This window comes from Struthio camelus, chromosome 3 (genome assembly GCF_040807025.1).
Source record: "Struthio camelus isolate bStrCam1 chromosome 3, bStrCam1.hap1, whole genome shotgun sequence".
NCBI classification, from domain to species: domain Eukaryota; kingdom Metazoa; phylum Chordata; class Aves; order Struthioniformes; family Struthionidae; genus Struthio; species Struthio camelus.
This window is the reverse complement of record NC_090944.1, coordinates 75,211,072-75,355,250: the sequence shown is the minus strand read 5'-3', so window position 1 is coordinate 75,355,250 and position 144,179 is coordinate 75,211,072. Positions and strand designations below refer to the sequence as shown.

At 42.1% G+C, this 144,179-nt stretch overlaps 3 protein-coding genes and 1 long non-coding RNA gene across 10 annotated transcripts; 3 read left to right on the top strand and 1 right to left on the bottom strand.

Moving 5' to 3' along the window:
• The first annotated feature begins 23,528 nt into the window (after nucleotides 1–23,528).
• CITED2 (Cbp/p300 interacting transactivator with Glu/Asp rich carboxy-terminal domain 2) lies at nucleotides 23,529–26,694 on the top strand. The gene is made up of 2 exons (XM_068938516.1): nucleotides 23,529–24,034; nucleotides 24,679–26,694. The coding sequence occupies exon 2, from the start codon at nucleotides 24,686–24,688 to the stop codon at nucleotides 25,400–25,402; it is 717 nt and encodes a 238-aa protein (XP_068794617.1). The 5' UTR covers nucleotides 23,529–24,034; nucleotides 24,679–24,685; the 3' UTR covers nucleotides 25,403–26,694.
• Nucleotides 26,695–35,329: 8,635 nt separating this feature from the next.
• On the top strand, nucleotides 35,330–85,531 carry TXLNB (taxilin beta). The gene is made up of 10 exons (XM_009688939.2): nucleotides 35,330–43,346; nucleotides 49,523–49,987; nucleotides 51,900–51,991; nucleotides 57,172–57,342; nucleotides 63,448–63,642; nucleotides 65,303–65,422; nucleotides 71,223–71,297; nucleotides 76,247–76,339; nucleotides 77,791–77,886; nucleotides 79,005–85,531. The coding sequence occupies exons 2-10, from the start codon at nucleotides 49,537–49,539 to the stop codon at nucleotides 79,821–79,823; spliced, it is 2,112 nt and encodes a 703-aa protein (XP_009687234.2). The 5' UTR covers nucleotides 35,330–43,346; nucleotides 49,523–49,536; the 3' UTR covers nucleotides 79,824–85,531.
• A 142-nt stretch (nucleotides 85,532–85,673) lies between these two features.
• Nucleotides 85,674–126,869, bottom strand: HECA (hdc homolog, cell cycle regulator). 3 transcript variants are annotated; one of them, XM_068938513.1, is made up of 5 exons: nucleotides 126,617–126,869; nucleotides 110,175–111,215; nucleotides 106,752–106,906; nucleotides 103,113–103,311; nucleotides 85,674–86,297 (listed from the first exon to the last, which is right to left on the bottom strand). In XM_068938513.1, the coding sequence occupies exons 1-4, from the start codon at nucleotides 126,867–126,869 to the stop codon at nucleotides 103,147–103,149; spliced, it is 1,614 nt and encodes a 537-aa protein (XP_068794614.1). In that variant the 3' UTR covers nucleotides 85,674–86,297; nucleotides 103,113–103,146. The 3 variants fall into 3 exon arrangements, with proteins under 3 accessions (XP_068794614.1, XP_068794613.1, XP_068794615.1); XM_068938512.1 differs by lacking the exon at nucleotides 85,674–86,297 and having other exon boundaries at nucleotides 98,679–103,311; XM_068938514.1 differs by lacking the exons at nucleotides 85,674–86,297; nucleotides 126,617–126,869 and adding an exon at nucleotides 114,989–117,340 and having other exon boundaries at nucleotides 98,679–103,311.
• Nucleotides 126,870–127,045: 176 nt separating this feature from the next.
• On the top strand, nucleotides 127,046–140,224 carry LOC104153161 (uncharacterized). 5 transcript variants are annotated; one of them, XR_011140239.1, is made up of 6 exons: nucleotides 127,046–128,577; nucleotides 128,667–128,825; nucleotides 133,338–133,578; nucleotides 135,787–135,946; nucleotides 136,676–136,815; nucleotides 137,168–140,224. It is a non-coding gene; the product is annotated as an uncharacterized lncRNA (long non-coding RNA). The 5 variants fall into 5 exon arrangements; XR_011140238.1 differs by having other exon boundaries at nucleotides 136,676–140,224; XR_696176.2 differs by lacking the exons at nucleotides 133,338–133,578; nucleotides 135,787–135,946 and having other exon boundaries at nucleotides 136,676–140,224.
• Nucleotides 140,225–144,179: the final 3,955 nt, after the last annotated feature.

Genomic DNA, 144,179 nt, shown 5'->3' with positions numbered 1-144,179 from the left:
GGAAGCCTAGGTTTTGATCTTTTTTTCTTTCCTGACACACTTCAATGGGCAGATAATTTAAGTGATTCTACAGCAACAACCATGTTCTGACAATAACCAAATCAACCAGGGCCTGACTTGCATACAAAATGCAGTTTATCCACACAAGTATACACAGATGTCTTCTATAGTGAACTCCATCAGTTACATACTCACATTTTTAAAAGTGCAACGTTCCAAATATGTCAACATCTAAACTTTGCCAGTCATGTCTCAGGCACAAAATTAAACTAACCAGCAAGTCTGTCATCAGGAAGACACATATTTTCCCCACACAAAGTTCCTGTGCCAATAGCATAGCAAGAGCTTACCTGTTTATAGTCCATTTCCTTTGATTCCAGAATTGCAATTTTTTTTTTACTAAAACTGTGGGGGTTTAGTATTAACTTTCCTGGCTTTTTCCATGTTTCTGTATAATTGAGTATTTGAGTCCTGAGTAGTTTAACCATTCCAAAGCATATCACAACAATACATTGCCCAAGCTCTCTCATCGTGGTCTCTCTCTGCTGTGTAATGCACCAGAGTGGTGTTGCTGGAGATGTGGCAGATAATAGGGTGTTTACCTGATAGTTCAGTATCCTTATGTCCAGCTGAAACAACAGACAAGAGGAGAGATAAATGAGTAGCGACAGTTGACAGTCAGGTTCACATTTTTTGCCCCTGAAAAAATACATATATATACCTATTACAGATAGCAAAGAAAAAACGCACAGATACTTTTGCATCCTGTAAAAATTGCCCATAGCATTCTCTGTGGTTATAAGGGGGCAGGAAGCCCCCCAAAACTGTTAGAATCCAAAGGGAGTTTCCCCATAATGATCCTTGCTTGAGATCCACCTTATTAATTGTAGCATGGTTTATTTGACTATACCTCCCTCTGATTCTAAAAATAGGACTGTCAAAAGGCATCGCTGTATCATGCAGTTTCTCTCTGCAAGTTAATCTATTATACAAGAAAAGGACTTTACAAATGGCTACATTAAAGGCAATTAATGAAGTCAAAGCAGCTGTTTTAAAACATATTCAAACAAAATCTAGTCAATGAGATTTGGCTTCTGATTTTCATGTTGTACTATTAGGTATGTAAAAATTGAGGTTTTCAGGGGAATGAATTCTTCAAATTAAGGGAAAAGCCTGGCTATTTGAGCACCTCATTATACTCCATATTGAAGTTCTTTTTCATCCATACTATTCTATTAAGGACTGCAGTGATACCCAAAACTGTATTCACTGATGTAATAAAAGGACATACATAATAGCGCTAAAACCAGTGCTTTTGATATTTCTGTCCTTATTCCTATCTTAGCTCAATTCCTATTTATCTCAACAGAAATGTTGTTAAGGGATCCAAAATTAAACCCTGTGTTTCAGCCCAACAATATATTACATCCTGTAGAAATCTAATTTTCTGGGCCTTACAAAATATCAAAGCTTCAGATCATTATTAATTACTTATGCATGCATATTATTCCTCTTTCCTACTGACAGATCTTCTTTGAAGCAGAATGGGTGCACTTCCTTCAGGCTATTCTGCCTTAAAAGGGTCAGCTTGAAAACCAAATTTTTGTTACGCTTACCAAATGTGGTATCCACCACAGTAAAATAACACTTAAGGCTAACTGAAAGAAACAACACAGAAATACATATCTGAGTCTTTGACATTTCATTATGTGCTCATACTAAATATAAGCTGGTATATGCATGTTTTGCATGTTCAAGCTCTCATTTCTCCCTAACTCAACAATCTCATACATTTCATCAGGGAATTAAAAACCGCTACTTTTTTTTTTTTTTTTAATAATTCAGAGTATATTACTTAAATGCACTCCACCACAAAGTACATGTTTCCAACCAGGAAGTTTAAAATTCCAGAAATGTCCCTTTAAGTAATTCAGAATAAAAAAGCATTCAGTCACATGGTCCTGGGTAGATTTTACACTGGAGCATTAGTGTTAAAATGTGGGCATACATATTCCATTCCCAGCGGTGAAAGGGATATCCATGGCCTTTAATAGGAGACATAACGCTTAGGAAATACATGGCTTTCATGTAAGGGCGCAATCTTGCTCTAATTAAAGTCAATTTGAAATCTGACATTAAACTCAGTGGGAGTAAGTGCAAAATTTTTTTTTCCTTTTTCTTCAGGAATTGATTTAATTCATTGTACTTCAGCTAACAATTCTGACACCTATACTGCTAATCAAAGGCCTGGGAGGTAATTCCCAGCTATAAATATTTATACACCAGAAGAAAATGGGAGGCTCCCATGGTTTCCTTTCATTTCTTCCTTCAAATTATTGCTACCGCCTTTTGCAGAAGTCATATTATTGCATTCAGGACACCCTGTTAACCGTGGCATGACTCACCCAAACTAAAAGTGGATATAGCAGGTAAGAATGTAAAAGATGTCCACTAATAAGTATAGACCAGAGAAAAAAGCCTGCCATAAAGTAGTTACAGTCTATCACAAACTATAACACTAACTCTGAAATAAAAAACAAAAAATCAAATTAACAATGGTTAAAACACCTGTTAGTGTTTGTGTTGCAGAAGAAATAAATAATTCCTGGAATACATATTTAAAAGTGGCATTGTCATAAAGCACACAGAATAAGCAAATGGATACGTATAACGGACACTCATTTAAAACCTACGAGATGTGACATAAGTCAGAACACATTTTGTCTAATTTAGCTCCATGATCTCTTTCCATCACATGCTGCTTTTTCTCTCACACTCCTCCCTTTTCCTCTTCCTCCTCCTCCCATCCCATCCTACCCTGTTCGGGACATTCCCTCCCCCACTTCCCCTCTGTTTGCCCTGCTCTGACTGATGCGTGATGGGCGTGCGTAGTCCCACAAACTGTGCCACAAAGGTAGACCAAATGGTACATCTGATCCTTTAGCCATGGCCTTCAGAGCCCCATGGCCTTCAGAGCCTTTTATTCACTGCTGATTTGCTTCCATACACTGCCAAGAAGCGTGAAGGAATAAGCAGTGATTTGGTTGTTTGTATGCTAAGCTGAGGAACACAACTAACCTTCCACATAACCTACTGCTACAGTGAGTTATTCACCATCTGAGGGTGCCTCAGTTTAGGCAAAATGACCGAGTGGATTGTGAATACGACTGCGAACCCAGAAACTTCTGAGTGCTAGTAACAGCTTTAACTAATGATTCTCTCAATGGATCCAGACAATTCATTAATCCTCTTTGTCTCTGATTATTTGCAAAGATTGGTATGATAAAGCTTTGCTTGCCTTCCTTATAGGATTCTGTAAGAACCAGTGAGACATCCAAATTCTATTCTCAGATGTAAACACGCTTGAGTTTCATTTATTTCAATACGAATTATGTATATCCATCTGAATGTAGAACTCAGCCTCTACACTGAAGGCTATTTTGCTCTCTGAAGATGTGAAATTCAAGTTTTATTATACTTTTAATAAGATACATATGCAAAGAGCAAAAGTTGAACAGAAGGCTGTTACTCCTGCTAAGCAGATGCATGATGGGAAAAAGCAAACTAGGAAAATGAAGAATGGTACTCCCTTTAAATTAGAACAAATTTGTGTCCTGGAATAGAAGGTGGAACAAGAAGATGCTTGCTTTCAAGGGAAAGTATGTAAGTGCTGAAGACATTGACTAAATTGTTCAGGAACGCTTCATGCTTACTTAATAACTGATTACTCAGTAATGTCCCCAAGGTCAGCAACACCTTGGGTATCTGTCATCTGAGTGCCAGTTCTACGAGTTAAAGTGACCAAAATTGCAGTACTTTAGACAGCTAATATTTTTAAAGGCTATGTCCTTTTATGATATTGTTTATTTATTTGAGCATTGTTATAACATATATATTCCCTCCATTTAAGACTAAGTACTAATGAAGAGCAGTCATGTCCAAAAACTTGACACTTTCTTACTTGCCCTCGCCCCAAAATTTAAAAAAATCTTCAAGAAATGCTCCTTGAATCCTCTAATCTTTTCTTCCTCAGAGAAGATGTCGTAGAAGAGACAGCATGACCTAAAGATCAACAGATTCATGCTCGGGCAATAAATGGAGAAAGCAAATACCTTAGTAATAGATTCCTGACTTGGATGTGCCCTGTGTCCAGCCCCTCATCTGAGTGCTAGCTCAAGCTTCTCAGACATCTCCAATTCCATATTATCATAGATGGAGAGGGTCTTTGAGTTAACTAGGACAAAACACATTTATGGCTCCGAGATTTAAAGCTAACTCTTTATCTTGCAATCCTAAACATATCAAAAGCCCCCACAAATCACAGAACAAAAGTGTAAAACTGTTCCATATAGGAAACAAGAGTACATGCACATTCTGTTCCAGCGGGAGCTTTAGTCTGCCTCTAAGGTGTGGCACCATGAAGAGTGTTTTGCCATGAGCTAATGATGAGGTTTTAAAAGCATAAATCTACTGAAAGGAAAGGTTACAAATGCCAAGTCACTATTTTTCAGCTTTTTGGACATCTAGAATCAGCTTAAGAAAGGACCTATAATAAAAGCTGCGCACACTCCCTCAGCTGACTGTAATTTTAAATAGCTCAGTAAAATGTAACAAGAAAAAACCTGTTCATACCAAAAATGCTATTCCTTGAGTTACACTTGAGTGCCATGCCATTACACTATAAATTATATCCTCACAAGAGTATTAGAGAAATGGGTAATTAAAAATGCCAATTTATACATGCATGAAACACATTTTTATTGCTAAAATGAAGCACTTACCATGGAGACCAATTATTAAGCTATATCACACTTCAGATTTTATGAACTAAATCCACAAGTGACTTGGGTGCCTAACTCCACCTTTAGGTATCTCAGGTTAACATTCCAGCATTACCACAATCCACAGATCCCTTTCAACTGCTGCTTAAACTTGAGGGCAGAGCAGGAGAGCTACAGGTGGGCATGGGTCAAACTGTCAAGCTGCTCACAGCCCCACCTCATGCCTGAGCCCTGCCAGCATTCTCACATCCAGCATTTTGGGATGGGAAAGAGGGAGCAGCGGGGTCAGGGGTCTAATTTGTTTTTAATCAGAACTTAACCCAAGCTTGTCCTGAGCAAACAAGCTATAGTGCACACTTATCCTTTCCTGGGATCAAGGAAGAAACACACTTCTTCACACCTCTGGCCAACACAGCTGTGTCTGCAGTAACGCATAGAAAACTTATATGTCCGTCGGCATTAGGACACATGCACACATATTGGGAAATGCGTTCTGAAGTCTCTCTGCCTCACTCATTGCATGAACTTGAACCCATTCTCCTCGTTCTCTGGGAAGTGGCCAAATGTCAAAGTCTTTGGGTGCTTCGAAAAAATCTGTCTCAGTCTGTCCTACTATAGCTGCTCCACTTCCTATAAACATTTATACATTTATTGGAATACATACTTGAACTTGGGTCCACCTTAACGAGCCGGTTGGAGTCTCACAGGCCCCAGTGAAGTGAAACAGCTTCAGTGGCATATACTTGCCCCAGAGTACTGTCTGGTCTTGGTTATTGCAAACCTGTGCTCATATGCTTCTCCAGATCAGATAAGAATTTGAATACTGGCCTGCTACTCCACATCCTCTCTCACAAAAGGAAAAAAATCCTCTGTCCTAACCCGTGACACACGCTGGCTTTCATGGGATTTCATGTTGATTCATGAGAAACGATATACCAGAGAGAACTCAACTAAAAATTCTGAGCAAAAAAAGCACATCATTCCAGAGGGGTGCAATCAGAGTCCTAGCAACCTGACCAGCCACAGAGCCAGGGCTGGGACTTCTTGGTTCTAGCCACAAAAGGCAGAGAGAAGAAAAGGAGAAAACAAGTATGGGCAACAGCTAGAACAGGGGCAATCAGCTCCTCAGAAAAGTAGTAAAGAGAAGAGCTTTCAAAAAAGCAATTTACTAATAGCCAGTCCGGGAGCCAGCTCAGATATTGATGAATACCCCCTGAACACAGCAACCCACCTCCACAATAATCTTGCCTCCTAACTAACTTCTCCCAACTCAAGAGATGTCCGTGATGGTAATAGGAAGGAGTTATTCTGTGGTACATTGAACTGTCTCAATTTTTAAAAGCTGCCCACACATAAAGCATTTGTCATTAGCCTTATGCTAACAATAATTTGTTTTTAATCAGAACTTAACCCAAGCTTGTCCTGAGCAAACAAGCTATAGTGCACACTTATCCTTTCCTGGGATCAAGGAAGAAACACACTTCTTCACACCTCTGGCCAACACAGCTATGTCTGCAGTAGCGCATAGAAAACTTATACGCATACTAGACAGCAACATCCAAGAGATGCCGATTTTAGTGATCCACCCTCCAGTGTTCATGGGACTGGATATTAGTGTGTGTGTGTGTACCTGGCAATGAAAAATGAAGTCATTCTCCAATGTCTACTCATTTCCTGCCAAAAGGGTATTATCAACCACAAGGAAACGACGGGCAATTACTCATCTGCTTTGAGGTCTCTCTTGTGTAGAGCACCATTCTGTGACCACCCTCACATTAAATTTGGGCTTGTCTACACATGGAGTTGTTCCTGATTAATTGTTCTTGATTAATGTCATGTGTGGCCAGAGCGTCCACATGTGGCATTAATCAGAAATAGCTGTATGTGTAGACAAGCCCTTATTCACACTAGTAACCTACATAAGATCAGCAGGAATGGCCCATGCCCGAGCATCTCTTGGGGCCAGATTCTTTTTACGTAACACAACATAACACATTCCTCAGTCCATGGCCCAAGCCACAAGACATCCTCAGAGTGTGTAACTAACCCCACTTAAAACACAGTTCCAGGCACTTCTCTTAAAACAGAGCCAACCAGTCTTGAGTTTAACATGTGACTGTGGACAGATACTCAATTTGCAGGAAAGTGTGGTGGTTTAAGACATGACACTGTTGATTCCTCTGATATAAATGCCTGGCTTCGCAGAACTGGAGGGTTTATACGAGCCAGTCCCAAGCCAGTTCAGATAGACTTTACTGGTTTTGCTCCGACAGCCAAGAACAGGGGCTTGCGTTTACCCAGCTGACTTTGCCTGAAGCTGCACTTTCCTCGCTACCAGGCTACAAACTCATTTCCTCTGTGGTAGTCACTGAATCTTGCAGATTCCTTCCTTCTATGTCCTAGTTTTAAGCCCTTATTCTCTCTTGAGTTCTTTCTATCTATGTATTTCTGATTCATGGAGACACCCCTCTTTCTTAGCAAGCATTTTTTTTAACTTGGTTCAATTATACATTGTATTATCGAGAGCCAAACTGTTATTACTCCAAGTGCCACAATTCAAAAGTGGTTTCTTGAACAATTATTTACTGTTTTGTTTTTGTCTTTGTCTGCTGGGCACCTACAGTCAGTTCTGGCAGTGAATAGAATTTAAAGAATAATTCTCAGCAGATGCTACTAAACTAATGTCATCTGAGCACTCCAGTTTTCTTATTTATATACACAAAACTAAAGTAGCACTTAAATTTACTAGCCAAGATAAAACATACTTATTTTGATGGGAGACCCTATCTGGTGAATGTTTATTTTGTAGATTTTTTATCTTAAAATGTTTCTAGTTTTATGATGATTCAAAAACTGAAAATTGATTCATTTAAGTATTAATAAAAAAGAAAGAATATCGTAAATATAAACTGGTGTGCTATGTTATCTATTTCTTCATCTTTTAAAGTCTCATTTGTAAAGTTTTGTGGGTTCAGGTTTTCTGGCTTCTGGAGAGGGTTTAGGGTGCAGAAGAGGTTTAACTGCTTGTTTATTTCATATGGAAAATGATACGTCTGTGTGTTAGATGTGGCTTTGGAATTCTCTTTTAACAGTATATCACTTGTTTTAGACCAGGTGTTGACCGGTCAAATTACAGGAACATGAAGCATAATTTGTACTTGTCACGCAGGCAGCCCTTTCTTAAAGGCATTAAGTACTATCTTTTTCACCTGATTCAGTGAAAAGAGATCTAAATGTGTAGTGGGCAGTTACACCCTCTCGATATGCCTCCACCCACCTCACCCTGTGGATGGTGCTTTGTTATCTGAGCACTGGAATCATGCTGGACCCAGCTGGAAAAGAAGCAAAGAAAGAGATGTGGGGGGAGCAGCACTCTTAGAAACCATTCCTGGTTTTGTAAATAGGAAAAACCAATTTTAATTTGAGATGATGTAGTTTCCCAGTGATTAAGCCAGAGAGAAATATGACTTATTCTTCCAGTGGAATTGGAAGAGGCATGTAGTGAGTCCCTAATGCACACAAGGGGCCAAACTGCCAGATGGAAGGCGCCAAAAACTATATTCTTAAAATCTCAAGCTAAAGTTATCATTAGCTAATAATTTGACACAATAGGAGCAGATCAGTGGATAGAAGCTGTTGGTACCGGGGCCCCTATATCTGCAATCCAGGCAGCCTGAGGGATTTTCAGACTAAGTTCAGCCTCATCCCCTGAACTGAGTGTGCTCTCTCCTGTGTGATTCAAAGTCATTCAAAGAACTAGTTTTAGGCTTGGACCGTTTCCGGGTGTTGAAGTGCCTTTGCTGTACAAATGGAGCAAAGCTTCTGGTTTGGTTTCTCTGAAAGCAAATAAAGTTTAGTTAGCACATACCAAAACCACTTTGCAAACTCAACCAGAGAGTGGTAAGTGGAGACAATTGGGGAATTAGCTTCTAAACTGCATTACTGCTTCAACCTGGAACACTAAACACAGCCTCAGGCACCTAAAAAAAGAAACTTAATTTTCAAAGCAACCAAGTACCAACAGTACCCATTGACTGACTGTCTTCAGAAACAAAACATAACATTAAGCTATATAACAATGGCCAATTAATTTAAAAAAACAACTCATAAGAAATACTGAAGCTTCATCTCTTATTTCTAATGCCTCATATGACATATTACTGATATAGAAGTTCTAAGCAGTGTTTACAGGAGGGGACTGGAGACCAAATATACAAAATATACAAAAGCTACAAAGGTGTGAGACATCCAGCAGCTATGTAGATGGCCAGCTCCCACTGAAATCACTCAATCCAAATTAGGTGCCTCAATTACTTTGTGCCTCCTGTCTCTTTCCCAAACCATAAACTAAACCTAATCACTTAAAAATTTCTGGGGCTAGATTAATGCTTAGCAAGTTATATAGTAATTTTGTACTTCATCAATTCAAATCCAGAAACAACTGAGAGAAGTCACACTGTAGATTAATAGACTGCATTTTTAGTTTGTTTTTCAATGGGATTACATACAGTGGTGTTGACTCTGCTGCTCTTTCACTTGTATAGTTCCTATTTAAGGCAATGGGCACTTTTGTGGAAAGAACTGCTGTAGAAGCAGTCCCTATGTTGCACTTATTGGCATGATTAATCCTCAGTGCTCCTTCAAAGTCATTACAAACTGCATCAGCATTCCCGTGTTCTTAAATGGTTTCTGTACACTTCCCAATATGGTGATAGCAAGAATTACATATAAATCAATCAATAAATAAAGCTTGATTTTGTTTTCAAAAAAAATCTATCAACTGCTCAATATGTAGGACATTCCTCTTAGTGACCTCTCCTGTATTATGGAACAGCCTTCCATTTTAAATAGAAGTCAACCCAATTTACAAAACTGGATTGGACAGAACATTAGAGAACATATTACCGTGTGGAGAATCATTGTGCATAAGCAGTGGAGATGCACTGCTAAATGACCTACCTTGCCATTTTCATCTCTAATCCCTATGATATAATCTCCATTCCACATAGCAATTCTTAGAGAAAGAATTTTTTTTCTTGGTTATAAGGAAGCTGAGGGAGGAATAAAGGGGTGAAAAGAAGAAGTCAAATTGTGCAGAACTATGACTCCAAAATAATTCAGAAAAGAAAAATCCTATATGGGTAAGAAGAGGATAAGAGGTTATGGAAGAGAACTATAGTACAGCATTCTGTTTAAAAAAAAAAAAACACTTGCACTGCTGGAAGAGTGGCAGCAAAGTCACTTCTTGTTCCTATTATATTTAAAATGTTTTGTTCTGTTCCATCATTCTTTGCCATTCGTATTTCTATTTACTGTTCCATATATCAATTAAGAATTCTTAGCAGGTCTTCCAAGCAGTAGAAATTTAAATTAGATTACAAAAAGAACCTCAAAGGCAGAGTGAGATTTTAAATGGATCACTGAAACCCCAAATTCTTTTATCACAGAGGGAGGAGGTAATGCTTTTTAAGAGTGCTTTAAAATTAACCCAAAGTGGGTATCACTTATTCTCAGAAAGTCAGATTTGGCAGGTCTAGCCTAAGGTTAATGTGAAAATGAAGGTAAAAATTGTTAAAGCTTTTTATTTGCCAAATCAGAAGTCCATGAACCAAAAGCTTTGGGAAACCAAGGTGATATTAACAGTACCGCTCACAGAATATGTATAATGCCCCAAGGAATATGCTATTGAGGAAACAGAATCAGGGTATGAGTTGCTCCTTCTCCTCTTTCTCCTGCCTGGTGTAATAAAAAAGGAATCAGGATACGCGTTACTTGAGGGGATCTGCAGCTCTGCCGTGCAGTTGCTGCACGCTGTTTAAACCAGCAAAATAGGTGGCGCAACCTTCCCCCCTAGCCACCAACTCCAGCCTCTGCCTCCTGCCCTGGGCGGGCACATTGCTCATGTCTTGACCAGAATCACAGCTGGTCTTGGATATTTAAACCTGTTGTTTTTTGCTAGCAGAAGCCAATAAGCAGTAAACAAAGCAGCCTTCAAAAACTGCAGTTTCTGCCGTTTGGGGCACAATGGCCTTGTCTGTAAAAGCGTTTTTTCTAAAGTCTCCCAGGACTGACAAGGCCAGTCTAACCCCATCAATATCAGCAACGCTTGAAGCACAGCTTTAGATGAAGCTTTCTGGCTGCGCGTATTTTAAACACTGCCATTGAGACTTCACGGCTTGACACTGCAGCGCTAAATTTGCTACAGACTGTTTTATCTCCATTAGCACTCCTAAAGTTTCTAACATGAGCCGAGCCCCGACTCACTACTGGTGCTTAAAAATATGGAGGAAAGAAAAGCCCCAGAACTTCAAAATCCCCTTACAGAAGAAGGTTTGACCACTAGTGCAAAAAGGCCCTAGTTTTGGAGCAGCTTTCCTCTCCTCTTCCTGCGCTACTTTCATCTCATCGTCACAAGTCTGTAATATTTCCTGCCATTATTTTTGGCATCAGATGATCATTGGAACTCCTCCTCCTTTTTCTGAGGTATCTTTTTTATTCCTTTTACCTACAAAGAAGAGTTTGGAAAATGTGACCCACAGGCAGCCAGGGAAAACACCAGCAAAGAGCTAGGATCCTGAAATACCCGCATGCATCTCCCCATTTCTCTTAGCCAAGCCAAGCAGTTTAGCAGTCCAGACTCGCTGGTTTGAAAGCCAGAGAGTCGGGTGCCCCCAGCCTGGCAGCAGGCAGCCTTTTCTTCCTGCTCAGCCATTTCGCACAACACTGGAATGAAGGGGGATCCCGTAATAAATAAATACATGAAAAGAGCAAGCCCCCAAATACAGGTTTGGAGTGCTGTGTGGAGCCCCGCTGGAGACAGCTCAGCGGCAAGGCGGTTATAGCACACTGTTTTGGGGTGGTTTCCCAGAGGCCAGCTGCTAGCATCCAGGCACAGCATGTGAGTCACGACTTCTTTTTTTTTTTTTTTTTTCCTTTCTTTTAATAAATTAGGTCCCAGCTCACAGGGAGGCGCAGCCCCTGTGAGAGCAAAGCCTGCCGGCAGCCGGCCTTCACTCAGCCGGTCCTCGCCGCTGCCTCGGGGCCGCTCTGCCCGTGGCCTGGGCGCCCTCCCCGGCGCCGCCCGGCCCGGCAGTCACCCGCGACATGCCCTACGTGTCGGCAGCGGCCGCTGCAGGTGGGAGCATCTGCCGCCATTACACAACGGCGGGCGGGCAGGGCGGCGCGGCGCGGCACGGCTCGGCCCCGGCGCCTCTGCCCTGCTAGGCCGCCTCTGCCCCCACCAAAGAGAAAATCATAGCTGCTGACAGATGTTCATCAAAGTCAGGCATATAATGCCGGACCTGAGGGTTAAAAGTGAGCCCTCAGTCGGGCCCAAACTGGGATGCGGGTAGTTGGAGGTGTGCTTGCTGAGAAAGCATAATTTCTCTCTCTCGCTCTCTCCTTTTTTTTTTTTTTTGTGATGCTTTCAAGTGGCTGAGCAAATTACCTCTGAAGAGATTGCTACTCATGCAAAAGCGATATCCTTTTGGATGTATTTAGTTCATAAAGTAGCTCCCCTCTGCAGCAGAGCTGCTGTGAAATAGGCCTGCAGCTCACCTGCCTTTATGGGACACTGAAATAACAACGTACTTAGGCAATGAAAGCTTCTCGGTCAACGTTAAACAGTTTGGAAAGAGAAGAAAAAGAAAAAGAAATAAAGGCTTTCATGTTACCAAACATCAAAATTTTTAAGCAAAAAAGTTAGGGCTTTTTTGCTTCATTTTTAAGCACAAGTATGAGGATATATCCTACAAAATGCAGGATAATGGGGAACCAGTGAAACTCGAATTCAAGTCGAAAGGCTCCGGATAAAGACCTGTCCCAAAGGGCTGCTAAGGAAAGGTGGTTACCAGCAGCAGAAGAGGTAACATCCTGTCAGTTGGGGATTTAAAATCCAGTTACGAGTTAGTATGTAGGGGCAGAGTAGAAATAATTGCCCAGTTCCTTTCACAAAATTAGAATAGAGGGGTGCCTCATGGACCAATACAAACGCCAGCGTTGTTCGCCGTGCTTGCAGAGGACCTACTGGAAAGGCTGGCTAATGAGGTAGTGGTATTTTCTGGCTACGTAAGTGTGGCAGGCCAGACAAGACTGGTGGATTGTAAGGAACCTCAGTCTTGACAAAACTAAGTAATTGAGTAATGCAGTGGCAGATGGAGAGCAGTGTAGGTAACTGCAGAGTAATGCAGCTCGGGAGGCATGATTTAAGCTACTTGTATACCCAGATGGGTTCTGAAGTAATTGTAACCTTTCAGCAAAAAGACAGAGGCATCAGTGTGGACAGCTTAATGAAGATGTCTGCTCAGTGTGCTGCAGTGGTCCAAACGAGAAAATAAAGCTGTAATAAAAAAATGGAAGACAGAAAATACTGTAATATGATTATATAAAGCATTGATAGAAAGTTCCAGTTAACTAACCTTAAAAGGGATGCAGAAGAAAAACCTGCTCAGGGAATAAACTGAATGACCTTGTAGAGCTCAATCCTGCAAAGTGCTGAGTGATCTCCCCTGTTACTGACTACACCGCCTCTGAGGCTCTCAGCACCTTAAAGGAGCAGAACCATCCTTTTTAAAGAGAACGAGAAAATTTATACAATGAAGGATAGCACAGAGAAGGCTATATGACATTCTTACTTACCTTATTTTTTAATAGTAAGAGGAGAGTAAGGGAAAATATGAAAATATGACAAAAGGACATAGTTTATCTCTGCAATGTAGAACTAATTTGTAGAAAGCTTGTCATAAACTATTCGTAAGGTAGATAGCTTGGTTTGCCACCAAAACAGAGGAGAATTAGGCATACGTAAAAAATAAAGCAGGAAACCTAGTCTTTTAGCTGATGTAAATTAAGTCAGTCCATTAACTGCTGTAATCAGTATAACTGATTGTACAAGCCAGGGAGGTATCATTTCATTTGTTGTTGTACAGAAGATAAAAGTGACAGGAGCCTTCAGTTTCCAGTGTTCAAGGCTCCGCAGGGTTAAGACAGAAATCCTTCAAATTTATGTCTCCATCAGTGACGATATAACTGGCTAGTTGCTTTATATTAGAGGTTTGTCTTCTCAGTTGTATGGCCACGAGGGAATCCTTCCCAAAGTATAGTATTGTTCAGTGTCTGATGCATTATGAGTTCTTTAGAAGACGTCAGTGTTGGCAGTGCTGGTAGGCAGATACTGAACTTACTGTACCAGCAGCTTTTTCTGTGCTATGAATACCTATCTTCAGGCAAAATACGTGCGACAATTTCAGATGTCCTTTTAGCTATTTGTTCTTCCTGAAATCAAGTTCCCTTGTGCTGTGCTAACAAAAATTGAACGAGGGATAGCTAACCATAATAAATGAGCAGTAACGAACCTAATATTATGGTTAAAAATAGCATTAATCAGAGCTATACACTGAATTTAAGCCAGTAACTGTCACAGAGCTGTTTCTTTTATTCTGCAAGCAACATAAATATTCTTGAGGAATCAACTAGCCTTGAAAATTTATACACTTAAGATAATATTGAAATGTTAATAAAACATTATAAACTGGAGTATTATCCTCAAATATGAAGTCTTTTAGAATATCTGTAAGTGAAAATATTGAGTAGTGGATATTTCTCAAACTCTTGGGGGATTCAAAACTATATGTAAATGTTGATTAGTAGTAATAACCCTCTTCCTACCTTGGCATGGCATTGGGGTGGTGGTGGTGAAGAGCAGGCAATCCCAGGAGGTAGAGCAGTAGGTCAGCCTCACACTTTGAGGCAGTATTTCGCTAAAGTTCTTGAAGACAACTTCAGATGGATGCAAGATCACTAATACACATCCTTACTATCACTGTACACCAGAGCAAGCTATAGGCTATTCTATTATGCACAGGTTCATAGTGAAATGAGTTGTTAGATTTAACATTTGCTGCACGAATGGAAGTTGGTTGTTGGGGTATCAGAGAGAAACGAGAGAAGCAAGAGTATGGGGTGGGGTTATGAGGGGAAACTGCTATCAAAGAACATAATTTACTGTGATGGGTAATATGTTGTTGGACTGCTCCTGTTTGCTGGATGAGAGTTTGGGGTTTTTTTCTTGGGGGAGGGTACATGTAGCTGCAGGAACTGGGCTGTTCAGAAGGAAAATTGATGTCATCTTACTGGGCAAGAGCTGTGAGGACTGAGAGGCCTGAGAGTTTACAGAGATAATTCATCCTGGGGCAGAAAGGAAACAAGAGCCTCCAAAGAGTCATTGAAGGGGTAATTAGTAAGAGGCACTGGGAGTGGAGTATTTAGGATATACAGAACGCAGAGAAGAGAGGGAAGCATTTTGTCCTATTGCTTGAGTGGGAGCAAGTGCTGCAAGGAACCGTTGCCAAGAGGTTACGGGAAAGGAATTTTCATGTGAGATTAAATGTGCCAGGGTAGACCTTGCCTCCACCAAAGCCAGTGTTGATAACATCACTTTCTACTGACATTGAGGTGGCCAGGGTCCCTCCCATGATCTGAAAGCAAAGCAAAAAACTACCATAGTTTTAAAATTTGTCTCACAACAAATATCTGTGGCCACAGTAATGATACTCTGATGTCACATTCACCCAAAAAGCTTTCTCCTCGGCATTTTCTGGGAGAAGAGTATCAGTTCTTCCATTTTAGAGAGACTGTGGTCTGAGACTACAGATGAGACTTTCAGAAGGAGAAAGGAATTTAGGTGCCCAAGTCCCACTTTCATTTCATTGGTACAATTGAGAGAGCAGAGAAAAAAAGAGGGGGAGGAGAACAAACATCCTGGCTTCTGGCCTGTTGATGAAACCACTACTAGGCTGTTAAAGGATATGTTTTCCTTTCTGATTACATATCACCATTTAAATCCATCAGCTTCTCCTTTAAAAGGAAAAGAGTGCATGCTCAATTCTAGAGTAATTAGGTAATGCTGGTATTGTGCTCTGAAGCTGTGAAGTGCTAATTTATGTAAATGGAAAGTAGTAGAATTAGTAATGCTCAAGTATGATATCATCAGGCTGACGCACAAGAACAGCAAAGTGTAAAAAAATCACATACAGTCTGCTGTACCTTCCTAAAAAGAATATAAAATTAATCAATTGGAAAAAAACAATGTATAATAAATTTGCAGAACTTGCTAAGGTATGTCTGATAAAAAGACAGGGTTTATGTTTCCAAATAAGGAGCTCCAAAACTTGAGTTTTAATTAATTTTAGGAAATACAAACTATTTTGAACTATTTATTTTTGTTTGTATTTCATTATTTTCCAGGGTCCATCCGACTTACTGTACACATTTCAAAGCAAAAATTAAAACATACTGAAATCGAGTCTGTCGCTTCTGAATCCTGTGGTGCACAGAAGAGCCACTTACACAAGTGGAAACAACACTTGCTGGTGCCAACCAAAATGAAAGGATGAGGGAAAACAGGAAGTAATTCCCCATAGAAAGTGTATAGCTAATCTTGAGAGTAGTAGCAGCAAGCCTGGCTGCAGCAAGCATTCAGGAAGGGAGAAGCACAGATAGCGATCTCCTGCACAGAGAATGGCCTGTCTGTGCGAGATTAACCCTTGCCACAGAGGACAAAGATAATATGTCAGAGTTCTAGAGAAAGATGATGTGGAGCAGTGGATTGAGGTGAGACCCAACTTGAAATAAAAAGCCTCAAAACAGAGGTTTGCAATAAAAAGGGGTACAGGTTCTCAACTAAAGAAATACAATGAAAATCTACTGAAAAGACGGGTCATACTGGAATGTTTCCCAGATCCTTCTTACTTGTAAAAGGAAACCAAACTGGAGAAGGTGTGTGTGGAAGAAGTTACCTAAAAGGCTGAACAAGATGAGAGGGTTTATTGCTTATAAATTCTGCTGAACTACAGCATAGTCTTATATGCCTGGAATGAATGCTGCTGCCATTACCACACAGTACACACATTATAATTATTTAATTTAGGAGAAAAAGATAATCACATTAAAGGAGAAAATGTAACTAAAACTGCAACTGTCTGCTGACAACGTGTGACACGTGACCAACACCACAGCTGCTTGTAACCCTTTATCATCACGGGGAGAATTAAACTACTTAGCTATTTATTTAAATAAAATTCAAACTGGCAAGGTTACTGGAGAAGTATTAATATCCACCATGATTATATTTAAGGACTACTTCTTTATTTACAGTACTGATTCTGCACATATTTGCTTGCTGTACGCTGCATCCCGTGTAAAGCTCCATGGAAGTCAGTAGTTAAAAAAGGTTCTGCTGCATATGATGTCGTTAGGTCCAATAAGCATATTCATAGTATGTGCTTACCCAAATCTAAAGAGAAGTTCAGTTAAGTAACAGAACTTTTATATAACCATTCTGTTAATTTTACTAATATTTTTTCCGATCACAAACATTGTAACTGCAAAGGGAAAATGCTGACTTAATCAATAGAATAATATAATTACATTTTAAGTTGGATATTAAAAAAATTCCAGGCCAGACCCTCAGCTGTCACAGATCAGTGTTACAGGTGAACTGTCACGCCTTAAAGAAGCAACCACCTGGAAGTCCAGTCCCAAGTACAGAACATTGCTGGGTTTAAGTTGCACCAATTTGTTCAATTTGTAGTACAAGAAGTTTGTCATCCCTGCTCATACTGAGAAGTATCTCATTTCCTGTGCAACCTCACTGATTTGAATTAGAATTTTTGTATGCAGATATGAGAGAATAGGGAATTGTGTGAAATGATCTGCCTAAAAAAATGTAAGTTAACCATAAGTTTACCCTGGATTGGGGCCTATATTTATAATCATAAATCTTTTTTTTTCTTGTTTGGAGCATTGTGATTCATTGTAATAATAAGCTTCAATTATTTGGTGGACTTCAAATAAATTACTTGTCAGCTACCAGTTCAATTAATTACAGAATGTATGCAATGAACACTGTGGGGGTAATCATCCAGGTCTAATACATACTTAGAAATATGTACTCTTCTTTCTAATAATTTTTAATTAAATAAAACATTTCATTCTACCTGAATTGTTTTTTAAAGTCTTTGTTGTCCCAAAACAGTATTATTATTTACTTGGCTTGATCACCAAACTGAAGAAAATTATTCACACAGCCTAGCTGTTGACTGCTTTTCATCTCTGTACTGAATTTGAACCTGGTGTTACTTGGTTTACTGCAGAACCTACTAGCACTTTTCTAAAGGCCCATGAACATTTTCCTTTTGCTATTTCCAGTTCCCATTAATAGCCAAAAGTAAAGAGCACCAAAAAGGTCCATGATGGGGTTCTGTATGACAGAATGCAAATGGAAAGATACTTGATTAGTGATTTACTTATGTGTTTACTTTTGTATAATTATATCCTCTTGAAACTCCTCAAGAAATAATGTTCTTAACAAGTATTTCCATTTTCACAGAACTACTTTTTCAAAGAAAATACCTTGCAATGAAATTACACTTACGGAAGTATCTGTCAGTTGTGATTATACAGGCTTGAAGCACTGCATTGACAGAGCTTAAAGTAAAAAGATGTAGCTTGTCACCCTTCCCAAGACTTTCTCACAGGAAAAAGACAATACAGACAAAGAGTGCAAAGCCACATTCATTATTACCATTATAAATATATTACTATCTTGAGCCATCTAAACAAACAGGAAAAGGTGGGTGGAGAGACTAGCACAATTTGCATAGCCCATGTTCCTTAATTTAGAAAACTACTTTGATATGTACATCTTTGGCTCCTGGCACACAAACAAGGGATGCAAGTTCATGAAACCCTTAACTTACCTCCAAATGGTTTGGGAAGTTCATTGCTTTCAGTAACTCTCTTTGCTCTTTATAAAGATTTGTTGCTAATAAATACACTGGTAACCACTGTTCTCAGCAGAGTAACCACTTCTAATCAGCAGAGACATCAATTACCTTGTGAAACCCAGCAAAGAAAAAATGAGTCCTAGGCTGACTAGCGGAGATAGCGCATGCTCTGTCTCTCTTTACATTTCCACCTACTCTCCCATGCTGACCAACTGTAAGGAACACAGCACAGATTTTCTTTTGCTTGGACATCAATCCGTTAATTCCTTCTAACATACACCACTACTGACAAAAATTCCTGTTGGGTCATCTCTTCCACACCTGGGCTGCATAGTTATATGTCGGACTACTTTATCTCATTGAACAGTAGCCTTCCCATATAGAGAAGATCATTGAAACAGAAGGACAGATGGTAAGCTCTGGGGAACACTGGCCGGTGTCTGGAAGCAGCAGAGGGGAACTGTGACAATTTTAGGAAGCTTGTGCCTGGTACTGAACTAACTGAGTCAACCTGAAGTAAACCTCTCTCTTCTGGTTCTGTAGTCTTGATTTTGTTGTTATTCAAACTGAAGAACAAGCAAGGTCATTCCCTCCCACTGAGATACTCTGAGGATCTCATGCCCAGGCCCATAGCTAACCTTGTGCCCACTGTACACTTTCCCCCATCAAACCATATAAGAATAATCACAGAATCACAGAATGGTTGAGGTTAGAGGGGACCTCTGGAGATCATCTAGTCCAAACCCCCTGCTCAAACAGGGTCACCTAGACCACATTACTCAGAATTGTGTCTAGATGGCTTTTCAACTTCTGCAAGGAAGGAGACTCCACAACCTCTCTGGGCAACCTGGTCCAGTGCTCACTCACCGTCACAGGAAAGAAGTTTTTCCTCATGTTCAGACAGAACTTCCTGTGGTTCAGTTTCTGCCCGTTGCCTCTTGTCCTATCGCTGTGCACCACTGAGAACAGCCTGGCCTCATCCTCTTGACACCCTCCCTTCGGATAGCTATACACATTGATCAGATCCCCCCAAGTCTTCTCTTCTCCAGGCTGAACAGGCCCAACTCTCTCAGCCTTTCCTCATAGGAGAGATGCTCCAGTCCCTTCATCATCTTAGTAGCCCTTCACTGCACTTGCTCCAGGAGCTCCATGTGTCTCTTGTATTGGGAGCCCAGAGCTGGACACAGTACTCCAGATGAGGCCTCACCAGGGCTGAGTAGAGGGGGAGGATCACCTCCCTCGACCTGCTGGCAGCACTCTTCCTCATGCAGCCCAGGATACCATTGGCCTTCTTGGCCACAAGGGCACATTGCTGGCTCATGGTCAACCTGTTGTCCACCAGCACTCCCAGGTCCTTCTCCTCAGAGCTGCTTTCCAGCAGGTCAGCCCCCAAAATGGGTCTCTCAGGAAAGCATGCCAAAGAATGGAATTTTCTCCTAGTCAAAAAACCCTACTTTTTTATCCCACTGACCAAAAACCACTGTTCTTCTCACAAAGGGAAATTCGAGGAGAAAAAAATGCATGTTGAGAGACTGAAATAGATTTCTATGCTTCCTGGGTGCCCATCTGGAACATGCTTGTCAAGTTCATCGTTTTTTCTAGAGACAGAAAATGAAACCAGCCAGAGCCATCCAGCCTCACTGCTGGTAAAGCAAAGAGCTGTGGCCCTCCGGCACCACAGTTCCCTCTTCTCTCCCAAGTGCCATGTGCCCCTGGGACGGGTCGGACTGAAGGAAGTTGTGAGCGGGTCAAAAACAGGAGTAGCTGGAAAATCATGACTTGCCTTCTCAATAAGCTTCTCAAGCTTAATCACTTCTACAGAAAGGGCATTTCTTCCAGGATATCATTCTAATATAAATTTTCCCATCAGATAACCCTAGCAGATGTCCTAAACTGAGTTTTCCTGACTGCTTTGTGCCAGAGTGGAACACACAGAAATTTGTCTCCAGGGTGATATGGGAGAAACAAGTCACAGTGAGTTACAGATTGTATTTTCAGGGTTGCCAAAAAGGACTTAGAGATCCAAGTCCTCCTGAAATTCGTTGCCCTGTATATCCAGTTCCTGTGATGTATCCCTAGAACTGCAAGCATTCATTTAACATTTTCAGCAAATACCTGGAAAAACATCATCTTGGATTCTCCTTTTTGATTTTCCTTTCTGTTCTGTCACACTCTGCAGATGTTCCAGTCGGGAAGGAATGCGCAGGGTAGCCTCCAGGGTCAATTCCTGTATGCCCTTCTGACTGAAAATGTTAACACCCTCCTGAGGATCCATCTTTTTCCTTCTTTTCTACTGTTGTATTTGATATTTCTCAGTGATTCTTTCTAGATGGGCACAGCAGTCACATTCTGCTTTCAATGATACTCAGATTCTTCACTGAGGAGTGATTTGGTGAACGTCTCCACTTTCATCCCCTCCCCTGGCCATCTCCTGTGTTCTCCAGATATGCAGTGTCCCACTTTCTTACTATTTGACTGAAGAACCAATTCAGGTATGCAGAAGACTTTGAAGAATACCACTGAAAAGATTGCTTTAAATAACTGTGGCTCAGATTAGGAGTGGCAAACAGATGAGATTCATAGTTTCCTAGTAGCTCTACAGTGATGGATTCATGCTTTGTCCTGCATTCCCTTTGCTGCTTGTCACCAGTCTTCAAGCCATTTCCTGGAAAGCAACCAACTGATTGTATTCCCATTTTGTTGTAGAATGCTGTGGCCATAAACCATCTAACAATGAAAAACTTGGCTCATCTTGCACCACACTGCTGAACTTTATCTGGATCGCATTGCAATCCCTGATGAAGAAAGATCCATCCTGCCTAATTCTTTGCAGATGGGCTATAAATACCTGAAAATATGTTTTGTATGAGTGTGTCACAGAGGCTGTGACATGCCTACTATTTCTTCTGGCAGTCTCATGTCAATTCTCCGTAACTAACTTTAGCACCCAGTACCAGCTTCCAGCACCTGAAAACCAAAAATAGGAATGGGCATTCAAAGTGTTGTGATATAATACACATTTGGCTTTAGAAAGGAGCTCAAACTTAAGGCAATGGAGAGCAAAAAGGCACACCAATCTCACCATGGATATGTGACATTAAACAAACCACTTGTCATGATACTCTGCTGAGTAATTGCCACACGGAACAGGACCTTCTTATTATTCACTGTTTTGCCCTGTAAAACCTACACAACCCCGAGAAGGAGAAATCTGTAGAAAGCTCTTGCTTCTCTGACCATCCCTGGCTAGATAAGAGGCCCTGCTTCAATAGCACCTCCCAGAAGTCCACCTACTCACACACATGAGAAGACCAAAATGTGACATCATGGTAGGCATCCTACTTAATCCCACAAGAAATCTAGCCACAGGATGAGGTCACTTCCTCAAGGTAATGCTGACACTTGCAAGACTTCCTGTTCTCCCAGCCCTCCAGTTCTATCCTCGCCACCCTTCACAGCTGGGCTTTCTGCAGCGCGTTCTTCTGGCGCCTTGTACGTTCCCATCCTCGGCTGCCTGCTCGCAGGGCTTTGCTTGGATTGCACCAGCCACCCAGGGAATTACCCTCTGCTGCACCTTGCTGCACCCGGGAACCCAGCTCAGCCTCCATCACAGCGGGAGACAGGTGGAGTTAACCCTCCTTTTGGTTTCGCCTTTGCAATTTGCTGTGGCCAAGCAAGGGCCTGGCCCATCCATAAGGGGGTAAGAGGCCAGCTGCATTGACAGGCCTGCTCCTGATGGCCTGTTTGCCCTTGCCCATGCCTCCCCTCAGAAACCTGGTGCACCTCTCACGCTCTTGTGTCCTTGGACAGCTCGCAGAGGAGCAGAAGCTCCAGCTCAGCCTGCATGATGGCTGCTTTGACCTCTGAAAAGGTGCCCACGGTTCTTGGGCTCCTGGGGGGCAGCCTGCCTAGAGCTGCCTCCTCCGCAGTCAAGCGGGCAGCGGCCCAGTGCCTGGTCTTGGGTGCGGAGAGGGGGAAGCCAGGTGAAGACACCACAGAAAAAAGGGCATCATCCAGTTCTTCTCTGCAGCTGGCCTCTGCCCTTCCCCCTCGGTGTTTGCATGCTATTTCAGCCCAGCCACCCTTCAGAGAGGAGCTGGTAGATTTGGAGCAAGAGGTGCATTTTGCAAGCACAGGAGCGCTGTTGTCGGGGGATTTTGTGCGCTCTTGCCCCTGCTGGGCCGGAGCAGGGCCAGTCACCGCCACTGTACTGTGAGGCAGGGTACTGCCCAGAACAAATAGGTGATAGGGGACGTGCCCAGCCGGGAGGAGCACGCTTACAAAGCATGTATCCACGCTCTGCATTTTTTTTTCCTTTGCCCTTCCAAGAAAACCCGTCGTAATAACCCACCAAAACGACCTAGGGTCAGCACTCGCCTTGCCCACGCGGGACGGCCGGCAACTCGTGGGGCAAACCCGGTGGAGGGAGAGCGTGTGCCGGCACCCCCTTCTCCTCCACCTCCGGCATGCGGGGCAGCGGCAGCGGCGGCGGCGCCCATGTCTGTGGAAAAAAGTGGATCTCGGATCCCGCCGCCGGGAGAGGGGCCGGCCCCGGGGGAGCCCACGCGGCGCCCCGGGAGAGCCCGCGCCGGCGGGGCCGGGCACCTGCGGCCGTGGCGCCGCCGAAGGGAGGACGAGCCTGGCTGAGCCGGGGGCAGCGCTGCCGGAGCGCCGAGCCCCACGCGTGTCCGCGGCCGGCGGCGCCGCGCCTCGCAGCTCCGCAGCGCCCCCCCAGGGTGGGGGCCGGCGGGAATGACCGGAGCTGGGCGAGCAGCGAGAGCGGAGCCGGCTAGTTTGGGCTGGGAGGGTGCAGGGGGGAACCCCCAGCTGTGAGTGGCCCGCGGGGTGCGGGGGCTCCGCTGACCGCCCGGCCCGGAGCCCCGCTCTGCCCACGGCGGGCAGCGCTGCCGCGGGTGGGCGGCGCGGGCTCCTCCGGGCAAGAGCACAAGTGATCAGCAAACACACGTGTGGCTCAGCCAGAAGGAACAGGATTCCTTGGATGCCTTCCAGATCCGCCTGGCCCTTTCTGCGTGTCTTCGTGTGTGTGTGTGTGTGTGTGCGCGTGCGTGCGTGCGTGTGTGTGCGTGTGTGTGTGTGTGTGTGTGTGTGTGTGTGTGTTCGTGTGTGTGCGTGCGTGTGCGCGCGCGCTGGGGTTTTTTTTTTTTCCCCCTCGCTTGCTCCAGGTTTTACTTCTGGTTGCCTGTAAGGGTTTTGCTCCTCCCTTCTGAAATCCTATATTAGCTGTGGCCAAAGCTGGGTAAGAAACACAGCTCATTGTTGGCAAGTGCCGATGAGCCTCGCGGAGGAGTGAAAAACAGCTTTGGGTCTGCGGCAGCGGCAGCAATAGCAATAATATCACCATCACGTAAGCGCAGAGGAGAGAGCCAGGGAAGCCCTCTCTATGCTGGGTGACTTTTACTGACTGATTTCACCGACACCTTTGAAGCGACAGAAGAAAGAAGCAGGGAGGTGAGTGTGGAGCTTCTGTGGCTGGTGTTGTGTGTCCCTTTTGTGTGCAACAGGAAAAAATGTGACTGCTTAAATACACGGGGGGCGGGGGAGGGAAGGTAGTCCTCAGCTGTGTGGCTTAATCTCCTTATCTGTGCAGTACTATATTTAAAAAAAAAAATCTTCGGACTTAATTCCAAAAGTTGCTGACAAGGGCTAGATGGGACGTATTTAATTCTTTGCTTGTTCTCTGCAAGTTATCGAGAGTGTCTTTTAAAAATGTTCCCTTTCCTGGCAAATCCAGGGGGCTTGGGAGCCTTTTGAACGTGTTGGGGAGGAGGTGGTCGTTGCTGTATGCAACGCTTTCCGCTGATAGGTATGCAGAAGTTGAAGTGGGAAGGCGTGTTGCTCGTTGGATTTGCAGAGGGGACTGAGATTTTTGCACTGCAGACTCGTCTTTTATTTTTCGCTTTGTACTCTACGGTAGAGTCGTGGTAGGAGATTTTTTTTTTTTTCCTCCCTCTTTGAAAGAGAGGACGGCGGGACCAGCCAAGTCATTTCTCTCAGGGACAGATACATGCAGCGAGTTCCGAAGAGGGAGATTTGATGTCTGAGGGCTGGTTTTTTTTTTTTTTTCTTAATATATTCCCATGCTAACTTTCTAGGTGGGAAATGGCAGACCACATGATGGCCATGAATCACGGGCGATTCCCTGACGGATCCAGCGGGCTTCACCACCACCCTGCCCATCGGATGGGAATGGGTCCCTTTCCTACCCCCCATCACCACCACCAGCAACAGCAGCAGCAGCACGCCTTCAGCGCCTTGATGGGCGACCATATACATTACGGAGCTGGAAATATGAACGCAACTAGCGGGATCAGACACGCCATGGGGCCCGGGAGCGTGAACGGAGGGCACCCTCCCAGCACCATGCCGCCCGCCGCGAGGTTTAGCGGCTCCCAGTTCATGGCCCCCCCCGTGGCCAGCCAAGGCGGGCAGCTCACAGCCAGCATGCAGCTCCAGAAGCTGAACAACCAGTATTTCAGCCACCACCCCTACCCTCACAGCCACTACATGCCGGACTTGCACCCGGCGAGCCACCAGCTGACGGGCAGCAGCCAGCATTTCAGGGACTGCAGAGACCCCAAGCACGGCGGCGGCGGAGGCGGCGGCGGGCCGCCCGCCGGCCCCCACGGCCCCGCGGCAATGCTGCCCCCCAATGTCATAGACACTGACTTCATCGACGAGGAGGTCCTCATGTCCTTAGTCATCGAAATGGGCCTGGATCGCATCAAGGAGCTGCCCGAGCTGTGGTTGGGACAGAACGAGTTTGACTTCATGACAGACTTCGTTTGCAAACAGCAGCCCAGCAGGGTGAGCTGCTGATTCATTGAAAACAAACAAAGGACTTTCTATCGGTGTGAATGAAAACATTCCCTTAGACACAGTGTCTCACTTTTCAGGGCTTGAAAAGGTGAGAATCTGGAAAGCAGAGTAAACTATGCGCTTGTATAAATCTTTTTTTTTTAATTGCTGCCACTTTTTTTTTTTTTTTTGGGGTAGCTTTGACACTCACCTCCCCTCCTGTAGGAATAATTTCTAGCTAACTCTGCCTTTTTATGTTGTCCTCCCCCTGCCCTTCTCTCTCTTAATTTCCTTGCAGTAACATGCCCATGATTTCCACAGTGCTGAACTGTTAGATATTAATCTTGGCAAATTGCTTAATCTTGTGGATTTTGTAAACGATGATTTCCAATGACTTGAACTGCATTCAAATTCTGAGTGAACAGGGGAAAAAATTGCATTAGTTGGTTGCATGAACTTTGAAGGGCAGATACTACTGCACAAATGCTGCCATCTTGCTTCATTTTTTAACTATGCATTGCAGTGCAGACTAATAAATATATATATATATTTTTTTGAATATGCTAAACTGGAAGCTTAACAGATGTGGGCCAAACCTTTCCGAATCAGGAAAAGTAATACTGTTACTTAAAGTCTGCTACCCAGTCCCCCTCCCCCATATGTACAGACAATAATATGGTGTGGATGGAATGTTGACTAGTGGCAAACATTTCACAGTTGGTTTTTTTTAATTATAATTATTTTGTTTCTGTCTTCAGCATTTTGACACTGTGCTAATATAGTTTATTCAGTACATGAAAAGATACTACTGTGTTGAAAGCTTTTCAGGAAATTTTGACAGTATTTTTGTACAAAACATTTTTTTGAGAAAATATTGTTAATTTATTCTATTTTAATTTGCCAATGTCAATAAAAAGTTAAGAAATGCTTTAGTTTTTCTAGAAGTCATTTACCAGTATTTTTCTTCAAAACTCTCCCCGCTGTCCCTGGTAAGTAGAACATCTATCTGTACAACTGTTGTTGGTGTTCAAAAAGACATTCCAAAATAGAAAGTACACTGCACCCATATATATGTCATGGTGAACTCAGTAGGTGAGCAGGATTTAAACATACTTACAGCATAAAGCCTCATACGTAACATTGTAATATGCCTGTCAGTGTGGTTTTATGAAAAATAAAGTTGCCAAGATGCAACTTTTTCTGTGACTTGCCAACATACTTGCTTTAAATGTAGTTGTCCAGAGTTATGATGCATAAAGTATTTATTATATTTATCTATTAAACTTGTAATTTTATAAATCCTCTTTCACTTATATAGTAGACTTTGTTCTTTTGTATATTTACTATCTCACCTGGAAGACCTATGTAAAAGATCAGCTGTGTTTAAGAAATAAGTATTTGTAACTTGGGGAAGGAGGGTGGTGGGTTTTGTCCTGTATCTCTTCTTTCGCATGGTTTACACAGGAGATTGCTGCATCAGTCCAGATCTGCATCACATCAAAATCAGCTACATTTCTAGTGATGTAGAAAGCAATAACTAACATATATCCCTAAAATACTCTGTTATGGGACATCTCTAAGCTCGTTCTCCCAGAAATTACCACCAACGGAAGCCACTGAGACAAATTCATACAGATATTCTCTAAATATTTGGGAGAAAAAATTGCATTATTATAAGGCAATTGACACCTTGTTCTTTCAGTGCCAACTGTTGCAGTCTTCTCTTCCCCTCTCAGCCTTTGGCAAAGCTCCCATTTAAGTTATTACTTCAGTAAGGACTGCAGGATCAGGACCCTAATAATACATGTAATCCCACTTAGCCACACTTCCGAAGTTTAACACAAGACTGACAGCACTGTGCTTTCTTTTTGCTTACTTTTTTCTGGCTTCTGTTCTGCATTTATTAGGAAGAAAAACAGCATGGTAGATGTAGTTAAATTTTAAACCTGGGCATGTAAACAGGGGAGGACATCGCCACACAATGGGAGTGTAAATAGCAGTGTTTTGAATCAAGCTGGGAAATTAAACTGATTACTATTGCTAAAATTGTCCCAGCTGGTGATAAAAGTGGTACTTTGCTTCTTTTTCTTACACAGACATAAAGTAGCCACTTTGTTTTATGAATGTAAAAATAATAAAATGTGTTAAAATATTAACAAAACCAGAAATAAGGAAGTGTACACTTCCGGGGACACCTGATGACAAAACCATCTCTGCAGCTGGTAGTAGCCCGTTCTTAGACCACCTTCAGCACCCAGGAATTTAAAAAACAACTTATTTCAGCCAGTGTTTGCTCATGTTTTGCAATAATAAATTTAACATCAGATGGCAGTGAAACATAATTTATCAGCTCACCAATAACTTAAAAGAATGTTTAGAAGAACACAGCTGTAGTTTTGAGAGCCATTGCCCAGCTCACCACTATGTAAATCCTATACCCACTTTAAGGCTGTTTGATCTGCGAACGTTGCATTGCCCTCTTCTGCTACAGTTTGGGAGGGTGGTTTTTCTGATTTTAATCAACTTCCTATAAAACAGACTATCAAACCATGTGCATACCAAATTGCATAAATGTTTAAATCCTCCATGATCTCCTAAAACAAAAGGGAGTATTATTCCTTTAACGATAAGCACTTTTGCTTCGTAAAGTTGGTTAAACAACAGATTTTTCATAGTTGAGACATCACTACTTAAGTCTGTCAGCATTAAATCCTTGCATATAAGCTTTTCCAAGAATAGGCAGTTTCACGGGCATGCCGGTAGAGTCTATTTGCGTACAACTCCTTGTAAAACTCCTAAGAGCCACTGCCCCTGAACAACAGCAGCTACCGAAAGCACTGGCTTTGAGCAAGGCATTGTCAAGGATTTTTATGATTTCTTAAAAGCATACCCTAGGGAAATTTGCAAAACAATCATATTGCCTACACTGTCACTTAATTTCTAATGAAGAGTCAGATCCCAGTGGATACCACAACTATATATTTTCCTGTTCATAATACCATCTACCAAGCAATATTGGGGGCCTGACCCTCATCTTCCTGAAGTGAACGCCCTGGCAACAGACCCACTGGCTTCAGCTCAAGCAGTAATAGGCCTTCCAGTTGAGTCTCTCTAGCCTCTATAGTGTTTATAAATATGTTAAAATAATTTATTATCTCAACCGAGCGATTAGCGAAAAATGCACAATGACCTACTTTTCCGGCTACTGCCAGATACTTGCGAACCCCGCTGCAGTCTTGTGTCCTATTAAGTTGCTTTTAGTACAGGAAACTTGACCTCTGTACTTTGGCTGTTTTTCAAAAAAACTTCTAACATGGTCCATGCGGTCTGCTTTTCTTTAAGCCACGTCCATAAATAGCCACGCGGCTTTATTTGGCAGGCAGATCAGCCCTAAGCCGCCGCGCCGCGCAAAACACGCAGGCAGGGAGATAGGTGCTGCTTGGGACAGCGGGAACAACCCACGCGGGGGGGGGAAACACTCATGGGGAGGGGGGAGAAGGAGAGGGCCGCGGGCGCGGACCCGGGCGGCAGCGCCACTTTGGCCCGGCGCGGGGCCAGCGCGCACCGCGGCCCCGCCGCCCGGGCGGGCACCTGCGCGGCGCGGCGCGGCCCCACGGCGCCCCCGTGTGGCGCCTGCCCGCGCCGCCGCCCCCGCCACGGCCCGCGCAGCGCAGGGAGGCGGGCGAGGGGGCTGCCCCCCGTGTCGCCAGGCCGCCCCGCGGCGGGGTGCGTCCGGCTGCTGGGGCGGGGGGCCGCCGCGCCTGTCGAAGGGTCTCGTGAGGGTTTGGGGGAGCAAACCTCACGAAAACGTTTCTATTGGTGTCCTTTCTTTTTTTTTTTTAATGTTATATAAACTGGGATTATCCCCTGCTTATCTTGTCTTGCTAGGGGGATTGGAAAATTCCAACATCTGCATTTGCAGGAGTTCCTTTTATTTGCTTCTTTTTTCTTTCTTTTCTATTTTTTTTCCAGGAGATGTTTTCCACACGCCAGATCTCTTGGGGAAGTTGGATGCTGACATGCTGTGGATCATTGGTCTTTGGCCGAAGGCGATGTATGGCATGTGCCTGTGCAGTCAGGTCATGATGCATAATACTTCTTCAGGGCATGGTTAACTTCTGTAGCAACATCTTATTGCAGGAACCATCCTGTTCCTGCTGGCCTCCAGCCTCCACTTTCTCCTGGCTGTGCAGCTCAGTGGGAGTTAACGGGTAAGATGGTACCAAAAGGACCAATACCCCTTTGCATTAGAATCCTCTGCAAAACTGGGGAGTAGGTGGGGGCACGGAGGGGAGAGAAATGATGTTAAAAAAGAAGCTCTTGTCCATGACCTTACAGCTGTCCTCTCTGAAGCCTTCATTTCCTCCAATATATTCACTGCAGGACCACCACAGGCAGGAACAAGAAATGCCTGTGTTATGGATCTGGGCTAACACACGCTGACCTTAACCTGATCTATTTCTTTATCATCACTCATAGGGACAGAAGTGTGAACAAGGACTAGGTAACATTGACAAGAGCTGTTTAAATGATAAGACAAAGTATTTATTTAAATATTCAGGCAGATATATTTGTCAGATAACACTGCCTGTGCAATAAAACTAAGATTAGGAATCAAAGGAATTTGGAACCCAAGGCAGTAGCGTTTTCTCCAGGTTTCATGTATTCTAAGTGCATCATTTTGTCAGTACAGAGGAGGTGTTTTACATAGTTTCTGAAAATGTATTTACACATTTCAATAGGGTGCCATTATTGTGCTCTCACACAAGATAAAGCTGAGTCTCAGTAGCTGTAACAATAGCAAAATACATCAAATGACTGAACAGATGAGGCACTGTATGGTCTCTGTTATTCTCTTTACCTCATTTTAGAAAGACATTTGCAACACCAGGTTTTTAGTAGAGATGGATCAGGTATTTCAGTCCCAGTCCATCTGCTGTGCCCTTCCCCCCCTTAAAAAATTAAAAATGGACAATTTGATCACAAGCCTAAAAGAGATATAAAAAGACAGATATTTACCATATGAAAAATAAGCAAAAGGCTTTCCAGATAATCAGGCTTTGTAAAATGCTAATCACTTTCCCACCTTTTCCTTTCACCAAGACATTTCGTTAACTCTGTCTATTTGCGCATTCACTTGGCGATATATTCCCTATTTTATCACTAACAAAGTAAAATAAAAGTAACTTCCAGAATTGTCAGGCTCCTAGAACTGCGGCTCAAGTTAGCAGTGTGAGTATAGAGCATTTTTTCAAGTCAGAGTCTAAGTATTTAGCAGACACTTGTCACAATAAGATTCTGAAGGTGCACCTACCTGTGTGCAGTTTTGACAAAGAGCCCAACAACTCCACTATGAAATTTATATTGCAGCCTGCTTAGCTAATATTAGAGCATTGCACAAGAGAGTGTGAAGTTTATGGAAGTCTATAAAACGTCTTATCCGCTGCTATTCAAACAGAGGTAATACAGAGAACTTCAGATTTCTCTGTTTGTCCGGATGAGTGTTTAAGGGCTTGTTGCTCAAAATCGTCTCTATTTTTTTTTCCAGCTACATTAGCTGGTCTAATAACTGATGCTATCTCTGTCTACAAAGCTTGTACAGTTATATGTCCTCCATCAACTTTGTACAAAGTTTAAAGTAAACACTTGAAGCCGAGAATGGATTCCTGGAATTTTCCAAAGGTAGAAAATTACACCAAGCCTCTGAACACAGCTGCTATGATACAGAAGTTAAATAGTTGTATTTTGTATTAATTATAGGCAGTATGTTAGGTTGCTGCTTATAGGCAGGCTGCGTTAAGGCTAGCATGTGATCTGATGAGAGGAAGAGCAAGGTATGAACAGAGGTTTGGTGATGGATATGAAGCATTTCTAAGTAGTAGCAGACTTGCAGAAAAAGAAGAACAGTTGTGGTCATCACAGGGAGAGTTTTAGGGGATAGGTGAGAAAAATGGTCAGACCTAACCCACAAAATAAAAACAAATGGCCTCTTGTGGAGTGATGAGGACTACTTTTTGATTTTGCTTTTAATTTCTGAATGGGCATAACACTGTAGGCCAGAGAAATGCAGAATTCAAGAAAACATGACATGTTAACCTTCTTCACAGACCGTTATTTACAACACAGCGCTGAATTTGCTCTGGCTGAAGTCAGTGGCAAAACTGCCATTGGAGGGAGCTGATTAAGCCTGCAATCAGGTGTCCCATCTGCTCTGCTCTGGAGGATCTACGTCCTTGCTCCTGCAAACTTACTAGGGAGTGTTCCCGTTCTCAGTCAGTCACCCTGCTAAAAGCTGGTTTGGCCAAAACATGGACTTGAAGCCTTTACTCAATCCTCCTTGTAAAAAACACCTTTTCTCTTTTTAAATCCGCTTTATCCCACTGTTCCTGTCTCATCTGGCAAGATTATTTTTCAGTGGCCAAGAAGCCTCGCAGGCCTCATATTTTCTCTTGTCCTCCCTTCAGTTTAATCAGGATGAAAATAAGGTGTTTCAAGCGTTTTAAGACGGTAGTGTGTTTGCCTTTGGGCTGTGTGGTCAGTCTGAGCACTGGGTGATTGCGGACTTGTCCTCGCATTGTAGGGGAGAGCAACAGCTGATCTATCACAAGTCGCCTTTGCCCTATAAGGACAAGAGCAACCTCTGATGGGCATCTCTCCCCGTCCCCTCGTCCGCAGATACAGACCTGCTACAGAAGAGCCTGGTGCGCTGTGCTGCAAGCCAGCAAACCACACCACATGCTTTCTTTCTCTTTTTCTCACGCTTTCGCCTTCTGAGAAGAGATTCTCTGTCCGGACCTTTTAATCAAACACTTTACATTGAAGACAGCAGTGCACAGATAGTCATGCCGATTTTTTTAAGGAGCTCTTTAAATTGTGAAACTTGCTTGAAGGTGTTAGGATTCAATTCACAGTTTATATATTGAAACAGAGCTGGAGTAATTTAACATGACATAAAAACATGTATACGTATGGCTACAGAAAAGCTGCAGTACTTCGAGTTTGTCCACTAGGTGTAGCTGAAACTCTGCATTTCTTACTGGTTTGAGAAAAATATTTAGAAGAGCAGCCTTTTAATTTGGTTCATAATATATATTTTAACCAAATGAAAGGTAGTCAGAATGAATAGTGACAGATGCTTACGGACTGGAGCCTTTTCATGATTCTTTATATTTCAAGAATTCTACAATACCATCACAAAAATTAGATTAATATGCACAGAAGGACTCTTTACACGGTTTCCCAACCTCTAGCCCAGGATTCTTCTTGACATGGTTCATTTTACCTGTAAATATCACAAGCAATGAAGTCCTCTGAGTAGAAAGCCATTATAAGATTTGGGGGGTTAGTTTTTGATTTTTTTGTTCTGTTTTGTTTTATTTTGCCTCCCCTTTCTGCCCAGCAGAGTTGCCAGGAGCTCTGGCAAAAGAGGAGATTGGCTCTGCAGAAACCGGTCGAGTGAAGCATTTCTGAATTCCAAAGCTGAATTTTCCATTCTTAATCCAGCCTAAGGAAGTAAGGGAGAATGTTTTACCTCCTTGCTTCTCTTTTAAGTCTCTGTAGTTCTTGCTATACATAACAGCTTTGCCCTAAATGTTGTCCTCATCCCTTGCTGACGATAAGGGATGACAAAATGAGAAAAGACTTAGCATAGAAGGAGACCCATTCTAAGATTTTTTGGTTTCTTTTTTAGTTAGCTTTCAAAAGACAGTGATCTTGATTTATGAACTGTGAAGACTAACAAGAATTAAGATTATTTTTTTCCACTGTGATTTGCCTAGATAACGTTCATCACCAAAATCTAGATTGATGATACTCTAGGTGAAGTTCTGACCCAGATAACTGCTTGGCCAGTGGTGTCTAAGCCAGAAAATCAAGGCTTGACTGATGGATTATATAGGAGAGCTGTATACTTGGAGACCCCTTCAAAGTGCAGGCAGTCCTCAATGCTGAAACTGCATTGCATATTCTAGGGCTAACCCAGTTATTCCAGCGTTCCCTTAAGCCACCCTACCAGTGTCAATGGGCAGTGTCAATGCATTACTCATTTTAACGGGACTGTTCATTGCTTGGCTAGGGTACAGAGGTCTTGTAAATCCTTCTTGAAACTCTGGAATGGTATAGCTGGAGTCCCTAACTGAAAAAGTTAAAATGTTGCATGAGCATAGCACAACAGATGGAGATACCAGCCATCCTCTAACTCCCAACACCTCGGATTATGACGATAATTCAAGATGGGTCAGGATTCACAGTCGCTGTGATGACCTGGTGCCAATTCAAAGTCCTTAGTAACTTCACTCACAAGTAATATCATGTATTTGAGTATATTCTCAATGTGATGCTTGGGTCAGGAGTGGATTGCAATACTTTCCCGTCCATATTTTCATTTGGTCAGTGGCTTATGCAAGCCTCTTTCATTGTGAGGAAATTGCATGTTACTTTTTAAGGAAACTTAAATATATGCAGGCTCAGTTTTCTACATTCGTGCATGTTACATCGCAGGGGTATGGATGTTTTCCTGTTTGTGTTTATTCTGCTTAAATTGTGAAGAAATAAAAGTATATAATATTTCATCTTCAAACCAATTCAGGCTGCCAGTAAAGCATCCACTGTTAGCAAGGGGGGTTTCATACTTTCCTTTAGAAACGCAAGTTGCCAGCTTATACAAAGGCCGTTTGGATTCGTGATTCCTCAGCATTTGTTACCTGAAGTGGATGATCATGCTAAAATGCTGCATTTCTCTCTTCTTCCACTTTTTGATCAAGGTTACCTGGAAGATCTGTGACCTGTGGGTCTCCTCAACACCTGACGTCCTAGGAAGGAACAGAATGGCAGAATAGGACTTTGACATTGATAAAGCATTAAAAGGACCCAGCTAGTCAAACATTAGCTGGTAGCATAAAAGGAAAGAGAACACAGGCCAGATGAAAAGGAGTTCTGTGTTCTCTTTGTTTGCTGTTGGTTGACACACAGAAAGTTTCTGGGGGACTTGTTGCTCCAAAGGCCCTCCAATGACTTTTTCCTTTTTACACTTAGTTTGTTTGGCAAATAAGTGAGGAAGAAGGATAGGACTAAGGACAGGTCTTTTTCCATGCTCTGGTTGGTGAAACAGTCCACAGCCTTACAAATAGTGACTATCCTGCCTACTCTACTAGCTGATCTCCCAGTGACAAAGGCTCACAACAAGCACTTTTCCCTCCTCTCTATACAGCCTGTGTAGGCAGAGAGAGAACTTTCAAGTTCCACGTGAGTTCCCTCATACAAGGAAAATTCTTCACATAGTACTGCTGATCAGTGGCAGGTGGTTTCATACTGCTTATATTGCATAAAAGTTGTCCTAAGGTTGGTGTGAAGCTCACCAGGGTAGAAGGACACTTTCTAGAGGTCTCTTTCCAACAGAAAAACTGAGTAAATATATTTCCTACCCTAAGGATATTCTCAAATGTAGTGCTTAGGGTGCCTGGCAGGTTGGTAGGAAAGCTGCTGAGATTCGCTCTCTCACCCACTGCAGCCACTGTTGTCTTTCTCAGTGCTCCGAAGAGACTGAGACATGTTAAAGGGAATAAAGCTCGTAGAAGAGATGCTGATAGAATGAGCATAAATCTAAATGTATTTATTAGCCCAGTTCCACCCCGACCTTTTTTCAAAATTTACATAGCTTTATGGTTTAAGAATTTTAAGGGGCTCTCTTAATTGAAAAATAGAGGCTAATACTAAAGAGGGTGAGTGGTTTGTTATTTTGTGTTGCTGTGACACACGGTGGTCCAACCAGAGAGCAGGAACGTCCAGTACAAGCATGCAACAGAAAGGTAGCCCTGGCCCCGGACAACTTACACATATAAGATAGGGAAGGGGGGTAGGATGCCAAATGGTAAGAAAAAAGAAAAGAAAACATACTGAGAAAAGGTAACATTTATTAATTATTAAAATGACAATATCACAGTCCCAGCTTCTTATTTACATGGTCCTGTGTGAGCCATCATAGTCACAATCTCGTAATTGTCTCAGAGGTCCCACAGACATCACATACATTTCCAAGTTTGATTTTCTGTTGTCATGTTCTGAGGACTGTTCTTTTGAACAGGGAAGAGTGCTTTATACTAGCTAACACTTATGCCCTCTGGTCCTATCATTTGCCTAACTTAGACCTCCTACTTTATGCAAAACTACACAATTTTTAGAACATCTTCATTCAAGTTGACTAGCTGAATCCTCTGAATTTCACATCGGATGTAAATCTCTTTGCAGTAAGGGCTTTACCCAACATTTCTGTGAGGTGGAACTCCCCTTCTCTGCTTCTAATTCCAGTCCCCGTGTATAAAGCAAGTGTGCCACAATTAAAGTAGAAAAGAGTCTGAACACACCTTATTCCCATCTGCATGATATTGGGCAAATCATTATTTATTGTTGATTAACATATAACACTTTATGCCTCAGTTTACCCTTTCAAGTAATGAATACAGTATGCTTTTTTAGCTCATTGCTGCCTAATGTTGAACTTACTTAATAGATAATATTAGATCCTTGCATGCAAGTTACTACACAACTGGAAATCACTGTTACAGAAGCTTGTTGCTACATCTTTAATTCTAAAAGTTTGAATAAATATTTTAACCACAGAAAACCATATTTTGTAGTAAAATACCTTTTCGGTCCACAAAACATAACTAACAACCAAAGAAAAAGTTTAATAAGGAAAATGGTAATTAGTGGTATGTCTTCCAATGTCATAGGAACACAATATTACAAATGGTGCTGATGTTTTCAGAGTATCAGAGTGAAGCAGAATTGTTTTGACCAGTTCCAAGAAGGGTACTAAATAGTTGATTTTTCCCTGCTTCAGCAATTCCCCCTACTCAACGGGTTTGGTCCCCCTACTCAACTCAACTGAGCTGCATGAGCAACTCAATGTTCATTCAGTCCACATAATTACTCTGAGGTTATTGAGCAACACTGCAGTCCAACCCATACTCTCTTTTAGAGCACTGCATTTACAGGGAAAAAACTTGTTAAATTCATAGCAATAGTAGAGTTTCGGAGGTACATCTGAAGATATCCAAGACCACATATTACATATAAATCTGTCTGCATACTCCCGTTGAAGTCCGTGATCTAAATTAGGGACCAGATCTGCTTCTCACAATAAATATGCTTGCATAAGCTTTTTATGTACACAAAATGAATATTTATTATATTCAAAGGAAAGTACTGACATTGGTGCCACGTCTGTCGTATTTATCCTTCAGCTCAATAAAGTATGTAAATTACTCTGATTTTCTTTCCTTTATTCATCCTTTCACCTGTTGGGTTTTATTTTCTTCTGTCTTTACTCATTTGGTCCCCCAAATGTGGCATGTTTAAGAAGGTGATTCTAGCAAGAGAGCTGGAAAACCCTTAGCCACCCATACACTTAAAGCTGTTTCACAATTTTAATCTGTTAATCTGTTAATGCCAATATACTTTTCATCCTTTCACATTCCTCATGTAGTGGTCCTCTTTCCATGCACATCTAAAAAAGGTCATTGGTGTTTACACCATCAGCAAGTTTAGACATATCACAGTGCCTAGTCCTCGATTCACTGTTAGTTCCTCCTGAACTAACAGATCATCAGCCATTCTGTCCTTCAGTCATAATGAATAAGGCTTTCATTATGACTTAGTTCACCATCACTGTGTCTATTTTTCCCTTTCTTTCTACACATCTTTGTCTTTCAGCACAAATGTCCTTATCATTTACAAGCTCTGTGTAAATATTATCTCAATCTATGTCATTCCCATTGTATCAGTCTCTATTCTTCTCTGTTGTAGTCTTAGATAGGTTAGTCATAACCTTCGTGTTGCTCAGCACCCCCTGCCCCCAGCTTACTTATGATTGTCACCAGAATTTGGACCTTGTCCTTTCTAGAGAAGGATGTTTGGTTCCAATTATGAGATGTTTTACAACCCATGTACAGCCCTCACAACTGAGAGCCACAGCTAGCCTTCAATTCCTAATTTGCTTTATTCTCTATTCTGCTCACTAGCAGGTGTTGCTTGTGAGATCAATGGGAGTTCCACATATGGAGCAGCTGCAGGACTGAGCCTGTAATAGGTGTTTTCCATTTCTAATTTTTGCAAGCCAGTTCTAGCAACAATCTAAAAAATGTTGCATATTGATAACGAAGCTAATGCGAGGGAATATTGTTAGCAAATGGAAGGAACTAGAAAAGGATGGGAGAGAGAAAAATAGCTTTACATAAGGCAAGTTAGTTTACATTATCCTATTGGAATAGCTAATATTCTTTTCTACAACTCCCCTTTGACCAATGTACCCTTGACATTTAAGTTACTTCCACATTATGTCTGATATGTAATTTACAACATGATTACATCTGAGTGGGACCCAGAGATTTCCCCTGGCAGGATCACAGAATATCCAGGCTTGACTGGGCCCAACTCTCTTCCCACAGGCTATTGATAGAAGGTCATTTTTGGCTGGAGGGCCATCGTTTTTAAATAAAATTGGACTAAAAGAGACAGGGAAAAATTATCCTAGGATTCAGTAGTTTCTTGAAATTTCGTACTGGATTTTACACTAGCTCATAACCGTGTAAATCAGCAGTACATCACTGCAGCACCAGGTTAACTGAAAACAGATAATACTGCTCTTTTTCTTCCCAATAAATTACCTGTTTATATTGGAGAAGGGTTGTTTCCAGACTGCAGAGATGCATTCAGGTGTGACTGCATGCCTCGCCCAGGGGATTCACACACCTTATGTGTGATTTTTCAAATGAAGCTATTCACCAGTTTGCCAAATTCTTCAAATAGCATATAGCATAACGTATTTATGGAGAGTCTATCTCTTGGGCAAGCTGAAGTGGCGGAAATTGCCTGTAGAAAATTGAAACCCTGGTAATTGATTTTGCTTGCTTTTAAGGTTTCAGAAGGCTTGAGCCTTTCCAAGAATAAATCAAAAACTGTTCGGTAGCAAACCGTGGGGAATTCCTCCAAATTCTTAGAGTGGTTTCCTTGCTAAGATTCAGAAACTATATTCTTACTGATGTAGATTTAGAATTAAATTATTTGCTTAAATTAGTTAAGTCTGTTACCTATTGGGATTTTCTGTGTCAGGTAATTTGACTGTGCTATTAACTGCCATTTGTAGCCAGGATCTATGAATTGAAGAGAAAACCTGGCAAACCTTAGGTGCATGAGAAACCCTTGAGGTCATAAAATCTTATTAGAAAGCAAATCATAACCTCCCAACCAGGCTGAGATTGATTTGGAATGAGGAAATCTGTAGAAAAGTGATGCGGTATGTAACATCTGGTTTATGTATGCAAATAAATGCAAATATGTTATTTTTTCCCTTTCTTTTGGACACAGGACTAAGCAAGAGAGAAATGATTCCTGAGTAGCTCACCATGAAAAATATTTGATTGGTCCAGAAGTTTACAGCATTTCTATAGAAGTAAATTAAACCCAGCGGAGATCAGTCTTGACAAGCTTATCTGTGGGACCTTGCAGGGCTCTCCCAACACTCATTCAGGTATAGCTGCACACAGCAGGGAAACACTGCCAGACTCAGCAGGCTTCTAACTTCTAGACCACAGCTTACATATCACTGTGCTCTTGCATCTTAAGACCTTTATGAAGGCTATTTCTGAAAAAAAAATTATTCTTATACGTTATACTTTTACTGTATATCTAATATACGTAAGTTTATTATAGTATAAGTATATTATGGTGTATTTTGTAAGTGTATGATAGTATATTGAACAGAATGGACCAATTTTATTTACAGAATAATTAATGGAAGTAGAGGTATTAGAGAAATGATTCTGCCCAGCTACAGTATAATTCAAAAATCTTATATCTTTCCAAAAATAAATCAAAAGCTGTTCAGTAGCAACACCCTGAGGAACTCCTCCAGATTCTTAAAGGCATTTCCTTGCTAGAATCCAAAAATTATACTCTCATTGATCCAAATTTGGACTGAAGTGCCAAGCTATGGCAGGCCACTGCAGTCGACATCCAGGTATATGATGTAATCAGGAATGGTTGCCTCCAGATTTTGTTGTTCTGCAGACAGGCATGGTCTCCTGGAGTAGGGCTTCTACAGTTGCCTTCAAAGGGGTGCAGACTGCTGTCTTCTGGACAATGCACAAGGCAGGAGACCCTCCACAGCCTCTTCACCTCCTGTAAAGAGACTGGAAAGCAGGCCATAGTAGTCTGCATGGCTTCCAAGGGATATTAGGGTTTCTGCAGAAATTAAGCTTTCGCTTAGGAGGAGAAAGGCTTGCAATTGCTCATGGTGAAAAAACAGGTCAAAGGCTTTTTAAGTGACTTTAACCTGTGCAGTATTGCCTGCAGACAGAATTTGCATTTTTGTAAGCCCTTGAGCATCTGAGAGGGAGACTGTAAACTTTAACTTGTAGGTCTTTCACCTAAACCTTCCTATGACACACAAAAAGAATACACAAAACCCCCACAAATAATAGTTTTGGGGCCAATGACATTAGCCATGGAGTGGGTGTCAGGGAGCATCAGCAGCAGGTGGGAGCCGAATGTTGCAGTTGAGGGAGATGGCTTGGGGGATGAAAGGAAAAGATGCATCAAAAAAAGACAGGAAGATAAACCAAAAGCTTGAATAGCAATGACTTAATGAAGAACTTGTCCTTCATTTGGTAAGGCTGAATGCATTGAATATCATATAGAGCAAATGATAAATATAGGTTGAAAATTACTCTTTAAATTATTTTTTTCCCCAGGAAGCCTATTTCTTCAGTAGGTTTAGGTTGCTTTTATCCATATTTAATCCAGAGACAGGCTAGAATACAAGGAATTCCTATGTAACATTCCCAGTGACTACACAAAGAAGAGAGTATATGGTTATAGATCTGTAATTCAGCTCATAGAACCCAATTGGAAAAGACATTCCACCTTGTAACAGGAAACTCTGAAATAGTGGGCCTAGCTTTAGTGTGGGAAAGTTACTTTTCTTCTCTTTCCTGAGGGTTAGAGAGAGCTTTTCTTTCTCTTCCCCTAAATAGGCACATGAAGTGCCCAAAGCATTTCAAAAACAGAAACCTCAACAACAATGCAAGTTTCACAGTCAGCATTTCCAGTGTGCGTACTCCTCAGGTTTAGTCTCAGCTCATCAGGTGCATCCCAACATGCAGCTTCAGAATGGCCAGTGTTTTCAGTATATAAATTGACTGCATGACAGTTTCCACACACACTTTATAAATTTCTCAGTCTGAGTTTCCTATTCCATTCTTTAGGTGATTATTTCAATTCACAGGCTTTTCTTGGCCAAAATCCAGCAGATCCCACTTAATTTTCTGTAGCTACACATATATGTTGTCTACGTAATCAGGAATATTGATTTTATCTGGCCCTTTGTCTTTCCTGAATGTATCAAAAACTGTTTTCTTTACTTGCATTTTTAAGAACAATTTAGAGCGTGTATCTCTGAATTTCTTGTGGCTAATTTTTCTAGCAATGATGACCTCAACTAATTTCCTGTTTTCCGTACCCTCTGATGTCTCAAACAAATAACTAAGGTATTACCACCCAGTGTATCATTGCGTATCATTTGAGCTGTGGTAACGGTGTGTGTGCGTGCTATTAGTCTGTTGCAAAGATGAGCTAACACATATAAGCTTCAGCCACAGTGAAGGAGGGTCAAGCGGAATATGTCTTGCCTCATAGTTGCCAAGGAGTGAGAATATCCTTCAGTTATTTACTGCAGCTCAGCTGTTGCTTAGCCCCTTGGTAGATCAGTTGTGTATTTTGATCCTAGAAACCCTGGAGCTGATTTTATTTCAAAAGAAAAATCAACAAGAGGCAAGAACAGAAGAATTCTCCAGTCCAGACAGAAGAAGCACAAGGAGCCCGAACAAATACTCTTACGTGCTGTTGTATTTCACTCACTCTGCCATATCACAAACAACCTCAGAGTTTTATCTTCTCTCAAAACATGTCCAGCCACTTTCCAACCCCCTCCAAAAAATTCTCAGCAGAAGTTTCCAACCTTGCAAGCTCCCTTCATTATTCTTAAATCTGTGACTTCTTTAGGAGCGCTACTTAGCCACCACGAGTGTCTAAAGAAGATTTGAAGAAATGATGGTTCCTTAAGCCTCCATGCCCACACATCCCCAGATAATGCAAGCTGCCTTTTCCAAGTAGACAAATTACTACAAATTACAAGTTGTTAATGTGAAACCACCCTGTTTTTATGCGTGTGTTCTTTCCTCCACTCATACACTATCTCCACAAATATTTCAGGACCTTTAGCTCTCTCCAGGGAAAGTCTGGAATGCTGGTAACATATGGAGCATTTCTTGAGCCAGTATTCCTCAATACTGAGCTATCCAGTACTGTTTTCTCTTCTATCCCTCATAAATCAGCTGCAAAGCTTTTCTGGATCCTCTAGTGCCATATGCAACACTGGTGAGCTTGAGGGCATACTCCAAGTCATAGCAGCTACACATGTGCTTTTCCTCCTGTTCCTGTTCTGAGCCTTACTATTTTTTATTGTAGCCAAACTCCCATTTCTTCACTGGCCACCATTTCCAATACCTGCCTATTGCTTCTTACTTGTTTGCGTATTTGCACATTAAACTGGCCTGCATCTCTCTCTAGGGAATGCACAGCAGAGGGTCCTTACGCCATCTGACATCTCAAGATGCTGAGTAGTAGTGGGGAAGAGAAGTGGAAGATGCTGGTCTCTGAGAAACAGCATGCTCTGGTCTCTGCTGGTCTCTGAGAAACAGCTCTCTAGTGAGCGCTCTGCTGTTTATACAGACAACTTCTGGATAACATAACCTGGCACAGTAATATGCAGGAAGTAGGTCAGACAGGTTACCTTGGCAGCAATGAAAGGATTTGTTTGAAGGCTACCGGATGCAGAGGGACAGCTATGCCAGCCATCTCTTTAGCACTGTTGTTCAATGGCAGAAGCTGATAGATTCAACAGAGGGACACCATAGTGGCCGGAAGCTGGGACACTTTCCCCATGAGGAGAGAATGAGGGAAATGGGCTGTTCAGCCAGGAGAAGAAATGGTTTTGGGGCACCTAATAATAGCTCCCCAGTACCTATGAGGAGATTATCAAGAAGACAGAGCCAGGCTCTCCATAATGGTGCAGGGTGGGAGGACAAAAGGCAGCAAGCATAAGGCAAAGCAACAGAGGTTCAGACTAGGTATAACGAGAAACTTTTTCACCCTGAGGACAGTCAGGCAAGAAAACAGATTGCCCAGAGAGGTTGTGCAGGCTCTGTCCTTGGAGGCTTCCAAGACTAAGGCCAAAGCACTAAGCAACCCGGTCTGAGCTCATACCTGACTCTGCTTTGAGCATGATGTTGGACTTAGAGGCCTCCTGTGGTCTCCTCCAGCCTAAATTATCCTGTGAGTCTATGATCAGGGATCAGTCCGGTTCATAATAAACCCAGCCCAAATCCAGGCTGCAAGGGGCAGACACAGCTGAGAGCTCACATCCTGGAAAGCCATCCCAGTCTTTTTAGTGCAGACAGAAGAATTAAGAGTTTGACCAGTCCATGGTCTATATAGACAGATTTCATACAGCACAGTGTGTCAAGTGCTTGAAGGATTAAGACATAACTTTCAAGGACAGCAGCTGCATAGGGATCCTTCCTTTATTTTCTCTTTCTAAGGGCCTGAATCTCTAATCTCTCATCCTATCTCTGTCAGAGAAGGGAATAGCCAACATAGCTGGGTCACACTGCCAACTAGCAGGCAGCCTCTCTGCTCGCCTATCAGAGCCCGTCCCCTGCAAAGCTTGCATTCAGCTTCTGGAGTGTTTTTCTCCTGCTGTGTCATTCCGTCCTTCCCCCCTCACTTGATCTTCCCGTCCCTCTTCTCTCAGTGGCAGGATTATAGTACAAGTGTCCTGTTGCTGTTATGCCCTTGTCTGAGCTTTCTGCCTGACTTTTTCCGCCACTCAGCTCTTCTACTTGCTCTGGTAAGTCTGATGAACAACTTCCTTGCTGTCACTGCTTGTTGGTGTGGCACAATGGCCTTAATCTAAGTGCTTCCCTTTGGGATTGTCAGCCCACGTTTTCTAGGAATAGCCTTAAAAGCCTAAGTACCGTGCGGCATGTGTGAAGAAAATAGCCATGTATCTAAGGCCATTGGTGAAAGTGAGAAATGCTTCTCTAAGGAGCAATTAAAAACATTTAAGTTGACTTTGGTAGAGCTTGCCTTTATGTGAGAATAGGGGCCATGGCTGTTTTTCTACAGCAATAAACGGTCGAGACTCAGATGCCACATGAGACATGAGGCAAGTGACATCAGAAAGTCTCTGAATCTAGGTTCTTTCCATGCCTATATGAAAACGTGCAATGAAGCCTCCAAATCTTTCTTTGTTTTATTTTGTTTTGTTTTTTTCGGTACTAGAAAGTTACATGTGTATTCTAAAGCTATTCAAGTGTGGCAGGTAATTAACAAAGCTGATTTTATCGCTGCTTTCTGAAGTAGTACATAGGACAATGTCTAGGCTATAACAAGGCACGTGCATTTTTCTGAAGGGTAAGTGGAGTTACGGTAGTATAGGCCATTCCTGAATTTAATATTTGCTGATTTGAGGTTTTGCTGTAGTTCAGTTTGGTGTAATGTCAAGGTAATGCTTTACGTTTTATCAGCATATGCTATCTATCTGGTGTAATTATGTGGAAGACTTTGTTTTAGAGAACTTGTGCGTGTGTGTGTGTGCGTGTGTGCGTGTGTGCGTGTGTGTGTGTGTGTGTGTGTGTGTGTGTGTGTGTGTGTGTGACTTTTAAGCATAAAGTGCTAAATACCATGACCCATTTTAGAAGTGCTCAAAATAGCTTCTGGCTGCAGAGCAGGTGCCATGTGTCTTTCTGCTGGATACATGGGGAGGCAGGAACTAAATATAGACAAGTTTGTAAACCCTCTAGAAGTTCAAGCTGCAAGAAGGGAAGGATAAAGAAATTCCCATGAGAAGGAAGGGGAAGCTTTCTTTTTTAAAAAGATAAACACAACTCTGTGACAATATACAAACCTGGGCTAAGAAGGGAATGTTTATTTTGTGCTCTGTCCATGCCAGAGTGTCCGCTCTTGCAGGGCGAGAGGCTGGCTGACACAGTACGCTGCATGGGTGACTTTTTCCAGCAGCACAGGAATGGCTCTCACAGCTCTGCTAAATCAGGCTCTGGCTCTTACTGACTAACCTTTTGCTTTAGAAGTACTGACTGACTTCAAAATACAGTGAATGCGAAATGTGCCATAAACGTGAAATGTTAAGGAATATGGTCAGAGCCAAACAAACGCCACCTGTTACCAGACCATACTTAGCAGCACACTTTTGCTCTTGCCTCTAACTGCAGCTCTGGCTATACCGTGTGCATAGCCCATTTTGGGGTCTTCTGGCCCCATGGGCAGATCCACTCACTGCTGTTGCCCTCAAGCATCAGTCTGACTGTGAGATGGCAGCATGGCCAGGCATACTCCTGCAGAGAGGCATCACCCTCAGAGGGATGTCTGCCACTTCCCCTCAGAGACTGCAGCTTGCCTGTGTCCCAAGGTGCTCCACTGCTCTGCTGGTTTAAGCCAAGTATTTTGACTGTGAGAGGAGGTGAATGGAGAGGACACTCTCCTGCAGCCAGCACTGGCCCACAGTGGGGAGACAGTAGCACCCTCTTGCTGTCAGAAGTGTTTCCCACCTCTGGCATGTGGAAGAGAGGAGGAACATTTCTGCAGCCAGGCCCTGGGTCTTGTCCAGGCCATGGCAGCCACAGCTGAAGCGCAGTTAATAGCAACTCTCACACCACCTTTCTGCTGTGACTTGCAGTTCTGTTGCTGCTGCACGTTAGAGTCCAGCAGACTAGCCTGGTTTGCTCTGACTTTGTTGGTGGCAGGAGCAGGCTTAGAGTTTCAAAGGTATGCTGGGAATCAAGGTGGAACACACACCTGGGATCTGGGCTTGAAATTCAGCTGTATCTCAAGCAGAGAGGGCTAAAACTCAAAATGCCATGACTGATATAGGAACAATACATTACCGTAGTATTAACTCTATTTTCCAAAGAAAATGAAAACTTATTAACTAGCTGGAGTGAATATTGTAGGTAGCAACTACAATTGTCTGGGATCACACTTCTATCCAAAAAACAGGACCAAGAAACAGGGTTGTGGAACAGGTCCAGGATTTGTGAGCACAGTAGGAAAAGAGTAGACGAGATCCAAGACTCAAGCTCAGTCAGCTAACTGGTCATTCCCTCGCCTCACTGCATAAAACAGACAAGGCCCTGTTGGACATTTGGAAGCCTGGAGACAACAGTAATGGTAGCAGGAGTCAGAGAAGTCAAGAGGCGGATCATCGAAATTGAGTTTGGTCTTCCTCCTCTCATTCTGTTGGAAGTCAGCTAGGCTCAGCTTGCCTAGTTTTTAGACATTACTGTGTCTAAGACAGCATTCAATGTAAGCACTTTGGGGCATGCCGAGTTTGGCACCATAAGCCTTTTATGGCGTAATAAGAAAGAATGCCTGATATACCTCAAGGTAACAGGCTGGAGCAAGAGGAGGGCCAGGGCCAATTGCAGCAAAATTTTCCAGGATCAAAGGCTGAAAGTGGGATGTTTTCAGCAGACAGTAGCTACTCTGTTTTCCTAACTGTAAATCCTGTTATACTATGAAAGCTGTTACACAAAATAAGATGCAGAAGCCTTAACAGACATTATGTGTATACTGAAAGTAGTAATCAGATCTCTGATTGAAATTCGGACTAAAGGAGAACAGAGTAAAATATTAAAATATTTACTTATCTGTATAATACTCCAGCATGATCCAAGCTGTGAGCACCCTTGAGTTTAAGGTTCCTCACTCTGGATATTTTCTGTGGCTCACTTCTACTTACCACTCCAGATCACTGGCCTAAACATCAGCAGATGTAAATTGCCATGGTTTCAGAGACTGATTATAAACAGTCCATTTCCAGTCAGGGATGATCTAGATTATATTAGAAAATATTTCCTCATCGGGCAGCTTTTAGACACTTTGTGTCCTTGATTCAAAACATCCAGTTCCTCTTTAATTCACCAGCATGTTTCATTTATTACTGAGAAACTCGGTTGATATATGAACCAATAGCCATCGCTGATTTAGAGCCTACTGTAATTTGTTTCTAGCTGCGGACTTAGTGGTTCACTTAGCAGGAAAATTTTAGTTAGCCTGTGCTGATACATGAGTGATGCCATTAGGCCTTGGGAAGGAAGTCAAGGGACAGTGTCTGGGTGCAGTGAGGGCCAGATGCTCTGCAAGGGACAAGGAGCTGGAAGCCAAGTGTGATAACATGTCCAGCAGAACCAGGAGACTCACTGACAAGGAGGCAGGATGCGGAGCAACAAGTCAGGGTCAAACGGGGTCCGTAAACAGTGATCAGGGTCAGGCACAGCCTGACAATCACCCGGCACATCTGCAGCGATGAGGCAGGTCCAAGGGCAAGCTGGGAAGCCAAGCCGGCGGGTCCAGCTCAGGGCCAGAGTTGAGGAGGTCCAAGACTGTGGGCAGACGTCACCACTGCCCAGCTATGATGGACGGGGCCAACAGTGAAGCTGAAAAGCAGCTCCAAGGGAAAGGAGGGGCAGGCCCTCACTTCTAACTTTCTTCACAACAAGCTCTTAGGAGTGAAGGCTCTGGCCTTGGACTCTATCAGCTAAACTCCTTCACTTAGCCAGCTGAACTCCTAGGAGCAGGATGCATTTCAGGCTCTGGCAGCAAGAACCATGTCGACTTGTGCCTTATGACAAATATGATGGGGAGATAGGGAGAAGAGAAATTCATATATGTAAACAGAGTGTTTAGTGATCCAGTTTGCCTTCTATGATGAGTATATTACAGAAATAACTATTTCTTATTAGGGATATGCTTTATGAAACTTTTGTTCTGAAATGGACATTGGAAACTTTTGTTCTGAAATGGACATTGAATTTGTCTAGACAAGAACCAGTGATCCCAGCTTTTCTAGTTGATTGATTGTCAATTGCCAGTTAGCTCAAATTAATTATACAATTGTAAATACTAGACTGAATAGGTTAGAGATAAATACATATTTTGTGGGGCTTCTAGCTTAGCATTTGCAATAATGACACTGAATTTGAATTAATTGGCAATCAATTAAGTCTAGTTAAACCAAGATCACAAACTGTAGTTTAACATTCGCGCTAATTGAATTATTTACGTAAATTGCACGTTAGGTCTAATTTTTCAAAAGAAATTAAACTCAGTATGACACCAAATCATACTGATTGATAGAATTTTAAGTTCACTTTGCAGTAGTATAATGACTATGCCAAAAGCAGGAAGTAAAGAATTAAATCTGTCCATCTGACAGCGTCCATGAGATGAGCTCCAACTATCTGCACAAGCCATTAATGTTGGTGAGTTTTACCTATGGAAGGACCGCAAGAGCATGGTTTTGTAGCTAACATCTTATAGGCAACAAACACATCCTGAGCCTCACTCAAAGCTTTCAGTTGTAGGCCCACAATTAATAGCTGGTAGAGATGATAAAACACAGATGTCCGACTATCTCATCAGTAGGCACAACTAAATAGCTAGACAATGAAATCTTGAGAAATGCTGCCTTAGAAATGGCTGTCACTGCAATTCCAAACATCGCTTTGACTGCTAAGAGTTTAATAATATACACTGAGTCACGTATTGCAATAAATTGCATCTCTCTCCTCATACACTGCCTTTGGTCAAGTTAGTTTATGATTTTGAAAAGTGCAGCAATTTCAATACCATGGAAAATAAACATTACAGTCTACTGAATGGGGAACAAAATGTTACTCTCTTAGCTCCTTGTTTTCAAAGCAAGTTGTCTTTTCAAAAGTAAGAAAGCAACCTCTTACATACTGGAACAGGAGCAACAAAGCAATCGTCTTCCTCTCTTTATTCCTCACCAGACACCTGACTGGCACTATTGTAAGTCATATACTTCAAGGGATAAACAAAAATCAGACTGAAATGGAGAAAGAAAGGGCTCACGGCTATAAATACTATCAAATCTGTAGTCAAGCAGCAGTGTGGACTAGCTCCAGTAACAAGACACAGTCGCATACCCTGCTCCTCTGCAGTACGGCTCAGGAGCAATGCAGCAGTAAAGGCAGCTCAGCCTGTACGCTGAGCTGCTCCTTCTCTAAATTGAGTTTTCAAACTGCTCACGGTCAAAGATGTTAGTCTGCTGCCCCACGCCTTGCAGGACGAGCAAAAGCCTGGGAAGCTCTCATCTGCTTGCTCCTCACCACCTCCTGGGGGAGTTAGAGCAGCTTCAGAATAACTCAGGCACATCTGAAGGTCTGGATCTGCCTGGCTGAGCGTAGCTTTTCAAAAGGACAGGAAAATGCAAACTTCCCACTGCAAACTGGGAACAATTTATGTGAAATTCACACTGGAAAACACCATCAAATACCCATCATGTTACAACTGGTTGTTTTTACAAGGCTGTGATTTATTCTGTATGTTGTATTTTGTCAAACAAGCTGTCAGCAGGCTTTAAGTACAAGAGAAGAGTGATTTACAGTTGTTTATCTTGTTGCAAACTGTTCTTTGCTGTTGTTGTGACAGTATCAAGCCAGGCCATTCACAGATCAAGCACCACGCTGAGCTTTTCACAAGCACAGCACGATTTTTAATTCACTGTTTTTGATTTTGAATACTCCTTGTTGGTGATTATTGATTCAAAATGTGCCAACAGATGAGAAATAGAAAATGAAAATGATGCAAATCTAAAGCAAAGCTGCCCATGTCAATAGCCAGCATCCCAGGTAAACAAACTGAGAAAGTAAACATGTGACAAATAGTGTGTTCAGGGAGAGAAATGGTATAAATATCTGCTGTCATTTTGTGTATGACTGGCAACAAGAATAAGAGCTTTGTTTTTTAAATAGTGGTTTTGTGCAGGCTTTTCCTCTTGGAAAGTATGAAGTTTACTTTTCTCCCAGAAAACTGATCACCTTGGCTGTTTGTTTAAGTGTGACATATTCATCAAGCCAGAGCCAAGGGCTAAGCTGCCATCCTGAAATTCCCCATAAAAGCACTTGTGCTAGACAAGATTTACAAAAAATCAGATGACCAATTTCATGTGTTTAAACTAACCCTGCATTTATTTGCTGTTAGGTACTACACCAAACATGGACAACAACCAGTTGCGTGATCACTGCTCCAAGCAGCAGCTGCTTGGTCCTACAGACAGCATGTCCACCTCGCCTGAGCAGAACGGCCTCGAGGAGCCAAACAGCGAGAAAACTGGGCCCAGCTCCCAGCCACTCACTCCATCTCTCGAGGGCCAGCCGAGCGCCCAGCCTGAACCGACAGTTTGTGACATCTCAGAGGAGCTGAGCCGGCAGCTGGAGGACATTATAAAAACCTATGGGTCTGCTGCTAGTCTGATGGAGCAGGAAAGCACTGCTAAAAGCACCGACAAGTCTAAAAAGGGAGAATCAGCTGGTAACGAGGATGCAGAATACGAAGACGCAAACGAGGAGAGTGAGAAAGAAAAGGCAGCTGGGGATGCTTCAAAAGCAAAAGAGCCCAGTGCCAGCAAGGAGCAAAAGCTGGAGAAGAAAATCCTGAAAGGACTAGGCAAGTACTTTCGTAGCAGCACTGCAGCCCTTCTGTGAGTCATTGCTTAGAACAGAAATAAAAGCATCCTGGTCCTTGCTGTTTCTCACATTAAACCTCTGTCGTGGATAATAGGAACTTCCTAGATCCAATGAAAAGCATGGTGATTGTTACAACTTTTCTCTAATTTTTTTTTTTTTTTAGCACTTACCTAAACAATACGTGTAGGCTATATCAAACATTAGTCTTTTTAAAAAGATGAAAGCTTAGGATTGTATTATATCACGATTCTTATGTTATACTGGGCCACACAAAATAGGTAGCCCAAGCTGTGAGTCTAACAAGGAAGTTACTTCTTACACTAAAGAAAATCTGGTATTTTATTTATGGGTAAGTATATTTTTTTCTACCCCTGCCTCCTCAAGTATGACTTCTCACTGGTCATAACTAAGCTAACGGTGCTACTATGTGGAATGGCCAAGAGAGAAGCTACAGAACAAATTTTCTGTCATGCCCAGGTTATTTTTCATCCAGGAAACCTCTGGACTCATCACAGCCCATATGCTTGTTCTTTCTGAGCGCAGAAACTGGTCCCCTTCGCTGCAGCAGGACTCCATTAATTGAGCTAGAAAGAAGCCTTTACAAGTTTTTGTAAAGTTTGTCCTTTCTGCTGGGCAGCCACTAGAGAGCAATATCGTTACATCTCAGCCTAGCTACATGTAATTTATTTACCTTCTTACCTTTAACTCCTACCAGTCTTCAAGCATCTTATTTGCATAATAAGATGCAAACTCAAATCGAATAGCAGACTACAGAAAAGCCATCACAGGGCATTCTTACAGACAAGGGACTAAACATGGAACATAGCAGTTTTGTTCCAGGTTCCTTGAATGTCCAGGAGAAAGAAAATTCCTCAGTTTCTGTTGGCTAAGCTTTGGTGCAGTTATTGGTACCTCTCCAAGACGAGTGAAAACACTACCAAAGCACAGTTCTCCAGCTGTAGTCGCAACAAGTTTGCATTGATAGGCTTTATTTTAGCTGTCTTGAATTTTTTATACTGGTGGTATAGGGAGAACTTAGTTTGAGATAGACAGTGCCTTTTCTCCAGAGGCAGTACCCCTGGAATGCACTAGAAAGAAGAAAGCAAATTGGCCCTCACAGCCCTTCAGGAAAGAGGAGCATTTGGAAAAGCATGGTCAAGCCCATTTCATCTCAGCTATCCTTATCTCCAGGGATGCCAGGGACCTTTTGAAGTCCAAGAATAAGCAGTATTCAAACTCCAGTTTGTACTCAGGACTGAAATTAATACCAAAAATATCAACCTAGAAGCAGTAGTGGCTAGAGAGTGATTTAGCTGTGTATGTCAAGATAGCTATCGGACTGCTAATGTATTCTCTCTGATACCTAGAATCTCTTCACCAAGTCAGGGAACTGATTTACACCACTATCACATATCCCAGACCTGGTTAGCAATACCTACTGCTCTCTGATTGTTTTCATCCTCACCATCGCCTCTATACCTAACTTATTCTTCTTTACATCTTACATGGGTTGAGCAGCACAGGAGCTGAGTGCAGCAGCTTTAGTTTGCACCTGCAAAGAGATCAGGCTTCTGGGTCTTCTGGGTCCAGGCCCTTCCTGTCATACACCACTCAAATGTACCACATGCATGACCCAGGCATGATACAAAAGTGTTAAATGAAAAGCAAATAATGCGGGGCAAAGCCAATGCTTTTCAGTGTCATTAGATGTCTATGTGCCATTAGCACCTTTAAGAATCCACCCTCATAGCTAGAAGAGCGTACATAGCTATATTCTGGAATAGAAGCAAATTCAAGCACATTTTTTCTTGTGGGGAGAAAAACATCAAAAATCCATAGCAACATGAGCTACAAGCTGCCTCTACCATTAAATATCTGCTTCTTTTTTTAAGGAAAGGAAGCCACCCTACTGATGCAAAGCTTGAACAAGCTGAATACACCAGAGGAGAAGCTGGACCTGTTATTTAAGAAGTATGCCGAGTTGGTTAGTATAGCATCTGTTCTTTTCTGGGCAAACTGTCTATACAGGAAGGCGTAAAAAAGATATGCCATGCAGCATGGTCAGTCTTCATTTAGTAGTAGAGTCTGTCCTGTAAAGTGTATCCACAAATAATTCTGAGGGTTAAATAATGAATTATATATGAGAAGGACAAAAAAGTAAAAGTAAGGAAGACAGGCTTGACTTTGGATTAAACCTGCAAAGGGAACTTGGAAAGCTGATGAGGCAGAATATCTGTAGTTCAAGGTAAACCTATGTAAATACTTCTGGGATAATGGAGCATAACTGAGGGCATGGATTCATCAATCAATCGAGAGACTACAGTTATAATAAAAAAACCTCTTTATTAAATCTGTTTATTCACCATTATTCTTAATATATTATTTTTCATAAGTTTATATATGTTTTTAATACTCTGAGTATAATTTCCTTTTTCAGGGATTTCTAAATCTCTCTCCCTTCTTCAAGGAGAGAGTATTTCTCCTGTTATACAAACTGCTTTCATTAACAGATTATCCATGATTATTTTACACCAAATTCTCATCTCATGTATCCCCAGTGCATTCACTGGTGTTCATATAATCCCAGTTCTTGAAATAATAGGTATTGGAATAGGCCAACAACCTTTTAAACAGTGGTTATTTTAAGTAAGATATCCCGTTAGATAAGTTAAATAAGGTACACACAGAAAGCCTTTTCACTATTAGCATCTTTTCAAAAGAGCGTGATTCTCTTTTTTCTTGCATCATACGTCATTCTCAACAGCCAAACCAAGCAGGTAATGCAAACTCTTCAACAGTGGTTCACACTGTACACATATACATTATTGCATAAAACTAAGCAGTGGAGAATCAGATCCTGTTATTGCAATCTAGGATCTCACACTTACAGTGAGCTCCTGGCAAAGGTGAACCCCCCTGATCATCCAAACCACCTTCATCCTGGCCCACACGCTGACTCTCGTCTGGAGTAAATCCACTGGCTCAGCAGGCGTTGGGACCTTGAAGGAAGGTGTTTTCAGACATTTTCTCTGCAGACAATGCGGGTGCAACAAACTTGAGTCTTATAGCACAGCATTCAAGCCAACACTCAGGCATGGTTAGCGTGTATGGACAGCTAATAAAGACAGGATAGATGCAGCCTTTCCATAGCATTTTCTAAAGCACAACTCTCAAGAATGCCAGAGAACCCAAACTCTGTACTTGTGTCATTCATCCTTCCCGACTCTGAGAGCTGCAGCCATGCCCCTGTTTAAAGAGACCACTACTCTTCAGAAAAACCATATTGGAAGAAGAATGTTGTAAAGGTAAGAATTACAGTAATATCATCAAAGCCTTTAATACGGTTGGAGAAGACAGCAGGTCAAGTTTGTGCCTTAAACTGTTCTCAAATAGAGAGGAAAACAATAGAAATTAATAGCATGTAATTTGTAAATGGGGCTGCCTTGGGCTTTCACAGTTCCTTCACTGTTTGCTTCCTTAAGCAGGTTAAGAAAAATGGAGTTGTGAAGAGGTTCTGCACAAGCCAATTCAGAGAGGAAATGAGTGGAATCTCTGCTTTCAGAAAGTAGTTTGATGCTCCATAGCTGCTAAGGATGGCTGCACTCTTTTCCTTCTGCAAGAAGTGTTAAATGTCTCTGTATTTGTGTCTGTTGATTTAAAACACATATCAGTAATTTAACCAGAATAAAAATAATATGATGTTTAGTATAAAATGTTGGGCAGTAGAAAATCAGAAAATAGACAACTGAGACTAGTCATGAGAGAAACGCAAACATAGTGAAATGAGCAGTCAAAGCCCCTACAACCATAAAGTTGTGCCTATAGCCACGCCAGCTACCTGACTCTCCCTTCTCTGTTCTTTCCACACTTTTTAAGATGGAATATTTTCAGATCAAGGACTTTCTTCTAAGCAGTTAAAGGGCTATATGGCCATAATTTGTACAAATCTTACATATGAAAAGACTGCAGTATTTTTGCAGTTTGTGGAGTACTGAAAAATGCGTGAGCAGAACATTGACTTTATAATTGGTTTTATGCACGGATCTGTCCATGTCTCATCATAGTACTAAACTCAGCTTTCTTTTTTTCCTGTAAAGTTCTCTAATTTTATAAATTGATCTCTGGCAATTTGTACTTTAGCCCACGCTTAAAGGGACTTCATGCCCACAGATTAACTAAAATAGAGCTTCTTCTTTTTTAATGTACTCTCCACTGCATTCAAGTATTGTCAAGAATAGTGCATAAAACATGGCCTGTACTGCCAGTAACCCATGCAGGAGAAAGCTGCTGAAAGAAGAACATGAGGTATTCTGCTTTGTCAGCCTGTGTAATGTCACAAAAATAAATCAGTTAATAAATATAACTAAAAGCTTGTTGGAAAAACACTTACACTGCTCCCTCAATGTGGCTGAGGGGTGTAGTGTGATTAATAGCTTGTCAGCAGCTAATTGTAGCAGTTGCCACTCTGCCTGCACCCTCTTGCCCATCCTAATTGTACACTTCAGGCCACTTTTTGCTTTTACTGAGTTATTTTCCAGCCAGATCAGCTCTCTGCTCTGGTTAGCCACGTGCCTGCATGGGTACTTGGTCTAGCACAGCTCAGGGGATGGTGCAACTATGTGCCCAGCTGAGAGGGGTGCTGGCAATGGCTTCAGCTGGATTAAACAGTAGTGCTGTTAGCTGTGGCTTCAGAGGCTACCTCTAAATAGGGTCCTATGCAAAGCCCAGATTTTTGCACAGTCACCTAGCTATACGCTGTTTAACGGTTAGGCCTGGTGCGGTCTATAGCAATGAGCACACCAGAAAACGCCTGAGAAGGCATCAGAGAACAGCATGGGCTATATTCCCTAATAGTCTGTGTGAATGAGGCTATGCCCTACGGGGAGAGGGGAGGAAGCGAGTTTAGGCATTTGGACGCAAGCCGTGCCACACTACTCACCATCAGAGAACGTTTTATTCGCTAGTACTGATGTAGCCAGAGTGATTGGGGCTAGCAAAGCAGACTGTACTTTATTTTAGCTTTTGCCTACAAACCCCCGTTGCATAATCCCTTGAGACTGGCTTAGTTTCAGAGGACCTATGAGGGTCTTGTGAGCTCTGAGTGCAAGAACTATACAATAGTAAATAAATGTGAATATTGTCATTGCCTGCAGTGGGCTCAAGATAAAACTTTTTTCCTAAATTGAGAATATCTTTCTCTTGGCCAGCCTGCAAAAATAAGGATTCCTTCTATTTGTAGTTAATTTTAGCTAATGTATCATTAATTGTTTCTCATAATTTACCCTTGAGGACCATTTTGTCATTCCTATTTACCAGTGAATTCCTTTCTTCAATGCAAAAGTAACATCTTAGATAGTCCTGTGAACTTTCAAATGCAAGTTTCTAGAGCAAGTCATTTTTAAGAAAAAAAAAAGAGTAAAAAATGCTTGGAAGACTTTTCACATCATGATTAAGACTTATTTCATTCTCAGCCTGCTATCTCCAGCACAGCTTGAGTGAATCATCTAAAATTTGGACACAGCATTATCTGCTAAGCACAGGCTGCGCATGCAAAATGTGAAGCAGAAAGAACCTTTTTTGTGTTCTTAAAAGGGAAGGGGAAGGGACCAAAATCAAGTTTATAAAGGAAAACAAATGTCAGCCTTAATTACAGAGATGCTATTTTTTCCCTACAATGCTAGAAAAATGGTTTCAGCTAGTGCAGCTTGATTAGATGTAAAAGCTCCTATTCTATCTACCGGGGTAAAACCACACAACAATACACATGCTGAAAGTTGAGCATAAACTGCAAATATACTTCAAGCTGGTGATAGCATTGCTTTGTAGTATGATTAGCTATGATTTGATTCATAATACACAGAGCTCTGTACTGTAGGCATAAATTACAGAACATCTGCAGAAAACAGAACCTCAAGCGGAGAAAGTGTAAAACATTATTCCTCATAACTGTCTTCCTGTTTGAGCTGTATATCATTCACCTGCACTCACAAACTTTCCCAGTCATACTCTAGGTAATAATTAATACTAATTACACCATATTATTATATGATGTAATGCTAATAATAACATTATTATTAGAGTTTGCATATTGCAGCCATCAATAACTAGAATATATCTGGTCTTTAGAAATGTTTTACAACTTATATGTACACCTGTAATACAGAGAGGAGGCCTACTGCGGGTTGGAATGGAAGAAAAAGAAACATTTAAAAGCTTCAGAGGAGAAAAGCTTCTGGGTATTTCTGTTCTTGTATTCATTTGCGGTGCACCAGATTTTTCAAAATAGCCAATAACAGGCATGTGTCAGAAGAAGCAACCAGTCTTCTGTGGGGCTGCTATTAGCAATTCTGTTGCTCCTCCTCTATATCTCCCCACACAAATACACACACCCTGCCATCTCTTTAGGGAACCAGAGCTATGCAGCCACAGAAATAACAAGTTCCCAAGTAAACTGCATGGCCCGTCCATACTTTCTTCAGAAGTTTCATACAGCCTAGAGCCTGAAAGACTCTTGATTCACGTAACCAACCACCAGACATGACAAAAACCTTCAGAAACACAACTATGAGCCCTGCATGCTTCCCAGGGCAAAAGGAGCCAGGCGAAGACAAGGTGCCCACACCTTTTTTAGGGGAACAGCCCTTTGGAAGAGCATTCTGTCTCTGATGGCAGCAAAGTTCTTGGAAAGGCTATGTTTCTGGTCTTTGGTGCCTTTGTTGTTGTTGTTGTTTTCAGAAGCTTCCTGGGCATCTAGGAAGTCTGGGGAATTATTTTTCATGAAGCCACAAAACCAAATGAATAGATGTTGGGTTATGTCACGGTCTGCAGAAATTTCACTGCATAAAGCTCTACCTACTGCTCTAGCTCTAAACATTAAAAAACATAAAAACAAAGTGGTACCCTTCAAAATAAATTCATTTCTCACAAGCTGAAGAAGAGAAGGCTGAAATGAGATAACAAGAGTATTAAAAATTACCTTCACCCGCTCTCACTACAGCATGCGTGGGACTCATAGCAAGCAGGGTTGTGACTTTCCTCCAAGTCACTAGTGCTGATAAATATAAAACATTTCCTAAGAGGTTAAGAAAGCATGAGGCTTTTCTGAAACCAAAGAGCTCATTTTCTTTTCTTTCGTTTTCCTTTTTGTTTTATTTTAATCCCTAGCTTGAAGAACATCGTGCTGAACAGAAAAAGCTCAAGTACCTGCAGAAGAGACAGGCACAGGTCATCAAAGAGAAGGACCAGCTGCAGAGCGAGCACAGCCGAGCCATCCTTGCCCGCAGCAAGCTCGAGAGCCTGTGCCGGGAGCTCCAGAGACACAACAAAACCCTCAAGGTTAGTAGTGGCCTTCTCAAGGTGCCCAGCAGTTTGAGGGAAGGCACTGGTACTTCACCATGTTGCTTGAATATCAAATCGAAAGGAACATTTACATTTGCACATACTATATGTAATTATATATAGTATTCAGTCTTCAGTCTAGTCTTCAGGCCTGTTTGCACCAAGGCCCCTTAATTCCTTCTTTGGAAATATCTAACCGCTTTTGAGTGTTGGGTTCACCTGCATGAGCTGTAAGTCCTTCCTGTGTTATCAGGGAGCTTAGCGCAAAAAAATCAGTAGTAATAACAGACCAGTACTGGAGAATTTGCTTTGGTAAATCCCCATCTCCCTTTTGCTAGAGATTACTACTGTGTGTCAGGCTTGGCTGTGAGAAGTACACCTCTCACTCACAGTCTGGCTTGAGCCTGTCTTTATCAACACTTTAAGCTAAGGCACAGGACTGAAAAACGGAGAGGCTGGGGCACAGGGGGCACAGGGGGCACAGGCACATGCTCCCTTGTGCTGACTGCTGTGGGAATCGCAAACTGGGGCAGTGGGGTGGAGCAGACAGCTGGGGAAATTCATTTTTTAAGACATAGCAGCTAGATTTTCCAGTACTTATCTTCTGAGATCTCTGGGACTGTACATGTGAATACGTGTGCTTCGCCAGAATAAAATATGAACAAATGAAAATAAAATATGAACAAAATACGAGCAAATCTAGTGATTTGCTGTAAAGGATTCAAGGAGGCTGGTGGGTTTTTTTCATACAATTTGAGCACTTGGGCATTTGCAAACGATCTGTGAGAGTTAATCAGGCAAGATATTTGCTTCAAGACATCAAGCCTCAAGCCAGGAAGGATGCTGCCAGTTAGCAGAAGTTGTCTGGACTGTGAATATCAGTTTGAAAAGGGAATTTTCAGGAGTGTCAAAGGGCTGAGATCTATGCCATGTCTCCTGATTCCTTGGTGCATCATGCCGTTTAAATGTGAAATTTATAATATGATTATGCTTTTTGAAAAGTTATAGGTTCTAGAAATATATTTCTGGTGTGATCTTCCTTTTCTGAGTACAAGTTAATGAGGATATTATTATTATTATACAAAAAGCATCTGATTTGATCTATTCAAAATCTTTCTTTAGGAGGATATAGCAATGTATAGAATTACATATATGAATTCTCAGAAGCAAGAATCTCACCTGATTTAACCTCCATTAACTGCAACAGATTTTCTTTCACTTCCACCAGCTCTGGAGTTGGTCTTCAGAGTTTAGCTCTAAATTTCCTTCTATCCTGCTAAGATTATAGCTGTGAGAGGGAATAGACATGTCTAAACACAGACTTTGCACTAATAGGACAAAAGCAGTTTAGCAGATACTTAGGAAAGCTAGAAGCAAATCTCTGTGTGGCCAGTTACAGTAGCTCAGAATTGGTTGTGTCAATTGAATTTGTGCCTGTCATTTGTACCAAACCTGGTGCAAATTGAGCTACACTTCAGTATTGATCCGCACTGATTGGCTGGACCATCTTTGGGCAAAAGCTCTCACCAGAAATACAAAGTGTTTTCAAGTGATTTAAGAGTTCAGTGCTTCACAGGAACTTAAATGAGATTTTTTAAAAACAAGTAAATCATATGCCCTAAACTGCATCTGAAGAAATGAGGATATAGAGAAGAACTAATAGTTTTCATTGAATGCCTTACACCGTCTCCCAGCAATTGTATGCTTATTAATCTCACTATTAGGCAACATCATTTTTCCTTTGTCTTTGCATTGAGATAGTTCATTACACATTTAATCTTTACATTTAGGCAAGTCTTTTTCCAACATCTTTCCATTTGTCAGACTGTTTCACTCTGTGATTAGGTCACCTAAATACATCTTTTCTATCAATTTCAGATTCAGTTCTGTTTTTTCCCCCTTCGCTATGCCAGGTGAGCAGATAAAAGATAGTTACACTCTTAAGCTGGGTACTGCGTACCAGGAAAGGAACCTGAACCGATCTTTTAACGGGAAGAAAGGTTTCTTTCTTAGAAGCTGGAGACCTTTTAAGAGACACAGAATATTTAGCCTTTCTCTGATTCTTGTGCTTTCAGCAAAAGGAAGCAAAATTAATAATAAACATTAAAAATAATAAACAAAGGCATTTGACATCTTTGTCCAGCTTTGTCTCTCTCACAATTGTAGCACGGTTCTTGGAATATCTGCCTTTAAGCTTTCGCTTCTAGACATCTGTGAATCTTCAGAATCTCATCTTCTGTTCATTTAAATAAGTGTAATTTTCTTTTGCTTATGACTGTACTGGGACACCTCAAAACAGGAGAATCCACATGTGTTATTTTTAAAATTCCATGCTTAAGTCATTTTTATTTTGTTTTTGGCAGGACAGAGAAGCTGACTCATAATTTTTTAGCACTTAGGATTAGCACTTTTACAAAGCATGGAAAATAAAACCTGTAGGAGATTGTGTCATTTCAATAGCAAAGGAGAAATCTGCCTATCTAGATTACAAATCTCCTTGGACTTGCCATGTGGTACATTATATGCACATCACGTCATGTAAATGTCATCTTCACTCATTTAGTGCATGGAATTCCCATTAACTGGAGATCGGTGCAGCCAAGTGGTGATGAATATGCAATGCAAAGCTGCACTGAAAATCCAGAGTGCCGACCAGAGAAGAAAATTCTGGTTAATATTGGATGCTGGCCTCAAAATTTTACTTACTTACAGTCCAGCCATTCAGATTATTTCCTTGCAGTTACACTTCACAGCAGAAAACAGATGTTTGATTCTCTCTCCAAGAAAAGCAGAATAAAAGTTCTTGAAATAACAGAATGTATTCCCACTGCAATACAGAATAACTCTGCTAATATCAATAGCAACTCATTTCGCTATATCGTGTTCATATTTTGCCAGCTGTCTGACAGTTTGGTGGCTACTTAGTATCATGCAGTGACATGACTCTCTCAGTCCCTTGTCCTTCCTGCTACCAGACATTAAGCAGTGAAAGACTTTCATACAAATGCCACAAGCATCAGTAGCTTTGATTATGGGCTCAGCTCCAAATTGCAGAACTGAGGCTCAAACCACACTGCCTGGGACTGGAGAGAATGGTTCACTGAAAATGTAGAGTCTGCACACGTATCACCTCTGCCAATATGACTTCAGCAGACTAAAAGTTTTCTTGATTTGCTTCAGAGAGGCATCAGGACCAGAGATAATCCTGCCTTTCTATTTGCAAATTATTTTGCATTCCAGTGATAAATCCCAGACTGTAAAATATCCTTGTCATAATTTAACAAGGTTTTATTCGATGCATTTTTATATTTTTAGCAGTGAAACACAGGAGAGTGACGTCAGTATCATAGCAGGATATGACGCTTCCTTGGAGAAGTTCAAAAGCCACCTGGACATGATCCTGTGCAATGTGCTCTAGAGGACCGTGCTTGAGCAGGGGGGTTGGACTAGATGATCTCCAGAGGTCCCTTCCAACCTCAGCCGTTCTGTGATTCTGTGAGAGCTGCTCTCCTTGGCCCAGTGAAGAGGCAACAAGTGCAGGTCCCTGCACAGTGCCGTAGACACATAGCTGCTTTTCCTCTCTGTCAGCTCCTCTCATCCACACCCACCCTTAAGTCATAACTGCGATCTCAAGGATTTAAGAAATTGCTGCTCTTCTATGAGAGATTGTGAGGAGCTCTCTAGGGCACTCCCCAGGCCTCCCCCTCCCCCCAGGCAAATAGGCTCTGGCTTTTCCTCCTAAGGAGAAGAGAACTGTGCCCTGCAACAAAATGCTTCGTGTCTTTCAGCATCTTTAACCATGACTTTTTTTATTCTCTTTGTGCTCAATATAATTATTCCTCTTCTGAAGAAAAAATGAGCAGGAGGTAAGGGCCTGTGTGTTAATACATGCGCTATTTTTTTTAAAAATGATTGCTACTCGTAGGATGTCTCATTTCACCTTGTAACAAAACTGGTGTGACTTACAGGCAATATACAGAGATTTTTTATTCTATACTCAGCTGGATTCGTTACTCCAGTGAGCTTTAAATCACAGTAGTGTCACAGTTGTATAACACTGTTTGGTGCATTGAAATAATAACGTGTTTTTGAGGAAGGGTGTTTTAAAGCCCTAGAATAGAACTCCAAACACGTAAGTTTAATTTCCTACTCTGTCTTCGACTTCTTGAAGTGAAAGAACCTGGCCACTCTTCTGCCTGTGCAAGTCATACATCTATACAATGGAGGACAAAAAGAAATGAGTAGTTTTTTAAACAATATATCAGCAGGAAAATGGAGTCCTGACTAGAGCAAAACTATCTAAGAATTCAAGTTAAATTTGGCAAAGTTTCAAGCAGAAATAAAAAGGAGAAAATTGTTTTGTAAATATTCTCTTTCAAAAGACAAGGAAATGTTTCATTTTGGGAATGCTAAAACAGCTGATGTAAGACATCTTCTAATTAGCATTTTAAATTCTATTTTGGAACGGCATTTATGTTTCAAAATTGCCCTAAAGAGATAAACAAAAAGTATTAGAAACAGGACACAGCTTAATTTCTGGTGAAGCAACATGTTTCAGGCTAATTCAAAACTATTCTTAACATTTGTTGCCAAAAACTTGGGGAGTTTCCCTTTCATCTTGATCCATATTTTTTGTGCATCCAGTTTTCCCAAGTATCAAACAAGAACACTCCAAATCACTTGCCCAGCTCCAGCTGTAATGCTTTCTTCCTCTTAAGAGGGAAAGTCCTTCTGGGCTCATACTTTACTTCACTGTATTTGCAAATGTGCACACATGTTCTTGTGAAAAATGCAGAGCACAGCAAGGTTTCAGAGTGATTTCTGTGCACTACTATTATTATTAGCACCAGGAGTTCCAATAGCTTTCCTCCTGTCATCTATGACATTGTCATCTCTATCACTTCCAGTTCAGCAAAAGGACAAATGTCCTCTACTTTGAACAGCAGTTGTTCAGGATCAGTCTTGTGTTTTGCATGCTAAGTGGAAACTGGCTCATTTAGCATTCATATTACTTCAAAAGTAGGACCTGAATCAATACCTTTTACCTCACGTTTGCGATATAAATTACGCTTCATTAGAGTCAGCTAAGGCTTTATTCAAATATATTTATAGAAAATATCCATCTGCAGTGTTATCAGAGATTTTTGTTTAAATTACTATGATGGTAGCTGAAACCTTATTAAAGTATGCCACATACATACTACAGAGTGTTTTCTCAATGTGGTTCTGGCATGATTTGCAACTACAGGAGCTACGGTACTAACCATTGTATATACAGATTACCCTCCCCAGAAGGAGAGACTGCCCTGGAAACAACCAAGTAGGAGATAAAAATAGTCCATATTTCTTGAGCAAAAGCTATGAATTCAGATTCCTCCTGCATTCTCTTTTATATTAAAAAATCCAAACCAGAATTTCACTAATTGGTAAAAAAATTAACCCACCAATCTTTCTCCAGGCAAAAATCTGATTCGCTGTCATGACTCTTTAAGAAATGGCCTACAATTTTTCCTTGATTCTACCACCTACTAAATTAGTCCAAATCTTAGTGCCAGTTAGAAAATAGTAGGGAAGGAAAACTGAGGAATTGAGAGGGATTCTATAGAAAGCAATGAATTTCTCCTAAAAATTGAAATCCCAAAGACCATAAATTTGTTATGAGGATTTCTAGTTAACAGGAGGCATTTTTAAAGGGTGACTTTTCAATTCAATCAACAAGAGTTTTGATAAAAAACCTTTGACTACTTCTGCTAAATATCTTCTTCCAAAGCAAAAACTTGCTGCAGTATCAGGAGTCAAGACATGCATGAATGCCCTCTTTTCCAAGTTTGCTCTGATCTGAGTACTCTGCTCTACATCCATCTTTATAAATGTGAATTCTCAGTTCCCTAATTTTTTCAAGACTACTGTGTGATTTGTTCGTAAATTTAGAATCCTGCCTAACGCTGGAGTACAAGAAAGAAAGAAAACCTCCGAACAGGAAAGCAAACATGTATAATCCTTCAAAGAGAGCCCTTACAGTACTCTGAAACTCTATCTTTTTGGAACTGCTTATTATGCATCTTACTTATATTTCTGCACTCTCTACAATTTAAACAACAGGAAGAAATGATTCAACGAGCACGAGAGGAAGATGAGAAGAGGAAAGAAATAACTAATCATTTCCAGGGCACACTTAGTGAAATCCAGGCTCAGATTGAACAGCAAAGTGAAAGGAACATGAAGCTGTGCCAGGAAAACACGGAGCTGGCGGAGAAACTGAAAAGCATCATTGATCAGTACGAACTCAGGGAAGAGGTGAGAAAAACACGCAGCCTTCCCAAAAAGGCAGAGCGGGAAAGCAGCTTTGCCAGGGAAGAGGGCCCATATAGCACCATCCTGCCCTCCCCATTTGCTACCGTTTCCCTATTTCGTGGCGGTAAAGTGGGTAACCTGAACAGCACTTTGTGGTCTGATCTGGAGCGCGCTAGAAGCAAGTCAAGGGGACTCAGCACAGCAAAAACTGGCAGAGAGGGGTTCGGCCTGGCAGGCGACGACTTTCTCAGTGCTGGGGAGTGGAGCTGAGGCACGTGGGGTGCCACTCACGGCCCTTGTCCCCTGTGCCCAGGCCTCTCCCTCTGGGCCCTTGCCCACCCCGGGGCCGCAGCCTGGGGGTGCAGATGGGGCCCCCAGCGCAGATGCAGGGCAGAGCACAGCTCTCAGCTCCTCACACATGGGTTGCTGAGAAGCCCTGATCTGATGCAAATGCTTCGACTCTTCCCTAGAAGCAGAAAATTAATAACAAGGATAAAGGAGGCCCCCTGCATCTGAATAGAGTCTTTTTTGCAGGCCAAATGTTCACCATACAAACTAGCAGATAACAGACAGATGGAAAATTATTCTTCCTGTAAACATTAGAGCTGGTCAGAGAATTTTGACACGCAAAATCCTCCAGTAAAACCTCAAACTACCGGATTTTTTTTGTTTTAATTTCATGGCAAACCCTAGCAAATATCACAGTGGGTCTTTTTCTTGTTTATAAATACATTTATTGTGAGTCTCAGTACAACCAGACAACATTATCCTACTGAATAAAACATAAGTAATCTGTCCTTACAATCTGGAATGTCCGGTACACTCATTTCCAAATCTGTTACCTCATGTATAAAATCTTATGCTGCAGGAAGAAAATGGGCATTCCTATCTTGTGCTTTCTATCTGAAGAAAAGTATAAAGCAAAGGGATGTGCTCAGAATAGTTACTACTGTGAATTTTATCCAAATGCAGCAAAAGTGAGGAGGGCCATCAGCAACACTCACTTCAGGAAGGTCACTATGGAGCCAGATGCTTTACAGGGCAAAAGAGACCCCCCCAGTTCCTCAGGCCTGATGTCCTGCTCATCACCAGTCACATAATTCCACCCAGACACTCCAGGCCTCCATTCGGGGTGTGAGGCCAGAGCAAATGGGACGAATTGGGCATGTATCTATAGAGAGGACGGTATGAGCTGCACACATAGTCCCAAGTACTGCAGATGCAGGCGCAGTATGTCTTTTCACACGTTTATCTGCACAGTGGCTTAGGTCTGCTGGCCACTTAAGAGGCTCCGAAAAGTGTGTGTCCTGCCAATTTATCACTGATGAGCAATTATTTGAGCTTAGATTATCCTGGATTATACTGATGATTTCATATGTAAACTGCAGGTCCCAGCACTGGAAAAGGTGCCATGGGTGGGGGGTTTTGCTATTTTAAGTCAAAATAAGTAACATAAACAGGTTTCTCTTCCTGTGCAAATTCTGGCACAGTTAGTTCTTGTCAGCACTGTAGTTTTTTTAGAAACTGCAATAGGTTGGGAGTCTTACTGTTTTGCAATATTTTTGTCTTATGAGTGTTCCAGTAGATAGCTGTACATGTGTGAGCATGAAAGCCTGTGTACATAATTGAACCCGCACATTCAGCAGAATTTATTCTCTTACAGCACCTTGATAAAATATTTAAGCACAGAGAACTTCAACAGAAACTGGTGGATGCCAAGTTGGAGCAGTCTCAGGAAATGATGAAGGAAGCAGAGGAGCGACACCAGAAAGAGAAGGAATATGTACCTATCTTTCTAATCTGTCTGTCTGCCTTTAGTCTAACAATAGGCCAAAATCAGCCCTGCATGCTATTCCACTAATATATTGGTTCTTCAGGTCTGAGTTGTAACACAATAGCAGGGAAGCAAAAGAAGTTGTTATTGCTACTGTCAATGCTCGCTGTAAAGGAACATCCTCTGAAAGGCAGCTTTCATTAGCATTTACAGTTTCTAAAGCAAACTATAGAGCAGTAGGTTAAAGCACAGACTGCTATAGCTTACTTGCCATTATTATAAAGTGATTTCACCAATATGCTTGGTCAGACAATGCCATTAGTTTTCAGACTGCACTGATACTTGATACTCCAGCTCCTCATACGATAAATGAACACATTTAAACAATGAGAGAGAACAAGGTTATGTTATTAAAGCAAGTGCCAGCATCCCTCAGGGAGCTGGCAACAGTTATCTGCCCAGGCTCAGAGCCTCCCCAGATGTTCTTCCATGGAGGTGGCTTTGCTAGGAGAGGAGGCTACACAAGCTGCTGGCCTCCTCTTCTCTTTTGCAGATGTTACCCTCCCCACATTGATCTGCCAATGACTGTTTGAGGCTGAAATTGCCTGGGTTAGTTAAGCAATTTAATTTGCTGTTCTACCCCTGGTGAGGGTGATAACCCCTAGGAGGGGTCAGCAAGGAGCAGCTCCAGGCAGGACATCCCCACCAGGCATGGCAGGATCCGGAGGCGGACACCCGTCTGTGGCTTCATGCATTTTGACTTAGTTGCACCAAAAGTATTTTCCTCAGGCTGCCTGGTAAATTCATAGTAACACTAATATCTACCAAGGATCAATGTTGAACACTGACATTTGGTCCCTTTTCTCAGCAGTGACAGCAGCTGAGACTGCTTGGAGGAAGCATCAGGGCTCTGATCAGTGGGAAGGAAAGCAGCACCAATCCTGCAGCTAACTCAGGAGCAGCATGAGAAAGGTCGAAAGAGAGGATATTTATCTCCTCCCCATATCTGGAAAGAGATATGTCACTATAGGCATAGTCAAAGTATCCCAAAATAAGGATGAAAATGTGTGGCTCTAAACACTGTAGATAGAGCACAAGGGAAACACAACTAATACCTCTTATCAAAAATGGCTTATAAGAACATTTATTCCCTTTCTCTGCACTACTCTGGTAGCTGGGAGACCCACTCCTGCTCAGCTATACTCACAGCTAGAAATCGAGAGGGAAGAGGAGCCAGGATTTCCCCAGTTCCGCATCTACATGCTGCTGTCCCAGCTGAGTGTTCACTTTCAGTGTAGGGCCTATATAAAGCTAAAACCCAAAATTTCTTTCATGACAATTGATCCTTTGCAGATTCACACCCCAGGAAACATTTCCAAGAAATCCCCTGCAATCACTGAGTTATCTGTAGCTTTTTATAGCTATAAACCAGCTCATTCTGACTCAAGTCTAGCTGGTCATGGGCAAGCAATTAGTTACAATTACCCATGGCTACCGCCACCTGGCAAAACGCAGGTTTTACAAAAGATCTGAGCACCTCTCTCACAGAGATATTCTATCTAATGAACTCAGAAAGCCTGTCCTACCAGTAACACTTACATCAATATCTGGCATTGAAGACCCTTTGCTGTACCTGAAAACCTCAGTTTCCAAGTGCTCCAGATAGCAAATATAACACAGTAGGCAAATTTGGGCTTACTCTGGTGTGATTGTGAGCTTTGTTACTGAGTCCCAAATTTCAGATACTGAGAAAAGAGATGTCCAAGACAGGACATTGGCTTTGTGGAGAATTAACATATACAGTCTTGTATCACTGACTTTTCTCATTCCCTGTGACATTGCCTTGTAAGGCTCCAGTGACCCACTCCATGTGCTGCCTTGGGGCTTGTACCCACTTGTTGGAAAGGTCTCCAGAGGAACGGCAAAGCAACCTGGGGAGGAGGCTATAGTGAATCACCCAGCGTTTGCTGCATGTAGGAAACTGAGCTTACAGAACGAGTAGGCCCCAAAGAATATGAGCTTTGGGGCTATCTCTGTTGCCTGTAACTGGCCCTGTTTCTAACCAGCTCTGTGTATTTTAGGCAGAACTGATATACACAGTTTTGTTCTTTTCCTTTCTTACAAAGCCATGAAAGTCATCATAATCTAAATCCGGGAGTGGGAGATATTCTTTGTGGCTCTGCTATATGTATGATTAGCATCTATGGAATAATAGGTTCAAAAACAAGCTAAAAAGCCATAAAGTAGTGGGTGTATAATGATATACATTGTGTTCAAATAATTTTATGCGTGCTATCCAAGCTAATGCTCAAAAACCCTGTCTTTGAGGTAGTTTGGTAATGTATCACTAACATCACCTCAGAGCCAGGTAGATTTAGCCAAAGAAGTTAAGTGACTGGCCAAAAGCCATGCAATGAGTCAGTATCAAAGCAGGATTAGCACGTCATGATTCACCACCGGTAGCCCAGCACCCAGAGAACTAGCCTACACTTGTCTCCCACCTTAATCCTGTTGCTGAGCTCTTAGTTCCACCCATCCAGCTGCTCCATGTATGTGTGTGCATATATCTATCTATATGAAACTGAGGTGTTTTTGACAGTTGTCTCATGTAGTCCTCTCTCATAGTTGTACCTTTTTCTAGCTCAGCATTGTGCAAAGGCAGTACTTTTCCTATGAAAGCCAGGATGCTGAAATGCTGTAAGGCCTTCAGCACTATAAAACAATTCTCTCCATACCACTTTTTACATCCTTGTACATCACTTTGCTGCAGGATTTTTCAAATGTTTTTAAAAGAAAATTTGTGTATTCTTTCATCTATGTGATTATTCCTTCAAGGCTCACTTTGATGTCTTCCTATGCAGTTCTTCCATGCAGGAATCTTTGCTCCTATACAAACTACTTTACCTCATTCAGGGAGAGATGTCCCCTTGAGATGTAGACCTTTGTACATCACAGCTTAGTAGGCTGTGGTCAGACAGGGCATCTCAGTGCTGGTATGATTCACTCTATTCACACAACAAAGAATGTGATTCTCTAGACGAGGAGCAGTGGTTCATACTGCGTGGCCTTCCCCAACGATCAGTCTGAGCTAAGGATGTGATTTCACCATCATCCTCTAACTGGTCAGCACTACTTGGACCTCCTCAACATACAATGGGTTTCTGGCACTCATAACACAAATTTCTATGTGCAGTTAATTGCAGTTTAGAGCCCATGTGGCTTTCAAGTGCATGACTGGACGGTATCGATCAGATGCCTACACAACTGAAATTTGCAAACTCCGGTAGTAAAAAGGGAAGCCTAATTTTCACTAAGCCAGTTCGTAGATCCATGTCATTAAATGAGAGTGTATGTTCTTTGGGGCTGGCTCTTTCAGTCCTGAGCATGATGTGACTGGGCCTCCAGCAGCTCTCATAGCTCTAAGAATATAGTGCAACTTCACCACACTTAACTGCAGTGGTGTTTTGTAAACACCACGTGCAATATTTATCCATTTCTTTATAGTTCAGCCTCCTTGTTACCACTTCATAGACTATTAATAAATGTATCAGTTCTCCTGACTCAGTTTCTCCCAGCCTGGCATTTGCAGATGACCTCAGGCTGCATAAGAGCGCATGCTAATTCAAGCAAGCCTCTCTGTGGCTTGCTTCCATTGCAGGAGGGTTTCTTCTTAGCTCTTGGATTTTAACTGGCTACAGAAGTTATGTGGGTCAATAGGAAAGAAGGATTTCATTAACAAGCAAAGGAAGTAACTTCTCTTTCCCTTCTCTGTCCATCTGTCCATCTTACATCTGTTGTACTGTGGCAGAAGACTTTGGGGGAGGAAGGAACGACACACGGGGACAACCTCTTCACTTCCCAGACGCAGCTGGTTACCCTCGTGCAAATTTAAGCGATAAAGATCAAAACCCAATCCTTGGAATGAATGACTGGCCTAGAAACTGCGTGGCTCTGAAGGTTTTCAGAGCATTTTCATTAAATCATTAAACCCAAACACCCTGTAATTCCCCCAAAAACATATAGATATCAAAAAAAAGTAAAACTTAAAAAAAAAGACTTCATCTAAACTTAACAAAAAATTTAAAAAGATTTATGTATGTGTAAAACTTACTCTTTCTCAGGAAAGAAACTCAGAAACTGAGGTTCATTTCACCTAGAGCTATTCATTTCATCTCTTTTTACTGGATATGACATGCTGACACCACATATTTGAAATTTTGAGATTTCAGTCAACAAGATTTAAACTCAATAATTTGACTCTTATCTTCACTGAAGCCAGCATCAAATTAAAATACCAAAATAAATATCAAGTGGCAGATGAAAAACAGACAGAACGTAGTGTTTCTTCATACAGTGCATAGTTAAGCTGTGCAGCATTCTTGCCCAGGAAATTGTAGATGCTGAAAATTTAATGGGTTCAAAGCAAAAGGCCAAATGGATGGAAGAAATATTTTTGTAGGGGTAAAATATATATAGGCAAAAAGTGTAATTTAAATAGTCTCTGTGCTGCAAATAGGACAGAGAGAGAATTCACTATATCTCACTTGTTCAATCAGTATTTTTAGGTGCATCCTCAGCTTTTTTGTCAGGTGGTATTCAAGTAGTTTTTCTGTGTTACCTCCAACACAATGGCTAGTATCAAGGTTTTTACAAGGGATCAAACACATTTTCTGTGTGCAGTTTTACTCACTTTCACTTCCAAAACAAGAGTTAGATCTGTGCACTTGTATATTAGACTAACTCTCACTCTCAATATATTTTTCAGAGCCCATCTGTGCTATTTTAAACGGTACAATTTGTTCCAACAGCAGAGAGTCTTACGGTAAACTAAATTGTTTATATCTCATTTCTGAAGCTATCATCACTAGCATTTTTTTCTAAAATAGTTTTTCCCTCACTAGTAAAAGTAATGCTTCATAAATGTTCGGTAGATGAACTAAACCATTTCTTTAACACTTCAGTAAGTGTTTCCTGCTTTTAGATAAACCTACCGCTAGGATATTACTATGCACTTTGGAACTGCTGATTCAGAACTGCAATCTTAAGCACTTTTTCCCCCCTCAGGAAAAGCGTCTCTGCGTCTCATTCCTACAACTCACTCAACCTCAACTGATTCTCCAATGTGCAAGTGACACATGAGAATGTCATCCAACGTATTTACTAAATACCTTGAACCAGGGATAATGTCTTCCCAGGCGCAACCAGGGATTAAACTGCAATCAGGTTTTTCCTGGGCTGCCTCTTTGATCTAAGTGAGGCATTTGTCACACTGAGGTGGGATTCTCTGCTGATGGCATGTTAATGCAAATAAAACTCTAAGGTAACAGACACCAGAGTTAGTTCCCTTTCTAAAAGCTAGCAGGTTTTTCTGAGACACTTCTGGCTATAACCATTTCAGTATATTAAGTCCTGATCATTAACGCAAAAGTGCGTTTGCCATTTACCTGACAGCAGGAATTTGGCCTGAGCTGTGTTGAGGTGAACGTACCAGCAGGTGCTGTAACCAGTCTCTAGAAGTCTGATGAAGATACAGTTAAATGCCTCACATTTTAGAGCACAATATACTGCACACTTTATTCCAAGCAAGGTTTGATTTCCTATTCAATTTCTAGCCAAATGGCTCATCCATTCTTCCAGATATAGCACTAAACATTCTGTCTTGTATAACTCCTCTTGCTGCCCTCATGAGAGAGTTAGATCACCCCTTATCAACGTGGGCAGTGACAGAAGCATGTGTAATTGGAGGATGAGGATTTACGACTGACAAGCCAGGTATTCAACAATTTTCTCTCTGTTGTCTGGAACACAGCTCCTGAACCAAGCTGCAGAGTGGAAGCTCCAGGCCAAAATGTTAAAGGAACAAGAGACGATCCTACAGGCACAGGTGACGTAGGAGAGTGGATTGCATGGTGTGCCTTTGTTTGCCCGTTTTTTAACCCATGAGACACATTCCAGGTAAAGTATCCAAGCTGCTTTCTATGTTTTCCTTCTAACCTCATTCTACATCACACAGACTAGAGTGAAGGAAGCAGGTTATTTTCAAGCCAGCCATGAGGTAATACCCCACACTACAGATCGTGCTGTGGAGTTTATGAGTGTTTACAGTACTTAACCACACACTGATGTGGGTGCCTTGGCTAGATTATTCACCATAACTGTTCTTTGGGCAGATTTCTAATTCAGCAAAGCACTGAGGTGCATACATAACTTAAAACACATTTGGCAAACTAGAGCCAAAAAGTTCATGTGTTTCTCTGAACTGGGGTTTTCATTAGCTTCAGCGGGAATTTGCCTTCTGAGAACTTACACAAATGGCCCTCTAGGATTTCAGTATTTAGTCAAGGTTTGGAACATTCAGTAAAATATAATGATGTGCCAAAACTACATTAAAAGTCAGGCTGGAGTGAAAGGCAGTAAAGACCAAGAAATAGGTAGCAGATACAAAGCTACACTTTGAGTAGCAACACAGTAACCCACCTTGAAAATAAGGTGGTATGCCAGACTTCCGCATCAAAAACAGACGATTTTCCTAGATTTACAGAAACAATCATGGAGGTTTACCTTCTTCTAAACGTCAGTGAGAACGGTCATCCCTCAGCAGAGCTCCTGGAGCAGTCGGTGCTTCAGCCCCCTCTGCAGCCGCTCAGCTCCTGGCCCGTCAGCCAGGCCCCTTCCCACACTGCATCCCCTTCCTACCCATGGCTCGTGGGACATCCTTCTGGGGAGCTGTCCGAGCTCTGCCCTTGCAGATGGGCTCATTTCTGCCTGCCGAGCAATCAAGTAAGGCTAGTGTTAAACTGACAATCTGGAAACAGGGGTTTGGTTCTTCATGTGGTTTTTCAAAGGCTAAGATAAGCAGGTAGCACACCGAAGAATATCGCATAAACAGTTGCTGACGCCAGTTTGACAGGTTCTGCAATCAAACCTCAAAGGCCTCCAGCTAAGTCAGTCCCAACTGCAAACCTGTTCCCAATTTTCTCAGAGTGGTTTTAATTAAACTTTTATGTTCACCTAGAAAGAGTTTTGTATGCAGGCAGACCTCTGTAGCCAGTTTAATGAAACTGAAGGTACTGATAAAAAACAGAATATATTAAGCATACATTTGAAATGGTAAAATTGTTTTTGAAAAAAATCCAGTCGAACAAGTCTGCAAAGGCATTGATAATACATGTGCCCCTTGCAGCCTTGCTTAGATGAAAATGAAGGTATTTACTTGCTGAAATGAAACACGTACTTGGGTATTCTGCTCAAGTCTGAGAGCTCTGTCACTTTCACAGCAGCATCCATTTCGAATTACTGGGAATTACTATCATTATTTCCAATACGGCAGCGCTGAAGGGCCTCCCTCATGGACCACATGCCACTGCGCAAGCTGCTGTGCAAACACAAAACAAAGAGTGTCCTTGATAGCAAGAGCGTAAAATAGCCAGTGGATATTAATGGAGGCAAGAGTGTATGAAAATTATGAGAGGATATTGGTCAACATGACAAGGAGAAGCCATAATGCAGCCCTCACTGCAAGTGAGATACTGCTCCATTTTAGAGGAGATGGTGAACATCCTACACTTGAGTTGAAAGGAACCAGAGGGCATTAGCTTCTTGCCTGCTAGTCTCTTTGGACGGCACAGGGTGCCTGACATGGCTGAATCCAGCTCTCCAAATGGTTACAGGGTTTTGGCACCAGCTCATGAATTACACCCAAATTGTGGTGGTGCTTCCCAAGATGATGCAAACCCTCCCTGGGCGCATTGCTTATGCTGACTCTTTTAGCTTTGTGTTTTGAAACAAAGCAAGGAGATAAAAGTTAGCTGAGGCCTTTAATTTTTGGTAGTCTGCATAATATAAGCACTGGCATATGACAACCGAGAAGAATGTAGAAAGGTCGAAGGGGAGTCCTCACTATAACAGCAGCCTGGGGGGATCACCTTCACAGCATGGCAACGTTAAAATGCCCCCTTTTCCTGAAGCCCTACACTTACGTTCTTACCTGCCCAGCAGCACTCCTCGTGCTCTTTCATGGAGGAAAGTGCAAGGACAGTGGAGCGCAGCTAAGTGGTCCTTGCCTCCCTAACAGAGGAGCACACATACATGCTCACAGTGAGAGAGAGCTCCCACAGTCCCTTCCCAGCCACTATAAAAACATTCACTCGTTGCTTATTATTCAAATTTAGATTGCAGAAGCTATTGTTTGTACTATAGTAGTGCTGAGGGCCCCAGCCGAGATCAGAGCTCGCCCTGCTCAAACCTGAAAGGTTTTTAATCTAATGAAAGAAGAGGCGAAAGCTGGGAGGGGAAAGCAGAGACAGGGAATTGGGGTGACTTTTTAAGAACACGGCTCTAAGCTAGGAGCCCCAATTTGCTGATCCCCCCGCTGCTTCCTCACCCCCTCGATAGGACCGTCAGGCACTTCTCATATTCCGGAGGGCTCCATTTGTATCAGTGTCCCGCTTACGCTGTGGCACTCGGGCTGCTAAAATAAATCATTCTGGATTTATGTTTATGCATATGTTACAGCTCTGGCTACAGCACAGTATAAATATACACACGCAAGCTTTAAGTCAGCTGGATCCAATATTGGCAACAGAGAGCTCTGCACAGCTTAACCTCCCATGCATTTACCCAGCGCTGTGGGGAAGGACTGCAGCCGGCAGTGTATTCCCCACCGCGGGCAGCCACGCGGCCACAGAGACCCAAGCCGCCTCGTCTAAACTTAGCACAGCCACATCCACATTACACTGCAATTATGGCAATGACGCGCCCTAGGGCACCCTAGCAACTAACCAGCATCACCATAAATCATAACATATCTGATTTCAAATTCACAGTTAAACCCACACCATTATCAGCAACATTTTCTAAATCTTCTTCTTTTTCTCACTAACTGAATAGAAGTGTCAGGGGAGGGTATATGTTGGCTAACACCAAATAAAATAAAAGCTCCTAGGTAAGCATTTAGTCAGCTCCCTGCAGGTGTGGGAAAGGGCAGCCAGCCTCTAGCCAAACGTCTGGGTTTGTAGGCTGCTTTTGAACCTCCCATTGCGCAGTGACCACCCTGCCTCGGCCAGCGTACATTACACCCATCGCTCTTATTCTACCCAGAGCTGTCAGGCTGGGCAGATGAACTGTCTGATCATCTAAGCATTGTCGAGGGGTGCTCTGGAATCAGAATGAAGTACTTGAATCCTCTGATCCGTTTTTTGGTTTTTTTCAGAAGGGCAGATAACTGTACTCTATTTATTTTGCACCTGGTATACTTTTGACACTTTGAAAATGATTTACCACCCAAAAAAATAGGAAAAGTGGAAACTAAGAGAAACTTACAGAACAATTAAGCTGAGATCTACAGACTCCATTTTTCAAGAACATCCACAGATTTTACATATAAAAACACAGCTTACTGACAAAATCCAGCCACAGATGAACTTTTGTATGGCTGCCATGGGGTAAACTGATAGCAAAATACGGAGTCATGATAGTCTTAACTGCTGCCACATTGCAACAGATCTGTTTTCTGCGCTGCTTCATGAAGTGCAGGGGAATTGGCACAGGGGGCTGCCAGGAGATTGCTTCCTCTACCTCTGCTGGCCCTGCCTGCAGCTTTGGGCCACATGCACGCTACAAAACAGAGCTGACAAAATGCTCTCTCAAGTCACTCGAGCTGCAGTTCGGAGATGCAACTTGAGGGCAGCCCCGCAGCCACGTGAGGCGCAGAGTGGGTACTCGCTCAGTGGTGGGGCTGCCCTGCAGGTCAGATACTGCAGGAAGGACGCAGCTGTGGGGCGCCCTTTGCTTGCTCATCGAGTGCTGCCTAATGCCCCTCCTGGTCACAAAGCTGAGCCATGGAGCAGGGATTGGAAAGGTAGTGAGAGGGGAAACTGCGCCCGCAGTGTGATGCTGGGATGCCTGAACCCTCGTAAGCCAGCTCACTCAGACACCAAAAGCAGTGTAGCTAGGGTAGCACACAGCACCCAGCCTGACTTGTTGGGTACCCGAGAAATCGGGCAAATAGCTGAGCAGCTAAGCTATATCAAGCTCCTTGCCTAAAGCTTGCCAGAGCTCACACCCCCGCCCCAGCTTAAAGCTAGAGTATGCAGAGAGTATAGAGTTATAGAGTTATATGTCTGCACAGCAAAGCAAGGCCGACTTCTACTTTAGGCACTGCACCCCCCTGATTCTTGCAATAAACCAGTCCCACTGCCTGGTACTGCACATATCAGTGGTCAGACCAGCTCGGCTTAGTCCCTGCCCACTCGTTGGCAGCCCAGTGCACCCACAAAGATGGCTCAGTTACCTCACACCTTAGAGTTTTCCATTCTACAGGTCCTCCTAGTCCTTTCCTGTAGTTGTCAGCCACAACTGTATCCAGGAAAATATACAGGGCTTGGGAGGAAAGCCAGGGAGTGGAAATTTTCAGACTTTGCTGCTGTCCTCTTGAAAAGTCTCCACAGAGTTACTTAGGGGAATGGTTTCAGAAGTCTCCGCTCCTGGGGAATTCTTTCACTTCTGGGCACCCCATGTAAGTCACCAAAAGTGCAACATTCAGAAAAAACTGTGTCCCCATAATTATCATTCTTTTTAAAACGATTGGCCTGAGTCTTTCTATTCTTTCTCAGTTTACCTTTCTATAACAGAGGAATCATAATAGTTTGCAGCCTTATAAAGATGCAGAGAGTTTCAATTCCCTAATGTTTGTGCTTTACGACCTCCAAAAACAGGAGCTAATTTACAAGTCCAAAAAGCATACTTATTTTATTATCTTCTACCAAAATAAGGCAATTCAGTTTGCTCTCTTAGAGGATCAAATTATTTTGGTTTTTTTTCCTGTTAATGTAGATCACTCTCTACTCTGAAAGGTTTGAAGAATTTCAGAAAACATTGACCAAAAGCAATGAAGTGTTTGCCAGTTTCAAACAGGAGATGGAGAAAGTGAGTAAAAACCCTTTTCTGAACTCTGTAGTCAGTACTCTCCTTTTAGAGTCTGACATTTCTCACTGCAATATTTTTTTCTGGGGTAGGGACATATCTGCCCGTTTTGGAGAACAACAGATTCATCAGTGCGCGAATAAGATGTGGGGCACACTCAGCCATGTCAAAAACGTTAACATCTTATTCTGGCATTTTTCATACATTTCTGATTTCCTTTGTCGAAGGATAGCGTACATAGAGCATGGCAAAAGATCCAGGAACTGGTTCTCCGAGAAAGTTTGAGGCCACCCACTGGTGCAATGAACCTCTGATGACTGACAGCAGCTTAGCTTGTAGCACTGCAAGGTGAACATCTCACCCTCCCCTTCAGCTAAAATAAAAACTGCCTGAAAGAATAAGCATTTTACCTAAAACCTAGTCTGATGGCTGGGTGCAGACCCATCAGAGATACTGAAGGGAGTGTCTGCAGCTGCAATTGTCAGCCCATGTGGATCAGAGTCCCAAGAAACACTCCTGGGTGACTCATGCCAGTAGAGAAAGGTTGACATTGACTACCTGTCTTCCTGCTGGAGTGCAAGGGCAGAGCTGATGCCCACCAACACCATTCCCAGCATCACAAGGCTTGGGGCTATGATTCAGGTTGAGCCCAAGTGTCAAGAACCATCAGAGGATCTCCCACACTAGAGACTCCTTACCTTGGAGGGCTACAACCCTTTACTCCCCAAAACGCCTAAGGCAGTGTGTGATGGCCAATTAACGCTGTACACAAATCAACATAAACCATTAAGCCCAGCTGTCTGCCTCCTTGCAGCTGGTATACTTATTTACTGTAGGGAACGGGAGTCAAAAACCAAAGGCATCCACATGTTGCCCTCCCTTTCAGATACATAATGGTCTGCTCTAGTACCAGGACCCAAAATCCTGATGCCCTGATGCCCCGGACAACCTCTAATGATCCTCAGTGAGAATTTCACCTGCAGACTATCAAAGGGGAAGATGCTGCTATTTAGCTAGTGATATCTGTTGAAAGTAGTACAGAGGTGACTAATCCAGAAGAAATTTCCTTGACAATGGAGGCTCAGAAGATGTAAACCCTTCTTTAACTTCACAGTGATTCAAACCTGTGGTCTGGTAAAGAGATAAACAAAATAATGCCACCTTTTCTTTGCCTTTCGATTTTGCTATAGTTTGTACTCTGGGTGTTGGCTATTCTTTTAACCCCAGAATCAATTGGTCCTACTTTGGGGCTTCAGACTAGAAGCTGAAAGTTGTATAGCACAGATTTAAAACTAGATCTATCCCTTAACATAAATTATTTCTTAGCATAGTCTTTACAGTTGCTGGTAGCAGTGTTATGAGTACGACGAAAGACCTAAGTAAAGGGGCTGCCCTAATTTCATCCACTATGTGGAATTAGCGCTGTGAATCAGCTTTTCTTCCTGCTTCTGTAGATGACAAAGAAAATGAAGAAGTTGGAAAAGGATACTGCTACATGGAAATCCAGGTTTGAGAACTGTAACAGAGCGTTACTGGACATGATTGAAGAGGTGAGCAGTCTTTTTCATCTCATGGTGCGCCACTGCTTCCACATAGTGCTTTTAATGGGAGATGAGATGACCTGAAACTGCCAAAAGTAAATGCCAAGTTTGTTCTTTAGTTTAAGGGTTCTTTTTCAATCTATCTTGATAATGAGATCTCTTCAAAGAAAATGACAAAAACCACAATCACAATCAACTGCTGGGACTTTTAAAGTGTAGATAGAGACATTCATTATGTCCACAAAAAACTGAATTGTGCCACAGTGTGAATTTTAAGTGCTGCTCTAAAAATGCATGATTTTTAATGCTCTCATGCTGAAGTAAGTTGGCACTAGTCCACTTAATGCTAGTTTCTTTCTGCCTAAGAGCATCCACCCAGGGAATTAATGTGCTCCAGCTAATGAACTTTAAATTCACACCTTTTGTTAGCTTGCTGTGTAGGCAAATTCTAAAAGCCAAAAGCAAGTACTATGGCTCACCATAGTTTTAAACATGCTGTCACACAGGTATTGCAGAGGAAGTTAGTAAGCGTTCTGGAATTCATTCACAAAAGGTAAGAGGCTGCCTGAAGTTTCACCCCAAACTTACACTGAACTTGGACCAGGTCTTTCTGGTTAGCTTTGTAGCTCTGAGCTATTATTTCTCTGGATTCCTGTATATCTTGATTCCTCACTGGGTGTAAAAGCAAGAAAGTGCTTCAATTCACATTGCTGTCACAGAACCTGGGAGCAAAATAAACCAAAAGTATGATACAGCCTGTTTCCTCAGTTCCAGCCCAGTCCCACCAGAAGTCCAGATAAGCTTTTGGATGATTTTCTGTACAAACGTCCAGTATGTTCTTCCACCTTTACAGATCATTGACAGGTATTCCTGCATATATTTCTAAGTGAAATTGATCTAAATCTGCATGGAGAATGCTAATAAGCTATGGCAACAGGGGTGAATTTCCTCTTGAAACTTCAGTGCTTAAGATCACGATTATTTTAGAGTATTTTATGAAAGCACTACCTTGCAGAGCTCTATGAGGGCTGCCCAGATCTGAAATTGTTTCCTAATTGCCAGTTCCATCACTGAATTGCATACACATGAACTCAGTCTGTGCCTTTATTGAATATCTTTGATCACAGAAAGCCATGAGGTCCAAGGAGTATGAGTGCTTCGTATTGAAAATCCAGAGGCTAGAGAACCTGTGCAGAGCTCTGCAGGAAGAGAGGAATGAACTATACAAAAAAATAAAACAAGCCCAGTTCCCTGAAGAGACAAATGAAAATGACATCTCAGAAGAAGATACTGATACAAGCCCCTCCTCCTCTGAGAAGACTGGTATTGAGCTGCCCACTACTGATCAGAATATGCTGAAGGATCTGGCTGAAGCTTTCATGGTGTCCCACAATGCAGAGAAGTCCCTCCCAAGTGAGAACAGCACTACAGAGACCTGTGACACTCAAACATGTAATGCTCTTTCTCCTATGGCACCAGAGGTTGCCTCTCATCTCACCCCATGGTCAGAGGCCTGGAGTCATTCTGAGCAGCCCAGCACAAGTGCACCAACACCCACGGAACATGCACCAGTGCTCGTGCCCACTGGGAGCACACCAGCACCCACTGAAAACATGACAATGCCCACCGAGAACATGCCAAAGCCCACCAGAAACATGTCCACGCTCCCAGGAAGAGCGCAAACACCCACAGAAAATGTGCCTGTACCTGCTGAGAGCATGCCAGGACCCACCGAGAATATGCCAAAGCCCACTGAAAACATGCCAGCAACCCCAAAAAGCATGCCAAAACCCACTCAGAACAGGCCTGCTCCCTTTGGGAACATGCCAAAGTCCACGAAAAGTGTACCAAAAGCTGCAGAATGTGTGGAAGATCCAGTGGAGCAGCCTGTTCAAGGTCAATCCACAGAGCAAGCAGGAGATACAGACATGGAAGCAGTAGATTGAAGACATTCGTGTGTTCAGGCTTGTCTTCTACAAATCACAGCTCTACTTTGTCCCCAAATTTGAAACCTTTTCTTTTTTTATATAAAAGTAAAAAGTGAGTGCTAAAATACTCACATATATCTGTAGACATATGTAACGCACTTCTCTTTGCTAATACTATCCAGAAATAATGGGTCTGATATCCTTCATCTGCTTGAAGCATAGTACTTTCTTAATGATAGGAAAACATAACAAAATTACAAGATCTTTTTTTTCCCAGGCATGAGTCATCTCATTCAACAAAATAATTTTAAATTGTTGAAGTTTCATGTTTCAAAAATCTTTGCCATTCACATACATATTTTTAAAGTCTCTTAATTAACTGTATCAATTTGGTATGATGTTGCACAAAAGATGCCCTACTTGGACACACAGCAATTCTAATAAATGAAGTGAAAGGAATTTGTGTTTGCAAAGTAAAATAGTGAAACCATCTATGCGGTCAGACATATTCAAGGAGAGGTGCAGTAACAAAAGGTGTATTTTTGTGAGAATAAACTACCAGTTGACACTATATGAACTGAACACCCACACACTCTTAGCTTTACCCTGAATTTGTCTTTTCTATTTAGTGCTCTAAAAGTGATTTAGTTTTCAACAGAACAAGAGGGGAAGGGAGAATAATTTTCCTAGATGACTCACCAAATGACTGAAAATAACCACAATTTCCAAACTGATGGCAATTCCCAAAGTAAGGGTCACAGCCCTCCTTCTGCCTGCAACAGAAACCTATTAGCTTATCATATCTTTTGGGGTCTTGAGCCCAACAGAGGGGCTCACGTCTGTTTCCAGCTCACAAATGAGCACAGAAGTTGGAAGTTCAGAAGTTAGGTGCAGATCCTGGTGTAGGCCAGGAGCAGAAAGCAGAGGGGAGCTACACCAGAAGGAATCCCAGAAGACATCCCTGAGACTGTGCTTCAAGATAGCACAATCTCTCCTGGTCACAGCCATATGAACCTCTATTCACTGAAATTTTCCTCTGGCCCTGCTGCACGTACTGATGCACCCCAGGGCAGGGTTAGCACACTTCCTTCTTGCCCCATTCATTGGAGCGGAAGAGAAGCAAACAGGTACCAGTAAAGCATGAATCCCTCTTACGGCCATCTTCAGGGACCAGCTACATTCTCATGCACTCTCATATCTAACCAGCTCTTCTCATCTGCCTGCCAACACACTACTGCTTAATAATTAAGCCACTTTGTAAAAACTGCCACACCAGAAACTGGCTGATTCTGGCATTAAGAGCAAAGGTGAAGAAGGAAGGGAATAAGAAAGAGTGCTGACCCAGACAGCTGTATGGTCTCAAGCAAGAAAAGTAAGAAGGTTTCTGGGGAGAGGGTTAATAAATCCTGTTGGGGCATTTCCTGTTTCTCATCTTCTTCTCAATTCAGTCTAAAGAGCATAAGAATCTGAAAAGGCTGCTTAAATGAGATGTCTAGATGCTGGAAAGGGAAATGTTACAATCAAACAAACCCATGCATATAGACAAATCCCCCAAAGCCCCCGAAGAGCTCCAGGAAATAACTCATGCAAACTGAAGTCAAAATACAGATGAACCAGGAGAAAGCATGCCGTCTTTGGGTGACTGTGGTCCCAGAGACTTTGTTGCATGTCAGCCTCCAAAACTGAGTTTTGCATTTTTGCTTACTACCAACCCGGTCTGCCCCTGGCTGATTTCTCTGTATCTGCACTGCTTGGTCCACCCTTCTAGAGAGCTAACTGTTCAAGTATGCAGAGCACAATCTGCAACAGTTAGTTGTTTTGATATGTCCTTATTAATAGCTATTATGGCTACCGTTTTCCAATGTAGATGCCTTATCTTAGACACTAAGACTAATAGGATTCATTTCATGTCCTTAATTGCCTGAAAGTGGATCATTCAAGTCTCAGTTATCTTAAGCTCCTTTGTCAGTAATGGAGAAGAATAGGCATCTTTTGAGCACAAGTCATCTGATGGTAAGACTGGCATCTAAGATGATAGAGGAAATGATTTACTCTCCGAAGATGCTATTTCTCTTCAGCGATTTCAGAGCCAGCCTAATACAACTAGCTTAGATTTAAAATGAAAATTCTTAGATGTCTAAATCGGGCAAGATTAATTCCATCAAACATTCATATTTAAGGCACTAAGCAAGTGGCCTTCTCTGAAAATCAAGCCACTTCTGTGCTTAGCCTTGAAAGTGTTAACCTATAACTAATCTCTTCTGAAGATAAAAGCTGTACTCATTTGATTTACTTTCTGTAGTTTCCATTGATTCAAATCTAGTTTCCACTACAAGTTTTGCTGGTTGTTAGAGTGATTTTTTTAATGTAATTTATATACCCATTAAATGTTTTCTTGTCTTGGTCTTTTTTGATTCTGTTGCCATTTTAGTATTTGCTTGTGTGTAACCAACTTCTTTTTCTTCAAGTAGCCCTTAGGATACCCTTAATTACTGTACTTTTTTATACATTCAAATATTCAAAAACATAGCAACAATAATCTAGCATTTTCCAACTGTAAAGACAAGCACTCAGAAATTGGAAAATGCCATGGTTCAGGATGTCCTTGCAACTCTCTTTGTTCCCTTTTGCATTATCATTATTGTCATGACTATAGTGATGATTGTTGCCTCATACCTCTCAGCTCAATAAGCAAGGAGATAAGGGTTCTACAGATAAAATTCTCCTATGTAATCATGATTGATTTTTACGGCATCATCCCTTGTGAATAATTACATAACTCTCTGGGAAAATCACTGCCACTCTATTCCTCCTTCCTTATTTTGGCCCCTCGATTCTTGCATCTGACTCCATGCACTCATACTTGCAAATCTATTTACTCAATGAGCTTCTACCCAGGTGCTTGTTGCTTCTGTTCTCCCAAACTATTTACCTCTCTGCATGTCATCACAGAAGTTTCCTCCTCCTTCTCAACACATACATACAGCATGACATACACAGGAGAGAGAATCTCCCTGCTTTTAGTTCCAGGACTTGGCTTCATGTGCGGTCTGCAAGAGACAGGAGAATAAATTAGAGGGAAAATCCTGGCTGATCACAGGATGAGTGGTGCATGTCCAGTTATACTATGGGGATGGTATACGTGTAATCTCATTGCTTGTGGGAGGCAAGAGCACCCTCAGTGCAGGCAGAAGCTCCATAAAATTTAACCATGTAGCTGTGTTTATCATCCACTGCATCAGACTGGCAGATTAAGCCACCATCACAGGTTTGTGTGTTCACCTGCTTTCTCTCATTCTTCATCATTAATCTCTGGCTTCCTCTTGCTTTCTTTTTGTACTGGTACACAGCACAAAAGCTGCTTCTGCACTGTAGCAGTGTCCTCTTGAAAAGCCTTTGGGATTGCAGTCTGTGCGTCAGCTCTGCTGCACCTCCTTTGGTTACCTCTGCACTCAAGACACAGTCATCCCAAAATGCTTCAGTGATCGTTCAAAGGCAGTAGCAGATACATGTGTCCTCCTCGCTGTTCATCCTTGTCATCATTCTCCTACTGATATTGCCAGTCTTGTCAGTCCTGGTGTGTGCAATCCTGGTTTGCGCTATGGTTGCCTCCTTCAGTCTTTCTTGCTTTTATTTCCCATAGTTGCTCCCATATCACCAGGCACGGATTGATTGGGGTGGGTTGGTGAAAGGTGGTGATGGTAGCGGTGTCCTCGTTAATAACACCGCTGACTGCTGTGGTGCTTTCCAACTAGCGACAGTCTTTGATTTGCAAAAGTTGCAAATGAAGAAACAAAATATTTCCCCTTTCCACATCTCTGACCTTTGTCACCTCAAAAATTTAACAGTTCCCCTGCTGAACATGTAAAACACAACATTTTTCAACAACCCATAATTTATCCAAGGGTGAGGGGATTTTCATGATGACAGCTAAAATTATATCCATTATGCTAATATGACTCACCTAATTTCTGATCCCTATGGCAGACCACAGTACTGATAAATCTTCTTGGTGAGAGAGTAATAAGAAACCTTTTAGCCCTGAAAAAAATAATTTTTTCTGTGTTCTCAGAAATGGTTGATCTGTTTTAACTTCACTTTTCTCAGAAAAAATGAAGTAGAAACAGGCATGGAAATATTCAATCCAGATGACAGAACTTCAGCAATACTATAAGCGACTCAAAACAGGGACATACAATAAAATGTGGCGCAACTTTCAGTGTAAGCCTCACTATTAATGCCATCTTTAAATTCACTTTTGTCAATCAGATTGCCATCAACTACATATGCACCAGACTCAGGATTCACACTGCTGCTCTCTCTCTGCAATGAACAGCATTGCAGAGGCCACAAATCAATATTGAATTTTGACTTTTCTATTTACTTTAAGAGGAAATTATAACAACACTCATTGCTCTCCTAGGTCCCCAAACGATCTTTATATTGTCATTCACACTAACTTTCAATTATGACCTTTGCTTAGCCAAGGGGCAACATAAGGAATGGAAATAAACTGATCCTATCTTGGCCTCCAAGTCAGTCTGCCCAGCTGAGGTACCACAAGTCAGCAGCCAGCTGGATTATGAAACAGGGAGAAGGACAGGAAAGGGCAGACATAGAATGGGCATTTGCTGCACCAGTGCTCTTCCCTTCCTTTTAATTTTCTGCACTAACAGGGTTCACTATTGTGCAATGCCATTTTTCTAGTTAAAAAAGACTTACCACATCCTTTTCAAAGATGCAGGAACCAATGATAGTCGTGGCGATGGCAGGACAGTGCTCGGCTGAGCCGGTGCTCACACCCCAGGGAAACCCATAAATGTCAACATTAGCAGTCCCCACTGCCTTGCAGCTTCCCATGACTGACAGTTCAGATCACCCCGCAGCACCAGCCACTCTTCGCACTTGACCCAGCACAGGCAGCCAAACGGCAATTGCTCATAAGATGCAGATGACTGGCTAAGCCTCCAGTCAACTGCCCCTCCACAAGCAGAGCGAAAATGGGAAGAGGCTCTTATGCATCTGGCCACTACCTTGTGAGAGGGTAGAGAAATGAACCCCGGCAGAGAAAGATGCCAGGGTGTATGTGCCATCTGCCGTCTGTGAGCAATTTTGTTTGTATGCCATCAAAGAAGCTTCCTTCACATCTTTGGAGAAGATCTGAAAGAAAAGGTATAGGAAGAGCCAAAAGAGGCAATGATCTGGAAATAACTGCTGAGCGCCATCTCTTACAATATCTGCATCACACATGTATAGACAAGGGTCTAAAGTGAATGTTTTATATAGTATTTACTGCTCTTTGACTCCATTCGGGGGAGCCACATAGTGTAGGCATGCCCTGCTAGAGCAACTGAAGCAATGCAGCCATGGCATTTTCCCATCCAGTCCTGGATTTACCCTGCGGATGTCAGGAAGTCATGCACATACACCCATCAGTGTTGCTTAATGAGCCATATGCTCTATGTCATATAACGAGTGAACAGCTACTCCGCTCTCCTGGCCTGTCACAGCTGCATGCAGCCCTGACCAGAAGACTGAGGAAAGCTTTATGTTTCCCTGTATTTTTCTTCATGCATCTCTGATGTGAGGTGACTTTCTCTGTTTATCCCATTTTAAATACTTTTTTATGCTTGAAAGACAAGGAGGAGGAGGAGGAGGCTTAAATGCAAGTCTATCTCTGACAAAGTTATTAGGATTCAGTTTTCAGATGCAGCTGAAACACTTGCAATCCAGCCTGAAAAAAAAACTAGCCTTAGCAAAACATGCTATGCTAAGCACAAAAGAAGATGCTAAAGCTGGGCCGAGATGTCCCACCTTGTGGCCAAAAGCCATAAGACAAACAAGAGATGAAGAAAATACCTTATGTTCACTGATTTTACTAAAACAATTTTAATTTCCAAGCAAATTTTAAATCTAATTTTAAGTCTAAGCAAATCAATTATGAATTAGTAAAATATTCCTTTTTCTGAAAAAAAAAAAAAAAGATGATCAGGAAGCTCTCTTATTTGCACGAATCATTTTATACAATATATTACAGAGACTGCCTTTCATCTCAGAGGATCCCAAAATGCTTTGCAAGCTATAAATGTGCAGGATCATTTCACTTGGGGCTGGGGGGCCACCTGCTCTGGGTTGTAAAGCATCAGCAAAACAGAGCAGGAGTACAGAAAGTTAGGACAGAGGCTTTCATTAGATACAAACCTTCAGGGCACAATCCAACCACTAATTGTCTGGTAATAGAAACTTTTTCAACGACCAGTTAATTCCCTATTTGCCTGTTTTTTGAATGTTACCCTGATAACTCCGGCACTGTCATCAGCAGAAAATAAAGGTCCAGCTCTTTGCAGGTGTAAATCACAGTAGCTCCTTTGGAGTCAGTTGAGCTACTCACATTAGCATCAAATCCAGTCCAAGGTGCTGAATTACCGAACCATTAGCAAGTCCTCTGTTCCTATGAAGTGAATATTTTACCCAGCTGATATTTCAGGAGCCCTGAGAGAGAGAGAGAGAATGGATTTACTCAGTTAGAATTTGGCCAACACATTGCATTTAATGAACCTACTTTTGGGAAAAGTGCCAAAAGCAATCTTTATTGACCACAAGTGGCCATGGCCTCAGCTTTACGGCTCATCCAAACATCAAGCGCTCTAGTGTTTCAGCTAACATCCTTTCGCCCAAAAGGATCAAAGACTGAAAACCATTTCCTGAACCACTTCACTTTCTCAGATTTTTCCTATCCAATGACTAGTCTAAACCCATTCTGCTTACCGCAGCTTGCTGAATATACCTTGTCAAAACTAAAACAAAATCTGATTAGGTTCAGGTTTCATTTCTTGCAAGATTTAGGTCAGGCCCGACAACATAATGTGAGCTGTTGGAACAGCTCACTGTCACCATAATGGGAAAGCCCTCTCCTCTCCCCAGCTTACGGCTCTGCAGACTATTCCCTCTCTTGCACTGACTCTGATGCTTGTCAGACTCACCGAGGAACTGATTTAACTCACTAAGCCAACAGAAACATAATCCAGCTAAGGAAAAATGAATTATTTTCTAGCATGTTAAAGCACTGACAGATAAAGTGGGAATATTCCTTCTGGCAGCAGAAAGCTACTAGGTCAGCTCAGCTATATCAAAATTCTGCTCACATATTACTTTATCACAGAGGTTCCTGAAGTTTGATCTTCCTATTGCCGCAGTCAAAGACAGAATACTGGACCAGATGGAAATGGTATGGCCAGCAGAGTAGTTTTTATGTTCTTAAAGACTAGCTACCACTGAAAGAGTCCTCCTCCCCCTACTTCTGCTGTGCATCCCAGCCTCTCCCAGCCTCATCTCTTATTTTGGTGCTCTCACCCATCTGACCCATCTGTGGGCAGTCTGGGGGTTCAATCTGTCAGAAAATGAACCTCGCAAAAAAGCAAATAATTTTTTGTCTGTGTAGGTCAAAAAATGGCTTACAACGTGGTTGGCATGCTAGCATTTTATTCAGTGTGAGAGTTGAGAAGAGCCAAAGGCTTTTCGTAGGCCATGAAAGGCGAAGAAGAGCTCCTCTGGCAGATCACTCTTTTTTTTCACATCACTTTCAATACGCAAAGCTTGGCAGTTTTTTAGGCCAAAAAAGCTACCTCACATGGCAGGCTGCAACATCAGCTGCCTTTGCAGCCATAGGGAAAAGACATCCCACAATGCACAATGGGCTAATTATGAAAAGGGTTATAGGCACCAAGGGACTGGGGCGAGGCCTCCTGAGACCCCACAGCACATGCGCATTCAGTGAAGCATGCCGTGGACACAGGGCTGGGCACTGCACCAAGATGGTAAAATGGCTGGGAGAGCCGAGTTGTGTGACTCAGGCATACAGAGTAAGCCAGACCTTGCACCAATGGGGATGGTCCAAACCAACCTTTCAAAATCCCTTCTAGCTTTGTCCATTATATGATTTAACTAGGTGTCAGGAACATTGAAGTTGGGCGTTGTAATGCTCAGTCCCTTTTTCAATCCATTCCTTGGGAAAGCATTACAAAAAAGAGCAATAGCTTTTTTAAAATCAGCACTTGTTGAGACTTGTCAGTTTTCTGGAATTTTGCTTTTCTCTGTTTAGGTGTCCCCATGCCCTAAGGCAACTAAATACCAGAAAGCTTCAGCCTCCAAACTGAGAGTTAGTTTGGTTTCTGAGAATCAAAGTAAAAAGCTAAACACCTCCAGTGTCACAGCAATCATACGCACAAAAAATCTTGAGCAAGTCTCAAGGGGACAGTCAAGATGTGCTACTCACCATGTTACTCAACTACCTCTTTGCAGGTGCTTCCACCAGTTTCCACGGAATTAAAAATACAATACCAGCTTTAGCAGTCGCACGACTTACCCTGCCTCCGGTTCAAGGCATCACTCCCACCAGGCGCTGCGCTCACTGCCCTCTTGGTTGTGCTGCTGCGACTGTCTGACTGCACTTGAACCAGGTCACTCAAATGATTCAGGTTAAAAATACCTCCCACAAAGAAGGGCTATTTTAAACTCAGATCATTTCAGTGATTCAGTTGGTTTCTTATGATAGCATCTCATGAAACTATGGCCTAAATTCTGGTCAGAATAACTGCTAATCAAATTTCATCAGTACTTTGCTCTTAAACAAATCTGTATGGTAAAGAGACAAATACATAGAGCTGTGTGACACGAACCATTAATTTTACTTGGATGTTAACTCTGGAGCATAGTGCTGTTCTCAAAACTAATGCTAGCATTTCCACTGATTATTTTATCAGAAATCTCCAATACTCATGGACTGGAAACAGAATTTGAAGAGTAAAAGTCGTACTTCAAATCTCAATCTGACTCTCTACTCATAAGATAAAGAAGCTACAATATACTGTGATAATGACCAGCTCTGCAGTTTGGAACTCTGTATTATGCCTTTTGCTGGTAAAAAAAAATAAAAGCAATCATATTTTGATGCAGATAGCATGGATTCTCAAACATGAGAACAGATCATGGCTCAGCAGCAAGGTGACTGCTCAAACTTTAAGGATTATTCTTATCCTCCCAGTCATTCTAGCACATTCTAACTGGCAAATTTCCTCAGCAATGTGAATGTACTGAGTAACTTTATTTGCTTATTATACTGCAAAAGGTTACTACAACAATGTCTGTAGACCACAACCTCCCAGAATGCAAAAGATCCATCTTTCTCTTACATCAGCTGCCGAATGCCATGGAAAGAAAATTAGACATTTGCTTCAAAGAAAGGAAAGCACAGCGTGGTCCATACAATTTTTATTGAAAGCAGCCTTTTCTGAGAATTGGTAATGTAGCCTTACCTCCTGAAATTCAGGGTCACATCTGGATTGCATCAGAAGGAGACAAATTTTGGCTTTAAGTTTGTGCTCTGTGATTGCTAGACCATTGCACAAAACTACACTTTTGACTAGTGCTTTTCTGTACACCTAGAAAGCCTACTCAGAAGTGTGACAACAGAAGCAGCAACATGAAATAGGGTCAGAGATGTACTTGCCATCGTAAGTGATGTCTTAGTCACAGCTCCCTGCACATGCCTAGGTCAACCCATTCCTCTTCACCTATCATTTTCAGAATCATTAAATCCACCTCCATCATTTTAAAATCCAGACTAAAATAACCTCAATTTATAAGTATTGTACACAACAGCGTGGTAAGTTCAGCTGGCTGCCCAAAAAAGAAGATTCAATGTCTCCTTCCATAAAAGATCACATTTACCTTGTGCGTGCAGAATAGTTTCTGCCACTAACCCACCCAGGCCTTCCAACTCTTCAATTTATTTCTACCATATCTATTTCTATGTCTACATTATAAACATGCCAATCAAAACTCTTGATGGAATATAGCTTCATCTGCAGCTAGCTGTGAATTAGCATGTCTCATTTTAACATCTTAATAATATATTAATGTTACATATCTATATGTTATATTATATCTATAAAACACACAGACCTGCAGAGCTGTAATAAGACATTTTAATGGTGTCAGCTTCAGAACATCACAACTACAGGGACATACTCCAAATTCCTAGGCAACAGTAGCAGCAGAAAGTGCAGTTTGAACTTCGTTGCTCCACTTAGTGCCCTTCTTCCCCAGGGAGGGGCTAGGATCCTTGCTGTGCCCTGGTAAATCCCATGTCGTGACTGGTACACAGCATGGAAAGAGAGAGATGGTATGAACACTAGGCTGTGCACCTGCAACCTTTGCAACCTTTGCATTATAATCCTTGCTCTTGGGGCCCTGTGCCTCGGACAAAATGATTCTATTTCTGCCTCAGTTTCCTGCATGGAAAATTGGGACACTGAGCTCGGTTGCTGGTTATTTTTGAGTATCAGTTTGCATAAGAACATTTACTTCTCTGTAGGATTACCCACTTTGATCTAATTTAAAATACCATAAAAATGAGAATTATAGAATAATTTGTGTTGGTAAGGACCTCTAAGCATGGCCAGTCTTGAAGGTTGCACAGGGCCTTGTACTGTCAGTTTTGAATATTTTCAAAGATAGAGATTGCACAACATCTCTGAGCACCTGTTCCCATGGTTGATTACCTTCATAGTGAAGAATTTTTTCCTCTATCTAATGAGAACTTTATTTGGTGCAGCCTGTGCCCATGGCCTCTTGTCCTGCCACATGAACTACTGTCTTCTACATAGACTCCCACAGTTAACTGAAGGCAACAGTTAGCTCCACCCAAGCCCTCTCATCTCCAGGCTGATTTCATGACAAGGGAGCCCACAAACAGGCTGAACTGCGGGAGTGCGTGCTCACCTCCTACTCCAGCTACCGCTAAGCCAAGAGGAGCAGCTACTGCTCCACATTCTCCCCCTCTTCTTCACCGTGCCTCTGTGAACTCCATCACAGTTTAAATCCTCACTGACTTAGCCAGCATAACTGCTCATTTCCTAACCTAGCCCAATGAAAATGCATCTAGTGACTTCAGATTTAGTTATAAAAATGCTCAAACAAACCCAAATGGTTTTGACCTGACTTTGCTCGGGGGAAGATTACACAAGCAGCTGTGCCAGCAGAGTAGAGGAGCAATCTTTGGCAAATGGGTGGGCTGGTCTGGATCAGCTGGGAATGCAAACCCATCAGTCCATGCAGCTGCAGCTCAAACAGTGTGTGGAACACAGTCACTTATCCAGCCTCTAACTCTCATAAACTCAGGCTCCTACACTCGATAAAGTTCTCTTCCCAAGGACTGGACAAATCTGTCCATGCCCTTAGTAGACCAGTAAGTGTTAACAGTAAGACTTATACAGGTGCATGAACTTGTCCACATGCTCTGTTTCTACTTTCCAGACAAAATGTTACAAAGATTAATAAAAAGGCAGCACCACTAAGAACTTGGTTAAAGCACATGCATACATGTTGAATATAATAGGAGGGAGGAAAAAAAAAAACGCAAAAGACTTTTCTAATTCTCAAAGGTTAAGAAGCTATCAGTCCTGTAAAGACAGTCTGTCTTGTCATATCAGCCTATCACAGAAAAACCACTGCAGAAAATGTGTCCTATACAGCATCTCCCAGGGCTACTGGGAGATTTTTGTTTTAAAAATTTCTATTGAAATAACTTTGTTAAAATTTGCAGTACGTTATTATGCTGATCATTAGCCACTAACTAATACTTAACTGTGAAGACTTGTGAGGTGCCTACCACTTGATCCCAAAAGCCAGAGGCAAGGTGAGAATCTAAGTTCATGTGCTTTGTGCCCTTGCTCTATGGGCTGCAGGAGCTTCTCTGAAGTACTGCCTGCTGTGCCAGTGCAGTGCATATCCAGTGCAGTCACAGAGATTTAGGGCAGTGTGGCAGAAAGTCAGGCTTCCTCTGAGTCCCTTACTATCACGCTATAGATCTTTAGAAGTGCAGTGCAGATGTTTTTGGGTCTTGCTCATGCCTTTCCATTTCCAAGTTGATGCAGTTAAACCAGTGCAAGTTCTCACATGCACATTTATCACATCCTGACCTCTGTCAAAACAATTGGAAGAAAATGGGAGTTTGCAGAGTCACACGTTACTTCTTCTGGAGATTATACACATCCACTTTTAAATTTGGCCCACTTTCTCTACCTTGGCTCACAAATCTCAGTTTTTCACTAAAAAACAGCTAAGAGCAGAAGGGAAAGAGGATGCAATAACACTCGAGCCTGGAAAGTCCAGCTTGACAGCAGCGAGGTGAGCCAGACAACCGAGCAGGAGGGCTCACGCACCCCAGCAGCAGAGCAGGGCTGGGCTTGCCAGTGCTCCTCCCTTGCCAGGACATTTTCATCAAAGAAGGTCAGGCTCTGAGTATGCCAAAATCCACATAAATCACAAACTTCAGTAATACTGTGACAACAGCACCACCCCAGAGGTGGAGGTGAGCACAGCGCAGTCGTGTTTCTGAGTAAAATCTGAATAAAACATCGTAACTCCACTCCCCTCTCAAGGCATTCTTGCATGGGGCTGCACCTAACACTACATGTATTTACTCATAAATAGTCTAACTACAGTAACGACAGGATAGACCAAATTAAGCCCTTGGTACTTGACAACAGTGTTCCTCCCGAGCCAAATTTTATCTTGCAAGTAAAGTAAACCAGGAGTCAAACACCTTGACTGAACCTCTCCCTGTCTTCACTGACATCCTAATTCCATCTTTCCCACAATGTGTTAAAGGAGGACAATCATTTGCCCTCGTACACTATCCAGAAGGGGAAGTGAAATGTTATTTCTCACACCACCTCTTTTGTTCTGCACATCTTCATCCAAAAGTTCTTGCCTCACTTTATGAATCAGATTTCTGATTCTTTTCCTGCTGTGAAGGCAATTTATGAGGGTAATTCCTCATTAATAAGAATATTACAATTCTTATTAATGAATAAGAATTCCTTTTTAATAAGAAATTCCCCAGACACATGATTAGACTAATTTGTACAGTGCTTAGTCTCAGTAACATCCGTATTCTGAACTTCTGATGTACAAAAACTAGACTGAAGCACTAGTACAAGTTACCTTCTGGCACAAACAGGCCCACCACCATTTCCATGGACTCGAGGAGATGTGGGATAGCTTTGTTGCCAAAATTCAGACGTGGCTCCCTAGCTCTGCTGCAAGTCATTTCTTTTTTATTTGTTTCAGCCACAGAAAAGTAGATGACGGCTACTTCCGTTAAGACCTTCCCGAAGAGGGGAACTGGGAGCTCCTGTTCCCCCTGCCTTCGCAGCCATTCCCCCGCACGGGCATGACGCTCAGACTAAGCACTCAAATGGCTGCAGTGAGAGCATGCCGCCTCCTATCTGGTTCCAGAAGGAAGCAAGGGGCCTAATGGAAAATCTCTGCGGCACAGGGAACTTCAGCAAGCTCACCAAGCCTAACCTTCCCCTGGGTAACGTGCATTAGGCTGTTAACGTGTGGCGGCCAGGGCTGTTAAGCAGAGATCTTTTTTCTCTTCCCTTCCACGCAAACTTTAAGATAAATCGTCCTCAGAACACACAACATATGATAGGTGAGGTGGGGAGAACACTGAGGCAAAACAATTCAGCTCGGTCATACCCTGTGCAGGGCCAGTTTCAGCATCTCTGTGTTGCACCTTGTACCTCCAAGGGCTGAGGTGCAGAGACAACTTCGTTGGACTGGAAGGAGACAGGTCCTCGGCTGAGAACAGCACAGCAGGGATGGACAGCCAAAGCTGGGCATAAGTTGGCACAGGTGGGAGATGAGAGGTGGAGAAGGGAAACAGCGAGTCTTCTGCTTACGCAGTATTTTGCTCTTGACCATTGGATTCTCATTTCCTCCATTAATGTATGCCAAGGTCTTCAGCTGCTCCCTTTCTGCTCTCTGCTCAGCCAGCTAATCTACTGCTAACTACACAGAACAGAAAGATTACCCCACAGTGAGGAAAGGCTCCCACACAGTTCAATATATTCTTTGGCAGAAAACTGAGATTAAAAGCAAGCTAAACTCCATTACTATTTGTGTAACTAGAGTGGCCTGGTTACAGAGCTAGTAACCATAGCAATCATTTAAACAAAGCTTTAAAGAAAAAATTCCCTTGTTATTAAAATGTTGATCCTTGACTCTGAATCAGTTTCTTGATCTTCCTATTGTGTGAGGTCTCAGAGGTGCTGTCTGCCTGCAGGTTGTAGGGATGACACAGGAAAGCAAGGGCTCAGCTCAGAGCCACTGAATATCCTCAACTAGTGTTTGTGTCTCTTGCTAATAGAATTATGCTTTCTAAACATACAAATACAAAAGGATCAGGCTGCCACACATGGATTCTGAGGTTTGTGAACACCATACAATTAATCTGCTAGCAGTGATATTTCTTAGAGTAAGTCTCAAGCAATTAAATTGAGCCTACTACTTAATCACGTTCCAAACAAGGTATTAGTTAGGTTGGAGCCCAACTCACTTAAAAGCTCAGACACTGAAAAAAAAAAAAGAAAAAAAAAGACCAAATTATTTGGCAATTCCATATGACTGTTCAAGTCTGCTTGATTTTATGGTCAGATTACCTTCTATCTCCAAAGATTATTCCACAGTTATGATTCTTGTATTAGTAAGAGTCATGCAGGCATTACACAAAGGGCACCACTGATTTGTTTTTCCATAACTCTATCTGGATAACTGGGCAGATTTTTATTTTGAAAAGATCCTGCTGGAGCTTTTTTTTTTGAGATGCTTGTTAAATGTAACCAGGAAAATGGGACACACGAGCAGTGAGATGGATACGATCTGCACGTTTTTCTCACAGGAAAACAAGTGTGGCGCATGTTTAACAAAAGGGAGTAGCTTCAGGGTTACATTATCTAAGGGAGCCAGATGTAAACTCTTGAATATATAGTGCTCCAGGCAGGTCCATTAGAAAAACGAAACCTTTTTGTTCATGGGGAGGAAGGAACAAATTTCTTCTTGAAAACTTAACATAGTTTGAGAACTGCTCCTGAATGCCACCACAGCTGGTCTAGCCTTGCAAGCTTTACTCACGTGAGCATTGAATCAGGCTGTCTCCCTAGATTAATGAGCTATACCAGCAGCTGTAATTTCTCTACAGGTCCCATTGATCTTAGTTGGATATCACTGAATGCAAAGAATACCCAGCAAACCCCAATGACTAATACATGTATTTAAGGCCAAAAAATACTAATGCATCAAGTCAATGACAAAATGCAGCAGCTGCAGCCTTAACAGGAAATCAGGTTTTGTTTTGTATGGCCAGGTTTTACTAGCATCAGAATGAACCGAAGTTGTTTCGCAGAATACTGTCAGAATGGAAATCAAATGTGAACATGGCTGTGTGAAACCTGGACATGTATTTTTAGGTACACACACCCACACACAAGCCTGAATAGTTCATTCCTCCCCTCTGATACAATCAAGGGTGCCTTCAGCAGGAACATGAGCCCAGGCATGCTTCTAACTCAGTTTTCCTTGTGCCACCCCCATTTAACTACATACCATATCATGTAACAGCTTGAAACGCTTTTCTTCAGTAACTCTTTCTTTCCTCCATATTCTCACAATGCTATTCAATTTCCTTTAGCAACACAGTAATTACCCATACCAGATCAAACCTGAACTTCTGCAGTTTAGTACTCAATAACAGATGCCTCCCAAAAAAGTGGTGAAGACTGCCAGTAAGCAAGCTCCCCTCATATTAGTTCTCATCGGGTTTTCTCACCCAGACGTTGGCTTAAGCCTTAAATCATGACTTAAGATCCCTTTAGCAAAATATAAACGGACATAATATGAAATCACAGAATCACAGAATCACAGAATCGTTTAGGTTGGAAGGGACCTCTGGAGATCATCTAGTCCAACCTCCCTGCTCAAGCAGGGTCACCTAGAGCATATTGCCCAGGATCACATCCAGACGGGTTTTGAATATCTCCAGCGAAGGAGACTCCACCACCCCTCTGGGCAACCTGTTCCAATGCTCTGTCACCCTCACAGTGAAGAAGTTGTTTCTCAGGTTCAGATGGAACTTCCTGTGGTTCAGTTTCTGCCCATTGCCTCTTGTCCTGTTGCTGGGCACCACGGAGAAGAGGCTGGCCTCATCCTCTTGACACTCCCCCTTCAGATACTTGTACACGTTGATGAGATCCCCTCTCAATCTTCTCTTCTCCAGGCTGAACAGGCCCAGCTCTTGCAGTCTTTCTTCATAGGAGAGATGCTCCAGCCCTCTAATCATCTTGGTAGCCCTCCGCTGGACTCTCTCCAGCAGGGCCATGTCTCTCTTGGACTGGGGAGCCCAGAACTGGACACAGTACTCCAGGTGAGGCCTCACCAGGGCTGAATAGAGGGGCAGGATCACCTCCCTCGACCTGCTGGCAACACTCTGCCTAATGCACCCTAGGATCCCATTGGCCTTCTTGGCCACAAGGGCACACTGCTGGCTCATGTTTAACTTGTTGTCCACCAGCACTCCCAGGTCCTTCTCGGCAGAGCTACTTTCCAACAGGTCAGTCCCCAGCCTGTACTGGTGCATGGGATTATTCCTGCCTAGGTGCAGGACCTTGCACTTGCCTTTGTTGAACTTCATGAGGTTCCTCTCCGCCCACCTCTCCAGCCTGTCCAGGTCCCTCTGAATGGCAGCACAGTCTTCTGGTGTGTCAGCCACTCCCCCCAGTTTAGTATCATCAGCAAACTTGCTGAGGGTGCACTCTGTCCCTTCCTCCAGGTCATTGATGAATATATTGAACAAGACTGGGCCCAGGACTGACCCCTGGGGGACACCACTAGCCACAGGCCTCCAACTTGACTCTGCGCCATTCACCACAACCCTCTGAGCTCGGCCATCCAGCCAGTTCTCAAGCCACCTCACCGTCCACTCATCTAGCCCACACTTCCTGAGCTTACCTAGGAGGATGTGATGGGAGACAGTGTCAAAAGCCTTGCTGAAGTCCAGAAAGACAACATCCACTGCTCTGCCCTCATCTACCCAGCCAGTCATTCCGTCATAGAAGGCTATCAGATTGGTCAAGCATGATTTCCCTTTGGTGAATCCATGCTGACTACTCCTGATCACCTTCTTGTCCTCCAGATGCTTAGTGATGACCTCCAGGATGAGCTGTTCCATCACCTTTCCCGGGATGGAGGTGAGGCTGACAGGCCTGTAGTTTCCTGGCTCCTCCTTCTTGCCCTTTTTGAAGACTGGCGTGACATTGGCTTTCTTCCAGTCCTCAGGCACCTCTCCTGATCTCCAGGACCTTTCAAAGATGATGGAGAGAGGCCTAGCGATAACATCCGCCAGCTCCCTCAGCACTCGTGGGTGCATCCCGTCAGGGCCCATGGATTTGTGGATGTCAAGTTTGGACAAAAGATCTCTAACCCGATCCTCCTCAACCAAGGGAGAGTCTTCCTTTCTCCAGCCTTCCTCTCTTGTCTCCAAGGTCTGGAATTCCTCAGGACTGGCCTTAGCAGTGAAGACAGAAGCAAAGAAGGCATTCAATAACTCTGCCTTCTCTGTATCCTTTGTCACCAGGGCACCCGCCCCTTTCAGCAGCGGGCCCACGTTTTCCCTAGTCTTCCTTTTGCTATTGATGTATTTGAAGAAGGCCTTCTTGTTGTCCTTGACATCCCTTGCCAGATTTAATTCCAACTGGGCCTTAGCCTTCCTTGTCGCATCCCTGCACGCTCTGACAACGTCCCTGTATTCCTCCCAAGTGGCCTGTCCCCTTTTCCACATTCTGTACACTTCCTTCTTCTGCTGGAGTTTGGCCAGGAGTTCCTTGCTCCTCCAGGCAGGTCTCCTGCCCGCTTTGCTGAACTTCTTCCTCAGAGGGATGCACTGATCCTGAGCCTGGAGGAAGTGACGCTTGAATATTAACCAGCTCTCTTGGACCCCTCTTCCTTCTAGGGCCCTACCCCAGGAGATTCCCCTAAGTAGGTCCCCGAAGAGGCCAAAGTCAGCTCTCCAAATCATTGCATTCACCTGCAACTCCATGATTTTTCTGACTTATTCACGTTTCCACCTCATAAACAAATCTTTACTTCTTATTTGAAAAGGCAGCTTCAGAGTGCTTTGCACAATTATCACAATACACAGCACTTCAACTTAAAGGTTACCCAAACCAGCCACCGTATCTGCTTCCAAAATTAAATATAAATAGCTACTGTCAGTTCTTTAAAGTGTTTTTCCAGTCTCCAAATCCAATCTTGCCTTTCTTGAGCTGTGATCCTTTTTCTTTCATGGCAGACTTTTGCAAGTCTGTATTGCCTTGATCATTTACATCCTTCCTGAACTTCTCTGTGGTAATCTGCAAAGGCTGAAAACTCTTGCTGTAAGCGTAGGTGGAAAGGTTTGCTAAAACACATGATTAGATGACTAGTCAGATTGCGGAAAACCTTACACAGGAAGCGAAGATTCGAGGCTCCCTCCCCTGCAACAGGGTTTCAGAGATGAAGGGTTCAGTCATAACATGGGAAACCCTTTTGCCTAGCAATGCTGCATGGCGTTTTCGTGTTATTTCCTTCTGACATTTCTCAGGCACCAGAGGGCATGTTTCCATTAACAGATTGAAGTAAAAGTCAAGGATTCAGCACTCTGTCCTCTGTTTATCCCGCCTGGTACCTGACGGAGCAGTACACAAGCATTCCTGAAACACAGCTCGTAACACAGCACACTATCGCGCAGCAAGACTATTTCAAATGTCAACCCAGAGAACCCGAACCCTGTTTTGCAAGGGGACGTGTCACCCCTCACCCACACTTTTAGTATAGCAGTCTTCAAAATGACTACATCAAAGGTTCATTTTAAATGACACTGAAAAACTGATTTCATCATGTCCTTTAATAGTTAAGATGACAGCCTCTCTGTAAAGAGCAGGTGTAAGAAACTAGCTGACAGAGAGTGGGAGGAAAAAGAACCCACACTAATAGCTGTCTGGTATTTATTACTTTTTTAATACAGAGAAGTCACAACAAAATATTCTCTAACAACACACGCAAATGATATCATAACCAATTATTTTAATTTCATCAACATTCATTTGCTATGTACATATTCTTCCTTCTGCAAAAGTGCAATCCAAAAATGTCTCAACAAGAAACCTTTATGGACAAGAATGTTTTTGAGGGGTTTTCTTAGGAGTGGCCTTCAACAACATGTTTTTCCTTGGTTACCTGGTACATCAAAATGAAGAGTACATGAAAATAAAGAGACTGGGTTAGATGCCTCTCTCGTAGGAATATTCCCTATTTTCCCACCTAAATCATTTATGAATACACTGCTCACTACTGAACAAATTAACGCAAATAGACTACAGAATAGTCTATGAGACTATAGAGCATTGTATTTTTAATGACTTTGCAGCATTAGATAGAACAAGAAATTCAGCCTTTTCACCTTGATGTAAAAATTACATATCAGCATTTAAAAGATGTCCATTGTGTTAGTTATAGTTATCAAAATTTACTTTTAAATGTCCTACTGATGGATGAATTCATTTACACATCCAAAATGTTAAGTCTATCTAAATGCAAGCCTCTCCTACGGAAAACATATTTAACTACTGGAAATAAAAGCATCTGCACATGCAACTCCTATTACTATCACCAGGAGTATCGTGCATTTCAGAAGAGTAGAATGAACCTCCAAATCCAGAGGACTGTATTCTGTTTTGCAAAACATGTTTCAGGCACAATTTAATCTGACCACACGCCAGATTAAAAAGAATGCACAGCATCAGACAAATGAAAGGTAATGAAGAGCAAACTTTAGCCAAACAAGCAAAGCAAGCAGCTCCCTATCTAGACAAAACATTTCCCTTTTGATACATTTAAAAGTTCATGACTATTTCCAGTGCTCATTAAGATGGAGAGCAAATAATAAACAACAATCTAGTTTAACCTTTTATGTTAAGAAGCCACAAAGTCCCAAAGGAGTTAACTCTGCCTTTGTACTTACAAAGAGCCAAGCTGAAACTTTTATGGCCAAAGGACGGGCCTGACTACTTGACTGGATGCTTATGGAGGTTACAAAAAATACCGCCTTTTGCAGTAACTCGAGGCCAGTTTTCAGTATCAGTAAGAAGCAGAGAAAGCATTCTCTGCAAATTAGGGACAATTTACTTTGGAGGGAAAGTTCAAAGGAATCTTTCTGTAGTTCAGCTGGTTTCCATCATGGATCATTTTTACTGTGCTACATGTGCTGCTAGCCTCCAGTTGAGAGATGTGTTTTGCGAGAAAATAGGCATTTCTTCAAGCAGTAGCTAAGACTCACCTAACAGCAGAATTAGAAGGAAAAGCTGATTGAGAACTGATTTTTTTTCTTGGATAGATTTGTACATAACTTCTCATCACTGTTAAGATTTTAAACATGCTTTTCCCTCCACTTTCCTAGTCTGATTCTTGGTTTTGAATTGGAGATACTGTACAATCTTTCATATGCTTGTGCTTTTAAAAACTGGCCGAATTCCTTTCTCCAACTTCCACTCATTCTCAATCGTCATACATACACATATGGAAAGGCATCTAAGTACTTAGAGAACAGAATTATAACTAAGCTACAGTAAAAAAAAGCAAATGAACAAGTATTTGGGAGAATTCTAGATCCCACTTCTCCCCTGCCACGTACATTGCACGGTGACAACTGCTCTTGCTAACCATGGGAAAATGGGTACAGAATGCTACTGCTCTGTTATCCATGTAGCCTATGTGGGAACTGATACCCTAAATTCAAGACATGAGTGACTAGAATTCAAGATCAAATACCAGTTATATATGTTTCCTTTTATTTTTCCCATTACAGGAGTTTCATCTCTGCTATGTGATTTAATACCACTGGAACAGTCTTTTGCGTATCTACGATTTGTGTCTCTGAACTGGCTGTCACAGTACTGGCAGGCGATGCAGCTCTAGACTTTGTTAACCATTCTAATTCCATGAGATTTTTGGAACGTACCACAGAAGCTGAAGGGCTCATCTTCCCTGCAGAATTAATTCAAATCAGTAATTGATTGTTCTCCATAAGGAAGGTCTAGACTGCACAGTAACTACATTTTCTCTGCTAGATACCTCTTCTAGTTCAGGTATGTGTGGGCTAGCTGCCTCTCCTACAGACCATGGTTACAGTGCCGCTTCTGCTGTCCCTGATTGTTCTCCATAAGGAAGGTCTAGACTGCACAGTAACTACATTTTCTCTGCTAGATACCTCTTCTAGTTCAGGTATGTGTGGGCTAGCTGCCTCTCCTACAGACCATGGTTACAGTGCCGCTTCTGCTGTCCCTGCGTCTGGTGTAATTTGGTTTGCAGTAGCCCCACCAGGCCAGTGTTAGAAGTTCTTTCCGTAACTCACCTTAAAAGGTAAACAGATTTTCCCACAACTGTTACAGACAGACCTGAGGGGAACCACTGCACAAAAAGCCAAGGATGTGCTCTAGACATAAAAATATGTACAGCAACAGTGAGGACAGAACAAGAGCAGGGCTAGTGGTGCGGGCTATCACAGCCAGATGCTGCTAAGGTTGGTTTTCAGACCAGGAGTGCATCACCAGTGTAACTGTATGAGATAGATAGTCCAGCCCTACCCAGATGTGAAAATGATTAACTTCAGTTGGCTGGCTTGTAAGGACATTACCACTCAAGTTAACAGTAACTGATCTGTGCCAATATAAGCCCTCTGTGCAGCATGCGTATTATTTGAAGAGTGGTTAATGCTAAAAGGAGCTAATTTTGCAGTAAAGACAGCCAGGAAATAAAACTGTGAACTTGGCATTTTTTATGCATACAGAAACATGGATGTTCAGTTCAAGTTTTATGTGTACATTAATTTCCTTCACTTAACAGAAAGTAGAATTCTCAGTCCAGCATATGCAAGACTGTTTTGGCTTGCGACTTTTTTGTATTCTTTCCCAGGGTGTGCAGAGTATCAGGGCCATTTTCAAGACCATAATTTCAACAGACACATTCTTGAAGATTCTAATTTGGGAAAACCATAATTGGTTTTAAAATAGTGTCTCACAACTTAAGAAGAAACAAAAAACAATCCCACCTCTTACAAAGTAATAAAAACTGCACCTCCTGAGTGGACAGTCACTCCATAAATATATTATGGAGAAAAGCAAAAAAAAAAAAAAAACAAAACAAAACCTCAATTGGCTTGAGAAGCCAAGTAAAAGATTTATGACCTATTATAAAACTTTTGTTTAGGGAAGAGAGAAATGGGAACCAAGAAACAACATTGGCAGAGTCTACAGGGCCAACCCCTATGATACAAATTCATTGCCTAATGCGCAGTCTATTATACATAGCACATAGGCATATAGAAAGAAATTACACTAAGTTTGCTTTCTTAAATAGTCTCCAAGTTTTTTGATCCTGGACTTACATAATTTTGAAAGACAAAGGTGCAGCAATTAACTGTTTTAAAAACCAATGACACATTTCATACCAAGTACCTCTCAGATCTTACAGCTCTGACAGCCCAGATCCCACTTTATGGTCCTCTTTACAAACCGGTCACACCAGTCCGCAGTAGGCAGCAAAGTCTCAGCTGCAGCAGACACACACGAACACATCCCCATTCAGTTCAACCTGTTCCTTCCACATATCACAACTAAGTCCTAAAATATCTGTGAAGAAATACCTTTAAATAAAGCATTTTAGGATCTCCAGCTTGTTTTGGTATAAACGATTGACCTGACTGCTAAAATGACAACACTGGTGGAAGCAGTACTATTGCCGTATGATCCGTCAGTGAGGGTAACGCACATCAAACATACATGGCAGGAAGACGCTATGCCAAAAAAATACATTTTAGGATTGCATTTTCTGGCATAGATTTACATTCACTTGTCACAGTATCTTAGTTTAACCCACCTTGGGAAATCTAAAAGAAAGCCTGCTAAGATGACTAACAGTTTAGGGCCATTCCTGCTCCCATTGGAACCAATGTCAAAGACTCAATGCACTCAACTTTAACAGGATGATTTCTTTCCAAGGATTTCCCATTTCCACCAAGCTAGAGGGACACCACCCTACACAACTAACCACTTTCCAACTGGACGTATTTTTCTGTCCTGTATGTCTCCTCAGGCCTTTGCTATAAACCATATCACAACAATACAAAAAATAAAACCAAATCATTTCTAGCTGAAGTTTACCCCACACTCGGGATATATTCAAAGGCCATTACATTGGCTTGCCTCCAGCCTTCACAGAGATCTTGTCAGGAGGATCCTGGTTTTAACAACATGTATATATACATATTAATATGTACACAGACAAAGAAGCTGCTCTTTCAGTTAGAAAAGAAATTAATTTCATCACAGAATGAATCCTATAAAAAGATATGTAATAAAGTTGAAATACCCATAAAATAGCTATTACTAAAGCAAAGCTTTCGTCAATAAGCCTCCAGAACTTTAAATGAAGAGAATGGCTTCACAAAGTGGTAGTCTAGATTTCCACAGTGTGGACACTGCTGGACGTTGCTGTATTCAGAGAAATACTGCATGCCAATCCGTACATCTATTACTGGCTTCCCACAGTGTTTACAGTTCAGTCGAGCCTGCAGAAAAGTAAAAAACACGTTTGAAATAACAAATTTTGCTTCCACTCCTCACTACAGAAAAAGAGAATGTCTCACACGCACACCCTTCTCTGGCCCCGTTAACAGGTTAAGTCAGGAGACTGGCGGTACTGGGATCTGCTGGGGAGGATGTTACTTACCTGGTGACTTACTCAGAAGCTTACTCCCAACTAAAGGAATGTTTCACACAGCCTCCCTGGAAGCTTTCTGCAAGTTTGGTGGAAATCAGTAGGTAGTTAGCTATGCTGATGTTAAACTTTTCTCAGGTTACTCTTTTAAAACAAGCTCTCTCCAAAAGTGCTTGAAGTCCCGCAGTTCGGATATCCAGTTTTAAGATTAATTTTCCAAAATAATTTAGAATCCTGATTTAACTAAACATTTGACACTGCATGCTTTTCAGCTCAGTTCAGAGGAGGAAAACTACTGAACCTTGCCAGAGACAGCAAGACGTTTGTTTTTCCCTCTGCAGTGAGCCAGAGGGTTGGGTGAAGTGCAGCTACACACAACTTTCTGTAAAAGAGGCCATGTAGCAGGGTACTCCCTGGACGGAGCACATCCCAGTGAGCTCTTTTGGCCATGATGAATTCCTGCTACTTATGTTAGGTAACATTTGAAGAGAGTTAACTAGATTTTAGCACTGAGTCCACTAATTAAGCTTTTGTCAGTTAATAACTTTCTAATAAGTACCCTAAAAAGTACACACTCTGGGAATCATTACAACTGAGGTTATGTATCAGACTTCAGTAGAAATCATAAGAATGTTTGTCACATGAAATAGTACCTAGTACGCCTCCAAATTCTAGACAGTAAGTTATATCCGATTCTGACTGGCAGGAGGTACAGAATTTCAAAGTTTATATCTGTCTGTGATTGTTTTATGTTGATTAATCTCTAAAGCAATCCTTCAAGTACTCAGCGCAAATTGTGCTGTCTCAATAAACCATAAATGAAGCCCTGAAGCAAAGAGAGAAATCTTACATTTGTGCCATGCAATTGCCACTGTGCAGCTGTTTCATTTTGTGTTTGAACATGATTTGTCTGTGCAATATTTAAGCATTTTAATCTTTTGGTTTAACAAATGTATAGCTTGCCCTGTTTTATCAACATGGCGTGGTATTGTATCACTTTAAGTATTTATTTAAACATTTACAATACATATAAGGTTATATAAACTAAACATCATTTAAAGCATACAAACTATTTGCAAAATCCAACTGAGATAGGACCAACACTAACTGGGTAGATATGAGAAACAATTAAAGGGTAAAAGTAAGGACAGACAGAGCTATTAACGGTCGTAACAAAATGAAGTCTTGAGAAGGGATCTGGCTGTAGAAGAAAGGGCCATTTGATGTAAAGAAAGAAAAATGCAGTGTGAAAGCACAGCAGGTAGTTTGAAATAGTCAAGCAGCAGAGATTTGAGATCATAAGGGAGTTCAAGAGTAAAGACAGAAAATGAGCAGCCAGGGTCTGAGCTGTACAGTACCTTGACCTCACGGCTCGACATGCTAATGAAAGCTTCAGCTTTTCAATGAAAAGAACAACATCATTTTCTATGGCAACACTGATATAATGAATTCTCTTGGGGGAAGGGAGGGGAGGGAAGAAATTACTAAAGTATTATCACTGTTGAGACAACACTCACAAACAAACCAAAAAATCCTCAGCCATCTGCTTGAACATCAGAAATTCTAAGAAATACAACCTAACAGGATGCAGATTTGCACGATTTTCTTGAAAAAAGTGGTGTTTTTCCCCTTGCTACCGTCCAGTACATCCACTAGCTGCTAGTAACCTTTCTGACAGTGGATGTAGTTCAATTATCCTATATACACATTCGTGAAGTACAATTAAATATTTTGAAATAAAGTATGAAATCATTCAAAATAGAAATTAGCAAGGCAATCTGGAAATAAATTATATAGCATAGTTTAATGTCATCCCTTTGTATGCACAGAATCATCTGTAACAATCACGGTGAAAGAAAAATGCATATTATCCAGCAATCAGAGTCACGGAAGATAATGATTCTGCATTCAGTTCTATTACTTACCATGTACTGTCACACTGTCCATTAATCATATAGTTAAGGCTCTTGCACAATGAGACCTTAAATCTTGTCTTGTACATTCAAAAGAAGCAATTTAGATCTAAATTTCCTGGCTTTTACAAAGCTGGCAAGTCAGCCTCAGTGCTGTATCTTTAAAAGTTCATATTTTAAAAAAAGTTATGATCTCAAGATGCACAAAATTTGGAGGTATCATTTCTGCCTGTAGCTATAATTGTTATCAACTGTCATTTTATCCACTAGCACCAACTCCATTTGTCTTGTGAACAACAAATTTTGGCAGTTTTAAAATTAAACTGCATTTCGCATTTTGACAAGACTATCTTCTAGATTGCTACATCTACAAGGGCAGGGACTGTCTTCCTTTTAAGCCTTACTCAGAACTAAGATTACTGGTACTGGGCAGTAGTAATAAATGAAGAGATTGCAAAGCTCTATAGAAAGCACGCACAATACCATGACGTGACCACACTTCGAATTAACAGATCCACATTTGTGAGGCACCTAATCCAGCAGTTAACAAAACCGGTGCATCTGAAGGCAACAGCCCACTCCTGAACAGCCAGAATGGATCACAGACCCATTCCCATAATAATGGCACCTTAGTGCTTTTTCCATAGCAATTTACCATGGGTCACTGCCACCTCTGCAACAAAACACCCCTCAACCGACCACGTGAAAAACTCTCTTGGATGCTGAGCATGCTGTCGCCTTAGGCATGTGTCTACTCTGGAGAAGCCAGAGGCTTTAGATTTTCCTCACCCACGGTATAAATTAGGCGATCGTTACATGAAAACTAAGCTTATTCAGGCTATGACAGAGTATCATCCTCACAGTCACAGCAAAGATTAAGGAGAAATAGGTAATCTTCAAGCATAAAGACCCTTTAGGCTTTCCATTCCGCTGGCTTTTTTGCTACAAGGATCTCATGATAAAACACAATTTGAGCAAATAAGAGAGGCCTGAATGCATGTAACAGCTGCTAAAAGTGTGCATTTGTCATTAAAATACTACTAGAATTACCTGTGATGCCAAAGATATTTGGTAGCGATCAAGCACCACCCAGGTTTAATTGTGAATACATTTGAAAGGGCTTTATTTAAAAAAATACATATTAACCACTGGCATTTACATTAGTTTTTGTTCAACTGTAGGCCTTTGTGCTTCATAAGTTAAGACAAAGGGACAGTGATTCGGTCAGACTGCTTGTACTGCACTGGACTGCATCTATAGATTTAGGCTGAACAAGAAGGATGAAGAACGGGAAAGGAGAAGAGAAACACAAACCTTTGCTTTATTTACCATTAGTTTGAATTTCATTTTACGAATCTTATTTACATACAATACTAACCTGACAACAGGGAGATGCTGCCAGAATATCATAGGTATACATAGTTCCCAGCTGATGCCAGCTTCCATCCCATCGGGACTTGCACTTAATGCAGATAATTTTGTGAACCCCTTCTAAGCAGTCTACACAAACAGCATAGAGATGCATAAGCCTTCCTGTGGACAGGAAACACATTTCTTAAGGAAACTGTAACAGAAGATTAAAACAGACATTTCCTGCAATGTGTTATTTGCCCTTCGGTGTGATATAAATCACACCTTATTAATAACTCTTTTTTAAAGGATGAATGATTAACTCAATAAATGTTTCTCTTTGGAAAATACATATGGCTTGACTGAAGGTATTTTCCATGGATAAAAAGTCGAGGAATTACAGATCAAGCTTCCGCCCTCCCATTTGCTGGTAGACCTTAGCAAAATATTATACAAAAGAAGTAGGTTAATGCTATATGATCAGTTGTCAGGTTAAGCTATATGATCCTCTGCAGTTCTTCCAATCACATGATTGCGCCCTACATCCCCACCTGAGAGGAGATGTGGAGAAGTGTTGAAGCTTATTAGCAAGCTAGGCAGAGATTCATGCAACAAATAACTTGCCAAAATCTTCCAGCAAAGAGGGAAAAAAAGGACCTAACATTCCTCACGGAATAAAGCGAGAAATAGAAGAGCAATTTTCTTTCATGTAATTTTTCCTGACTATTCATTTATGGTGAGTACATTTTAGAACATTATACATGTAAGTATGCATGAGTGTGTGTGTGTGTGTGTGTGTGTGTGTGTGTGTGTGTGCGTGCGTGTGTGTGTACGTATATATAAACATTATATATATAATGTTATATCTACACAGATTTTAACATGCCATACAAGAATATGGATCTATTGAACTCTATCATGAACTTAAGTTCTATGTGCAAGATGACTTTCAAAAGATGAGTTATACTGACATCCATAAAAACCAAGCAGTTCGGACTTTAAAATGAAATATTTTGTCTACATAAGTGCTAATGAACTTAACAATATAAAATCCAAGATGCAACTTTCACACAAAACAAAAGGCCCTACATAAATTACAAAGATCCGGCATCTAGATTAGGCCTGATTTACAGTAATTGAATGGATTTGCAGTTTAATAGTTGGCTATTAAATGTGTGCTTACATGGAGAGCTAACTCTAACATAACATAACTTGCACTGCTATACGAGACAAAATTAAGAAGTAATGCAGATACAAATCAGCTACAAAATAGAGCTTCATATTATGAATGTTTATTTTAGATTGCAATTTGTGCTCTTGAGCATCAAAGTGTTAAGACATATCACAATTTGTTATTTCAAGAACATACACATCTTGCAGCTTTTCTGGAGATAAGGGGACAAAATATTAATAATTTATGGTCAGACCACACCAGATATTTTAACACTACTGGTTTGTTTTTCAAGTTGTTTTTTTTAAGCCAACTATTTTAGAAAAATGAGAAGAAAAACAAGATTCTTCCTGAAGCATATATACAAAATAAACTTGTAACTCTGGACTGGTAAAATTGAGTTATTCAATTATATACATTTAAAGTGTTCAGCTCTAGAAAATGTGATATGATGAGACTGAAGTGTAAATATATTAACCTCTGTTTCTTAAGTGAACACTTGAGATTGGAGATTTTCCAATAATTCCACTGTACTAAAGCTTTTTGTTTTGTACCAAGATAGAAAATTTTCCTCATCTGAAGTTATACACTATTCCTGTAAATTAAAATACTGCATTCCCACACTGTTTAATTCTGAGTTTCCTTGTTGCAAACCAAACACCTGGTATCTTAAACATCCCTGAAACAAAAAAAAAAGTTATTTTCTTTACTAAGAGAAAACAGCACCCTGGAACAGCATCTTGCAGCTTAATTTCATTTCAGAACGTACTTCTGATAATAAACCATTTTACTCAGGTCAAGGAGGTAAGAATTCTAACAATTAATTATTCACAGCATTTTGTCTGAGCAAACTTGCAGATATATCATCCAAAGGGTAAGAAGCAATTAATAAAAAAAAAATAATAATTCCGCAGTTTCATTTTTAGTGCTAAAAGTTAACAAGTGGCAGAGTTTCACTACTTTTAAAGCAGCAATTAGTACTGATAAAATCACAAGCACATTGTGCATGCCTCCCAGCAAAAGCAAATAAGCATTGTTATCTCACATATATATATATATATATATATATATATATATATATTATCCTGCAGACTTTTTAGCTCATATGTTCTTTGCCTATCGCTTCTTCTCTTTAAGGTACATTAGGCAAGACAGAAACAAAATTGTTAGCATGAATACAGTTTAGTGACTTAGAGCACAGTGATTTAAGGAGGAAAAAAAATACAAAGTTTGCTACACAAAGGAGTGCTACGTAACACGTATTATGACCGTGCATGGGATATAACAAATTTTACTGAAAGGAGAAAAACTTGTATGTTAAAATTACCTGTTGTTTATGCCTTCCCATTACACTTTTTAACATGTAACTGTATGTTTTTGTAAACTAAACTACTAATATTCTCTCTGACTTATTTTAGCCGCACAAGCTGCGAACAGACTGCAGGACAGATGTGTTTTGCAGTGTATCACAGCGCTCATGTGCCTTGATCATTTAGTTTGGGAAAAATCTTTCAGAAAGAGCTGCAGCTCGTCCTAGCCTACAATAATTTGTTTCTCCAGAAGAAAAATAATACACGTCTTGGACTCAACCCATCATGGAGCAGGAACACGACCAAGGTGTACTCCAAACAGGTGGGAATTTGGAAACAAGTCTAGATCCCCCACTATACCATTGCTACTTCATCCCACCATAATAAACATTTACTTTTAAAAACTATGCCCAACCAGTCCAGATCACAAAAACAGTCTTTGTTAGGCTTGTGTTAATATAGGCCAGACTACCGTCCTTGCTATATTAAAAAATACTGTGTGCCCTAAAACAAAACTGACATTCACTAGTCTAACAAAAGATGAGAGGCATGACTGACTTGTGGTACATACAGAACTTTCAGCCATGCTGCAGCACAGCACGCTTAAATTTAAAAGGATGATGTATGTCTTGGATTAAAATTCACAACATAGAAATCAGTACACATACACTGCAGAACAGGGGGGCAGAAAAAGCTTCCTATGGGCTGTCTATAACCCAGATGAGAAATCCCTTAGTTGTAAGACTGAACACGAGGCAGGGATCTTTCAATGCAGCATTTGGTTTTTATAATTCCTTCCTAAGCATTTCAGTCTGATCTGGAAGATAATCTGGACATGACATCAGGCTTTACAGAACTGCTTAGCAAATGCAGAATCAGGATGCAAATCTAAAATGGGGTGGGGGGTGGAGGCACAAAGAGCAGTTCCATCGTTTAATGAGACCTAACATGACTGACAGACAACCTGTACCTTGAAGGTGACAGGGCACATCATATTCAATTTCATCGTGTCTTGATGGGCTAAGGAACAGCGTTCCATCCACCAGCGGAAACTGTTCAAACACTGGCAGTGCCCTGTGGCACAGCGCACAGTTTACAACGTTCCTGTGGCTGGCACTAAGAGCAGCAAGAATAAACTTCCGAAGGTCCTCCCCTTGACCCACTTGGGCATCATCTTCCATCCGCACATGGAAAGTATTCAATTTATGCCTGGGTATATGAGTAAGAAGCTCAGATAGATCAAGCCTTCTCAAAAACTGCACAGGGGCATCAAAGTGTCCTGACCGATGTGCTTGCAAACCAGCTGCCCCATAATCAAAATGAGCATTCCTGAACATGCCCCCACCAGCCATGTTCTTCTTATGGGGTTCCAGGTGGATAGCATTCTTTAAAAATTCTCCCAAGTATCGTGAAGAACGAGGGCCGCTGAAATGAGTGGGGGCCAAAATAGAGTAGCCAGTTGGCGGGGACTGGCCGGGAGACACACATGGAGAACGAACGGCATAGCCCCCACTAATGACGCCCTTCTCTTGGGAGTTCTGTCTGTCCATTGAATGCCTTCGCTGGATGTCATGACTTAAGCCTTTCTGCGGCTTGTTGCCTGGCCTACCCTTTTTGGCCTCTTCTGCTGACTCTGCCATAGACCTTCCCATGCTCTTCTCCAACACTGATTTTTTCTTCTTGTCATCCTGCATTCGTTTCACTTGGTACCAGTCAGTGTCTTTCTTTAAATGACCCTGCCCACATCGACAAGAACAAAAGCGAAAAGCGAGATCGTATCCCTTCTTTGTCCACATGTTTTGGCGACACTGCTTTTCATTCCAACTCCTTGCTCTGCCAATACAATTAAACTGGACAAGAATGCTGCTTTCCCACTCATAAAAGCACTGAAGGTGCATCCAGGTGCTGTAAGGACAATGCTCGTTGTTGCATATAACTTTTTGGTAGTCATCCTTCTCCAGGTCAACCGGCCTTCCAAAGCTACAGATCAGTGGAGTAGCACAAGGGGCTTCTGTGGAACATAAAACAGACACATTAATAACTTAAAAATATTTGTGGCTTGCTGATTGCAGTAGTTCTTTAAAGGCTGTGCTAAACAGAAATGCAAGCTCTTACTCATAATCTGTATTATCAAAGCGCCCACAAGCACCAGCTCTGGGTCAGAATAAAAAACAGTCTTTGCTAAAAAAAAGTCAAGTACATGAAAGGAAATACAGAAGTGACGGAAGAAGAAAACCAAATGACTACGCAGTCAGTTTGATGCCGAAAGTCAAAGCACCTCAGCAGCTTTAACCATCTTACAGGGTTTGCAGATACCATTGCAAAGGCAAGCACTAAGAAGTACGGAGGGAGCTTTGTGGATGTTTCTGAAGGGTTGTTTTGAAGCCTGAGGGGCAACATGGGGAGAACACACAGAGATGCTTGTTTGAAAAACAAGCGGGCAACACAGGCTGGCTTTGCGAGCATAAGGAGAGGCAGGAATTGACCTTTTCTTTGCAACTGAGCAAGAGACAATAGGTAGGGAAAGGAACAGGAAGCGGAGGACTATGAAAAGCAAGACAAACAGCTTATGTTTTTTGCACAGAAAGGAGGACCTTTGTTACACTGCTCAGGCAAATATGGAATATACCACCATTACTGACAAACTGGATAGCTAAATTTCACAAACCAAGCAGTTCTGCAAGGCAGATAGGCTAAAAAAACAAATGTCACATAGTGTTTTATCAGCAAAGCAGCAGTCTTTGCTATATCCTTGAGCAAAAACCAGTTCATTTCCATTCCCTCCCTGTAACAATATCATCTTCTCCACAAAAATGTCCCGCATTTATGATCAATGACGTTTCCCCCTCCCTCACCTAAATACCACAGACAACATACTACTCCAATCCCTGGCTGCACAGTTGCAGCCAAAAGGGAACAGAAAGGACAGAAAATATTCATTTGGGGTTTCTACTGCATCTGAATAGAGTCTAATTATGAAGTTTAGGACACTTAGTCAAACATCACAAATATGTCTTCTGATTTCTTTCTCTGCATTTCTGACTTCCTACCTCCTCCATTTCCCAGAAGAAAAAAATGTTCCAATAGGGGCTGGCAGGCTGCCTTTTTTCCTCTGTATTACTGCATTCAAATAATAGCACATCACTTTGGGGTTTTTCCTGGTCAAGTGCTGGCTCGTACAGTGTGTGAAAGAGAGCAAATGGCTCTCTGGAATTCCAGAGTCTCTCAGCCAGAGAGCTCCAGGATTTGCAACAGAGATACACTGAGCAAGACAGACTGTTCTCCGTCCCGTTTTTCCCTTAGGAGTTTATATTTCTATCTGACAAACAGGAAAAAAAAAGCTTGGTTGCATTGTTATTAGGCCAGTTACTATCACTGTTAACATGAATAAAAGAATTTAATTTGCACTGGGATGACAGGCTTTAAATTGTTACATTCACTTTTACAGGCTTTCAGTAGTAGATATGCTATGCATAATCACCTGTCATACAGCAGCAATATACAAAAAAGATGTTTTTAAGAAAACCAGATCTTTGACAAGGTAGTGGTTTTGCCCCTTTCCCATAACTTCCTGCTAAAAAGCTATGAACAAACAAAAAACCACGAAGTTAACCTTCAGAAAAGTCAAGATCATGACAGCTCTGAAGACTTTTTTATCCAGAACAGAAGGGCACAAAGATTATAAGAAAGTTTTCCCAAGTCATTCACTGAAATGTGCTACATCCTTCATCTGATCTGTCTGCCTCTGCTCCAAATCCCACAAATGGCACAGTTGCAAGGAGAATTTCCTGCAATACCTTTCCTTATGGGACTGGACTATAAATTGCAATAACGTACATTCCTGAAAACATTCTTTTAAAGCAAAAAAGCCTATTTCATAAATCAAAATATGGCCTTGTTTATAAACACCAGGCATAACAAGGAAAAGAAGACAAGCCACCAACTTGGAGAAAATAGTTTTTGACGAGAGAAGTATTCCCTCGGGACTCTTAGAAGTTTCCTTCAACATATGTTAGATCTATACTCTTACTAGCTGTCTTAGATGTCTGAAAAGCCCACTAAGAACATGCAGTTTTTTGAGATGTCTCTGAGAAGCATGAATTGTATTGGCTGCCCATGACTAGTTTTTCTTCCACATTGCTACAGTGTATATAATGTCACTAAGAGCAAAAGTGAGCAACTTAGCTGTTCTGACCCAAAATCTGTCAGTTTCCCAATCCCCATAGTTCTCCCATCCATTCTCCCCAGACCATCACTTTGATTCAAGTCACGCTATGTCACACCAAGTGACTTAGTGCAGAATTTTTCTTGTCCGTCATTCTTTTATCATATTTAGGGTCTGAAAGTATAGCTTGCAATTATGACAACTCATGCAATTTATCTCAGAGGAGCCAATTAAATTGAAACCATGAAAAACAAATCATCATAAGTCAGATGTGGAGCAAGATACAAGAAGCACTATTATGAAGAGTTCTCATTTATGCATTTCCTGTATTTATCTATTTTGGTACATACTCCTTTCCTTAACTACCATGAGGCAGAAAGAGAGAACACAGTAGAAGTCCAGTTATGCTCATCCTGTGTCCCGCAGTGTAAGTGCTCTTAACAGTTGCATGTATAATTATAACTGATAGCCCAGAAAGTTAATATACAGACAGGTCTAGAGATCTCCCTCTTTAGAATAAAGATTTTACACTTATTCATCCACACCAGTATAGTTAACTGACTAAAAAAACATGTCCTTGACTAGCTTTTGAACATCGTTCTGTTTCTTGGGAGCAAGAAATAAACAACCTGTAAACCCCTGAGAAGTATACCGTCTGTTCTTTGGACAAAAATTAGATTAATAAAATAAGGGTCTGAAATATAGAAAAAAAAAAGCAGCCCATGTTTTCCACAGAATGCGTCCATAATTATTTGTTTGTAATCACATTCAGCATGCCTAGACACTATTTTAAAGGTGACCTTCAATAGTTTTTTTTTCCCTTTTCACTGTTTTGTCAATAGAAGGACTGTTAAATGTGATCTTCCCTCGCTTTTCCTCGACAATTTAATGAAGCAAAGATTACCTAAACAACTTCCCAAATAACGTAACAATGAGCAAGAAAAAGCTTCAAATTTTGGACAGTAATGTCTTTTTGGACGTTTAAGTGAATCAGACGGTAAAAAAAAGTTTTCAGACATTTCCTCATCTGATCTTCTATCTGCTCAGTGTAAAGTGGCTGGTCATGATGATTACATAATCGTCACAGCAAAAGCACAAATGAAACAGCTGGAAGAAAATAATGCAGCAAACAAGAACTTCCCTACACCCAAAGGATGGCGTTGAATTGTTAAACACAGTGGCACTGAGGTTACTCTAGAAAACAACATTACTAATAGGAGAGGCTGTTCATTACTAACCTCTCCCAGAACTCAACCGAAATTTCACTACTATCAGTGCAATAGCACAGGAAATACTCAAAATCTTACACATCTCTCTACCATGTGGTCTAGCTGAGCTGCGGTCTCACAGTAGGATTAGATGATGGGCCTGTCAGGGGATCTGAATTTTTTTCTTGTTGTTTCACTGATAGCAAATCGCTATTATGAAGTCTGCTGATTTTGAGAAAGCCTTGATAAAAATGCTGCAATATTTCCACAACAAAATCTGAAGAGGCAATTGCAGCTAACAAAGGTTGTTTCACTATTGAGCCTTACCACTTCTGTAGCAGCACAGTATTTAAGCAAGCAAAAAACTCCACTACGCGAAAAGCGTATAGAAATGATCAGGCCAACATTCACCTCCATCTAATATTTCAAGTTTCATCTGGTCTGCCTGTGCAAAATAGACTGTTCAGTACTGAACATCCATTGCAAACTTCTCTCCATTCATGTCTCCTGCCAAACACAACCATGCCACACGTTCCTACATAAAGAATAAATGAGAAACACACGACAAAGCAATTTTTTAATGAAACTTTTCCTATTCACAGCAACTGATATGTCTTAGAAGCAAAAGAGTCACCATTCAGGTCACGGAGTACTGCAGCCACACCAGCAAACGTGAAGAGCTCTTCCCCATCAATTCACATCCTTTAAAGTGCTTTCAGTTATTTAATCATAATTTTATAAATAAGACAAAGCACTTATTACAGAATTATAAAACTTCAAAAAAAAACTTGTTATTAAGCCCCTCTATTTCCCAATAATTAGAAATTATTTTCAGATTTTTCTTCAAAAATTCAGAGGAGAAATCATCATATTAGTGTTGTATGGTAACAGCACAATGACTACTGCCAAGACAGACTGACAGTAAAGGGCAGTAAGCAGACTTTCACATGGGCCAAACAGCCTATCCACATCTGCAGCCAGAAGCTGGTTTGTCACCTAACTACAATCTGATTCCAGGTAGCTAATACCTCAACAGATGTCTGGTTTCCAAAGTCATGAAATTAAATTTCATAAAAAATGAAAGATTATCAGGTACTGGAGAAGCATCTGTTCTTCTAGCAGACTGCTCTGAAAGACTGGCTAAATGACCACAATCTATTTTACCCTTCTGTTTCAAGAGGCTCTTCACGCCCTGAGTATAAAACAAGAACATGTGTAGTTTCACGCAGCAGAATGGCTTCCAAGCACAGACACCCTTGTACTGCGCTAGTGAACAGGCTACCATTTTTAAACTACAATTGCACACTGACTCTTTCAGTAAGTTATGTTTCCATACAAGAAACAAATGTTTTTGTCTTATCCACTGTAGTAATTTTGCTCAGTAATTTTCAAAATAGGTGCAAATGGTAGTACATATATGTCCACTAAAACAGAAACAACTTGTAACATTCAAAAGAAACATCCATTTGAGCAAAGATATCTCATTGTTTGCACAAGGTATCTTCCTTCAAAAACATGAACATGGCAGAAGACTGCAAGGAAGCTGGTTTGGGTATTTGTTTTTCTCTCAGTTTTGCTGACCAGATTTAAACATTAATAAAAGTCAGGAACAGAAACAGACAACTGAGATCAATCTCCTTCAATATAAAACACATTAACCTGTTTCTACAGGAAAAAATGGAAAAAAGAGGGTAAATGAAGCCTGTGCTTCCCATTTGATAGCACAAATGAAAGCAGCAGAACAATAGCTGTTTGAGGAACTTCTCTCTGATGAAGTAAATAGGGGAGAATGTTGTTTAATTAAGTTTATACATCCACCAGAAAACCAAAGATGCAACCAGCAAGCCAAACTTCATGGATCTAAGGCTCCAGTTTCATGACTGCTTTCATTTGTTCCAAACCCTAAATGCTCACGCCTAAAGGAATATTCACTCTTTCCCGCACATTCCCACATTATCCATTGTGTAAGTACTAGAGTTTCTGCACTCAGTGCACAAAAACAAAGATTTTTTCCCTGCATTTGTCAGCATAGTTTTCAGCTCATCATACAGACTTATGAACACCAGTAAAGCTCAAGGGAGGTATTAGGAACATGAGGCTTGGCGTAGAGGAAAGAGAAGTATGTCTGCTATTGGAAGAGGCAGCCCTACTGACATCTTAAAACAAGTATGAGTTGACAGTAAGTTGTTATGGATCTGGACAAAGAAATGTTATAAAAACATGTTAACGTCTTGGTGCCGTACCGTCTGCAAGACACTCACTCGTGGCTTGCTTTTGCTCTACCATCATTCTAGTATCTCTAGTATCATCTGTAGTATCTACGCCAAGGACACTTTACCTAGGCCAAAAAGGGTACCTGTGGGACAGTGGCTTTGCAATTTATGTATTTTCCCATCTACCATGACTTTCCCATGAACAACACTCTCTTCACAACCCTAAACAGCCAGAAATTGTTCTCTCTGTGAGCTTGAACCAGAGCTGACTCACTCTGTGGATGGCTACTCCCTACCAACCATTTGCAGGAATCTTCAGAATTTCCTCTACCATCATCAGAGCTTTATTTTAACTGAAGTCATACAATATTACCACACTAATACTGCAGCACAACTCTAAGGAAAGACAACAACAACTACAACAAACAAACCACAAAACAAACAAATTGACCAGAAAATTTGTAATAATTGCCCAATGTGTTTGCTTTGGTAAATCCTAGAATACAATCTAGCATTCAAAAGATTAACAAGAAGTGACAAAATGGTATTGCCATATAGAGCACAGGCTTAACTAGTAAAACAGTGCAAGTAATACATCAATACAGGAAAGAACCGTCACCTTCTCAAGAGCCTGAATGTAGCAGGAAGAGCACAATGGGAAAAAAAGTTTCACACATGGATCCCAAAGGCAGGCTGGGATGTTCAGCGCAACAACAAAAAACCCAGCAGACAAACAGTAGGAGAAGGTCTTTCAAAAGAGTTTGGCTCATTGCTTACAGTGATATCACTTACTGATGTCTCCTCAAACTGCTTAAGCAATCTTTGCAGACTGATCAAGATGAAGGTTTCCAGTCATTCTCTAAGAGGGAGGGGAAGAAACAGGACAGCAGCATTTGATAAGCTGCCCAACATGCAGCTTTCTTCTGTGTCACAAGACTCCCTACTATGTTCTCGGAAAGAAAAGCCAACACCAGCAGAGTGACAGAGCTCAGGCTGAAGTAACACGCGCTGCGAAGCCAGCTGAATCACTCTAAGAGGCCCTGACTCTAGACAACCCCCTCACTTCAGTGGGAGTTTGACTTATAACTTATTACATGTAAGCTTGTAAGCTGAATCCTTCCCCCAGGGACCAAGTAGTAGCAGTCAATACTTACAGTCAGAAGAGACCTCTTTAAGAGAACAAAAGCTTTAAGCTGCTTGGCTCCACCTGGCGTGTACTTACTCAATGTGCAGATGTCACAAGTTCCATTAGATGAGTAGTTACACGAAGTGATCACCACTCCAAGAAAAGATTTCAGGTAATGTGCAGCTACTAAACCCTGTTTCACCTAGAAATTCAAATGGCAAGACTCCTGGAGGGCTGGTCAGGTGCCAGAACCATCTCCACGCACTTCACTTACGCTGGCTGCATGCTTGGCTTCCAAGGGATTTTCTTTTCAAAAGACTGAGAAAGGTGTAACAATTATGCAGCAGTGGGAAGATGCAATGGAAATCATGAAGGCTTAAGTTGTACCTGTCATGTCAACACCTTCAAAGTTATGGCATAGTCAGAGCTAATGTCTGTTTATGAAATCAGTAACTAGCACATGATACAAAGTCAGCATTATCTACAGCTCTCACTCAACCACCCACTCCCAGCACAACCACCACCTCACCAAAATAAGTCAGAAAGTCAAGAGCAAAAGTGTACTAAGTGAAGGGGACCTCTTACTTATGCAAAGCAGTTTTGCACTTTGCTTACACGGCCAGCTGTGCTCCAGGCTGGACCAACTCTGCCTATACAACTGAAACCCATCACGAGAATTTCACACAGTCTTGAAGAAGTCATTAAAATGCGTATGGTTATCAATTCCAGTCAACATCCTTTCATTTAATATCTGTCATCAAAACAAAAGAGAACTCAGTCACCAGCTTTGGCTTTTGTTTAGGAGGTACAGACCCACCTTGCACTGGAGAAATCTTGCCCCAGCTTGTGCTGTATTCCCTCAGTCCAACAGAAAATATCATCAGTTCACCCATGATGAAAGAGAACAAACCAGAGGCTTTACCTTCATCAGCACCAGGACAACTAATGTCGACTTCCCCCTGATACACCCACGTCAATTCGGGAGTTAGCTTAACTAGGTCAGGTGAGGAGCAGTCCTCTGTGTCACAAACAATCCTGCCCGGGACAGAAAGACTCCTCAAACTCATCAATGTAGGGTGGATTTTCATTGTGACCTCTATCATGGTGGATATAAAGACCAGTGACAATCTCAAGACCGGTGGGCTTTAATGGGTTTTGAACCTCGGCTGTTTGCTTTGTCCTCACATGAATCATCCTCAGAACAAAGCATTTCCACCATTAAATTCTTTCACTGTAGCCTTCCAATAGCTTTTAATACCTTGAAATGTTACAACAAACTAACCCTGATGTCTTGAGAAAGAGACATCCAAACAACTAAAGCAGACTCTAATGCACCTGGCCTAGCAAGTTTTCAGTGGTAAATTCCAGCTCATGCTGGAAATAAAGGGATAAATGTGGCAAGGTAAGTGAAGCAGCAGATGCCCTAACACAAGGCACAGATGTAAACACAGCGGAATGGATTTGCCCAGAATCTGTACAGATTTTTGCACCAGAACTTGTCTAAAAGCACGAAAAAGCTTACTGAGGGGAAGAGAAGAAAAAGGAAAGGTTGAATCAAGAGGTGTCTGCACCTTTTTTAGTTTCAAGCCTAGGAAAGTTTGTATCATCAGTCAACACTTTCCAAGCTGCAATAGACAGACAGTATTTTTATTTCCCATGTTAAAGGCTAAACAAGCTGGTAGAAGCTCGATGGGAATCAGGAGATGCAGCCACCTTAGCTGCAGTATCTAGCATCTCTTCCAGACAGCAGCTTCTGAGTTTGGAGCTGTCGGGTCCAATAGACATCTCTCTCAAGACACTATGTTGGCTCCCAGCCCCGCCTCTGTGCTGCCTTTGGCATCTGTGCAGTAGAGAGAGTCCTCAACCGTGCACTGCTCCCAACATGGATATCCGCAGCACAGAAGCGGAGACAGGGAGTGCCAGGCACACTCAGTAGCCAGTCCCTGATTGAAGCTACCTCCTCTCCCAGTAGGTATTTAAGACAGGAATAACAGTAATATCCCTCTCAAAAGCCCTGGAAGGAGGACTGAAGGACACTACCATTGCAGGAGAGAAAGAGATGAAGGTTAAAGTGAACTATCTCAAGATAACTGACACTAAAGTCGACTGGGAAATGCCAGTGCTCTACTCAAAATTCTGCAAGCTTTAGAAATGAAATTATCTGCTCTGGTAACTAGATTACAAGAGGGCTGCCTGAAATTATTTGAATATCTATGAAAACTCTTTAAAGAAAACCCACGCCTTACTGATGCTGCTGCAATTCAGATACTTTGAAGATTAGCTGGATTACTTCTCTCTGAGCTAGACGCAAAGTTTACCATAATCTTTTCTTCTCATTTGTACTGTAGGAAGAAACTCAAACAAGCAAGGGTGTCTGCCCATCGTCATGGCATCTTAATATCAAAGGATGTGTCCATAGTTAAGGCAGTAGGCGAGGTTGAAGAAAACTTATAAATGTGTCCAAGGACTGGAAACTAGTAGTTTCTAGTAGTTTTGTCACTACGTGTTAGATCACTGGAAGGCAAATATGGGATGAGTAGCAGCAAAGAAAAGCAGTCAACTTCAAAACAGTACTTCCTCATTCAAAATCTAACAAACATAGGGCCTAACCCTTACTCATGTAAGTGCTAGAGCTAAAACATATGACTAATCACCTGAGCATAGAATGCAGTCAGGCCACTGATAACCATTTGGATAGCAAGTAACTGTTAAAAAAATTAAATGGGTGTACACTTGCTTGCATGAAAGGATAATATTTATTTTATTCAGCAATATCATAGATATGATTCCATTTGCAAAGATTTGCAGAACATGAATGGCATTGGCCACAAAAACATATAATTACAGAGTTTTAAAAAAGCTAAAAAGGTAATATGAAAGTCTTTTCAAAACTGATTTGCATTGCTAGAGACAGTAGAAGTTGCACTCAATTGATTTTTGCAGTTAGAAGTAGTCAGTGAAATTACGAAGCAAAATGGTTTTCCTCTAGAAACTTAATAGGATTTCGATACTCACTGCAACACAGTAGAAACTTAAATTCTCAGGATGTCTCACTGAAATCAGTGGGACTCCTCAAGTCTTAACTGTTGGCCAGTCACAGCTTTCTATACATTACTCACCGTTGTGCTGACTGATTTTGTTCTTCATATATCTTCATACATACAATATTATTTGAAAGTAAACTAAAATCTTACAAACTTGTGAAACCCAGGTGAAGAGTATGCAAAATCAGAGCTGGCCATTTTAAAATCAGGCAACTATCCATAAGATCTTTACTTTACTTACCTGGAAAGATGCCCTATATGAACATTAACATACTAAGGCAGAGTTTTTCAAGCTTCAACATTTTTTTTTATTATAAATATTCAACTCACTCTTGTACAGAGGTGTGTACCACAGCTAGCCAACCCATAGCTCCTGACTAGTTTAGGTGAATCTCAAAGTGGCGATATATTGCGTATCCCTCACACCATGGAGTAGTAGGAAGGACCACTGGAAAGCCATCATCTTCTTCAGTCCATGAACTACATTCCTCAGAGTTCTCAGAGGGACATCACCCTCACTACAGGCCTCACGGCTCTTGGCCCCACAGAGATTTCGGTGTATAAGAAGGTTAGCTGCTGTGCTAGAGAGCATTTCAAGTTATTTTTTTCTTCTTTTGAAAAGCCAAGAAATTACTTGAATTGGATAATTTAAGCTTAAACATCAGTCATTTAATCAAAATTAAAGAAAGGCATGTTTTATCGAGGAAGCATGCCACAGATGCTGTGTATTCTAATACTCTCACGTGTAGCATGAAGCAAATGTGCTGCAAGTCCCTCAGAGGCATCTCGTTTACAAGGAAGGCATGTTATATTTTTAGTTGTGTCTTCCTGGGGTATGGTCTTGACAGGATCTCTCTAACGAGCTGAGTTACAGGGAGTTGCTATTAGTGAGGGCAGCTGAACAAACTCACAAACACGGCAGGGAGGTGCAGCAATGACTCAGGCAGCAGAGCCCTGTCAACGTGGGCACTGCTCGCACAACACTTCAGTTGGCAAGGGCAGAAACTCCACCTCTGGGAAACCATGTTCCAATGAGACCTAAAATAACAACCTCAAGCAGCTCTCCCATATGCTTTTTTTTTTCCTGAAGGATTCTTACATGCAGGATCCTGTATAAATCTCAACTCTGACAACTTTATTCTGCCTGCCTACCGATTTGCCAGCTCTGTTAATTTTGCAAATATGATCTTACAAGAGGCAGCCAACACACCATAAAATGGTGGTTTAGAGATAGCTATGCCATATTTTTTTACTTGAATTTAGCTGGCTATAATGAACCCCACGTTAGAGAGTGTAAGTATAGATACTGAGAACAGAGAGCCAGCACCTCCTTTTCTCCCATCTTCCGATGGCACAACACTAGAAAGACAAGGGTGACAAAGGGAAGGCAACAAAGTGGGAAGACGCTAAGATAAAGACCATCAAGAGGAGGAAGAGGACTTGGGCCTACTGGACAATGAGACCAAGAATGGAAACAAGGGAAAGAAATGGAGGGAAAAAGAATTTTAGGGCTGGAAACAACTGTATATAGAGACTGGAATTAGACATTTATACCTTAAAAAGGTAGATTGGCTGCAGCTAACTATGTAAAAGGGTCCAGGCTTAGCAAGATAGAAATAGAGATGGATATATTCATATATATATATATATGAATATAATATATAGATATAATTTTACATGATCATAGTTGAGATTTTCCTGCTGGCTTAATAAAACTAACCTAGAAAACTATCTAGAAAAATAGAAGGGTACTAGGAATATCACTCAACCACTCTGAAGCTAGGTAATCTAAGAAAGGAGGCTACCTGTGACTTCAAAGTTCATTTCCCTTGTGCATGAAGATACTGTTAAACTTCCTTCCTCACCCCATCCAAGACCTGTGCCTCATTCAGTGCAAAAAATGGATGACACACCGGTCAAGAAAGATGAAGCTACGGCATACAGAACTCCTGCTTTGCTTGATGGAAGCTGGATGCATTTCAGCATAGCCATAGTACCAATGGATGGGGGACTCTCTAGGCAATGCGGTAGGAAGGTACAGGAAAAGAAGTAAGGGGGAAGGAAGGAAAGCAGTTACACGAGCCGAATGATGCCTTGTGGGTATTATCCCAACACCTGCCAAAAAGTTACAGTGCAAGATGGAGAAAAGTCATCCCATCTAGCGACTAGCTATGCTCTCCATCCTCTACATTCCCATAATCTGGAGCCAGACTTTGAAGTCTGGAGAGCACTACAGCTGACTTCAACTGCAGTTTGAGCTCTGAAGAGACACAAAGTAAAACACCACCAAAAAGCCTAAACAGGCTCTTGAGGTGCAGGAAATCAGTCTACATTTCTCAATCATCGTGCCAAAAGTGTCTGGCTGACACTTTGACGGAAACTGGTACAAGTATTAAAGCTAAATTTGTCAAAATGTAAAATGGGACAATATCTTTTCACTATAAAGGGGTGCTGTAACAGCAGTTCTCTATAATAAGACACCACTAGTCAGAATAGCAAAGAAAAGCCCAGAGGAAATTAAAAATTCTGTATTCATTACGGCATTTGGATAGGGGGCAGAAATAATACATGGACCACATACTGAACTATGGAGACGTTTAAAAAAAAAAAAAAAGAAAAAGACCTGAATCACTATCCCTTTCCTGAATAAAGCAGGGTCCTGATGCATGCTGCAGCTAGGAAATCAGACTGTCCTACGGACTAGCCAGCACGATGCCAAGCCAGGGTTTGCACAGACGATCTTAATTTTGGAATTATTAAATCTGATGCTTTAACCTTTGTACACTTCTGTCTTGTCAGATGTTAAAGAAGAAGAGGTTATGTTATTACGATCCCCCACTGCTGTTCCAGGGTAAAAAGAGAGTAGGAGAGAGAGAATTTAAGAAATATGCAAATAAGTCTAGAACAGCATACAAAGACAACGCAGGAGAGAAAAGCAAGCCTGTGGGACGAGGGACCCACAGCGCCAGCGAGCCTGAGCAGCGCAACGCACAGCATGCAGCTGCCTGGTCCAAAAGCAGTACCCTGTAGAGCTTCACTGCACCCAGCACACTTAATCTGCAACCCAAATAATCTCCCATGAATAATCGAGAGTTGACTGTGTATAGCAGAACTCTATTAACCTCACAACTCATCGCAGCAGCCCACGTCCTCGATAAACTGCTTAGCAATCAATTAACCGAAAGTGCATGGCCTCTTACAAACATCTTGAGTCTAGTAATGGGATGCTTGCCTCCACGGCCCAAGCTACACTATAGCTTCACTTCGGATCCATAAATTTTGAAGACGTGAGGGATCTGTGATCATCATCTAATCGTTCCCCTCCAGATAAGAACCTGATTCCCAACTCTTGTGGCATTTCATCTCCTGAATCAAAGCTATCGAAAGCTTTGGACGTTATCAGTAAAAATACAATTTACAAAACTTCCAACTCAAGATTATCTCATGGGCAGTAGCTCATGCAAAATAAGGTCAGCAATCACATCTACTCCTCCAGCCTTTATGATTATCTAAAATGGAAGATATGACTACATACAATTATCCTGTTAGGTCAAAGACGAGGTATACTGACCAGGCACTTAAATTAAATGTGCTGAAGCCAACGTTGCACCTCTATTGTGTGAAAAAAATAAAAGGATTTCAATTTCTACTGGTGTGAGAGAGATAAGGACGTTTCCGACCACTTAAGTCATATGGAAGTGGGAAAGGAGAACATCTCAGACTGACTCTCAAAAAGGCCACTTTGGCTTCTTAGGAATCTGGCTAGCATAGAGGAAGGATATACAAAATACATGGAGCAAACAGTCCCCCAGTTAAGGACTGAAAACCTGTCCAGCTAGCCAGCTATACAGTTGTCAGCGTTCACTGCAGAACTTGCATCATCTTCAACAGAATTTGCACAAGGAACAAAGCTTTGTTATCGCCATGCAAAAAACATCGACACAAGAAACGTGCCTTCACTTTCATTTATGCTTGACAGAAAAATTTGAGAACTCTCTTTGTCTCCACCTCAAAAAATAAATAAAACCTATAAGAGTAACGTATGAGAGACTACCTGTAAAGCAAATGTCATGTTATATCACAAGACTAAGTCTTACTCTAACTCCTACTAATATTTCCTTTTTTTGCTCCTTACTCACTCATCTAAAACGAAAAGCCAAAAACAAAGGAAATTGCAAGCATTCTCTGTGATTCTCTGGAGTAACCAATATTCTTACAAAAAATAGTTTGGCAAAGGCCTTGTGAGCTGAAGTGATTCATAATTAATTGCCAATATTTTAAAGGAAAAGTTTCCATTAAATAATATATGGAAATCGGACATTTTGAAAACCAAAGTAAGATTCTTGGGACCACCACTGACTAACAGCAGCCAGGCAAAACTACTGGCATAAAATATAAATCAGTTGTATTGACTCTCCCACTTTTTCCAAAGCAAAGTGAAAAGCTGAAGTCCAGCTGGGGAGGGAAAAAAGTCAAGATTAGGGATCTTGCACAGCTCTTTGTAAATTTAACTGCAGACCCAAGATTTCTGTTCTTTTTTGCGTAACAACAAATGTAATAAAATCCTGAACTGCCTTTATTATTAGCCTGAAATATCCTTTTGGAGCAAGTAAAAACTAGCTATCAGCAACCGTGAAGGGCAAAGCAAGTTTTTGCAAGAAAACACCTTACCAAAACTCCTCCAAAGCAAAAACCAACCAAGAGTGGCGTAAAATCGCCCATGGAAAACATCTCCCTTCTCAGATATAACTACTCCAAAACGGCAAAACCAAACCGAAACATAGAAGTCCATTTTTAACTGTGCCTAAACACGGCGCAGGTTCGCAAACGAAGCTCTGAATTTTTAATTCCCGCGCGAACCACCATCCCGCGTCACCAGTTCAGCACCAAATGCCCCTTCCTTATGGGCCAGGGCTCTCCCATACAGGCAGCTGGCACAAAACAACCGCGACAACGTTAGAGCTGGTGCAACCCACCGCCCCCAAAGGCAGGTCTCCCGCCGGGCAGCACGGACGGGGCCGAAGTTTGGGGCGAGCTCCGCCAGCCCCGGGGGGCGGTTACAGCTCCCGCTCGCCCTCAGGATCCAACGGCACCTCCGGGTGCCCCCGGCCCCTCCTGCTCCCCGTCCACCACCGCGGCAGGCAGCGGTATCCGCCTTCCCGAAGCCACCAAGCGAAATATGTGTGTGTGTATATATATATGTGTGTGTGTGTGTGTCTATAGGCACGCGTGGCGTCGGGCCGTCGGCGCTCCTTTCAGCACCACCGCCTCGTCAGCGCGCAGGCCCCGCCGAGACCCCTCCAAGGCAGCGCGGACCGCGGCCCGGCCCCCCAACCCTCCCCCGCCCCGGGCCCGGCACCCCGCGGCCTCGTCGCCGCCTCTGCGCGGCGGCGCGCAGCCAGGCAGGGAGGCGCAGCCGCCGCCCCGCGGCCTTGCCGCCCGCGGCCGTTGGGCACCGCGCGCGCGCTCCCCCCTCGGCGCGGGCACGTCCCCTCCCGCCCTCCCCCTTTCCGCCCCGCCGCGGGGAGCGCCGCCCCCGCGCCGCCGGCCACCGCGGGCCCCCGCGCCGCCCACACGGCCCCCGACCGCCGCCTGCGCCACGGCGGGAGGCCGCGGGGCCCGCGCCGCCGCCGCCGCCGCCGCCGCCGCCGCTCACCGCTCTTGACGTCGCCGGGCGCCGCGCCGCCCGCGGCCGCCGCGCCGCCCGCGCCGCCGCCGCCGCCGCCCGCGCCGCCGCCGCCGCCGCCGCCGCCGCCCGCCGCCGCCCCGGCCCCGCCGCCCGCCGCCGCGGCGCCGCCGCCCGCCGCCGCGGCGCCGCCGCCCGCTGCCGCCGCCCCGTTCTCCTGCTCGTCGCCGCTGCTGTTGGCCCGCTTGTTCTTCTTGCCCTTGCCGCCCTTCTGGTTCGGCATCGCCGGGCCCGGCCGCCGCGGCCGGCCGGCCGGCGGGCGGGCGGGCGGGCGGGCGGCGGCGGCTGCGGAAGGCGGCGCCGCCGCTACCTCCGGCTCATGGCGGGGCCGCGGCGGCCGCGCTGCGCTGCGCTGCGCCGCGCCCGCGGTGGGCGGCGGGGCCCGGGGCGGGGGGGGGGGAAGGACGGGACGGGGAGGGCGCAAGGCGTGTCCCGCTCGGCCGGCCGCCGCCGCCCCGCTTCCTGCCCGAGCAGGCGCTGGCGGCAGCGGGGAGCGGAGCGCGTCGCGGGGGGAGGTTGGGGCTGAGCTAGGCGAGGGAGCAGGAGGGGCTTAGCGGCAGCCGGAGAGCCCCGCGCCCCGCCGCCGCGGGTTTGGGGGGGGGTGTTGGCCCCCTGCCCTCGCCTCGGGCGCCTGGGCTGGAGGGGTGAGCAGCACCGTTCCCGAGGAGAGCCCAAAAACCCTGCAAGGGTAAAGGTTCGGGGGTAACGCTGGTGATTAAAAAAAATAATAATAATCAAAATAATGCAATCTCTTATGCTGGGGGGGGGAGGCGTTGAGGGTCCCGAAAGTCGTACTACGTTACAGCCCTGAGTTGTGGTTTCGGGAGATCGTTTGATTGCGGTGATGGGGAGCGATAGCAGGGGCGAGCCTTTAGGGTACAAGTTGGATGAAGACTGTCAAACTGCTGCAGCCGTCTCCCGTAGAGCTCGGGGTATCTGCCCCCCCCCATCCCTCCCGAGAGAGGGGCGAAGAGCCTTCGCGCAGGGGCGGCAGCTCCCAGCTCCTGCAGGAGTCCGGGCGCAGTGAGAGGCACTGCGGAAAATCGGTAACAAATATTCCCGGGATTCCCGCACCGAGAGGGGCGAGACGCTGCCAGTCAGCTGCAAAACAGCAGCGCTCTCCACATGCCTTTGCCTCTCTGGCTGAGGAGCAGTGGCTCCCCACTCCCAAATACTGCCCGCTGGTGTGCTCATGTTGGTACCTACCGATTTATCCAGCCTGAGAATGAAAAATACAAACTGTCATGGGAACAGCGTGTGCAGTTATTCTGAGCCTGGCAAGCCTTTCCTTGTGCACAATTTCCCTTTTTTTTTTCCTTCCGACCCAGATCCTGCAGATTAGGTTCCCATGATTTCTTTAAGGAAGAAGCACAGAGACACACACAAGAACGTGCTCTCATAGAGCAGCTTACAGTCTGTGCCTGATCCAGTCTGCGAGGAAGAGTGAACTGCCTGGGTAACAGAGGTTAAATCAAAGTCGATAGGTCAGGAAACCATAATAAGGGAGGTTTGTTTGATGGGAAGTTGACACAGTTATGATGGCCAATATTTATTGGCCAAACTGTTTGCCTGAAACAAACCCTAACTTTTGTCTTGTGAGAAACTGGGCACATATCCTGGATCATCTTGTGCCTAGTTTTCCAAGACTAGCCACTATAATTTCAAATACTCTTTGAGGCAGCTATTGCATAAAAAGTTTTTAGTCACACGGCCTAGTTTCTTTGCCTGCAGACATCAATATTTTAGAGACTTTAAAGAGTTCTGCAGTGTCTTGTGTTGGTGGAAACCTTCTGAAATAATTTACTTTTCAGTATCTTGTATTCCCATAGCTAAATGTCGTGCCTACCTTAGTTCACAGCTTTGAAGCTTCTGAACTGCCTTTCTGTCTGGAAACTGGAGGAACAGAGAAAACGTGGCCAATTACTGAGACGGCAAGTTTGGGCAAATCTCGATCTCAGTCATATGAATCGGAGAATTTCCATTTATTTTAATAACATTGGATTTCTCCCTTATTTCTTAGGTCTCCAAGACACAAGAATGGATCCCTGCTCACTGGCTAGAAAATGTACTCGCCTGCAGTAACAAGCGATGAGACCATAGGAAGTCCTTCCGTGTTCCTATAAAACAGTAAAAACTTCACAGAAGGAAAATAAGGGGCTGATTCTCTTACCCAGAGTAGGTGAGGAATTGTAGATCAAATGTTCCAGTTTGATCCAAGAAAGCTAGCTACTTATTGTGCATCAACAGGGGAGCCAAAGGAGTAGCTGCTTAAATGCTTTGTCTGGGTCCAAGAGTGGAATGGCTTAAACTTCAGTTTCACAATATTTAAACTTCCTTGCAAAGGTCAAATCTTGGCAAAGTCCCATCAGCCTTTATGCTTTGTGCATTTTGTGCAGTTTTCTAGGTGAGACCTCCCTGGGGTGAAATCATAGAAATGTACCCTTGGCCTGTGCAGAGATCCAATAATTCCTGGCAGTTGCAGTAGTCGTAGAGATCTGCCTTATTGTTCCATAGGAAGACAAAAAAAAATCTTCCACAATTGTGCTGAGTACCTGTTGGCTCACACAGAGAAAGTGTCTGCCTCTCAAGTTTTTTTGTTCAGATCTACTTAGTGAAGTAGTGACAAGTTGTATATCGGTATAAAGCACCATTATTAAATGTACATCCAAATGAAAAGCCTTTGGTTAAAATTTCTGAGGAAAGATTTGTAGCAAAGTGGCAAAACTTGGGAAATGAAAAAACTACCACGATTAACAAAGAGCAGAAGGGTTGTGAGTAGCAGCAGAAAGACTAAAGGGGGCTCCTGGGTAATCACAGCAAGATGAAATTTCCTGCTTCAAGTGATATGTTGTCTCTAAACTGACTTGGTATAAACAAACTGGACTTACCCTGTTGTCAAGGATAACTCTGTGATCAGGGACAAGCAAATTTAGTGCCACAGGTGTATAGCATGGATAATGGCCTTTGAGTGAGTATACTTGTCTAGAAGACTGCAGAGATTTCTGTGGCTGTGAGCCAGTTGTGAGCCAGGATTATGACCTATAACAAGTTTTCGGTAGACCAGTGAGTAGCAGCAGGAGGGTTGGGCAGGAGAAGGTTCAAGGTACAGACAAGTTTTACGTGTGAAACTCATCTGAACTTTCTCTGTTCTGTCATTTATACTGCCTAACTTCCCCTGCCTGCTGACTGATACATACATAGTCAAACTGTTTAATGTCATCAGTTTAGCAGCTAAGAGGAAAACAGCTAACACAGAGACAGCCTCACAAAACAGCTAGCACAGAGGCTCACGCAGACGGACCTTTACTGTAATTTCTCGGGGAGCACAACGCTTGCCTTCGTGCCAGATCATCCAACCAGTTTATTTTGTCAGATGCTCGGCTACAGACTTTTCTAAAGACACAGTTAATAAGATGTTGATTGTATGAAGGAAATACCTGAATATTTAGTATGAGCAATTACACTAACAAATTAATAATGTAAGGTGGTGTCAAAAGCAACAGGTTTGTGACACACCGTTGCCACAGTCCTCTGCTGCATGCGCTTTCCTACTTATACCAGTGGGTGCTGGTGGGGGCACGAGGATCCCTCCACCATCACAGTGGGTGGTGTCCCCCCACCAAAGGCCCTCTCATTCTCCATCCCTTAGAACTGAACTGGCTCTGCTCACGTCTGGGGGTCCTCACGGTGCATCTTCACAGGAGGCTTGTCCTGGAAATTTGTCTTTCTGACAAGTGTGACTAGTCTATACCAACTGGTATTGCCAATTCTGCATAATCAAACCAAATCCGGTACAGTCTTTTTATCTTTCGTAACTCAATAAGTGACCCTTTTTCTTAAAGATCATAGATATTGCACAGACAGTAGCTGTGACCATTTCACTCTCAAATCACTCATTTTAAAAGCCCGTAAGGAGTTACATTATTTGCACAGATTTTGAAAAACTTAACTGGATGTCTTTTCGCACCTGGATCTTTCTATTTTATCATGTTTTCTCAGGAGTTCCTTTATCAGAATAGATATGGTGTCCTCATTTAATAACTAGAGAAGGAAGATGTTAGCAAAGTAAGTCGCCGTACACTGCCTTGTGTTCTTATTTGCTCTTATTTTCCGATATGTTATTTCTTTCTCTACATAAGCTAAGTGCTCGCAACAGTCCCAGAAACCTGACCTTAGCTTACTTGATTTGCAGATGCTCACAAATTGTTCAGTCTCACTGAATTTTGATTTAGAATATAAAAATAGCAGTAGAGGGTCAGACTGAAAATCCATGTAGCCCAGTACCTTGCCTCTGACAGTGGCCAAAAAATCAGATCAATGGGAAAATTTATAAGCACAGATTTTATTCCTTGAAGGAGTAAACAGCTGGGAGGACACCTTGACCCCAGTTGTAGTAATCAAAACAGTGTCAAGTTTGCACATTTCCAAAGAGGTGTACATAGAAAGGAACAAGAGACTTCGAGAAAATGTACTAGTGCTGTTTTCTACAGAGAAGAGCAATTCCCTTAAGTAGTATATTTTGGTTGTAAGGGTATTGGCCAGCATTTCGTTCATGGTGTAATCTCATGTGAGGTTAAAAAATGAGCTGAGAGCATCAATAACAAAAATAAACGACTATGCCCAATCAGTGCAGGAGCAAACAAGGCTGCTCCAATAGATGCAGAGTAGACATTTCAAATCAAGATCATATTCTGAAAACAGACTCAATTGACAAGAAATGAGAGTAGATAAAGTAGTGCCATTTTACTTAAATTGCTGTCATAGATAGAAAGCCATATTCCACTCCATGGCTGTCACCAAGAGTGAGAGAGTGCTAATGGAAGAGGTTGTGAATCATACTAGAATCTTCTTGTCTGAATTATTTAGCACAAATATACTGTATTATAAACATTTTATTTAGGTACATTCGTGGAAGTGTAGGATGATGAAGAAAGAATTAGATAAAGATTAAAATAGTGGGAAGTGCAGCTCAACCCTCTGTAATCCTCCCGAACCACTTTAAAATGTCATTTCAATTCCAGTCTCAGGATGATCAAATAAAATTATCCGTAACCAAGAAAAAAAAGTCCTTTGTGGGAGACAAAACAGACTAATTTGACCTATTTGTTTTACTGCTAGTTATTTTATGTATCCAGATAATGCGATGCTGCTCACCAAACTGTTTACGGTGACTAAAATGTCACCTCTGGGCTCCAGATCAGTGGCAGGGTTTGTTAGCTCCGCTGCTACTTTTCAAAACTGGGTAGGTGATGAAGTTAAAGGCAATCATATCAATTTCATATAGCTATTGCTGAGATGGCAGGCAGTGCATGTATTTTCTAAGGAAGCATCGTGTGTCTGGGCAAAATATCCATTCTATGGGAAACCGCTAAACACAAAATTATCCACAATCTGGAAGTTTTTCTAGTTCTCCAGGGGTATTTACTGCAAAGAAGCTGTTAGCACTTTTTGGTCATGTCTTTAAAAAAAATACAATGTAATCCATAAATTGTTACTAATTCTTTGAATAATGGATACTGTTTTTTTGCAAAGGCCCCAAGCAGTATACGGGCAAGTTTTCTCACAGTTTGTAGCAAGGTGGTATATCAACAGTTGTTGAAGGAGAAGCGATGAAGAGCTCTTCATATTGTGTTTGTGGTGTTTACTTTTTAAAACTGGATTGAATTTCAAAACACGAAGTGGAGAAGTGTACGCCATCCCTGGAATCCGTCTCCTGTTGTGAAGGGGGTGACATGCGAGGGATTGGTCTCCTGTTATAATTGTGTGGAAACTTCTGACTTTGGGGATGTCTAATGAGATCCCGAGAGACAGGTTGTGCTCTTACTAATTGCTCTTACTCATTTGAACAGCAGGATTGTTTTAGACATTTGCGGTAGGGAAACTGCAAAGCACCGCAGAGCTTTACATGAAAATAAGAAAAGTGGCGTTGTGTAAGTGCTCAAGTGAGTTTGAGAGCTGACAATCACAAGTGAAGGACCTGACTCCAGCAAAGCACGAACATAAAACTCAGCGTGTGCTTAAATCAATTCCTGCTGCCTCAGGCCTTATTTCCCAGTATCGCTACCAGGGCAGGCTGCAGCCACCACACACCTGGGGCAAACAGGGCAGCTACGGCTACGTCACAGGTACAGGGTTTCTCCTGCCTCCTGCGTACAGCTAATATACAGGTTTATCTGTCCCTTCTCAGCCTCCAGGTAAAACCCTGCATGATAATAACTGGCGGTTATTATATATTACAAATCTGAAGATATCGCCGATACACATAATGATTGAATATACCCACCGCTTTAAGTAGAAGGGCAGCCTTGAGTTCAGTGTTTGCTGTTCTCCCACCATCCTCTCTCTCACTAACAGATGGGCCTTATATACAAGTTATGTTTCAGTTGCTTTACGCTAACAAAAGCAACAATCAAAACCACCATTGCAGCCACAAAGAAGAGTGAGGATTAAAGTCTAGTCCAGTGTGCCTGGAGGCTCATTTGCATTCCCTGTTCTGGCTATTCCCCACTTTTTGGCTTTATAAAAGACTCACCTCCCCCCCAGCACGCTTCTTTCTGTCCTTCAGACAAGAGAGCTGAAAAGCTTTCCTTGATGGGGGACAGAAGATCATGTTCATCACACCTCTTCCGTACGTAACACTTGCACATCCTATATTTCTACCACAATTATCGTTTAATTTATGCCTCTCCAGGAAAACACGCCAGTCGTCTCGGCGGTCGCCCCGTTTATCGTCCGCGGCTGCGAGACCACCGGCCAGGTGCAAGGACAATGGCTGTCTCTTAATTTCCCTGCACCAGCTGTTCCCCTCAGCACGCGCCCAGCCTGGGTCCTGCTGGCGGGAACCCTGCTATGGCTGCTGCTGCAAGTTTAATTTTATTTTAAGGGCTAATCCAGACTGCTCATTCTGAAAGCATGCATAAGTGTATCGAGGGGTAAGTACATTTTATAGAAAGGCATATTCCCTGCTTTAAATCTGTCATAGAATAACTTGCAAATCTACATAAGCTTTTCCACTTTTTTTTCCCCCGGACTCACAGAAGATGAACATTAGTATGATAACATAACGCAAGCAGAGCGGTGGTGAATTATGTTAACCTGCTACTGATGCCTACTGAGATTGGTTTTCCAGCATATGGTTTAAATTGTGACTCAAATCACAAGTGATAGCCATCCAAAGTCCAGTACCTGCTAAAAACAGGTCCATGCCAAAAAAGGAGCCTGCAGTACATCTCAGCCCTACAAAGACCCCTGAGCTAGCAGGGAACCCCTTTCCTCGGATCGGCTTATGAACGCAGGGACCGACCTGCACCAAGCAGCTTGTAGCACCTAGGACAATACTTATTTTGGCTAAAAGCTTTTCTGCTACGTGGACATCTGAACAGGAATAGGAGTTTGTAATGAGTTGATGGCACTGGAAAGAAAGGAAAATTTGTGCAGTAAATGTAACGAGGGCTTTGAAGCCCAGATTGAGCCTCAGTCACCGGATTTCACGATCATCAAATCCCTATTTCCCACTTTAAAAATGAAACAAAATTATGTGTTCTTTCAGAAAATTTTTGGTTCTGGTTTCATGTTCTGCTGTTTACCACAACATTAACTGTGAAATTTAAAAAAGTTGCTTTGAACAAGACAATCTGTAGCAAAAGGAGAGAAATATTTTTGCAGTTGTACGAAAAACAATGCAAAAAAAATGAGAAGTTAAATCAGGAAAATCTTTTCTTAGGCATAGACTTAGCCTTATTGATGTCATTCACAGGATTCTTCCAATTAATTGTTTTTAATTTAATTTTCCAACTAATTGGTTTATTTCCAAACCTCTTGCATTAATATTAAATGGAGGCAAAACTTAGTGTCTTATATTTATGGCAGTTACATTTTAGTTACTTCAATGAAGATTTACCTACCCTTCTCTTTTCTCCTAACTCAGTCTGTTATATTCTCAGTCATAATTCCCCACTTCTGCTTCTAAGATTTCTGCTCGCTTCCCTCCAGCAGAGGAAGGAATTTGCCAGTACTTCGACCTTTCTCTCTCTGCTCATCTAACCTGAGTCAGTAGATGTCAAAGGTAGCTTAGTTATTTCATATTTTTTTCCAGTTTTATCTGTTATTCTTTGTGTGGACTCAGGTGTCTGCAGAATAGTACATTCTTTTCTTCTGCAGGCTAACAAAAAAAAGACAATGGTATGCTTTTAAATACAGTAATAACCTCCCCAAATAAAGGAAACTGCAGTCTTTGAGACGTCACTCAGAAATAGGTTCAGTTCTAATAGACTCCATATCAGTGACTCAAAAATGCGCACGTAGCCAATTGAACTGTCACTTCATGCTGAGATACAGAGATGGAGACCACTGGCTATTTCTGGTGAATTTTGACTTGCGGTCCAGATCTGTGTTCTCTTCCTAGCAATTCCATGTGTTTACGGTGTGATGTTGAGCAAACTATTTTATCTCTTTAGCTTAAGATCTCCCATCCATAAAATGGGGACTGTGGTTATCCTTTTTGAAACGTCTTGAAATCCATGGATGAAGTTGTGCCATACAGCAGAAAAATCACCAACGTTATGTATTTACAGAGCAACTTCTAAGAGCCTCAGAATACTGTCCTGAAATTATACAGCAATAAGAAATATAAAGAATATAAACAGTATAGGAGCATAAGGAACGTTCTAGTTAGATAAAGCTGTCTGGAAAAGCTGCATTTCCAGTTCATGGGCAATTTGCCTTTTTTTTTAACCTTTCATTTTTGGCCCAAATCATACAAAACTCAAAAATGATTAATATTTGCTGCAAACTGGAAGTTCCAGGTGAAAATAAAAATCAGAAATACCATGGAAGGATGGTTTCCAAAACAAATTATATTCCCAAATGAATCCTGCATTGTAGATAGTGGCTGCCTCAGATGGGGGTACGGGGGAAAAGAAAATTACTCTTGCAGGATGCCTGAAGAGAACCAGACACAGCTTGTATATTTAAATTACTGCTCCTTTTCTTTTTTTTTTTATCCTAATCCTTAGCCAAAACTCAGGGTTCTGTATTTCTTTCATGTTAGGAAGAGAAATTAATAATAAGAGAAGTGGATGTCATTGACACAACTTCGCCTGTTTACAAATAATGTACAAAATCTTATTTCCTTGAACAAGGCAGCAATCAAGAAGCTGGAGACAGCTTCGCAGAAGGGGGTCTTGAATGGCGAGCAGCCAGCACTCAAGGCAGCAAGCTCCCAGGAGTTTTTCCCAGTGCCATCCTCCCAGCGCTTATTCAGGCCCTAAGTTATGCTTGGCTCTACCATCTCTTTCTCAGGTACGCTGGTCTCCCTGCACTGCTTTCAGGGCAGCAAGCGCTGCACCCTTGAGATCTGTGTCAAAGCCTCTGTCCCTGGAAGCAGTACTGAGTTAAAAGAATCTACCTCTAACAGTTTCAGAGAAAAGCTAAAAAAATGCTCTCAGTGCAATCTGAGAGCTCAAAAAGGAGAAGATAAGTAAACAGAACCCTAAATGTACTTTCTTAGGCTACAAAAAAATCATTAATTTGAAGACTGTTACTTTAGGCCCAGCTGCTGTTTTGAACATCTGAGATTGGTGATTTTCAGAATCAGACTTTGTTAGCTAATAATTCAGTACACTTTTGCCACATAGACAGACTTATGTGGGCAGGATGGGGCTGGATGATGAATAACCTTTAACATAAAGATGGTATACGAATGCCAATAGCATCCCTGCTTTGCACAGCAGACCACTACAAGATTCAGTGCCCTTGCCATTTCTGTCAAAAGTTGAAAGTCCTCTGTTGCTGTAAGAAGTTGAAATCCCTTTTTTACTCCCAAAGGACAATTTGATTGTGTATCACAGGTTGCACACCAGGAAACATGCATGCACTCAGTATAAATAAATAAAAAATAAATAAACAGTAGTATATATGCAATTTCCTGCAGCAAAGACTGTGATGCCAGCCAGGAAGGATAAACTAAAATAAATGGAGAAATCTTTTCCACTATCTAATATTTGGTCGTTCTTTCCCTCTTTTCTATAGTATAGATCCTTATCCTACTGGAAAGAGAAGCCCAGGTTAGGGAACCTCTAAGAACGCCATGAGCACCAGCAACTCTAATCCATACAGAATTTATGGGGTATTATCCCAGGCACATGATCAAAAGAGGACAGAGAGTGAAGGTATGTTCAGTCTTTGGAAACACTGAGAATGCCTGAAGTTTCTTGAAAAACTGAGCTTTTTTCTTCTTTCTTGCTCTGATGAGCAAGAGTACTCCTGTCAGGTACTGAGTTTACATTTAGATTGCCATGTTGTTTACTAGTCTATTACAAAAGTCAAATAGATGTAAGGTCCAGGTCTGTAAATCCTTTGCAGCCAAACAGAAAAAAAAAAAAATGAATTGACAGAATGAAGACCAGTTAGTTAATGGGAGTGTATGCATGGATGGCCGGTAGGGGTTTCTCATTAACCGCTCTGTTGATTTATATTGTTGTCATCACAATCTTTTTGTATTATGTTTCATTATGTTCAAAGAATATTGTCACCATTAGATTGAAATTTGTCTTCATGGAAGGCATTACCCTTGCTGAAGGACAAGCATGATACTCGTGGACAGCCTATAATACAATTTGCCACCTCAAGCAGCCAGCTCAGGTCCACTGTATCCTCATCGCTATGCACGGGGCCAGCTCAAGAATTTGAGGAAAGGTTAACCAGGTGATTTCAAAACACTCATATCTGCAACTAAGCCTTCAGTTAAAAAACAAACAACTACCTTTGCGTAGGACTGAAGAAGGGAAAATCCAGGTGCTTCCCTGCCTGGAGCTCCCTGGTTCAGGGAGGATTGAAAGCAGCTGCTTTTGCTGGGGTTCATGCTCACGCTGCCAACAACAGCCTGGAGAAGGCATGTCCCGAGGGATGTGTGCATGCATTCCAATTAATTGCAGTTTTCATATAAGACTGTGAAAACAAAGACTAATTAATCATCATTTCTCTTTGTCAAGAAGGTAAATATTATTACCCTCATCTTACATACAGGAAAAACGAGTCATAAAACTATCATAGAAAGACCTGGGGCCGGTGCCAGGACTGGGAAACAGGAATTCAAACTCTCAAGTTTGCTAACTTTCACCCTGCTTCTCTCAAACAATGAAACTGATTTCCTGCCGTGTCAGGAGCCTGATCAGGTCTGGAGCCAGCTCCTCCATAGTGGAGAAAGGTAGCAGACAGCCGGACCTGATGTCCCATGGACCATCCTGCTCAGCATGATCCTGCAGAATCACACTCTTTGCTGGGAGCATGGTGCACTTCGTGGCTTTGGGCTTTTTCTAAATTGTTTTTTGTTTGTTGCAAGTGTTGAGGGGAACTGGAGGTTTGCATATCAACCCCCATGTGGATGCTCTGCGAAGCTTTCTGGATAAAATGGCTCTTGTATCTGTCTGTGGGAATCTACATTTAACTATTCAAGCCACCCCTTTTAGCCCTGCAGCCCCCCTGGGTAGTTCAAGGGGCTTCTGGTGTCTTCTGTAAAACCAAAGCGCCAAGCACCAAAAACTCAGCGACAAGCTTTGAAGACCAGCTAATGTTTCATTTCCACTTCATTTTGAACATTTTGAATGTGTGCATATAGACATAGCTGCAGACTAAAAACTTCTAATTACGAAATAAAACCTAGAAATAGCCAGGACTTTGCTTAAACTCAGAGGTATCTCAGTAAGTGCTTTACAGGTCCCATGGTGACTCTGTCCCTTCCGAAGGGAAGGCAGACCAATACAAACGTCTTATTCCCATTATTATAAAACAATTCATCCTACACATGTATCGAGCTGTACTCATTGTTCATAGGCCTACCAGACTGCCTATCTTGAAATAAGCAAGCAGGTTTTGTTCTGCTTACAATACTTCCCTCCTGTAACAGAACAAAGAAAGAAAACGTATAAAAGAGGAAATAAAAATAAACAGTAAACCTAGCAGAAACAACAAGATGCTTGGCCAAATCCTGTTCTCTGGGGGAGATGAAAATTGATTTATCCTACTAACACATCAGTAATTCTCTGTGCTATAAAAGAACTATCAGGTTCAGCTCATTTTCTCCCTTGGGTTTGGTGCTGAAATCCGCTAGCCTCATACTCAAAAGGAGATCCTTTAATCAAAAAAGCTTAGCTCTTTAAACTGAGTATCATATGTAGCTGATATCGCCCTCCCGTTGTACCTGCTGAGTGTGACTGACTGTAGCGATGTGACAGTGATGTGCTACCAGCAGAGTTTAGCCTCAGTTTGATGAGATAAGGCAAACACAGATTTTGGCACTTGTATTTGGGGAAGACTAATATCAGAGAGTAGGTCTCTGTGAGCGTTACTAGTTCAATGGCAAAACTCTACTGAGCCAGTGTCAAGAGATTAGCCTCAAGGAAGGCATTGAATTAGGACTGTGGGAGAGAAGAAAAGGGTTCAGAGGCCAACGTTGCTGGCTCAGTAGCAGTAACAAGAGGTAACCTGAAGAGGAGTTTTGAGGTTACATGTATCACTGGATACTCCAGCTATATGGAAAAACAAATGTGGGGTGGAGCAAGGGCACATGAGGAAGAGACAAGGATTTGAACCTAGCTCAGGGAGTCCATCTCCAGACAGACTCAACACAAGCGAAAGGGGTGTTCACATGCACAAGGAGGAAGGGGATAGACTTTGTGCTTGCCAATCTGAAGGAGGAAAGAAAGGACTTTGTCACTTCAGTGGGTTTCAGCTGGTTAGGGAAGACAACTAGCTTTGCCCTTTTCTTTCTGGAAGGTAAAAAGACACCCTGTCCTTTATTAAAAAAAAAAAGAAAAACAGGAAAATTTCCACACCGGACAATTCTTGTCCCACCTGTGCAAATATCTTTGTAGCCATTGGCAACAAACTTCAAAGGTCCAGCTGCTTCCAGCCAGCACACCAACACCTGCTGATCCAATCTCCTATGCTCTTATTTTATACCCCCTCATTTTACCAGATCATAGAAAGGCAGGAGGAGGGAGAAATCCATGGGATTTACTTTAATCCCTGAATGCAGCTTTGGATCTGCTTTGTATGGTGTCTGATCCACCCCCTTGCCTGTATAAACAATCCCCCATGCTGAACAGGCAGTTCTACACTGCTCATGGAGAGGAAAAGGAGAGAAAAAAGGGTAGTGAGAAACAGAGACAGTAGATAGTTTAGGTAAGCATAACATAATAGAGGCAGTGTTTGCATTTGTGCCAAAAAATTTCTACTGGTTTTCCTGGCTTCTTTACTAAAATTTGCTTGGCAGAGAGTAATTTTACAGACTCTAGTATGTTTAGCTGTGGGATAGAGCAAAAAATTTGGAAATACCTTTCGTATTTGAATGCACAGATTAATACATATTGTAGTTTGTATGAGTCTGGCTTTACATATGCCTAGGATTTAAATGTAAATCTCTGCCAAACATAGGAGTTTTTAAGAGGGTTAATCACATAGCTTTTTTTACAGTGTGTGAAGTGATTTTAAGCCATTGGGGAGCATTAATACCTTGCAGGGGGAGTTCCAGGTTAGAAGACTGCAGTTTGCAGCACTGCTAAAACATATAAATCACTTCAGCTACAGTGGAATGTGATGATTTGAAACCATCAGGTTTGGAAATGGAAAAAAGACACGGTCTTGAAAGATTCAAAACACCTTGCATATGCCAAGCCCAGTCCTACAGCTCTGATTGAGATATATTCAACAAATATCAAAGTACAAGCTGCAAGATCAAACACTTTCTACTGGAAAATTTCCAGTAAAACTTACCCTTTCTAGCTCTGCATATATTTAGAAATACTGGGGCTAATTGTGTAGCAGTTGCACTTTGTGCAATCACCTGCTGTTGTGCAAATTGAGAATAAAACACTTTTTCTGATCTAATAATAATTGTACATCATTTTACCATCTTTGTGAGGTGCAAAGCCATGGAAAATGAATGCTTTGTTCTGTAAGGAGAAAAAAGTTGGAGTGATAATTTTCTTGCTTCCACAAGATTGCCAGGCTATAATAAGCGGAAGAAGATGCCAAAAAGAAAGGCGCCCACAAAATTGTGGAAGTTACATAAAATGGAAGTGGAAAAAATGAAAGCACAGCAGATTCACTCATACTAGCAACATCAGCTGGAGAGCAGGCAAACGTTATCATCTTTACTAACTTGTCCTCTAACCTCGCTCACAGGCAGCCCTGAGGACTGGAGGAAAAACACAGCTTGCATCTAGTTTACATATTATTTGTGCTAGACCTGCGCTGTGTGAGACCTAGTAACGTCCTAATAGGAAATGTTAAGAAAGAAAAGCTTTAAGCGGGGTTCAGGAAAAAACGGTTGTTAATTGGTGATGCTCAACCACTCATTTCTAAAACATATTGTTTATCCACAGAGAAAAGAACAAAAAAATACTTCTAAGCACACCAAAATTGGTCCTCTTCTCAACAAGTTCCCCAGCTTTTGCCATGACTTAGTTCAGCGGTAAATATGATATGAGAGAGCAAACTGGACTTGTATGTGCAGGTCGTGAGGAGTTATATGTTTAGCTTGATTAATATTTGCTAATGTAGAAGATACCTGACCTTCCTGGAGGAATTTGGTTATACCCCTGCCTTGTAGCAAGCCTTTACAAGTTCGAAGGGAGTGACAAATGTTCCTCTGTGGAAGTCCATCCAAGCTTGGACGACAAATAACATTTTTCAGGTTGCCGTGGCCCTTCTGCCATTTGCATTAGCGCTGCCAAGATCCCACCAGAATAACTGAGCATGAACCTTCCCAAGGGCTGGGCCCATGCACTTGCCAGCGCAGGAGGACAGAGTGTGCTATCAGGACCAGCTCCCACATGGATCCAGAATGAGACCCTGCTTTCCCATCTTCCTTACAGGTGACTCCGCAAGGAGAAAGTGCTCCTATCAGCTTGGGAACATGAAGAAAAAGAAAGACCTCCACGTAATGCTTTTTCAGCAGCACAGTCAATGATAAAGTGCCTGTCTTCTTTACGCAGGCCACAGTTGTTGCAGAACCTGTAGGAACTTGATGTCTCTAAGAGCTCTATTGCTCTATCCGGTTTGGTTGAAATCAGTTAGCATATTCGAAATGTGGAAGGGAGAAAGTGAGAGACAAGAGACAGGAAATCACATGTTTTATTTCCTCCGGAAGTATATATACATTAAATATGCATCTCTCTGCGTGTATATGTGTGTGTGCATGTGTATGAGTATATATGTATATCTATATGTACATATGCTCATACACACACCACTTAAATAATATGCTTTAGACTGAGGTTAAACACTGTAGTTCCATGCAGCAGCCTTAATTCAGTTCTTTGTGTATGTGCAATGGGAGATAACCTTTAATTAAATGTTCTTTCTCTCTCTTTTTTTTTTCCCCCCAGAGGGATCTTGTCGTATGGTGAGAGCAGCTATAAGAAAATGAAGCAAAATTTGGAGATAATGAGGTTCCTTGTTTCATTTACTCTACCGCATAGGAAATGAAACTTCTGCAAAGAACAGGGGGAGGAGATTGCAAAGGAGAGTATGACTTTTGGGATAAAACAAGTGAATATTACAAAATAAATTTCAGTCCTATCCCTGCATCTGCTACGCACTTGCTCCTTGATTGTAACCACAGTTCCCTCATTCTATTTCACTGACAATGAATCCGCAATTTACACATGATAGAGTGGGAAAAAAAGTATGAGGGTCAATATAATATAGGATTCTATTAGAGTATTTGGCAGCTGTGAAAGAACAGAAAAGACAAAGCCTTCTAAGAATAGGAAGTTAAAAAACAGGACACAACACCCAGTAGGATTACGTACCTATTAATATCCTAACTCTGTGTGATAAGATATAATTTTCCCCTAATAGAAAATTCATAGTGAGCAAAATTTCCCTTGAGATATTTTTAAGCTCCACTTCAGTGTGTGAAACACCCAAGTTTTCTGATAGACCAGTTATTCTGCTTGAAAACAACAACAGAAAGTACTTCCCCAGTTTTTCTTCCCACAACCATTGGTAAGTTAAATGACTTCAACGTGCAGATGAGTCAAGCAGTATTTTAGCGGTTTATTAGAAGAAAAAAACTAAAGATTTGAAAGCATCTCTTACATGGAATTTTAAAAAAACTTTTCACTGTGTTTCCTCTTACAAAAAAAGTATATTTGGAAAGCTACAAAAAGAACATTTAGATGACACGAATATTTGCGCCATTACCTCTCCAAAGTAAATGGTCCATTTAGCACTAGGTAAGCTGTGCACCATGTGATAGACATCCAAAGTTATGATACCTATTCTGAAGAGTTTCTACTGAAAAGCCTTGGTGCTACCTGGAAAAACACAGGGATGGGCTCTTTGACCAACTGCTTTTACAAGAACTCATTCTAGGGTTTATGGGCTGAGTTCAAGTCCTCTCAAAATGTTATCTTGTCTACCTATATGCAAAGATAGAGACGTTTTGCAGTATAAAAGGTAAAGATTTGCTTGTTGGGTCTTTGGTGGTGCAAAAGAGCAAGAGGGATAGAATTCTATTTAATTTAAATATATATTCTAGAGAGAGAAACCAAACCAAAAAGTAGAGAAGGAAACGTGCCTATAGACCAGACTGTACAGAGATGCAAACTCACATTTTGCTTCCTCCAATAAGGGCAAACATAGTCAGCCTTTTGGCCCTGAGGAGGCACATCTCCAAGCAGTAGGTGGTGGAGAAGCACCAGGCACCCGCCTTGTACTGTGGACAGACCAGAGAAGAGGAGCACCATGGGCGTTTCATCCATGGGAGAGGACAGGGGAGTCCCACCTTGTGGCTGTGAGCATGGATGAGCTGAGCACGCAGCAGGACCTCAGCCTCACTCAGACATTTTGGCTTCAGCTTCTCCTTGGAGATCTCTGCCTTTCCACAGCCTCAAATTACCCAGCAGCCGCTGCACCAGTACAACCGGTCTGGACATTTAAACCAGAAATACATCTCCTACTGGGTGTTTGTTAACACCTGAATAGAAATAAAAGCCTCTCGCATGAGCCAAGTGTATTTAGAATATTATTTAATGTCTGAGCTGTGGACTTGGTGCCATCTAATCACTGGTATGATGCCACTAACTGCTGTCAGTCATGATGCCACAAGATCATGACGTTTTGCCTGAATGGCTTACAAAATGCCTGGGATGGGGATGGGAACACGCATAAATACTGAGTGCAGTGATGATATCTGTAATTTTTACACTGATTTGTCCCCTTTTCTCTACAGCCATGGCTATACATATAGCTTTACACATGTAAACTGGCCCATGCATTCCTAAACACATGCAAAGATAAAGGTCCTATGAAGTGTAGCAAAACCCTTACAAATTTGATGGAAAAAATATATTTTTCTTATAGTCTCACTTTAATTATAGAGTTGATCATAACTATAGCATTTTTAATAAAAAACTTTCCTTCATACTGTAGACAGAGGCTTGAAAACATGACCCGTTCACAACCAGAAAAAGAAAGGCAAAGAAGAACCTCAAGTATTCTTCACTAAAGAACTTTCCAAAACCTC

Coding starts and splice junctions, on each gene's coding strand:
- CITED2 (XM_068938516.1), top strand. CDS start 24,686: ATGGCAGACCACATGATGGCCATGAATCACGGGCGATTCCCTGACGGA.
- TXLNB (XM_009688939.2), top strand. CDS start 49,537: ATGGACAACAACCAGTTGCGTGATCACTGCTCCAAGCAGCAGCTGCTT. Junction 63,643..65,302: donor AGTACGAACTCAGGGAAGAG/GTGAGAAAAACA, acceptor ATTCTCTTACAG/CACCTTGATAAAATATTTAA. Junction 77,887..79,004: donor TACTGGACATGATTGAAGAG/GTGAGCAGTCTT, acceptor CTTTGATCACAG/AAAGCCATGAGGTCCAAGGA.
- HECA (XM_068938513.1), bottom strand. CDS start 126,869: ATGCCGAACCAGAAGGGCGGCAAGGGCAAGAAGAACAAGCGGGCCAAC. Junction 106,907..110,174: donor TGTGCCCTGTCACCTTCAAG/GTACAGGTTGTC, acceptor TCCTGTCCACAG/GAAGGCTTATGCATCTCTAT. Junction 103,312..106,751: donor CAGCATCTCCCTGTTGTCAG/GTTAGTATTGTA, acceptor ACTTTTCTGCAG/GCTCGACTGAACTGTAAACA.